We start from the raw sequence: 135069 nt of genomic DNA, 5'->3' as shown, positions 1-135069 counted from the left end.
CAGGAGAATCGCTTGAACCCAGGAGGTGGAGGTTGCCGTGAGCTGAGATCATGCCACTGCACTCCAGCCTGGGCGACAAAGCAAGACTCCGTTTCCAAAAATAAAAAATAAAGTTACCGTTCCACAATACTGCAGTCTAAGTGAGCAATAGTGTTCTGTCTACGAGAACAGGGTACATCCCTTAATTTTTTAAATGCTAACAATCATCTGAGCTTTCGCAAGTCGTCATCTTTTTGCTGGTGGAAGGTCTTGCCGCATTGGTGATGGCTGCTGACTGACTGAGGTGGTGGTCGCTGAAGGCTGGGATGATGGCAGTTTCTTTTTTTTTTTTTTTTTTTTTTTTTTTGAGACAGAGTCTCGCTGTTTCACCCAGGCTGGAGTGCAGTGGCGCAATCTCGGCTCACTGCAGGCTCTGCCCCCCGGGGTTCACGCCAATCTCCTGCCTCAGCCTCCTGCGTAGCTGGGACTACGGGTGCCCGCCACCTTGCCCGGCTAATTTTTTGTATTTTTAGTAGAGACGGGGTTTCACCGTGTTAGCCAGGATGGTCTCGATCTCCTGACCTCGTGATCCGCCCGCCTCGGCCTCCCAAAGTGCTGGGATTACAGGCATGAGCCACTGCGCCCGGCTAATGGCAGTTTCTTGACAACAAGGAACTTTGCCTCTTTGATTGCCTCTTCCTTGAACACTTAGAGGCCATTGTAGGGTGTTATTAATTGGCCTAGTTTGAATATTGTCTCTAGGAAGAGGGAGGCCCAAGCAGAGAGAGAGAACAGTTAACACACGTTTATTGATTGAGTTCACCCTCTTACATGGGCACTGTTTGTGGCACCCCAAAGCAATCACAGTAGTAACATCAAAGATCACAGATCACTATAACAGATACAATAATGGGAAAGTTTGAGATAATGTGAGAATTAACAAAATGACACAAACACGAAGGCCAGGTGTGGTGATTCACACCTGTAATCCCAGAACTTTGGGAAGCCAAGGTGGGTACATCCCTGAGGTCAGGAGTTCAAAATCAGCCTGGTCAACATGGTGAAACCCCCTCTCTACTACAGAATACAAAAAGCTGGGCATGGTGGCTGACTCCTGTAGTTCCAGCTACTCAGGAGGCTGAGGTGGGAGACTCACTTGAATCCGGGAGGCGGAGGTTGCAGTGAGCTGAGATCGTGCCACTGCACTCCAGCCTGGGTGACAGGGTGAGACTCTGTCTAAAAAAAAAAAAAAAAAAAAGCGCCGGGCGCGGTGGCTCAAGCCTGTAATCCCAGCACTTTGGGAGGCCGAGGCGGGCGGATCACGAGGTCAGGAGATCGAGACCATCCTGGCTAACACGGTGAAACCCCGTCTCTACTAAAAATACAAAAAATTAGCCGGGTGTGTTGGCGGGCGCCTGTAGTCCCAGCTACTCGGGAGGCTGAGGCAGGAGAATGGCGTGAACCCGGGAGCCAGAGCTTGCAGTGAGCCGAGATCGCGCCACTGCACTCCAGCCTGGGCAACAGAGCGAGACTCCGTCTCAAAAAAAAAAAAAAAAAAAAAAAGCAAGTCACTACTAAACTGGGCTGCCAGGGCTGGTGCCTACCCAAGCTCCTATAGAATTAACTGAGTGGCCTTATTCTAAGTATGCCTGCTTTTTTTCTTTTTTGAGACAGAGTCACTCTATCGCCCAGGCTAGAGTGTAGTAGTATGATTTCACCTCACTGCAACCTCCACCTCCTGGGCTCAAGCAGTCCTCCCGCCTCAGCCTCCCGAGTAGCTAGGACTATAAGCATGCACCACCACGCCCAGCTAATTTTTTTTTTTTTTTTTTTTTTTTGAGACAGAGTCTCGCTCTGTCGCCCAGGCTGGAGTGCAGTGGCGCAATCTCAGCTCACTGCAAGCTCCGCCTCCTGGGTTCACGCCATTCTCCTGCCTCAGCCTCTCCGAGTAGCTGGGCCTACAGGCGCCCGCCACCACACCCGGCTAATTTTTTGTATTTTTAGTAGAGACGGGGTTTCACCGTGGTCTCGATCTCCTGACCTCGTGATTCGCCCGCCTCGGCCTCCCAAAGTGCTGGGATTACAAGCGTGAGCCACCACGCCTGGACACGCCCAGCTAATTTTTGTATTTTTTTGTAGAAACAGGATTTTGCCATGTTGCCCAGGCTGGTCTCAAACTCCTAGACTCAAGCCATCTACCCCCTCGGCCTCCCAAAGTCCTGGGATTATAGGTGTGTGCCGCCACATCCAGACTTGTTTTGCTTTTGAGGCGGCTTTGGAGCAAAACAACAGCCAGTCTGTTGCCCAGGCTGGAGTACAGTGGTGCAATCACAGATCACTTCAGCCTCGAACTCCTATTCCCAAGTGATCCTCCTGCCTCAGCCTCCTGAGTAGGTGGAACTACAAGCCTGTGCCACTACATTTGGCTAGTTTTAAATTTTTGTAGAGACAGGGTTCTTGTCTTGTTGTCCAAGCTGGTCTCAAACTCCTGGCCCCAAGCAATCCTCCTGCCTCAACTTCTGAAAGCACTGGAATTACAGGCATGAGCCACTGTGCCTGGCCCATAAATGTACCTGTTGCCTTAGGAAAGACGCAGCCAACATTCCCTGACACCACCACACATATCCAGGATGTCTAGAGAAGGCTCAAGCCTAGATTGCTCCAACAGAAGTCAGAAACAGGTGACCAGAAGGTGAAAGTTGGCTTGCAGACAAGATTTCACATGGAAGTCCTTGTTTTCAGCTTCTCTTGAAAAATCCAAAAATCTGTGGTCACTAGACCTGCTTACCCCCGTGGCTTTCCTTTGAAATGGGGCATAATCTCACCAGATTGCCACTGTCCCCTCCACTCTGTGGTCTTGGAGTAGACCACAGTCACTATTCATGCTACCTCTCTGGCCCCTATAGGCATTTGAGAGTGACTCTCAGTAAAATATTTTCTTTCTTTCTCTCTCTTTCTCTTTTTTTTAGACAGTCTTACTCTGTTGCCCAGGCTGGAGTGCAATGGCATAATCTCAGGTCACTGCAACCTGCGCCTCCCGGATTCAAGCAACTCTGTCTCAGCCTCGAAAGTAGCTGGGATTACAGGCATGCACCACCATGCCTGGCTAATTTTTTGTATTTTTAGTAGAGACAGGGGTCACACTAAATGTTGGCCAAGCCTCGTCTCGAACTCCTGACCTCAGGTGATCTGCCTGCCTCAGCCTCCCAAAATGCCAGGATTACAGGCGTGAGCCACCGCGCCCAGTAGAGTTAAATATTTTCTAGACATGAGTATCCCACCTCTCCTAGATCTCTCCCCAAGCACCTCAGATATCCCAAATTAAGTCATCTTCGAGATCTGATGCCCCACTTCCCCCAAGGTTTCCATCTCTGTATCATCAGCACTCAAGTCGGAAACCTCCCTCTTCCCTCACTTGATGCAGTTTCTGAGCTGCCTTTGATTCTTTCAACCACTGTTGACTTCATCCACAGTGCCAGGCACTGCACTTAGTGGCTGGGGATACAGAGGTACACAAAACAAACCCCAGCCATCCTGGAGCTTACATTGGACTATGAAAGAGGACAATTACAGAAGCTAATGAAAGAATTCCAAGGGCCGGGCGTGGTGTCTCTTGCCTGTAATCTCAGCACTTTGGGAGGCTGAAGTAGGCAGATCACCTGAAGTCAGGAGTTTGAGACCAGCCTGGCCAACATGGTGAAACCCTGTCTCTATTATAAAAATACAAAAATTGCCAGGTGCGGTGGCTCACGCCTGTAATCCCAGCATTTTGGGAGGCCGAGGCAGGAGGATCACAAGGTCAGGAGATCAAGACCATCCTGGCTAACACGGTGAAACCCCATCTCTACTAAAAATACAAAAAATTAGCCGGGCATGGTGGCGGGTGCCTGTAGTCCCAGCTACTCGGGAGGCTGAGGCAGGAGAATGGCGTGAACCCGGGAGGCGGAGCTTGCAGTGAGCCGAGATGGTGCCACTGCACTCTAGCCTGGGCGAGAGTGAGAGACTCCATCTCAAAAAAAAAAAAAAAAAAAATTAGCCAGGTGTGGTGGCACACACCTGTAATCCCAGCTACTCAGGAGGCTGAGGCAGGAGAATCACTTGAACCTGGGAGGTGGAGGTTGCAGTGAGCCAGGATTGCACCATTGCACTCCAGCCTGGGCGACAGAGCCAGACTCCATCTCAAAAAAAATTCATTTTTAATTTTTCTGGGTACATAGTAAGTGTATATATTTATGTGTTACAAGATATTTTGATACAATCATGCAATGTATAATAATCACAAAAATATGGAAAGCTTCGCGAATTTGCATGTCATCCTTGCTAAGGGGCCATGCTGGCCTCTGTATAATGTTTTAGTATATGTGGCTGGGTGTGGTGGCCCACACCTGTAATCCTAGCACTTTGGGAGGCTGAGGTGGGCGGATTGCCTGAGACAGGAGCTTGAGACCAGCCTGGGCAACACGGTAAAACCCCGCAGTCCCTTCCTCACTCAGGCCGAGGCAGGCCCTTGAGCCCAGGAGTTTGAGACCAGCCTGAGCAACATGGTAAAACCCCATCTCTATGAAAAATACAAAAATTAGGATGTGTTGGCCGCGCGCCTGTAGTCCCAGCTACTTGGGAGACTGAGGCAAGAGGATCACTTGAGCCCAGGAGGTTGAGGCTACAGTAAGCAATGATGGCACCACTGCACTCCAGCCTGGGAGACAGAGCAAGACCTTGGAAGGAAAAGAAAAGAAAAAAGAGAAGAGAGGAGAAGAGAAGAGAAAAACGAAAAGAAAAGAAAAGAAGGAAGGAAAGAAAGAAAGAGAGAGAGGGAGGGAGGGACGGAGGGAGAGAGAGAGAGAGGAAAGAAAGAAAGAAAGAAAGAAAGAAAGAAAGAAAGAAAGAAAGAAAGAAGAAAGAAAGAGAGGGAAAGGAGGAAAGGAGGAAAGAGAGAGAGAAAGGAAGAGGAAAGTTATACATATACATGTTTGTTATTTAAACAAATAAAGATGGGAGCTGAGCACAATGGCTCTTGCCTCTAATCCCAGCGCTTCAGTAACTGAGGCAGGAGGATCACTTGAGCTCAGGAGTTCAAGACCTGTCTTTATGTAAAAACAAAACCAAACACATGGCCAGGTGCAGTGGCTCATGCCTGTAATCCCAGCACTTTGGGAGGCCAAGGAAGGCGGATCACCTGAGATCAGGAATTTAAGACAAGTCTGGTCAACATGATGAAACCCCGACTCTACAAAAATATAAAAATTAGCTGGGCATGGTGGTGCACGTCTGTAATCCCAGCTTCTTGGGAGGCTGATGCATGAGTCGCTTGAAAATGGGAGGTGGAGGTTGCAGTGAGCCGAGATCGCGCCACTGCACTCTAGCCTGGGCAACAGAGTGAGACTTCCTCTCAAAAACAAAAACAAAAACAACACAGATCTCTGTGGATAGACATTTAAGTTGTGTCTAGCATTTCTGTTATGACAAACAGGATTTCTGGAAGTATTTTTATTATTTTATTATTATTGCTGACATAAAATTCACATACCATAAAATGTACCTTTTAAAGTGTGCCATTTGGTGGTTTTCGTATATTCACAAAGTCATACAACCATTGCCATTATCTAATTCTGGAGCCATTCAGAAACACCCATTTTTTTATGGCCATGTGTGCATGTATCAGCAGAAGGCACTCTTCTTGGAGGTGCAGCTGATGGGTTGTACAACCATTGCCGTTATCTAATCATGGAGACATTCAGAAACACCTATTTTGTATGGCTATGTGTGCCTGTGTGAGCAGAAGGCACCTGTGGAGATGCAGCTGATGGGCTTTGGGCGATGAGTCCTTCCAACGGAAAGAAAGCAGGGCCCAGAGGCTTGGGATCACCACATTACCCCTGCTACACTGAGCAATTCGCAATGACTGCCAGTCCCTCAGGAAGTTAGTTCTATCCGGATTTTTGCACATTGGATTTCCTTCAAGCAGGCTAGGCCCTTAAATATTCCACTTAGAACAGGCTAATGATGGGAAATGCCCCAGTAACATGGGAGTTGTAGTATCTCAATTCACAGACCTTGCAGTTGTGTGGTCCTTTTAAAACCTAAGTCAGGTGATGTCATTCCTCTGTTTTCAAAACTCTCAAAAAACGGAAAAAAGTGGCCAGGCACAGTGGCTTACGCCTATAATCCCAACACTTTGGGAGGCTGAGGAGGGCAGATTACAAGGTCAGAAGTTCGAGACCAGCCTGGCCAATATGGTGAAACCCCGTCTCTACTAAAAAAAAAAAAATACAAAAATTAGCCAGGTGTTGTGGCGGGCGCCTGTAGTCCCAGCTATTCTGGAGGCTGAGGCAGAAGAACCACTTGAACCCAGGAGGTGGAGTTTGCAGTGAGTCGAGATGGTGCCACTGAACTCCAGCCTGGGCAACAGAGTGAGACTCCGTCTCAACAACAACAACAAAAAAAGAAAGAAAGGAGAGAGAGAGAGAGAAGAATGAAAGGAAGAAAGAAAGAAAGAAAGGAAGAAAGAAAAAGAAGGAAGGAAGGAAAGAAAGAAAGAAAGAGAGAGAGAGAGAAAGAAAGAAAGAGAAAGAAAGAAAAAGTACAGCCAAAATAAACAAATTCTGGCCAGGCGCGGTGGCTCAAGCCTGTAATCCCAGCACTTTGGGAGGCCAAGGTGGGCGGATCACGAGGTCAGGAGATCAAGACCATCCTGGCTAACACAGTGAAACCCCATCTCTACTAAAAATACAAAAAATTAGCCGGACGTGTTGGCGGGCGCCTGTAGTCCCAGCTACTCGGGAGGCTGAGGCAGGAGAATGGCATGAACCCGGGAGGCGGAGCTTGCAGTGAGCCGAGATCGCGCCATTGCACTCCCGCCTGGGAGACAGAGCAAGACTCCGTCTCAAAAAAAAAAAAAAAAATAAACAAATTCTGCAATGGCTAGCATCTCACTCACAGTAGAAGCCAAGTCCATACAAAGGCCTGCAAAGCCTGACACAATCTGGTTCCTGCCTACCTCCCAGCCCCCCTTTCCCAGCCCTCGCCCTCTCACTGACTCTGTTCCAACCCCTCTGGCCTCCTGGTGGGGCCTCCAGCTCACCCAGCACATGCCCACCTTGAGGACTTCACAGTGCTCTTTCGTCTGCCTAACAGATTCCTGCACAGTTCCGGCCTCACTTCATTTCCCTGCTCTGTCATCCAGGCTGGAGTGTAGTGGCACGATCTCGGCTCACTGCAACCTCCGTTTCCTAGGCTCAAGAGATTCTTCTGACTCAGCCTCCCAAGTAGCTGGGATTACAGGTGTGCACCACCACGCCCGGCTAATTTTTGTATTTTTAGCAGAGACAGGGTTTTGCCATGTTGGCCAGGCCGGTCTTTAACTCCTGACCTCAGGTGATCCGTCTGCCTCGGTCTCCCAAAGTGCTGGGATTACAGGTGTGAGCCACCACGCCCAGCCCGTGCTGGGCACTTTGTTAGGCCCCAAGGTGGTGGGCAGTGATGGCCATTCAGTGACTTATGAATGGCGTAAGCCACCATACCCGGCCCCCAAACCCGCACTTTGCTAACTGTTTGCTTTGTGATGTTCAGGCTAGTTGCCTAAACTCTTGGAGCCTGAGAGTGAAGCATACCTATCACAAAGGGAAAGAGCCTTGGACTCCACTGGGCGGTGATGAGTAAAAGCTGCTGCAAATGAAAAAGGCCTCCCACAGCGCTGGGAGCACGGTCGAGGTCCACAAAACAGTAGCTATCAGGGTGATTCTTATGTAAATGCTCTGAATAATAATACCACTAACATTTATAGAACTAGGTGTCAAGCTCTGTTAGGCACCCACATCAGGGGAGATCTTCTAGTCCCTAACTCTTTCTCTAAAACCAGCTTCTGCTCGCCAAGCCCCACTGGGAATGAGGAGGAGGGGCTCTCGGTGATGCAAATGAGTGTTGACTTTTTTTTAATTAACAAAACAATGAGCCCTTAGAAGTATACAATGGAAATGTTTAGAACGTTGAAAAGAGAGAAATCAGTTAACAAAAAAAGAAAGAAAGGAGAGAGAGAAGAAAGAAAGGAAGGAAGGAAGGAAGGAAGGAAGGAAGGAAGGAAGGAAGAAAGAAAGAAAGAAAGAAAGAAAGAAAGAAAGAAAGAAAGAAAGAAAGAAAGAGAAGGAAGGAAGGAAAGAAAGAAAGAGAGAGAGAGAAAGAAAGAGAAAGAAAGAAAAAGTACAGCCAAAATAAACAAATTCTGCAATGGCTAGCATCTCACTCACAGTAGAAGCCAAGTCCATACAAAGGCCTGCAAAGCCTGACACAATCTGGTTCCTGCCTACCTCCCAGCCCCCCTTTCCCAGCCCTCGCCCTCTCACTGACTCTGTTCCAACCCCTCTGGCCTCCTGGTGGGGCCTCCAGCTCACCCAGCACATGCCCACCTTGAGGACTTCACAGTGCTCTTTCGTCTGCCTAACAGATTCCTGCACAGTTCCGGCCTCACTTCATTTCCCTGCTCTGTCATCCAGGCTGGAGTGTAGTGGCACGATCTCGGCTCACTGCAACTTCCGTTTCCTAGGCTCAAGAGATTCTTCTGACTCAGCCTCCCAAGTAGCTGGGATTACAGGTGTGCACCACCACGCCCGGCTAATTTTTGTATTTTTAGCAGAGACAGGGTTTTGCCATGTTGGCCAGGCCGGTCTTTAACTCCTGACCTCAGGTGATCCGTCTGCCTCGGTCTCCCAAAGTGCTGGGATTACAGGTGTGAGCCACCACGCCCAGCCCGTGCTGGGCACTTTGTTAGGCCCCAAGGTGGTGGGCAGTGATGGCCATTCAGTGACTTATGAATGGCGTAAGCCACCATACCCGGCCCCCAAACCCGCACTTTGCTAACTGTTTGCTTTGTGATGTTCAGGCTAGTTGCCTAAACTCTTGGATCCTGAGAGTGAAGCACTCACACCCAGCTCTACTTGTCAATACACATTCCCAAAGCCTGCATATTGGAATCCAGGAGAGGGCCCTAAAGGCTGTGTGAACTGGGGCCTGTTACTTGAGGTCACTGTGTTTCAGGTTAATGCAGGAAAACAGGGAAGTAATGAGGCTGACCTGTTGGGTCTTTGGTGAAATGTGCATGAAGAGCTTGACACTTACTAGAAACGAAGCAATTTTTCTTATCTAAGGAAATCATTTTACCCCAACCCTCCCCACCTCACTCCTACTTCAGAAGTGTAGGAGGCTCCCCTAGATTCTGAGCCTTAATTCTGACATCACAGAGCCACTTTCAGTTTCCTGGGGGAAGACAGGAGAGAGGAATAATGTGTGGAATCAATACTGAGGATACTGGCCTGGCGTGGTGGTTCATGCCTGTAATCCCATCACTTTCTGAGGCCGAGGCGGGCAGATCACCTGAAATCAGGAGTTTGAGACCAGCCTGGCCAACATGGTGAAACCCGGTGAAACCCAGTCTCTACTAAAAATACAAAAATTAGCCAGGCGTGGCTATGCAGTAGGCGCATGCCTGTAATCCCAGCTACTATGGAGGCTGAGGCAGGAGAATTGCTTGAACCTAGGAGGAGGAGGTTGCAGTGAGCCGAGATCTCGCCACTGTACTCCAGCCTGGGCAACACAGCAAGACTCCATCTCAAAAAATAAAAAATAAATTTAAAAAAGACTGAGGATGCCTAGAGCCACTGTGTTAGGTGCAGAACAGGCCAGTTAAGCAAGCGATAGAGAGATACCTAAATATATATGTATAAATATTTTTTAAATAGAGATAGAGTCTCCCTATGTTGCCCAGGCTAGTCTTGAACTCCTGGCCTCAAGCAATTCTCCCACCTTGGACTCTCAAAGTGATGGGATTACAGGAGTCAGCCTCTATGCCTGGTGGAGAGATACTTTTATTTATTTATTTATTTATTTAACTCAGAGTCTTGCTGTCACCTAGGCTGGAGTGCAGTGGTGTGATCTCGGCTCACTGCAACCTACGCCTCCCAGGTTCATGCCATTCTCCTGCCTCAGCCTCCCTAGTAGCTGGGACTACAGGTGCCTGACACCACACCCGGCTAATTTTAAAAAATTTTATTTTTAGTAGAGACGGGGTTTCACCATATTAGCCAGGATGGACTCGATCTCCTGACCTCGTGATCTGCCCGCCTCGGCCTCCCAAAGTGCTGGGATTACAGGCGTGAGCCACCGTACCCAGCCAATTAATTTTATTTTTGAGACAGAGTCTCGCTCTGTTGCCCAGGCTGGAGTGCAGTGGTGCGATCTGGGCTCACTGCAGCCTCCACTTCCCGGGTTCAACCAATTCGCCTGCCTTGGCCTCACAAAGTGCTGGGATTACAGGCTTGAGCCACTGAGCCTGGCCATGGAGAGATATTTATTTATTTATTTAATTTTAATTTTTATTTTTTGAGACGTTGTCTTGCTCTGTCACCCAGGCTGGAGTGCAGTGGCGTGATCGCGGCTTACCTCAGCCTCCACTTCCCGGGTTCAAGCAATTCTCCTGTCTCAGCCTCCGGAGTAACTGAGATTACAGGTGTGGACCACAAGGCCCAGCTAATTTTTTATTTTTAGTAGAGATGAGGTTTAACCATGTTGGCCAGGCTGGTCTGGAACTCTGACCGAGTGATCCATGCACCTTGGCCTCTCAAAATGCTGGGATTACAGGCATGAGCTACCGCGCCTCGCCTGGAGAGATACAGAAAAACAAAAACAAAAACCTTACAGTGTTTCCTTATGCGTGAAGATATTCACTACAAGGGTACGGGCTGTTATGATATGTACTGGCTCTCACCCATGGTTCCTGGCTCCTGACTCCTGTATCCCTTATTACACTCTTTTGTTATAATGTGGGGTGTGTTAGGCCTCAGGAAACAGAATCTCTCTCCTGCGCTCCTTTCACCTTCTCCTGCTCCAAGGCAAGACTCTAATCTACTCCTGTCTTTCTGATTATGGATTTTAAAACTCTCCCAGAAAAAGGTCACACCCTACACCCTGAGGGCAGGAATGCTGATGCCATGAAGCTTCCATAAAAACTCAAGAAATTCATGGCTCACACCTGTAATCCCAGCACACTGGGAGGCCTAGGTGAGAGGATTGTTTGAGCCCAGGAGTTCCAGACCAGCCTGGACAACATAGGGAGACCCCATCTCTACAAAAAAGTAGGCAGGTGTGGTGGCGCACGCCTTTAGTCCCAGCTGCTCAGGAGGCTGAGGTGGGAGAATCGCTTGTCCCAAGAGGTCAAGGCTCCAGTGAACCATGATCATGCCACTGAACTCCAGCCTGGGTGACAGAGGGAGATCCTGCCTCAAAAAAAGAACAGAAAGATAAAAAGGCCAGGAGCTGTGGCTCACACCTGTAATCCCAGCACTTTGGGTGGCCAAGGTGGGAGGATCACGTGAGGTCAGGAGTTCAAGACCAGCCTGGCCAACATGGTGAAACCTCATCTCTACTAAAAATACAAAAATAGCCTGGTGTGGTGGCACGTGCCTGTAGTCCCAGCTACTGGGGAGGCTGAGGCACGAAAATCATTTGAACCCAGTAGGTGGACGTTGCATTGAGCTGACATCACGCCACTGCACTCCAGCCTCAGCCATAGAATGAGACTTCGTCTCAGGAGAAAAAAAAAAAAGAAGAAGAAGAGAAAAGATCCAAAAGGACAAGGTTTGAGTGAGACTGCAGCTCAGGAGAGAAAAAAAAAAAAAAAGCAAAAAGACCCAAAAGGACAAGGTTCAGTGAGCTTCTGAATAGCTAAACAGGCTCCTTCCCCCATACCTCAACCTACGCTTTGTCTGGGCGACAGAGTGAGACTCCGGCTCAAAATATATGTGTAAAATAAAATGAAAAAATAAAATAAAATATTGTTTCTAGAGGTAGAGAAGGGAAACAATTCAAGTGTTCAAAGTAGGAGATTGATTAAATAAATCCTATGAGGTTGATCCCAATGTGTAGATCTGAAATAATCTTCAATATTTATAATTAATTAGTAAATATCGATATTATCTTGTATTCATGGATAGGAAGACTCAGTATTGTAAAGATGTAAATTTTCTTCAATTTGTTCCATACAAGGCAATGCAATGCTAACTAAAATCACAACAGGGATTTTCATGAAACTTGCCAAGCCAATTAAAAAATATGTATAGGGCCAGGCGTGGTGGCTCACGCCTGTAATCCCAGCACTTTGGGAGGCCGAGGCGGGCGGATCACGAGGTCAGGAGATTGAGACCATCCTGGCTAACACAGTGAAACCCCGTCTCTACTAAAAATACAAAAAATCAGCCGGGCATGGTGGCAGGTGCCCGTAGTCCCAGCTACTTGGGAGGCTGAGGCAGGAGAATGGCGGGAACCCAGGAGGCAGAGCTTGCAGTGAGCCGAGATTGCGCCACTGCACTCCAGCCTGGGGGATAGAGTGAGACTCTGTCTCAAAAACAAAAGCAAAAACAACAACAACAAAAATACGTATAGGAGGCCAGGCGCGGTGGCTCAGGCCTGTAATCCTAGCACTTTGGGAGGCCGAGGTAGGCAGATCACGAGATCAGGAGATCGAGACCATCCTGGCTAACACGGTGAAACCCCATCTCTACTAAAAATACAAAAAATTAGCTGGGCATGGTGGCAGGTGCCTGTAGTCCCACCTACTCGGGAGGCTGAGGCAGGAGAATCGCTTGAACCCAGGAGGCGGAGGTTGCAGTGAGCCGAAATCACGCCACTGCACCCCAGCCTGGGTGACAGAGCGAGACTCCATCTCAAAAAAAAAAAAAAAAAGTATAGGAAGGGCTCAGAACAGAAAGATACTCCTGAAGAAAAAGGGAGAGGAGATTTGCTCTAACAGAATTGTTATAGAGCTGTGGCAAAAAAGATGAGATAGTGTTGCTAGGGGTAGGAAGTCACCAAAATTAACTCATGAATATATGAAACTTTGATAATGACAGGGTGGTACGCCAATCAAAGGAGGTGCTCATCAATAAATGGAGGTGGGCTGGGCGCGGTGGCTCATGCCTGTAATCCCAACACTTTGGGAGACCGAGGCGGGCAGATCACCTTAGGTTAGGAGTTTGAGACCAGCCTGGCCAACATGGTGAAATCCTATCTCTACTAAAAATGCAAAAATTATCTCGGCGTGGTGGCACATACCTATAATCCCAGATACTCGGGAGGCTGAGGCAGGAGAATTGCTTGAATCTGGGGGGCGGACACTGCAGTGAGCAGAGATCACGCCACTGCACTCCAGCCTGGGTGACAGAGCAAGATTCTGTTTCAAAAAAAAATGGAGGTGGAAAGAAAGGTCATCCATATGGGAGAAGATGAAATCAAATCAGTGACCTGCCGGGCACAGTGGCTCATGCCTATAATCCCAGCACTTTGGGAGGCCGAGGCAGTTGGATCACGAGGTCAGGAGTTCAAGACCAGCCTGGCCAAGATAGTGAAACCCTGTCTCCACTAAAAATACAAAAATTAGCAAGGCACAGTGGTGGGCACCTGTAATCCCAGCTACTTGGGAGGCCGAGGCAGGAGAATTGCTTGAACCCGGGAGGCAGAGGTTTCAGTGAGCCGAGATCATGCCACTGCACTCTAGCCTGGGCAACAGAGCAAGACTCTGTCTCAAAAAAAAAATCAGTGAAAAAATCAGTGACCCACACTATATACAAAAGTCAACTCAATATATAAGGACTTAATTATCAAAAGCAAAACTAAAACTTTAAGGAGAAAAGTAAGGGAATTTCTTTTCTTTTTTTTTTTTGTTTTTTGAGACGGAGTCTTGCTCTGTCGCCCAGGCTGGAGTGCAGTGGCGCAATCTCGGCTCACTGCAAGCTCCGCCTCCCGGGTTCACGCCATTCTCCTGCCTCAGCCTCCTGAGTAGCTGGGACTGCAGGCGCCCGCCACCACGCCCGGCTAATTTTTTGTATTTTTAGTAGAGACGGGGTTTCACCGTGTTAGCCAGGATGGTCTCCATCTCCTGACCTCTTGATCCGCCCACCTCGGCCTCCCAAAGTGCTGGGATTATAGGCATGAGCCACCGCGCCCGGCCTTGTTTTGTTTTTGAGACGGAGTCTCAATCCCTTGTCCAGTGCTGGGATTACAAGCGTGAGCCACCGCGCCCGGCCAAGTAAGGGAATTTCTTTCTGAAGTTGGGAGTAATGAAAACTCAAACAAAACAAAAGGTTAACTATAAAAGAAAATAGTAATGAATGAAACTATACTAAAATTAATGAAATTATAAGCTACAAACTTGAAGCAGATATGTGTAAACACATATAGCCATTCAAAAATATATACTGAGATAATCTAAAGGCCTTGTAAAAATCAGTGAAGCCAGCCGGGCATGGTGGCTCATGCCTGTAATCCCAGCACTTTGGGAGGCCAAGGCAGGTGGATCACAAGGTCAGGAGATCGAGACCATCCTGGCTAACATGGTGAAACCCCATCTCTACTAAAAATACAAAAAAAATTAGCCGGGCATGGTGGCGGGCGCCTGTAGTCTCAGCTACTCGGGAGGCTGAGGCAGGAGAATGGTGTGAACTCGGGAGGAGGAGCCTGTAGCCAGCCAAGATTGCACCACTGCACTCCAGCCTGGGCAACTGAGCAAGACTCCGTCTCAAAACAAAAAAAAAAAAGAAAAAAAAAGAGAAAAAATCAGTAAAGCCAGCCTGTGCAACATAGTAAGACTGTCTTTTTTTTTTTTTTTTTTTTTTGAGACGGAGTCTTGCTCTGTCGCCCAGGCTGGAGTGCAGTGGCGCAATCTCGGCTCACTGCAAGCTCCGCCTCCCGGGTTCACGCCATTCTCCTGCCTCAGCCTCTCCGAGTAGCTGGGACTACAGGCGCCCGCCACCACTCCCGGCTAATTTTTTGTATTTTTAGTAGGGACGGGGTTTCACCATGGTCTCGATCTCCTGACCTCGTGATCCGCCCGCCTCGGCCTCCCAAAGTGCTGGGATTACAAGCGTGAGCCACCGCTCCCGGCCAGGACTGTCTTTACTGAAAAAAAAAAAAAAATTAGTCAGGTGTGGTGGTGTGCAACTGTAGTCTCAGCTACTTAGGAGGCTGAGGAGGGAGGATCACTTTAGCACAGGAGTTCGAGGCTTCAGTGAACTATGTCATGCCACTGTACTCTAGCCCGGGCAACAGAGCGAAACCTTGTCTCGAAAAACAAAATCAGTAAATGACAATAAGCTAGTAGAAGAATGGACACAAGACTTGAACATGCATTTCAACAAGGAAGAAACATGGCTAAAAAGCTTATGAAGAGATGCTCACCATCATTAGTGATCAAGGAAATATAGATTGAGATCATAATGAGATACTAGTTTATACCCAGTATATGGCAAAAATTAAGAAGTTAGATAACACCAAGTATTGATCAACAGATCTTCTATATATTGCTGGGGGGAATATGTATCTGTACAGCCATTTTGAAGAAGAGTATCTTTTTTTTTTTTTTTTTAGACAGAGTCTTGCTCTGTCGCCCAAGCTGGAGTACAATGGTGCGATTTCGGCTCACTGCAACCTCTGCCTCAGCCTCCCAAGTAGCTGGGGACTAAAGGTGTATGCCACCACACCCGGCTAACTTTTGTATTTTTTTTTTTTTTTTTTTTTTCTTGAGACGGAGTCTCGCTCTGTCGCCCAGGCTGGAGTGCAGTGGCGCAATCTCGGCTCACTGCAAGCTCCGCCTCCCGGGTTCACGCCATTCTCCTGCCTCAGCCTCTCCGAGTAGCTGGGACTACAGGCGCCCGCCACCACGCCCGGCTAATTTTTTGTATTTTTAGTAGAGACGGGGTTTCACCGTGGTCTCGATCTCCTGACCTCGTGATCCGCCCGCCTCGGCCTCCCAAAGTGCTGGGATTACAAGCGTGAGCCACCGCGCCCGGCCACTTTTGTATTTTTTGGTGGAGACGGGATTTCACCATGTTGCCCAGGCTAGTCTTGAACTCTTGGCCTCAAGTGATCCACCTACCTCGGCCTCCCAAATGCTGGGATTACAGGCCTGAGCCACCGCGCCCAGCCAAAAATTATCATTATCTTGTCAAATTGAACATTTAAATACCTTAAAACCCAGCAGTTCCATTTTTGGGCAAATATCCAGGAGTAAGTCTTGCTCAAGTGTTCCAGGAGACATGTACATGAATATTCATAACCGTAGTCAACATATGGCAGAAACACCCATAAAGAAACCAAAATGCCCTTCAACAGGAGAACAGATAAATACATTGGGGTACCTTGACAAAATAAAATATTATAAAAGAGTGAAATTTCAATGAACCACAGCCACATATAAAAGCATGAATGATTTTTGTCAATACAATATCGAGTGTAAAAAAGAAACAGCTAGAGGATTGCATACACCATTATACTCTTTTATTATTACTTTTTAAATTTTATTTACTTATTTATTTACTTTGAGACGGAGTCTTGCATTGTCACCCAGGCAGGAGTGCAGTGGCACGATCCCGCCTCACTGCAACCTCCACCTCCCAGGTTCAAGTGATTCTCCCACCTCAGCCTCTGGAGTAGCTAGGAATACAGGAGCGCATCATCATGCCTGGCTAATTTTTTGGTATTTTTAGTACAGATGGGGTTTCACTATGTTGGCCAGGCTGGTCCTGACCTCAGGTGATCTGCCTGCCTCAGCCTCCCAAAGTGCTGGGATTACAGGCATGAGCCACTGTGCCTGGCTCATCATCCTTTCTTTCTAAAGGTTGCACATACGCCATTTACAGTTACAGCACAGTTGAATCAAACAATCCCTAACTACTGCAGTTTTTTGTTTTTGTTTTTGTTTGAGACGGAGTCTTGCTCTGTCGCCCAGTTTAGAGTGCAGTGGCACCATCTCAGCTCACTGCAACCTCCACCTCCTTCCGGGTTCAAGCGATTCTCCTGCCTCAGCCTCCTGAGTAGCTGGGATTACAGGCATGCACCACCACCCCTGGCCAATTTTGTATTTTTAGTACAGATGGGGTTACTCCATGTTGGTCAGGCTGGTCTCAAACTTCTGAGCTCAGGTGATCTACCTGCCTCAGGCCTCCCAAAGTGATGGGATTACAGGTGTGAGCCACGGTGCCTGGACAGTTTACTTTTTAAGTTCTTTTTTTGTCTTTTCTTCCCTCTCTACCTATAATCCTGTTAAGAAGAAAAAAAAGCTTTTAATTATAAAATATATCCCCAGGCTGGGCACAATGGCTCACGCCTATAATCCCAGCACTTTGGGAGGCCCAGGCAGGTGGATCACCTGAGATCAGGAGTTCGAGACCAGCCTGGGCAAAATAGCGAAACCCCATCTCTACTAAAAATACAAAAATTAGCTGGGCATGGTGGCCCACACCTGTAATCCCAGCTACTCAGGAGGCTGAGGCAAAAGAATTGCTTGAACCTGGGATGTGGCGGTTGCAGTGAGCCAAGATCATGCCACTGCACTCCAGCCTGGGCAATAAGAGCAAAACTCCGTCACACACACATACACACACACACAGACACACACACACACAAAATGGAAAAAATTGTAAAATATAACACACCAGCAGAGTGTATAAAATACATGCATTTTTTAAAAAAAGTAATTAGATGGCTGGGCACGTGGCCCACGCCTGTAATCCCAGCATTTTGGGAGGCCAAGGGGGGGTGGATCACCTGAGGTCGAGAGTTCGAGACCAGCCTGGCCAACATGGTGAAACCCCATCCCTACTAAAAATACAAAAAATTAGCTGGGCATTGTGGTGGGCGCATGTAATCCCAGCTACTTGAAAGGGTGAGGCAGGAGAATTGCTTGAACCCAGGAGGCGGAGGTTGCAGTGAGCTGAGACCTCGCCATTGCACTCCAGCCTGGCAACAAGCGTGAAACTCCGTCTCAAAAAAAAAAAAGTAACTATAAGCTGGGTGCTGTGGCTCACGCCTGTAATGCCAGCACTTTGGGAGGCCTCCGAGGCAGGCAGATCTCCTGAGGAAAACATGGTGAAACTGTCTTTACTAAAAATACAAAAAACTTAGCTGGGCATGGTGGCTCATGCCTGTGATCCCAGCTACTCAGGAAGCCGAGGCAGGAGAATCGCTTGAACCCAGGAGGAGGAAGTTGCAGTGAGCCGAGGTCAGGCCACTGTACTCCAGCCTGGGGGACAGAGGGAGATTCTGTCTGAAAAATAAATAAATAGCAACTATAAAGCAAACATTTGTTTTACCTCTACCTTAAAAACATTTTTAGTAGTTGTTGTTTTGTAAAGACAGGGTCTCACTATGTTTCACCTGCTGGTCTGGAACTCCTGGGCTCAAGCAATCCTCTTTCCTCAGCCTCCCAAAGTGTTGAGATTACAGGCGTGAGCCACTGCTCCTGGCCAATTGTTTTTAAGTTTAAAAAATAAGTATAACAAATACCTGTGGCCTGCGCCTGTAGTCCAAGCTACTCAGGAGGCTGAGGCAGGAGAATCATTTGAACCCAGGAGACAGAGGTTGCAGTGAGCTGAGATTGTGCCACTACACTCCAGCCTGGTGACAAGTAAAACTCCATCCCAAATAACAACAACAAAAACACATCAAAAAAACACCTGTGTACCACTCTCTAGGAATTAACAAACACATTCTGCTAATCTTTTTGTTTTGTTTCCTTTTTTTTCTAACAAGACCACAAAACAGAAGGTACTTTATTCCACACACCTTTTTTTTTTTTTTTTAGAATACAGTACTTAATAGTCACTCTTTTGTGAGTCACTTAATGGAGCAAGGCTTTTCTTATTTATTGTATGTCATGTGACCTCAGCCAATATTCTCCTTTTGTTGTTGTTGTTGTTGTTGTTTGTTTGTTTTGAGGTGGAGTCTCACTGTTGCCCAAGGATGGAGTGTAGTGGCGTAATCTCGTCTCACTGAAAACTCAGCTTCCTGGGTTCAAGAATTTTTAAAAATTTTTTTTGAGATGGACTCTCGCTCTGTTGCCGACTGGAGTGCAGTAGCGTGATCTTGGCTCACTGCAACCTCTGCCTCCTGGGTTCAAGCAATTCTCTGCCTCAGCCTCCCGAGTACCTGGGATTACAGGCGCCCGCCACCATTCCCTGCTAATTTTTTTGTATTTTTAGTGGAGACGGGGTTTCGCCATCTTGGCCAGGCTGGTCTTGAACTCCTGACCTCATGATCCACCCGCCTCGGCCTCCCAAAGTGCTGGGATTACAGGCATGAGCCACCGCGCCCAGCCGAAGAATTTTTTAATTCAAATAAAAAAGTTTGGGCACGCTTACAGTCCCTCCGACAGCAGTGTGTGCACCTAGCTGCCCATACCCTTCCTAGTACTGGGTGTCACAATTACAGTTTCCTTCTTGTAGGGTTGGGATGTTTTGGATTCGTGTGTTTGCTTAAGATATGCTGGGTTCAACCCATGAAGGCTCTGTGCTTGGCTGTGTTCTGAGAAGTTCCCAGTCCTCGTGGAGAGGAGAGGTATTCTAGCATCTCCCTACCCTCTCCTAGCCTCCTGGGACCTCAGCCATCCAAAACTGCCTTCCAGAGTTTCCTCGCAGAGGTTCTCCAGAAGAGTTATTTGCTAAATCTGTCAACCTTACCACCACATTCCCTTTCTACTTAAAGATTTCAATCTCCATCACCCTTTACCTAGACAACAGCAGTCACTTAGACTCTTATCCCAACAGTCCGTAGTCAGCATGTTGTATCCGGCCTCTGCTCAAAGCCCTCCTGCTACACTTCATATTCCATCTAAGCTCCTTAGCTTGGTCTTCAAAGCCCTGCCAGATACAGGCTGATCCCCTTCTAAGACCACATCTCCCACTGCTCCCCTTCCCCTGCAGTCTCCTGGTGGGTTCCTGGCAGGATAAGCTGGGTCTAGCCTCAGGGACTTTGTACTTATTATTATTTTATGAGACAGAGTTTTACTCTTGTCACCCAGGCTGGAGTACAATGGAATGATCTTGGCTCACTGCAACCTCTGCTTCCTGGGTTCAAGCGATTCTCCTACCTCATCCCCCCGAGTAGCTGGGAGTACAGGTGCTAGCCACCAGGCCCAGCAAATTTGTGTATTTTTAGTAGAGATGGGTTTTCACCATGTTGGCCAGGCTGGTCTCGAACTCTGATCTCAGGTGATCCACCTGCTTCAGCCTTCCAAAGTGCTAAGATTATAGGCGTGAGCCACCATGCTCGGCCCTTTTGTACTTATTTACCTCTGCTTAGGATGCTCTTCTCCCAGAGTGTCTCTGTTCAAATGTCACCACACTACAGAGGCCCTCCTAGACAATCTTGTCTAAAATAACGCCTCTTCTGCCCCTCACCTGAGCTCATCCACCCCACGTTATTTTTTCATAACACATATCAGCCATTATTATTTTATTTTATTTATTTATTTATTGAGATAGAGTCTTGCTGTGTCGCCCAGGCTGGAGTGCAGTGGCACAGTCTGGGCTCACTGAACCTCTACCCCCAGGTTAAAGCAATTCTCCTGCTTCAGCCTCCCCAGTAGCTGGGACTACAGGCGGGGGCCACCACGCCTGGCTTTTTTTTTTTTTTTTTTTTTGAGACAGGGTCTCGCTCTGTCGCCCAGGCTGGAGTGCAGTGGCACAATCTCGGCTCACTGCAAGCTCCGCCTCCCGGGTTCACGCCATTCTCCTGCCTCAGCCTCTCCGAGTAGCTGGGACTACAGGCGCCCGCCACTATGCCCGGCTAATTTTTTGTATTTTTAGTAGAGACGGGGTTTCACCGTGGTCTCGATCTCCTGACCTCGTGATCCGCCCGCCTCGGCCTCCCAAAGTGCTGGGATTACAAGCCTGAGCCACTGCGCCTGGCCTTTTTTTTTTTTTTTTTTTTTTTTTTTTTTGGAGAGTCCAAGGATTTTAGTAGACATTTATTGTCTTTCATGGTTCTGGGGGCTAGAGGTCAGAAATCAAGGGGTCAGCAGGGCCTCTAGGGAATAATTCATCCTTGCCTCTTCTTTTTCTTTTTTTTAATTAATTTTTTTTGCATACAAAAACAATAAACATTTTCTAAAAATACATACAAACAAAAAGATGCGTATCAAACATATTAGGAAGGTTGCACATGGGAAGTCGGGGAATAGAAATGGGGGTGGGAGTTAAAATAAATGAGAGAGGGACTTTATATGGATCAGTGATAATAACTCAATCCTCTATTTGACAAAGAAGAGGGAGAAGGAAGAGGAAGAAAAAGAAAGTGGGATAAAGGATCAGAAAGGGAGGAAAATAGAAAAAATTAGAGTATGACTCCAGGGTAGACCTGTTTTGTTGTCATTGAGTTGGTTGGTTGGTTTGTCTGTTGTATTCTTCATGTTTCGCCAAGTTGGCCAGACTGGTCTCGAACTCCTAGCCCGAAGTGATCAACCCGCCTCGCCCCCCAGAGTGCCGGGACCACAGGCGTGAGCCACCACGTCCAGCCCCCACATTGCTTCTGGCCTCCGTGGTAGACCTCCCAGACGGAGCGGCCAGGCAGAGGAGCTCCTCACTTCTACCCAGACACGGGGCGGCCGGGCAGAGGGGCTCCTCACTTCCCAGACGGGGCGGCCAGGCAGAGACGCTCCTCACTTCTTCCCAGACGATAGGTGGCCGGGCAGAGGCGCTCCTCACTTCCCAGACGATGGGTGGTCGGGCAGAGGCGCTCCCCACTTCCCAGACGATGGGTGGCCGGGCAGAGGCGCTCCTCACTTCCCAGACGATGGGCGGCCAGGCAGAGGCGCTCCTCACCTCCCAGATGATGGGTGGCCGGGCAGAGGCACTCCTCACTTCCCAGATGGGGCAGCCGGGCAGAGGGGCTCCTCACTTTCCAGACGACGGGTGGCCGGGCAGAGGCGCTCCTCACTTCTTCCCGGACGGGGCAGCCGGGCAGAGGCGCTCCTCACTTCTTCCCGGACGGGGCAGCCGGGCAGAGGCGCTCCTCACTTCTTCCCAGACGGGGCGGCCGGGCAGAGGCGCTCCTCACTTCCCAGATGGTGGGTGGCCGGGCAGAGGCGCTCCTCACTTCCCAGACGGTGGGTGGCCGGGCAGAGGCACTCCTCACTTCCCAGACGATGGGTGGCCGGGCAGAGGCGCTCCTCACTTCTTCCCGGATGGGGCGGCCGGGCAGAAGCGCTCCTCACTTCTTCCCGGATGGGGCGCCCGGGCAGAGGCGCTCCTCATTTCTTCCCGGACGGGGCGGCCGGGCAGAGGCGCTCCTCACTTCCCAGATGGGGCGGCCGGGCAGAGGCGCTCCTCCCTTCCCAGACGGTGGGTGGCCGGGCAGAGGCGCTCCTCACTTCCCAGACGATGGGTGGCCGGGCAGAGGCGCTCCTCACTTCCCAGACGGGGCGGCCGGGCAGAGGCGCTCCTCACTTCCCAGATAGGGTGGCCGGGCAGAGGCGCTCCTCCCTTCCCAGACGATGGGTGGCCGGGCAGAGGCGCTCCTCACTTCCCAGAGGATGGGTGGCCGGGCAGAGGCGCTCCTCACTTCCCAGACGGTGGGTGGCCGGGCAGAGGCGCTCCTCACTTCCCAGACGGGGCGGCCGGGCAGAGGCGATCCTCACTTCCCAGACGGTGGGTGGCCGGGCAGAGGCGCTCCTCACTTCCCAGACGATGGGTGGCCGGGCAGAGGCGCTCCTCACTTCCCAGATGGGGCGGCCGGGCAGAGGCGCTCCTCCCTTCCCAGACGGTGGGTGGCCGGGCAGAGGCGCTCCTCACTTCCCAGACGGTGGGTGGCCGGGCAGAGGCGCTCCTCACTTCCCAGACGGTTGGTGGCCGGGCAGAGGCGCTCCTCACTTCCCAGACGATGGGTGGCCGGGCAGAGGCGCTCCTCACTTCCCAGATGGGGCGGCCGGGCAGAGGCGCTCCTCCCTTCCCAGACGGTGGGTGGCCGGGCAGAGGCGCTCCTCACTTCCCAGACGGTGGGTGGCCGGGCAGAGGCGCTCCTCACTTCCCAGACGGTTGGTGGCCGGGCAGAGGCGCTCCTCCCTTCCCAGACGGTGGGTGGCCGGGCAGAGGCGCTCCTCACTTCCCAGACGGTGGGTGGCCGGGCAGAGGCGCTCCTCACTTCCCAGACGGTTGGTGGCCGGGCAGAGGCGCTCCTCACTTCCCAGACGATGGGTGGCCGGGCAGAGGCGCTCCTCACTTCTTCCCGGACGGGGCAGCCGGGCAGAGGCGCTCCTCACTTCTTCCCGGACGGGGCAGCCGGGCAGAGGCGCTCCTCACTTCTTCCCAGACGGGGCGGCCGGGCAGAGGCGCTCCTCACTTCCCAGACGGTGGGTGGCCGGGCAGAGGCGCTCCTCACTTCCCAGACGGTGGGTGGCCGGGCAGAGGCGCTCCTCACTTCCCAGACGATGGGTGGCCGGGCAGAGGCGCTCCTCACTTCTTCCCGGATGGGGCGGCCGGGCAGAGGCGCTCCTCACTTCTTCCCGGATGGGGCGCCCGGGCAGAGGCGCTCCTCATTTCTTCCCGGACGGGGCGGCCGGGCAGAGGCGCTCCTCACTTCCCAGATGGGGCGGCCGGGCAGAGGCACTCCTCCCTTCCCAGACGGTGGGTGGCCGGGCAGAGGCGCTCCTCACTTCCCAGACGGGGTGGCCGGGCAGAGGCGCTCCTCACTTCCCAGACAGGGCGGCCGGGCAGAGGCGCTCCTCACTTCCCAGATAGGGTGGCCGGGCAGAGGCGCTCCTCACTTCCCAGACGATGGGTGGCCGGGCAGAGGCGCTCCTCACTTCCCAGACGATGGGTGGCCGGGCAGAGGCGCTCCTCACTTCCCAGACGGAGCGGCCGGGCAGAGGCGCTCCTCCCTTCCCAGACGGTGGGTGGCCGGGCAGAGGCGCTCCTCACTTCCCAGACGGTGGGTGGCCGGGCAGAGGCGCTCCTCACTTCCCAGACGATGGGTGGCCGGGCAGAGGCGCTCCTCACTTCCCAGACGGAGCGGCCGGGCAGAGGCGCTCCTCCCTTCCCAGACGGTGGGTGGCCGGGCAGAGGCGCTCCTCACTTCCCAGATGGGGCGGCCGGGCAGAGGCGCTCCTCCCTTCCCAGACGGTGGGTGGCCGGGCAGAGGCGCTCCTCACTTCCCAGACGGTGGGTGGCCGGGCAGAGGCGCTCCTCACTTCCCAGACGGTGGGTGGCCGGGCAGAGGCGCTCCTCACTTCCCAGACGGTGGGTGGCCGGGCAGAGGCGCTCCTCACTTCCCAGACGGTTGGTGGCCGGGCAGAGGCGCTCCTCACTTCCCAGACGATGGGTGGCCGGGCAGAGGCGCTCCTCACTTCTTCCCGGACGGGGCGGCCGGGCAGAGGTGCTCCTCACTTCTTCCCGGACGGGGCGGCCGGGCAGAGGCACTCCTCACTTCCCAGACGGGGCGGCCGGGCAGAGGCGCTCCTCACTTCCCAAACGGTGGGTGGCCGGGCAGAGGTGCTCCTCACTTCCCAGACGATGGGTGGCCGGGCAGAGGCGCTCCTCACTTCCCAGACGGGGCGGCCGGGCAGAGGCACTCCTCACTTCTTCCCGGACGGGGCAGCCGGGCAGAGGCGCTCCTCACTTCTTCCCGGACGGGGAGGCCGGGCAGAGGCGCTCCTCACTTCTTCCCGGACGGGGCGGCCGGGCAGAGGCGCTCCTCACTTCCTCCCGGACGGGGCGGCCGGGCAGAGGCGCTCCTCACTTCCCAGACGATGGGTGGCCGGGCAGAGGCGCTCCTCACTTCTTCCCGGATGCGGCGGCCGGGCAGAGGCACTCCTCACTTCTTCCCGGACGGGGCGCCCGGGCAGAGGCGCTCCTCATTTCTTCCCGGACAGGGCGGCCGGGCAGAGGCGCTCCTCACTTCCCAGACGGGGCGGCCGGGCAGAGGCGCTCCTCACTTCTTCCCGGACGGGGCGCCCGGGCAGAGGCGCTCCTCACTTCTTCCCGGACGGGGCGCCCGGGCAGAGGCGCTCCTCACTTCTTCCCGGACGGGGCGGCCGGGCAGAGGCGCTGCTCACTTCCCAGATGGGGCGGCCGGGCAGAGGCGCTCCTCACTTCCCAGACGGGGCGGCCGGGCAGAGGCGCTGCTCACTTCCCAGACAGGGCGGCCGGGCAGAGGCGCTCCTCACTTCCCAGACAGGGCGGCCGGGCAGAGGCGCTCCTCACTTCCCAGACGATGGGTGGCCGGGCAGAGGCGCTCCTCACTTCTTCCCGGACGGGGCGGCCGGGCAGAGGTGCTCCTCACTTCTTCCCGGACGGGGCGGCCGGGCAGAGGCACTCCTCACTTCCCAGACGGGGCGGCCGGGCAGAGGCGCTCCTCACTTCCCAAACGGTGGGTGGCCGGGCAGAGGTGCTCCTCACTTCCCAGACGATGGGTGGCCGGGCAGAGGCGCTCCTCACTTCCCAGACGGGGCGGCCGGGCAGAGGCGCTCCTCACTTCTTCCCGGATGGGGCGGCCGGGCAGAGGCGCTCCTCACTTCTTCCCGGACTGGGGCGGCCGGGCAGAGGCGCTCCTCACTTCTTCCCGGACGGGGCGGCCGGGCAGAGGCGCTCCTCACTTCTTCCCGGACGGGGCGGCCGGGCAGAGGCGCTCCTCACTTCCTCCCGGACGGGGCGGCCGGGCAGAGGCGCTCCTCACCTCCCAGGCGAAGGGAGGCCGGGCAGAGGCGCTCCTCACTTCCCAGACGATGGGTGGCCGGGCAGAGGCGCTCCTCACTTCTTCCCAGACGGGGCGGCCGGGCAGAGGCGCTCCTCACTTCCCAAACGGTGGGTGGCCGGGCAGAGGCGCTCCTCACTTCCGAGACGATGGGTGGCCGGGCAGAGGCGCTCCTCACTTCCCAGAAGGGGCGGCCGGGCAGAGGCGCTCCTCACTTCTTCCCGGACGGTTGGTGGCCGGGCAGAGGCGCTCCTCACTTCCCAGACGATGGGTGGCCGGGCAGAGGCGCTCCTCACTTCTTCCCGGATGCGGCGGCCGGGCAGAGGCACTCCTCACTTCTTCCCGGACGGGGCGCCCGGGCAGAGGCGCTCCTCATTTCTTCCCGGACAGGGCGGCCGGGCAGAGGCGCTCCTCACTTCCCAGACGGGGCGGCCGGGCAGAGGCGCTCCTCACTTCCCAAACGGTGGGTGGCCGGGCAGAGGCGCTCCTCACTTCCCAGACGATGGGTGGCCGGGCAGAGGCGCTCCTCACTTCCCAGACGGGGCGGCCGGGCAGAGGCGCTCCTCACTTCTTCCCGGACTGGGGCGGCCGGGCAGAGGCGCTCCTCACTTCTTCCCGGACGGGGCGGCCGGGCAGAGGCGCTCCTCACTTCTTCCCGGACGGGGCGGCCGGGCAGAGGCGCTCCTCACTTCCTCCCGGACGGGACGGCCGGGCAGAGGCGCTCCTCACCTCCCAGGCGAAGGGAGGCCGGGCAGAGGCGCTCCTCACTTCCCAGACGATGGGTGGCCGGGCAGAGGCGCTCCTCACTTCTTCCCAGACGGGGCGGCCGGGCAGAGACGCTCCTCACTTCCCAAACGGTGGGTGGCCGGGCAGAGGCGCTCCTCACTTCCCAGACGATGGGTGGCCGGGCAGAGGCGCTCCTCACTTCCCAGAAGGGGCGGCCGGGCAGAGGCGCTCCTCACTTCTTCCCGGACGGTTGGTGGCCGGGCTGAGGCGCTCCTCACTTCCCAGACGATGGGTGGCCGGGCAGAGGCGCTCCTCACTTCTTCCCGGATGCGGCGGCCGGGCAGAGGCACTCCTCACTTCTTCCCGGACGGGGCGCCCGGGCAGAGGCGCTCCTCATTTCTTCCCGGACAGGGCGGCCGGGCAGAGGCGCTCCTCACTTCCCAGACGGGGCGGCCGGGCAGAGGCGCTCCTCACTTCTTCCCGGACGGGGCGCCCGGGCAGAGGCGCTCCTCACTTCTTCCCGGACGGGGCGGCCGGGCAGAGGCGCTCCTCACTTCTTCCCGGACGGGGCGGCCGGGCAGAGGCGCTCCTCACTTCTTCCCGGACGGGGCGGCCGGGCAGAGGCGCTCCTCACTTCTTCCCGGACGGGGCGGCCGGGCAGAGGCGCTCCTCACTTCTTCCCGGACGGGGCGGCCGGGCAGAGGCGCTCCTCACTTCTTCCCAGACGGGGCGCCCGGGCAGAGGCGCTCCTCACTTCTTCCCGGACGGGGCAGCCGGGCAGAGGCGCTGCTCACTTCCCAGACAGGGCGGCCGGGCAGAGGCGCTCCTCACTTCCCAGACGGGGCGGCCGGGCAGAGGCGCTCCTCACTTCTTCCCGGACGGGGCGCCCGGGCAGAGGCGCTCCTCACTTCTTCCCGGACGGGGCGGCCGGGCAGAGGCGCTGCTCACTTCCCAGACAGGGCGGCCGGGCAGAGGCGCTCCTCACTTCCCAGACGGGGCGGCCGGGCAGAGGCGCTGCTCACTTCCCAGACAGGGCGGCCGGGCAGAGGCGCTCCTCACTTCCCAGACGGGGCGGCCGGGCAGAGGCGCTCCTCACTTCCCAGACGATGGGTGGCCGGGCAGAGGCGCTCCTCACTTCTTCCCGGACGGGGCGGCCGGGCAGAGGTGCTCCTCACTTCTTCCCGGACGGGGCGGCCAGGCAGAGGCACTCCTCACTTCCCAGACGGGGCGGCCGGGCAGAGGCGCTCCTCACTTCCCAGACGATGGGTGGCCGGGCAGAGGCGCTCCTCACTTCTTCCCAGACGGGGCGGCCGGGCAGAGGCGCTCCTCACTTCCCAAACGGTGGGTGGCCGGGCAGAGGCGCTCCTCACTTCCGAGACGATGGGTGGCCGGGCAGAGGCGCTCCTCACTTCCCAGAAGGGGCAGCCGGGCAGAGGCGCTCCTCACTTCTTCCCGGACGGTTGGTGGCCGGGTAGAGGCGCTCCTCACTTCCCAGACGATGGGTGGCCGGGCAGAGGCGCTCCTCACTTCTTCCCGGATGCGGCGGCCGGGCAGAGGCACTCCTCACTTCTTCCCGGACGGGGCGCCCGGGCAGAGGCGCTCCTCATTTCTTCCCGGACAGGGCGGCCGGGCAGAGGCGCTCCTCACTTCCCAGACGGGGCGGCCGGGCAGAGGCGCTCCTCACTTCTTCCCGGACGGGGCGCCCGGGCAGAGGCGCTCCTCACTTCTTCCCGGACGGGGCGCCCGGGCAGAGGCGCTCCTCACTTCTTCCCGGACGGGGCGGCCGGGCAGAGGCGCTCCTCACTTCTTCCCGGACGGGGCGGCCGGGCAGAGGCGCTCCTCACTTCTTCCCGGACGGGGCGGCCGGGCAGAGGCGCTCCTCACTTCTTCCCGGACGGGGCGGCCGGGCAGAGGCGCTCCTCACTTCTTCCCGGACGGGGCGGCCGGGCAGAGGCGCTCCTCACTTCTTCCCGGACGGGGCGCCCGGGCAGAGGCGCTCCTCACTTCTTCCCGGACGGGGCGGCCGGGCAGAGGCGCTGCTCACTTCCCAGACAGGGCGGCCGGGCAGAGGCGCTCCTCACTTCTTCCCGGACGGGGCGGCCGGGCAGAGGCGCTCCTCACTTCCTCCCGGACGGGGCGGCCGGGCAGAGGCGCTCCTCACCTCCCAGGCGATGGGAGGCCGGGCAGAGGCGCTCCTCACTTCCCAGACGATGGGTGGCCGGGCAGAGGCGCTCCTCACTTCCCAGACGGGGCGGCCGGGCAGAGGTGCTCCTCACCTCCCAGACGGGGCGGCCGGGCAGAGGCGCTCCCCACTTTCCAGATGGGGCGGCGGCCGGGCAGGGGCTGCAATCCCAGCACCCTGGCAGGCCAAGGCAGGCGGCCGGGGGGTAGAGGCTGTCGCCAGGCCAGACCACGCCACCGCACTCCAGCCCGGGCAACACCCAGCACTGGGTGAGCAAGACTCCGTCTGTAGTCCCAGTACCTCGGGAGGCTGAGGCGGGCAGAGCACTCGGCGTCAGGAGCTGGCGACCAGCGTGGCCAAGATGGCGAACGCGTGCCTGCATCCAAAGGAGAAAAGGCAGGCAGCGGTGGGGCGCGCCGGCAGTCCCAGGCAGTCCGCGGCGCGGGCAGCAGCAAGCCGAGTAGATTGTAGCCTGGGCCAGAGAGGGAAAGAAAGAAAGAAAGAAAGAAAGGAAGGAAGGAAGGAAGGAAGGAAGGCAGGCAGGCAGGCAGGCAGGCAGGCAGGCAGGCAGGCAGGCTTTTTTTTTTTTTTTTTTGAGACAGAGTCTCGCTCTGTCGCCCAGAAAGAAAGAAAGGAAGGAAGGAAGGAAGGAAGGAAGGAAGGAAGGAAGGCAGGCTTTTTTTTTTTTTTTTGAGACAGAGTCTCGCTCTGTCGCCCAGGCTATAGTGCAGTGACTGTGGCACGATCTTGGCTCACTGCAACCTCCGCCTCCCGGGTTCAAGTGATTCTTCTGCCTCAGCCTCCCTAGTAGCTGGGAGTACAAGTGCCTGCCACCACACCTGGCTAATTTTTGTATTTTTAGTAGAGACGGGATTTCATCATATTGGCCAGGCTGGTCTCGAACTCCTGACCTTGTGATCTGCCCGCCTCAGCCTCCCCAAGTACTGGGATTACAGGCATAAACCACCATGCCCAGCCAACCATCATTATTTTATATTCATACTTATTTATATGTTTGTTATTTGTCTTCTCCTGCCAGGAATGTAAGCTTGATAAAAACTGAAACCTTGAGTGTTTTACTTGTTTGTTCTTCCAACATTATCTCCCCGGTGCCTAGAATAATGCCTGGCACATGGTAGATGGACTCAGATGCTAGACCTGGATTTGACAAGGTGTACTGCACAGCAGTTAAGAGCACAAATGTAGCTGGGCACAGTGGCTCATGCCTGCAATCCCCGCACTTTGAGAGGCCGAGGCAGGAGGATTGCTTGAGGCCAGGAGTTGAAGGCCAGCCTGGGCAACAAAGCAAGACCTCATCTCTCTGTCTCTCTTTTTTATTTTTATTTATTTATTTTTGAGATGGAGTTTTGCTTGTCACCCAGGCTGGAGTGCAATGGCGCAATCTTGGCTCACTGCAACCTCTGCCTCCTGGGTTCAAGTGATTCTCCTGCCTCAGACTCCCAAGAAGCTGGATTATAGGCACGAACCACCAAGTCGGCCATTTTTTTGTATTTTTAGTAGAGGCGGGGTTTCACCTTGTTGGCCAGGCTGGTCTCCAACTCCTGACCTCAGGTGATTCCATCTGCCTTGGCCTCCCAAAGTGCTGGGATTATAGGCATGAGCCACTGCGCATGGCAAGACCTCATCTCTTAAGAAAAGTCAGCTAGCCATGGTGGCTGGCACCTATGGTCTCAGCTACTCAGGAGGCTGAGGCAGGAGGATCACTTGAGCCCATGAATTTGAGGGTAAAGTGAGCTATGATGCCCACCACTGCCCTCCAGCTCCAGCCTCGGCAGAGTAAGACCATCTCTTGGAAAAAAAAAAAGCACAAAAATGAGTCAAGTCCCTCTGGGTTGACAGCAGTCCCTGTGCTATTCTTTTTCAGCTCTGTAACTTCCGACGAGTTACTTAACCATCCTTTTTACCATTTATAAAAGGAGGATGGTAATCTATTTTTTTTTTTTTTTTTTTGAAGCAGAGTTTCACTCTCGTTGCCCAGGCTGGAGTGCAATGGTGCGATCTCAGCTCACCACGACATCTGCCTCCCAGGTTCAAGCAATTCTCTTGCCTCAGCCTCCTGAGTAGCTGGGATTACAGGAATGTGCCACAACGCCCAGCTAATTTTGTATTATCAATAGAGACGGAGTTTCTCCATGTTGGTCAGGCTGGTCTCGAACTCCCGACCTCAGGTGATCCACCCATCTCGGCCTCCCAAAGTGCTGGAATTACAGGTGTGAGCCACCACGCCCGGCTGACAATCTATTTAATATAATTGTGAGAATTAGGTGAGTTCATTCATGTAAATACACAGATTGGTGCTTAGTGCTTGTCATTATTACACTTCTTGAGTGAATTTAACACATAGTAGCCAGGCGCAGTGGCTCACGCATGTAATCCCAGCACTTTGGGAGGCCGAGGCGGGTGGATCACGCGAGGTCGGGAGTTTGAGACCAGCTTGACCAAGATGGCGAAACCCTGTGTCTACTAAAAATACAAACAAACAAAAATATTAGCCAGACATGGTGGTGTGTGCCTGTAACCCCAGCTGCCCCGGAGGCTGAGACAGGGGAATTGCTTAAACCCGGGAGGTGGAGGTTGTGGTGAGCCAAGATCGCACCACTGCACTCCAGCCTGGGCAAGGGAGCGAGACTCCGCCTCAAAAAAAAAAAAAAAAAAAATTAGCACATATGAGTTATTGCTGTCATGCAACATGCAGGCATCAACCAAGCCCAAGGTGTTGATATTTATGATGTGCGTGGCACTGTGGCACTCTCCCAGTGGACATAGATGGGCATGCACTAAAGTGAACAAGACAGAGGTAAACCCAAGGAATTATTTGTAGAGTGCAGAGAAGCAAAAAAAAAAAAAAAAAAAAAAAAAGAAAAGAAAAGAAAAAAAAAAGCACAGACTGTTACAGGAGATATAGTGTAGTCTGAGGGCAGGGAAGGCTTCTGGAAGCAGTGACATTGTCCTAGGACTAAGGATGTGTAGGTTGTAACTGCGTGGAAGGAAAGAGAGAAGCAAGTGTGAGAAAGCCCAGAACAGAGAAAATAACCTGTAGAGAGACAGCGGTGGCTGGAGTGCAGGGCACTGGGAGAGATGAGGCTGGAGAATCTGCCAAGGGCTCATCACGCAGGGCCCAGGGGCCTCGGAAAGGGGTTTCACGGGAGCCATGAAAGGATCTGAAGGAGAGTGACTCTGTCCCATCTGCAGTGAGACAAGTTTCCCCTGGCTGCTGTGTGGAGACATCTTCCGGTCTCCATCCAACTTCCACTTCACCAGAGTGCCCCCTGGTTTAAAAGGGCCCCTCCCCTGCCCCTCTCTACCTGCTTTATAATGTAATTGCCCTCGCCATTCCCTAACATTATGTCACGCTCTCAAATGCTTGTTCTGATTCCCCCACTGCAATGGATACCACACGGGAACTGGGTTTTGGTGGGGCAGGAGGGACTGGCCACAGAAAGATCAATTAGGAGGGTGGTACGGACTGCTTTGGATCCAGATTTTTTACTTGCCAGGGGGGTTAGGAGCACCTGTTGGGATGGAAGAGAGCAGGAGGCAGGAAGACTCAGTTCACCTGGAAACTTCATTTGCATAGCACTTTACATAAGACTGAGAAACATCAACGGTCCATATCAAAGAATGGGACGGGGAAGCTATTGGAGACCATGGTGGTGGTGCTAAAGTTTCTAACCAGCCAGTTCTTGGGGTTATAAATCATCAAGGGCTTAGTATCTCCCATAGAAGTGAAGAGAAACAGATAGAATGGAGAAATGTTTAAGATGTAATGCACAAGACTTGGCGTCTGGATGTGGGGCATGAGGAAAAGGGAAAGTGATGCCTACATTTAGTGGATGGTGCCACCTCCTTAGAGCAGAGGGAGGAGGAGCAAGTTTTGTGGTTCAGATGGTGAGTTCACTTTTTTTTTTGAAATGGAGTCTCACTCTGTTACCAGGCTAGAGTGCAATGGTGTGATCTTGGCTCACTGCAACCTCCGCCTCCCGGGTTCAAGCAATTCTCCTGCCTCAGCCTCTCGAGTAGCTGGGGCTACAGGCACCCGCCAACATGCCCGGCTAATTTTTGTATTTTTAGTAGAGACGGGGTTTCACCATGTTGGCTAGGATGGTCTCGATCTCTTGACCTCGTGATCCACCTGCCTCTGCCTCCCAAAGTGCTGAGATTACAGGCATGAGCCACCGTGCCCAGCCTTGTTTTGCCCAAGCTGGAATGCAGTGGCATGATCTCTACTCATTGCAACCTCTGCTTCCTGGTTCAAGCGATTCTCCTGCCTCGGCCTCCCGAATAGCTGGGATTACAGGCGTGAGCCACCATGCCCAGCTAATTTTGGTATTTTTAGTAGAGACAGGGTTTCACCATGTTGGCCAGGCTGGTCTCGAACTCTTGACCTCAGGCGATCTGCCTGCCTTGGCCTTCCAAAGTGCTGGGATTACAGGCGTGAGCCACCAGCCTGGCTGTGAGTTCACTTTGGATGGAGGAGTCCAAGGTTCCTAGGGAGCCTCCTGCAGGAGGATTCCAGGAGTTAGAGGGTTCTGAGCTGGGGATAGTCCTTGGCTTAAGAGATGGTAGTTGGAATAAACATGGAAATCATGAGAAATTACTGGAGCCTTAGAGATTAATGCCCCTTTTCTTCTCCCGAGATGTCTTTAGGCAAATCACCAGAAATGCTTATATGGGAGTGCTTTCTGGTTACAACCTGGCTTCTCCACCTCACCTAGATGGTTCTGTAACCCCCAGCCACTAATAGCAATGGAAGGTCCATTAAAGGGAGGAGTCCTGGAAGCTGAAGCTTCATTAGTTTTACAGTATCTGCCTCAGCCCTTGAAGACTTGGATGAGAGGAGGCAGTTGAGGCAAGAATCCTTAGCAGCCCCACCAACTGATGGAGGGGTCCAGAAGTGTCCTGTGGGGAGAGGGAGAAGGAAAGGGAGTGGCCAGGGAGGTGGGAGGAGCCTGGGAAAGACTGGAATCAAAGAAGGAACCATGTTTAGAGGATCATCATCATCACTAGCAATCAACGGCCAAGTTCTGCTAATTTTTCCTTTAGTCTCTACCCCCATCTCCACTGCCACCTCCTGGCCAACAGATGCCATTACACACAGGTGACTGCTGGTATCCTCCCAGTCTTCAGCCTTACAGACATATCATGCATCTTGTTACATACATTACCCTTCGTAAAGTGGAACATGGGTCATGCCAATCTTTTTTTTTTTTTTTTTTTGAGACAGAGTCTGGCTCTGTCGCCTGGCTGGAGTGTAGTGGCGCGATCTCAGCTCACTGCAACCTCTGCCTCCCGGGTTCAAGCGATTCTCCTGCCTCAGCCCCCCGAGTAGCTGGGACTACAGGCGGAGGCCACCACGCCTGGCTAATATATATATGTATTTTTTGAGACAGAGTCTTGCTCTGTCGCCCAGGCTAGAGTGCAGTGGCGGCGGCGTGATCTTGGCTCACTGCAACTTCTGCCTCCCGAGTTCAAGCAATTCTTCTGCCTCAGCCTCCGGAGTAGCTGGGAGTACAAGTGCCTGCCACCACGCCCGGCTAATTTTTGTATTTTTAGTAGAGATGGGGTTTCACCATGTTGGCCAGGATGGTCTTGATCTCTTGACCTCATGATCCGCCCGCCTTGGCCTCCCAAAGTGCTGGGATTACAGGCGTCAGCCACTGTGCCCGGCCTGGATCATGCCAATCTTTTGCTTAACAACTTTCAATAGCTCCCTATCACTTCCAAACGAATGCCCCATACCTAGCCTAACATGCTGGGCCCTTAGCCACTTGGAGCCAGGTGATCTCTCCAACAGTGTCTCAACCTGCTCCCTCATAAAGAAGACAAGCTGGGGCTGGGTGTGGTAGCTCACGCCTGTAGTCCCAGCACTTTGGGAGGCTGAGACAGGAGGGTTGCTTGAGGCCAAGAGTTCAAGACCAACCTGGGCAACATAGCAAGACCTCCCACTTTCACTACAAAAAAATAAAAAATAGCTGGGCCTGGTGGTGTGTACCTGTAGTCTCAGCTACTTGGAAGGCTGAGGTTGGAGGATCACCCGAGCCCAGGAAGTTGCGGCTGCAGTGAACTATGATCGCACCACTGCACTCCAGACTGGGCACAAGCTGATTCACTGTCCCCCCTTCCCCGCCCCCCTGCCAACCATCAGCCTTGTGGAGGCTATGTCATCTTCCTGGAGTGCCTGCCTTCATGCCTAAATTTTTCAACGCTCAAATGATACTTCCCTAGGAAGCCTTCCCTGATACCCCGCTGGGTATCCAACCTGACCCTTGGAGAGTTCCTTGACCATCATTCTTTTGAGACACCACAACACTGCCATGCCTTTTACCAAGCTCACAGCTTATCCTGCAATGAGACTAAGTTCTTTTTTTTTTTTTTTTTTTTGAGATGGAGTCTCTCTCTGTCGCCCAGGCTGGAGTGCAGTGGCACTATCTCGGCTCACTGCAAGCTCCGCCTCCCGGGTTCACGCCATTTTCCCCAGTAGCTGGGACTACAGGCGCCCGCCACCATGCCCAGCTAATTTTTTGTATTTTTAGTAGAGACGGGGTTTCACCATGTTAGCCAGGATGGTCTCAATCTCCTGACCTCGTGATCCGCCCACCTCAGCCTCCCAAAGTGATGGGATTACAGGCATGAGCCACCGCGCCCGGCTGAGACTAAGTTCTTAAGAGCAGGGACTGTGCCATCTTCCCTCCTGTCTCTCCCACTGCACGCAGCACAGGGCCAGATAGGAAACAGGCAGAGGAAATGCTGGTTAGGAGAACATGCTCGCTGACACACTTGTGTATGAACAAGAGGTCACAAGTTTAACTGCCTTTAGGTGCCAGATATGACAAATGTGTTAAGTTGCCCGGTGCAAGACAACTGGGAATGGTGGGGCCTACGGCACATTGGAGACGTCATTCTCTTGCCTGAAGTATTTTTTCTTTCCTTTTTTTTTTTTTTTTGAGATGGAGTTTTGCTCTTGTTGCCCAGGCTGGAATGCAATGGCGTGATCTTGGCTCATTGCCATCCCTGCCTCCCAAGTTCAAGCAATTCTCCTGCTTCAGCCTCCTGAGTAGCTGGAATTACAGACATGTGCCACCACGCCTGCCTAATTTTGTATTTTTAGTAGAGATGGGGTTTCCCCATGTTGGTCAGGCTGGTCTCGAACTCCCGACCTCAGGTGATCCACCTGCCTCGGCATCCCAAAGTGTTGGGATTACAGGCGTGAGCCACCGCGCTTGGCTTCCTGAAGTATTAATAATATCCAGAACATTAAAACACTGTGTAAAGCGGCCGGGCGTGGTGACTCAAGCCTGTAGTACCAGCACTTTGGGAGGCTGAGGCAGGCAGATCACCTGAGGTCAGGAGTTTGAGACCAGCCTGGCCAACATGGTGAAACCCCGTCCCTAGGTCAGGCGTGGTAGCTCATGCTTGTAATCCCAGCACTTTGGGAGGCCAAGTCGGGCGGATCACGAGGTCAGGAGATCGAGACCATTCTGGCTAACACGGTGAAACCCCGTCTCTACTAAAAATACAAAAAATTAGCCAGGCTTGGTGGCGGGCGCCTGTAGTCCCAGCTACTCGGGAGGCTGAGGCAGGAGAACGGCATGAAACCGGGAGGTGGAGCTTTCAGTGAGCCAAGATCGAGCCACTGAACTCCAGCCTGGGGGACAGAGCGAGACTCCATCTCAAAAAAAAAAAAAAAAAAGAAACCCCGGCTCTACTAAAAATACAAAAATTAGCTGGGCATGGTGGCCAGCGCCTGTAATCCCAGCTACTTGGGAGGCTGAGACATAAGAATTGCTTGAACCCGGGAGGCGGAGGTTGCAGTGAGCAGAGATCACGCCACTGCACTCCAGCCTGAGGGAGAGAGCAAGACTCTGTCTCTAAAAACAAAAAACAAACTATATAAAGCAGCTGGGGGCGGTGGCTCACACCTGTAGTCCCAGCACTTTCGGAGGCTGAGATAGGTGGATCACCTGAGGTCAGGAGTTTGAGAGCAGCCTGGGCAACATGGTGAAAACCTGTCTCTACCAAAAATAGAAAAATTAGCTGAGTGTGGTGGTGCACACCTGTAATCCCAGCTACTTGGGAGAGTGAGCCATGAGAATTGCTTGAGCTCAGGAGGCAGAGGCTGCAGGGAGCCAAGATTGTGCCATTGCACTCCGGCCTGGGTGACAGAGCGAGACTATCTCAATAAATGAATACATAAATAAATAAACATTATGTAAAGCACATCAGAAGGCTAACCTTGACCTTAAGATCATGGGTGTGAAACACTGAACTATACTGAAATACACTCCACATTTAGGTGGCCCTTTAGAGATTTTTTTTCATAATTTAAAAAATTTTTAATTTACTGTAGAGAGGACGTCTATGTTACCCAGGCTGGTCTTGAGCTCCTGGCCTCAAGTGATCCTCCTGCCTTGGCCTCCCAAAGTGCTGGGGTTACAGGTGTGAGCCACCGCACCTGGCCCTTTAGATCTTTCAAAGCAATTTTACATCAGCAATTCTATCCTCACTTTACAGAGGAAACTGAAGCTCAGAAAGGTGAAGTTAATTGCTCAAGGTCACATAGCAAGGAGTTAATGGCACAAGGCTAGGTCCAATTCATTCAGACTCTGGCCTGGGAATCCCCTCTTCTGGAAGTGATGGGAGGAAGGTCTAGAAAAGATGGGCATCATCCACTTTTCTTTCAACCCAAACTTCATCTGTAAAATGGGACCAACAATCCTCTTCGCAGGGAAGAGCTAAACTGAATGGAGGACGGGGAGCTTCATCAGGGCTTCCTAACCTGGCCTCTTAGCGGGGGCTTAGGTGGTAAAATTTTATGACAGCAAGTGCATTCTTGTGGGTTAGACTGCTTGGCTAGGAATCTTGACTTCAGGATCTGACACTGTGTTTAACGCCTGAGCCTCAATTCGTTTGTAAAATGGAGCATTGTTAGGATTAAAAGAAATAATCAATGCATAAAGTAGTGTCAGTAGAAGGTAGCTGTTATTTATTGTTCTGTTCTGGGGTAAAGGTATCAGATTCTCGAAGGGATTCTTAACCTAGAAAGTTTGCGAACAGATGGCAAAGGTGTTTGAAAGCTATCAGGAAACCATCCTCGCGGAAAACGAAGCAGCGCTACAGAAGTGGGCTGCCATGGGAATCGGGAGGCCCAGGTTCCACTGCTAACTTGCTGCAGCTTACTGGGTGATCTGTAAATAAAAAGGGAGGTGGCGGTGGTCCGAGCTGGCAGCCGCAATGCAGCCCCAGGTAGCTCTAGGTGCAGATGGTAAAGGCGCTCCGAGGAGGGGCGAGCGCGCAGCCTCCGGGAGACTACACCTCCCAGGCTGCCTTGCGCGCCGTGCGGCGCCCTACGCTAGCACGCCAGCCTCCCCGTTCCCCCACCCTCCAGTTACTGTCTCTCGCGAGAAGACGGGCCGCGCCGGCGGTAGCGATTCCGAGCGAGTGGCGGCGGTGGTGGTGCTGGTGGTGGCGGCCGAGACGGCGGCGGCCATTTTGGTGAGGCCTCGGGAGCGGCGGCGGCGGTTCGCTGGGAGTAGCGTCTGCCCTTTTTCCCACCCACCGTCCGCATCTGTGTGCTGCGAGAAGAGGCAGTGCAGACAAGGCGGTCGCAGTAGCCGCAGTCTCCAGGGGAGTTTAAAGGCCGCGAAGGCGGTGGCCAAGAGGGGGCCCTCCCCCCTCCTCGGCGGGAGGGGGGGTGGTGCGCACGCCCCCGAGGACGCAGGTAAGGAGAGGGAGACAAGATGGCGGACGCCCCACAGTTCCCCCCTCCCATGACGGCTGACTGCGCGCGCATCTTTCCGCCACCGCCTCCCCTCCCACCTTCCCGGGGTGCTGCGCGCGCACCCTCAGCCGGGGCCCCGGGGCCGGTGCGCGAGGCTGTCGGCGCGCGCCCATAGAGACAGACTGAGGGGGTCAGGCCGGCCGGCGCTGGGCCCCGGCGTGTCTTCTCTGCCTTCCCGCCCTTCTGCGCACGCGTGCCTGAGCGAGCGAGCGAGCCCTGAGAGGACGGACCCAGGTGCGCTCCTGCCCGCCCACCAACCCAGTCACCCCTCAGGGGCGCGTGGGAAGAGGAAGGGGGGCGTGGGACGAGTAGTCGGGGCGCGCGCCCACCGCATCTAGCCGGGGGACCAGGACCTGGTGGCACGAACCCTCCCTTTTCTCAGTCTTTCGCGGTCGAGTGATGGGGGGGCTCCCTGACAGGCTTGGATGAGGAGCTTCCCAGCCCCGCGACCCTTGTGTGCGTGGGCTCGGGTTCTGGCGGGAGCCCCCGGGCCGTGCGCGCTGCCGGCTCGCTCCGCCTCCAGCCGCGCACGCGCGGGCCCCTCCCCCGCCCGGCGCGCACGTTGGGTGGGGTGGGAGTCTGGAGGGGGCGGGGCTATCTAGGGCTAGTGGCAACTTGGGCAGAGGTCAGGGGTCACGCGAGGTCAGTCCGTCGGGAGGGCTAGGGAGATGGTCACGAAACCTGGAGTCAGGAGTTCAGGCTTGTTGGCTTCTGGTGGGCTCGGGTCTTGGGAAAGTGTGGCGGAGTAGGGAGTGAATCAAAGCCGGCACTGTGGTTTAGGAATTTCCTTAAACACTGGGGAAACATTTCCGGGCCTCCTGCGGGTTCACACTGCCTGTTTCCGGCGCGTGGTTCTTGGCAGTGTGGCCTCTCGCTTTTGACTGCTCCTGAGTCTCCTTTTGCTGTGGTTCTTGGCAGTGCGGCCTCTCCCTTTTGACTGCTCCTGAGTCTCCTTTTGCTGTGGTTTTTGTATTTGGGGAAGTGTCTCAAGGCGCAGGTACGGGATTCACAGCGCCCTGCCCTGAATCCCGGGCGGATTTTCCTGTGACCAGCATGTTTGTTGACTCTTCTCTGGAGTTCCACTCTCATTTCTGCGTTCAGCCCTCACTGGAAAGGCACGCAGGCAGGTAGCACCTTTCTGAGGTTCTGGATGTGACAGCTATTTTTTGCTGTATTTTTTTTTTGTCTTCCATTCTGTGGTTGGAGCCTTTACACTTAAAATTTTTTAACTTTCTTTCTCCACTCCTTTCCTGATCCTGCCCCCAGGCAGGATCGTATGTCCCTTCGGAATTCACAAAACATGATTTGCACTTCCCTGAAATGTGAGCTTTTCCTACTACTGTAGTTTTTCTGTTTCTAGTCTTTTAACTGATTTGGGTATATTTAAACGTCTCAAAAAACTGGAGTAAATAATACGTTTTGGTGGATGTTTCAGGTGTGAATCCCTTCAGTACGGCGGCACCGTGGAAGTGCAGACTTTCACAAGGGGTGTGGTCTCAGCTCACACAGGTGAGGGATCTGCTACCATTTTGTGTGCTGATGCTAATGGGAGAAATGTTTGAGATAATGAAAGCAATTATAGGTCCGTATTGGTGATTTTCACTCTGGAGAAGCATGGGAATGTTTGCATGTGATTTTTCTGTGGAGGGTTTGATTATAGTAGTACAACAACAGAACTGAGGCTGTGGGTTGAGGAAAACATGGTCAACCTGGCTCTGCCAGGAAGAGTAGCAGGTTTTCCATGGTTTTGGCATTAGACTATGTGGATTGAAGTCCTCCTACCACTTTTTTACTGTGTGACCTTCCGCAAATCATAAGGTCTTAATTTCCTAACTTACAAAACAGATTATATTAGAATGTAAGCTCCATTTAGGTCGGGAATCCTTTTTGCATGGCTTTATCTGTTGTGTGCAGGAGGAAGTCAATATTTGTTATGCTGTGAAAAGCGCTTGGTTTTTAAGGTAGCTGTGAGGATTATAGAACACATCAAACAAGTACTAAAAGTATCTCATACATAGTAAGTGCTCAAGAAATGTAACCTGTAATTTCTGTGTTTCTCTTTATTCAGTGTTATTTCTGGTTTTTTTTTTTTTTTTTTGAGACAGAGTCTCGTCACCCAGGCTGGAGTGCAGTGGTGTGATCTCGGCTAACTGCAAGCTCCGCCTCCTGGGTTCACACCATTCCCCTGCCTCAGCCTCCCGAGTAGCTGGGACTACAGGCGCCCGCCACCACGCCCGGCTAATTTTTTGTATTTTTAGTAGAGATGGGGTTTCACTGTGTTAGCCAGAATGGTCTCGATCTCTTGACCTCCTGATCCGCCCGCCTCGGCCTCCCAAAGTGCTGGGATTACAGGCGTGAGCCACCGCACCCGGCCCTATTTCTGGTTTTTTAAAAATACTTTTTCATCCCCTTTAACTGCATTTCTCCTTTTTTTTTTTTTTTTACCCTACTTTAGGTGCTCCAGAGGCTGGTGGACCTGAGCGGAGGCTGGGACGCCCTGGTGGGCCCCGGGCCCTGGAAGGCGGGTCCCGGTGGCCGGTGGCCCAGAATGAGGCCAGCTCCCAGCATGCCCTGCAGCCGGACGCCAGCCCCTCGGCCAGCAGCAGTGGTGATAACGACCCAGTCATTCTTCAGGCATCCAAGGAGGAGCCTGGGAGTGGGACCATGCAGAGCAGCCCCTCCCCTGCTCACCCTCAGCTCCCAGTCCTACAGACACAGGTTTGAAAGTGGGGAGAGTTCCTTCTCTGCTTCTGTTTTGTGGGTTGTTGGGTGTGAGGAAGAAGAAATGGGGCAGGAGAATATTTGTGGAGAGTTTTGGAGAATCTTTGGTGCTCAGGGGGGCTGGGCGGTAGTATGTCAGGTCTGTTGGATACTCACATTCCATGTAACATTAGTGTAATGTTATCTCCAAGAGTGCAAAAGTGCCTCGTTACCTGAAAAAGGTTGAATTAGGCTAGGTTGGAAATGGAGATCGGGGCACCATGCTTCTAAGACCGTACGCTTTGAGAATAGTTTAACTTCTATCAGAACTGGAGTAGGATAAGCCTATGGGTGGTGTGTAGTGTTCATTCGTTTCTCATACCAAGGAAGGGTGTGGGGTAGGAAAAAAAATGGCTTTTAAACACATCTAGGTGTGTGTACAGTCAGCTTTCTTTTTAATTTTTTAAACTTTTTTATAAAAAGGATTTCTTTATTGTGTCATCCTTGCACAGGGGCCATGCTAATGTTTTCTATGCCCTCCCAGTTTTAGTATATGTGGTGCCAAAGTGAGCAGTACAGTAAACTTTTCATGTTTATAAATTTGGTATTTGTAATTTTCCTGAGAAACTGAGGAAATATGTGACATACAGTCTTTTGTCATTTAGCCGAGGTAGGAATTTGAGTGGCGCAGTGTAAGGCTTATGTTCTGGAGTGAATTTGTGAATTCCCTGAGTATCCATATTTCAGTAGGACTTTGTTTTCCATTTTTTTCTTTTTTTCTTTTTCTTTGAGATGGAGTATCTTTCTGTCACCCAGACTGGAATGCAATGGCGCGATCTTGGCTCACTGCAGCCTCCGCCTCTCAAATTCAAACAATTCTCCTGCCTCAGCCTTGCGAGTAGCTGGGATTACAGGCACCCACCATCATGCCTGGCTAATTTTTATATTTTTGTAGAGATGGGGTTTCACTATGTTGGCCAGGCTGGTCTTGAACTCTTGACCTCAGGTGATCCACCCACCTCGGCCTCCCAAAGTATTGGGATTACACTTGTGAGCCACTAGGCCCGGGCTGTTTTCCATTTCTTTCTTTTTTTTTTTTTTTTTTTAAGATGGAGTCTCGCTCTGTCACCAGGCTGAAATGCAGTGGCGTGATCTCAGCTCACTGCAACCTCTGCCTCCCGGGTTCAAACAATTCTCTTGCCTCAGCCTCCTGAGTAGCTGGGACTACAGGTGCGCGCCACCATGCCTGGCTAATTTTTGTGTTTTTAGTAGAGACGGGGTTTCAGCATGTTTGCCAGGATGGTCTTCATCTTTTGACCTCGTGATCCCCGCCCGCCTCAGCCTCTCAAAGTGCTGGCATTACAGGTGTGAACCACTGCGCCTGGCCCAGAGTTTTGCTCTTGTTGCCCAGGCTGGAGTGCAGTGGTGCGATCTTGGCTCACTGCAACCTCCACCTCCTGCGTTCAAGTGATTCTCCTGCCTCAGCCTCTTGAGTAGCTGGGATTACAGGTGTCCGCCACCACGCCCAGCTAATTTTCTGTGTTTTTAGTAGAGATGGGGTTTCACCATGTAGATCAGGCTGGTCTCGAACTCTTGACCTCTGGTAATCCACCCGCCTCGGCCTCCAAAAGTGCTAGGATTACAGGTGTGAGCCACCATGCCCAGCCCTATTTTCCACCCTTCCTTCCTTCCTTCCTTCCTTCCGTCCTTCCATCCTTCCGTCCTTCCTTCCTTCCTTCCTTGGAGTGGAGTGCGATGGCACGATCTCAGCTTACTACAACCTCCGCCTCCTGGTTCAAGCAATTCTCCTGCCTCAGACTCCTAAGTAGCTGGGATTACAGGCTCATGCCACCACACCTGGCTAATTTCTGTATTTTTAGTAGAGACGGGGTTTCACCATGTTGGTCAGGCTGGTCTGGAACTCCTGACCACATGATCCGCCCGCCTCGGCCTCCCAAACTCCACCGAGCCCAGCTTCCATTTCTTAATGCATTTGCAGTACCTTGTAAAGTGACATGTTGGGTGTTTGAGAACAGTGGCTATGCTTCCAGTCCCTGCCTGTCCAGTGAAGAGATTAAGGTGGCTTGGGATTTATGGGTGGCTGTTGAATTTAGTGGTAGCTCACGTTTATTGCATAAGTGAATTTGCCACACTTGTTCTGCAAATGGAGGGAAAATAGAGAGTTGTTTATGTGAATAAAATCACTGAGGCTCTGAAAGGATCAGAATTTGAAATCATATGCTATGTGTGTATATATATATATATATGTATATATATATATATTTTTTTTTTTTCTTTTTTCTTTTCCGAGACAGAGTCTCACCCTGTCATCCAAGCTGGAGTGCAGTGGCGCGACCTCAGCTCACTGCAACCTCTGCCTCCCAGGTTCAAGCGATTCTCGTGCCTCAACCTCCCGAGTAGCTGGGATTACAGGCTCCCACCACCACGTCAAGCTAATTTTTGTATTTTCAGTAGAGACGGGGTTTCACCATGTTGGCCAGGTTGGTCTCAAACTCCTGACCTCAGGTGATCCACCCACCTCAGCCTCCCAAAGTGCTGGGATCACAAGCGTGAGCCATCACCCCTGGCATATATGTATATATATTTTCTTAAGTTTGGGAACTGTGTAAATGTCAGGACATAATTCTTGCATGTCAAGCATCTATAAACTTGGCTCTGCCATCTCAAGTCCCTTATTAAAACTTTATCCCAAGGCCAGGCGTGGTGGCTCACGCTTGTAATCCCAGCACTTTGGGAGGCTGAGGCGGGCGGATCACGAGGTCAGGAGATCGAGACCATGCTGGCTAACACGGTGAAACCCTGTTTCTACTAAAAATACAAAAAATTAGCTGGGCATGGTGGCGGGCGCCTGTAGTCCCAGCTGCTCAGGAGGCTGAGGCAGGAGAATGGCGTGAACCCGGGAGGTGGAGCTTGCAGTGAGCTGAGATCGCACCACTGCACTCCAGCCTGGGCGACAGAGTGAGACTCCTATCTCAAAAAAAAATAAAAAGTAAATAAAATAAAATAAAACTTTATCCCAAACGTTTGTGTTTACGAAAATAAGGTTTATACCTTACTCTACACGGTTTTTTTTTGTGTGTGTGAAGATCGAATGAAATAACGTGCCTAAAACACTGAGCACAGTGCGAAGCCTTTATTTTCTCCATCATTTTCCTCTTTTCTAGATGGTGTCGGACGGCATGACAGGCAGCAATCCTGTGTCCCCTGCCTCATCCAGTTCCCCAGCCTCTAGTGGGGCAGGCGGCATCTCCCCGCAGCACATAGCTCAAGATTCTTCACTAGATGGACCTCCAGGCCCCCCAGATGGTGCCACAGTGCCCCTGGAGGGGTTCAGCTTATCCCAGGCTGCTGACCTGGCTAACAAGGGCCCAAAGTGGGAGAAGAGCCATGCCGAAATCGCAGAACAGGCCAAGCATGTACGTATTAGGAAGGCTCATGAAGATTCTTGGGAGTTATCTTCTCTAAACTCCCACGTCCTCTTGAGTATTTTATGTTTCTTTTCTTTTTTTGTCATGGATTTAGGGTATAGGTTCTGCCTTAATGTATATGATCATGAGCAAATTGCCTGAATACTGAGTCTCATTTTCCTTGCTGTAAATAAAATAGGAATGATATAATAGTTTATAGGCTATTAGGAGGTTTAAATTATAGGAGCAAGGCCAGGTGCAGTGGCTCACACCTGTAAACCCAGCACTTTGGGAGGCTGAGACAGGCAGATCTCTTGAGCCCAGGAGTTCAAGACCAGACTGAGCAATGTGGTAAAACCCCATCTCTGTAAAAGTACAACAAATTAGCTGGGCATAGTCGCACATGCCTGTAGCAGTCCCAGCCACCCAGGAGCTTGAGTTGAGAGGATCACCTGAGCCCAGGGTCAAGGCTGCAGTGAGCCATGATGATGCCACTGCACTCCAGCCTGAGCAACTGAGTAAGATCCTGTCTCAAAAAAAAGGAAAAGAGAAAATAGACACGAAAGCACTTTGTAAAGTGATGCTCTTAAGATTTACTGGTTTCTACTTATTTCTGTCCTGCAGTCTGTTACATTTATCCAGTGGTAAGTGTGGTGTCTGGGCCAGCAGCATCAGCATCACGTGGGAACTTACTAGAAACACAAATTCTCTGCCGGGCGTGGTGGCTCATGCCTGTAATCCCAGCACTTTGGGAGGCCGAGGTGGGTGGATCACCTGAGGTCAGGAGTTCGAGACCAGCCTGGCCAACGTGGCAAAACCCCATCTCTGCTAAAAATACAAAAATTAGCCTGGCGTGGTGGCGCAGGCCTGTAGTCCTAGCTACCCAGGAAGCTGAGGCAGGAAAATTGCTTGAACTGGGGAGGCGGAGGTTGCAGTGAGCTGAGATGATGCCACTGCATGCCAGCCTGGGTAACAGTGAGACTCTGTCTAAAAAAAAAAAAAAAAAAAAAAAAACGCAAATTCTTGGTACCCCTCACCCACCGACCCATTTGAAACTATGAGGGTAGGGCCCAGCAATCTGTTTTTAGTTTTTATTTTTATTTATTTTTTTGAGATGGAGTCTCGCTCTGTCGCCCAGGCTGGAGTGCAGTGGCACGATCTTGGCTCACTACAAGCTCCGCCTCCTGGGTTCACAGCCATTCTCTTGCCTCAGCCTTCTGAGTAGCTGGGAGTACAGGTGCCCGCCACCACGCCTCGCTAAATTTTTTGTATTTTTAGTAGAGATGGGGTTTCACCATGTTGGCAAGATGGTCTCGATCTCTTGACCTTGTGATCCGCCAGCCTTGGCCTCTCAAAGTGCTGGGATTATAGGCATGAGCCACTGCACCCGGCTGCAGTCAGGTTTTTTTTTTTTTTTTTCTTGAGAGGGAGTCTCAGTCTTTTGCCCGGGCTGGAGTGCAGTGGCATGATCTCGGCCCACTGCAAGCTCCACCTCCTGGGTTCATGCCATTCTCCTGCCTCAGCCTCCCGAGTAGCTGGGACTAAGCGCTTGCCACCATGCGTGGCTAATTTTTTGTGTTTTTAGTAGATAAGGGTTTCACCGTTTTAGCCAGGATGGTCTCGATCTCTTGACCTCGTGATCCGCCCGCCTCAGCCTCCCAAAATGCTGGGATTACAGGCGTGAGCACAACTTGTTTCTAAAAGTCCTCCAGATGATTCTGGTGCCTGCTCAAGTTTGAGAGCAGCTGGTCTAATATCCACGTCTTTCTTGATGTTTCCTTCACTGTCAGGCCATTTAGTTCTGTCTCGTCTCTGGCTGTCATTTTCTCTGATTTAGTTTTTATCAGGAGAGAACAGAAATAACAAAGGCAGAGGCTGGGTGCAGTGGTTTTTGCCTATAATCTGAGCATTTTGGGAATCCCAGGCAGGTGGATTGCTTGAGCCCAGGAGTTGCAGACCAGCCTTGACATTGTGAAACCTCGTCCCTACAAAAAATACAAAAAAATTAGCTGGGCATGGTTGCATGTGCCTATAGTCAGTCTCAGCTACTTGGGAGGCTGAGTTGGGAAGATAACCTGAGCCTAGGCAGCAGAGTGAGATTCAGAAAAATAAGGCAGTTGTCCTGAATTTTTTGAGTCATCTCTGTCAAAAAAATTTTAAATGCTTTTTTTATAAAAGACAATCAGTGTAGAAACTTTAGTAGAAATGACCACTCTTTTTTACACCTAATCAGTGTTAAACACTTCATGTATAACGTTTCAGTATTTTTTACATAAACATACACATTTTTACAAAAGTAGTATTTTTAAAAGCAACAGTGTGTCAGTTGGGCATTGTATAATTCTAAGCTTAATGCATCATGAACATACTCGGAGTACATAGAATTCTACAGTGATGATGACTGCTTGTATCTAGAATCAAGAGGGAAGTATGTGTTCCCTACTCCTCTGGGAAGCTCCCCTTGGGATATGATTTCCCAAGTCTCTCCTATGTCTATGGGGTGTGGAGATTGTGTTAAATAAGGGAAAGAGCATGAAATTTGCTGTCTGGAGTCCTCAGACCTATTTTTGATTCCCATTTTCTATTCTTAGCCGTGTGATCTTGGGCAAATCACTTAATCTCCCTGATCTTTTTTCCCTCCTCATCTTCCTGATCTTTTTTCCCTCCTCTGAAGAGAGTATGATACCTGCCTATAGGTTTGGTATGTGGACTAAACATAAGCATAACACACTCAGCCCGCTTAGTGCTCAGGAATTCAGCTGTGGCAGTGAGATGGAGTGTGCATTTAGAACTGTTGGTTGATCTGGCTCTCCCTGATTAGGAGGCCGAGATCGAGACTCGGATTGCTGAGCTGCGGAAGGAGGGTTTTTGGTCACTGAAGAGGCTGCCTAAGGTGCCAGAGCCCCCTCGCACCAAAGGTCACTGGGACTATCTGTGCGAAGAGATGCAGTGGCTCTCTGCTGACTTTGCTCAGGAGCGCCGTTGGAAACGGGGTGTGGCCCGGAAGGTAGGTCTTCCACTGGGACTGTCTTCCTTTTCCTTTTCAGGTCTGTTCCTTCCCTTGAAGGGTGGGTTAGTTGGAAGGGGACCAGACAGAATGGTGTAGGCATTAAGAGGCAAACTGTTGATTTTCCAGATTTCTTGGCCTTGATTATTTTCTTTGCCTTTGGGTGGGGAAGTCTGGCTTTGAGTGTTTTCTCCCTGGGTCGTCATTCCCACAGGTGGTGCGCATGGTGATCCGGCACCACGAGGAGCAGCGGCAGAAAGAGGAACGGGCCCGGAGGGAGGAGCAGGCCAAGCTGCGTCGAATCGCTTCCACCATGGCCAAGGATGTCAGGCAGTTCTGGAGCAATGTGGAGAAGGTAGACAGTGGGGATCAGGAGAGGAAAATGGCCTTGGATTAGATTGGTAGATGGCATGGTAGTAGGAATGATCGAGAAACTTCTTGAGAGAGTAAATATAATTTCAGGCAACTCTAATGACGTTTATGTTTGGATAAAAAAGTATAGTGGCAAAATATGGGTCCTGCCTTTGGGGATTGTTAATAGTTCTCCTTGACACCTCTAGGCCATCTGTCCCTTACAGGGTATTTAGCATGTGTTTACTGAAATGTGTTTGTGCCACTTAGCACATGCTTAAATTCCGTCAAAGTTCCCACTGCCCGTATAGTAAGTTGTAATTATTTTTTAAGTACTACCTGGATTCCGTCTATATTTTCGGTCTTGCCTCCTGCCATGTTCTTTCCTTCTCCCTTTCACTCCATACCCACCTTTCTTTTGTATATCTCTGGCCATTTACACATAGACTTTATGCTGCTGGGAATGCCTTTTTCCTCATGTGTACTTAGGGAACAGCTACCTATTTTTTAATTGTCTTGGACAGAGTCTTGCTGTGTCTCCTAGGCTGGAGTGCAGTGGTACGATCACAGCTCACTGCATCCTCAACCTCCTGGGCTCACGCGATCTTCCTGCCTCAGTTTCCCAAGTATCTGGGACCACAGGCGTGTGCTACCACATCTTGCTAACTAAAAAAATTCTTTTTAATTTCTTTTTTTATTTTATTTTATTTTATTTATTTATTTATTTTTGAGACAGAGTCTCGCTCTTTCACCCAGGCTGGAGTGCAGTGGCGCGATCTCTGCTTACTGCAGGCTCCGCCCCCCGGGGTTCATGCCATTCTCCTGCCTCAGCCTCCCACGTAGCTGGGACTACAGGCGCCTGCTACCTCGCCCGGCGAATTTTTTGTATTTTTAGTAGAAACGGGGTTTCACCGTGTTAGCCAGGATGGTCTCGATCTCCTGATCTCGTGATCCGCCCGCCTCGGCCTCCCAAAGTGCTGGGATTACAGGCGTGAGCCACCGCGTAATTTCTTTTTTTAAATTTTTTTGTGAAACAGAGTCTCGCCCCGTCACCCAGGGCAGCGGTGCAATCTTGGCTCACTGCAACCTCTGCCTGTCCCAGGCTCAAGTGATTCTCCTGCCTCAGGCTCTGGAGTAGCTGGGATTACAGGCATGTGCCACTATGTCTGGCTAATTTTGTAATTTTTGTAGAGACAGGGTTTTGTCTTGTTGGCCAGGCTGGTCTTGAACGCCTGACCTCAGGTTATCCACTCGCCCCAGCCTCTCAAAGTGCTGGGATTATAGACGTGAGCCACCGCACCTGACCTAAAAATATTTTTTTGTGGAGACAAGGTCTCGCCGTTACACATCAAGCTGATCTTGAATTCCTAGGCTAAAGCGATCCTCTCGCTTTGGCCTCTCAAAGTGTGAGCCACCATGCCTGGCTTCACCTACCTGTTTTTTTTTGTTTTTGAGACGAAGTCTTGCTTTGTTCCCAGGCTGGAGTGCAGTGGCGCAATCTGGGCTTACTGCAACCTCTGCCTCCCAGGTTCAAGCGATTCTCCTGCCTCTGCCTCCCAAGTAGCTGGGTTTACAGGTGCCCACCACCACGCCTGGCTAATTTTCGTACTTTTAGTAGAGATGGGGGTTTCACCATGTCAGTCAGGCTGGTCTCGAACTCCTGACCTCATGTGATCCTCCCACTTCAGCCTTTCAAAGTGCTCAGAATACAGGCATGAGCCACTGTGCCTGGCCCACCTACCTATTTTTTGAGATCCAATTCCAGCTGGGTGTGGTGATGCATGCCTGTAGTTCCACCTACGTGGGAGGGCAAGGCAGGAGATCATCTGAGCCCAGGAGTTTGACACTAGTCTGGCCAACATAGTGAGACCTCATTCTCTTTTAAAAAAAAAAAAAAAAAAATTCCATCTTCAAATTGCAAACCTTTCCTCCACCTGAGGCGAAGCTGGCTCTTCTTCCTGCATGCTCCCTTTGTGCTTCCTTTAGACCATAGTAAGCCCCTAAGGTTATTTAGTTTTAGTCTCCAAAGAGACCAGTCCAGGATCTGGTTAAAGAAGGCGTCCCTAAACATCGGGTAAAAAGTACATAAATAAATGGTTATCTTGGTGAGCAGTCCCTTTCACATCTGTGGCAGGTGGTGCAATTTAAGCAACAGTCCCGGCTTGAGGAAAAGCGCAAAAAAGCCCTGGATCTGCATTTGGACTTCATTGTAGGGCAAACTGAAAAGTACTCAGACCTTCTGTCTCAGAGCCTCAACCAGCCATTAACCTCCAGCAAAGCAGGCTCTTCCCCTTGCCTTGGCTCTTCCTCAGCTGCCTCCAGTCCTCCACCCCCTGCTTCCCGCCTGGATGATGAAGGTGTGTGTTCTCTTTGGCCCTGTTACTCTTCCTCATGTACCCTTTCCAGAGCTGAAAAACCCACCCTGTGGCTTGCAGGGCCCGTGGACTTTGTGACCTTGTTCTCCTGCTATAGATGGGGACTTTCAACCCCAAGAGGAGGAGGAAGAGGATGATGAGGAAACCATTGAAGTTGAAGAACAACAGGAAGGCAATGATGCAGAGGCCCAGAGGCGTGAGATTGAGCTGCTTCGCCGTGAGGGAGAATTGCCACTGGAAGAGCTGCTCCGTTCCCTTCCCCCTCAGCTGCTGGAAGGGCCTTCCAGCCCCTCTCAAACCCCCTCATCTCATGATAGTGACACCCGAGATGGGCCTGAAGAAGGTGCTGAAGAAGAGCCCCCTCAGGTGTTGGAGGTATAGGCAGAAGGAGCAGAGGGAGGGTTCAAAGGGGGAGCAGAGGGAGAGGTTCAGGGTCTGAGTTCCAGGCTATGAGGTTGGTTATGAGTTTTAGGAGTTCTACTAGTAATGGACATTTGGGCTCTTCTTTGGGGATGACTGGGGAAGAATCTGTTTGGGGCAAGTTGCATTTTGTCATTGGCAGGTTTTGGCGCTATAGTGGAAGAGCGTATTGCACTTTACTCTAAATTGCTTTGTGGTCTTGAGAAAGTACTTGCTCTGACCGTTACTTGCCACTTCTCTGAACGTGCCCTAATGTTCCCTTATTGGCTTATAGGTTGGAAGCTGGCATGTTACCCTTAAGTCTTTTCTGTTTCTCCATATGTCTCAAGTGCATGGGGAAGTGTTGGGTGCCTTTATTTGTTACCTGGCACTTTTCACAGGTCCTTCCCCAGGCAGTGGGGCCAGGATTTGGTAGCTGGTGCTGAGAGAAAACCCTTGATTGTATTCTTGCCCTGGGATTATACCAGTGGCAACTGTCACTCAGTGGGACAGAGATTCTCCTGTGACATCTTTTTCAAGTTTGCGCCATTCTTCTGCTACTCTAACCTTAGACCCTTCCCTTTTTTATCTTTTGCCATACAGATAAAGCCCCCACCCTCTGCTGTCACACAGCGCAACAAACGGCCTTGGCATCCAGATGAAGATGATGAAGAGTTTACTGCCAACGAAGAGGAAGGTCAGGGCTGTTCTGTTTGTCCTATTGCCCCTTACCCCTTGAATGAATTGTCTGGACCTAACCTTTCAGGCTTTCTCATCTGTTTCATTTGGACTGTGTCCTGTGCCTCTAGCCTCTTTCCCTATTAATCTTGCTTCTGTCTCTTTCCTAGCGGAGGATGAAGAGGATACTATAGCAGCTGAGGAACAGTTGGAAGGGGAGGTGGATCATGCCATGGAGCTGAGCGAGTTGGCTCGAGAAGGTGACATTCACCAGACATTTTACTAAGCGTCCACTTGGTGTCTGCCCTGTGCAATACCAAGGATAAAGAGATGAATAAGGCACTTCGTATCCACCCTGGAGGAATTCCATGTCTAATGACTAAGACAGACTTGTAAACCAATAATGATAAATAGAAAGTGATGAGTGCTTATGACAGAAGTTTAAATGGTGATGTGGGAGTGAAATGGAGGGAAGAGCTAATGTAGGAAGATATTGGCTGTATTTGACCTGGACCTTGGGAGGCTCACCAGGTTGATAACGTTCTTCCCAATTCCCATGGTACTTCCCCCAGGTTGTGGGGCTTGGCTTTGCTAGCTGATGCTGAAAGTAAGCGCTTTTGCCTCCCCTCAGACCTGGGCCTAGCAGTATCTACAGAGACCTAGGTAAAATTAACTGGTACCAGTCAGACCTCCTCTTCTCCCTTCCCTCAGAGCAACCAAAAGCTTCCCTTTTATTTCTCTTCCAGGTGAGCTTTCCATGGAGGAGCTATTGCAGCAGTATGCAGGAGCCTATGCCCCAGGCTCTGGGAGCAGTGATGATGAGGATGAAGATGAGGTTGATGCTAATAGCTCTGACTGTGAACCAGAGGGGGCTGTGGAAGAGGAAGAGGCTCCTCAGGAGGATAGTAGCAGTCAGTCAGGTGAATATGTGCTCATGAAGCAGGAGCTGGGGAGGGTGGCCATTGGAGGAGCAGGTATGGTGAGCAGTAAGCCTTGGTCTTATGCTTTAGACTCTGTGGAGGACCAGAGTGAGGATGAGGAAGATGAACATTCACAGGAGGAAGAAACAAGTGGAAGTTCAGCATCAGAGGAATCTGAGTCTGAAGAGTCTGAGGATGCCCAATCACAGAGCCAAGCAGATGAAGAGGAGGAAGATGATGATTTTGGGGTGGAGTACTTGCTTGCCAGGGATGAAGAGCGGAGTGAGGCCGATGCAGGCAGTGGGCCTCCCACTCCAGGGCCCACTACTCTAGGTCCAAAGAAAGAAATTACTGACATTGCTGCAGCAGCTGAAAGTCTCCAGCCCAAGGGTTACACGCTGGCCACGACCCAGGTATCCCCAGGTTCTGGCCTCTCCTTTCTCATGTCTTGACTTTCTCATGTCCCCACGACAAATGCCTCATTTCCATTGTGTTACCTATTTTTTCTCTCTGCCAGGTAAAGACGCCCATCCCCCTGCTTCTGCGGGGCCAGCTCCGGGAGTACCAGCACATTGGGCTAGACTGGCTGGTTACCATGTATGAGAAGAAGCTTAATGGCATTCTTGCTGATGAGATGGGGCTTGGGAAGACGATCCAGACCATCTCTCTGCTTGCCCACTTGGCTTGTGAGAAAGGTAAGTAGACAAGGCCCCTTCCCTAGTCTAGCTCCCTGGGAGCTTGTTCAGTGATGACTCCAGCTTCATTGACTTGCTTTATTGACTCTGGTCATTAATTGTATAGAGAAGACAGTGTAGGTGCTAGGATTCCTAGGAAGGGCCAAAGGGTGGTCAGGGTTATAACTGAGGAATCAGAACCACAGAATTTACATTTCCTTACCATCTCTCATTTTTTTGCCAAACAGGTAACTGGGGTCCCCATTTAATCATTGTTCCCACCAGCGTGATGTTGAACTGGGAGATGGAGTTGAAACGTTGGTGCCCCAGCTTTAAAATCCTCACTTACTATGGAGCCCAGAAAGAGAGGAAGCTCAAGCGGCAGGTTCGATCTTTCATGTGGTCACTTTCCTCCCGTTGATGCCTCCTTTATTTTTAAGCCCTTTCCTCAGGTGAATTCCTTTCCCTCCTCTTTTCTTTTTTTTTAAAAAAATTTTAAATTGTTTGTAAAAATAAAGATGGGGTCTCACTATGTTACCCAAACTGACCTTGAACACCTGGGCTCAAGGGATCCTCCCACCTCAGCCTCCCAAACTACTGAGACTATAGCTGTGAGCCACCGCACCCAGGCCCTTCCTCTTTCTATCGCTCCATTCTTTTGCTGGGACTTTGTCTTTTCTTCCAACCTGATTACTGTCCTTTGAGGAGTTTAGCATGTCTTCCCTTTGCTCTCTTTTCTTTTCATCCCACTATCTGCTACTTTCTGTCTTCGATCCCTCAGGGCTGGACCAAGCCCAATGCCTTCCATGTGTGTATCACGTCTTACAAGCTGGTGCTGCAGGACCACCAGGCCTTCCGTCGCAAGAACTGGCGCTATCTCATTCTGGATGAGGCGCAGAACATCAAGAACTTCAAGTCACAGCGCTGGCAGTCACTCCTCAACTTCAACAGGTGGAGATGGAGATGGGGATTCATGGGAGGGTTGACTTGGCTAGAAGGGAGGGCTGCCTGTGTTGAGGAATGTATCAGAATGCTCAGAAGGTTGGGAGCTTGCTGACCATCCTCTCTCTGATTCTGTCTGTCTCTTTGCAGCCAGAGGCGCCTGCTCCTGACAGGAACTCCCTTGCAGAACAGCCTCATGGAGCTATGGTCCTTGATGCACTTTTTGATGCCCCATGTCTTCCAGTCTCATCGCGAGTTCAAGGAGTGGTTCTCTAATCCCCTAACTGGCATGATTGAGGGCAGCCAAGAGTATAATGAAGGTCTAGTCAAACGCCTCCACAAGGTAGGGCCTGCAACAGTTTCTCAGGGTATTGGGAATGGTAAGGAATCATTCCTGAGCACCTGGGCAGTGCCCAGGAAACCCTTGGGGAGAGGGAAGTCAGTGCCAGGCTGAACTCCTTTGTCAAGCTCCAGTGTTCTAGTGACTAACCCATTGCCAGATTGAGTGACCTTATCTTAGTCATCAATTCTGTTTTTTTTTTTTTTTTGGAGACTGAGTCTTGCTTTGTCATCCAGGCTGGAGTGCAGTGTCGCGATATCCACTCACTGCAAGCTCTGCCTCCCGGGTTCACACCATTCTGCCTCAGCCTCCCGAGTAGCTGGAACTATAGGTGCCCACCACGAAGCCTGGCTAATTTTTTTTTTTTTTTTTAAAACGAGTTCACTCTGTCGCCCAGGCTGGAGTGCAGTGGCGTGGTCTTGGCTCACTGCAACCTTTGCCTCCCGCGTTCACGCCATTCTTCTGCCTCAGCCTCTTGAGTAGCTGGGACTAAAGGCGCCCACCACCACGCCTGGCTAATTTTTGTATTTTTAGTAGAGATGGGGTTTCACCGTATTAGCCAGGATGGTCTCGATCTCCTGACCTCATGATCTGCCTACCTCGGCCTCCGAAAGTGCTGGAATTACAGGTGTGAGCCACTGCGCCTGGCTTTTTTATTTTTTATTTTTTTGAGACAGAGTCTCTGTCATCCAGGCGGGAGTGCAGTGGCGTTATCTGGCTCATTGCAACCTCCACCTCCCGGGTTCAAGGGATTCTCCTGCCTCAGCCTCCTGAGTAGCTGGGGTTGCAGGTCTGCACTGCAATACCTAGCTAATGTTTGTTATTTTTAGTAGAGGTGGGTTTTGCCATGTTGGCCAGGCTGGTCTTGAACTCCTGACCTCAAGTGATCCGCCCTGCCCCCCTTGGCCTCCCAAAGTGTTGGGATTACAGGCGTGAGCCACTGTTCCCAGCCTGTTTGTTTTTTGTTTTTTTTTAATGGTGATGTTTTTGTCCTTACTGTCTTTGAGTAGAATGGTACTGCTGATTGGTCCTTGCTTGGATTTCTTCAACTTCATATTGTCGGTGTTTTCTCTCTCTGGTCTCCTTTGGCTCTTCCTTTTTCGCCCAGTTTTTAAATCACAACATCTTTCAGCATTCTGATCTTTACTTTTTTGTTTTCTCAGTCTACATATCTCACAGGCCTACTCATTCCTAAGGCTTTGACTATTTCTTATGTGATAAAGACTCTCCAGTCTGTACTGAAATTCCTTGACTTTCTAGATCACTTGACCTGTATTTAAATTTCTGATTTGGTATCATTAATTGAGAGTTCCTCTTGAACTCAACACTGTTCTAAGCCGGACATCTCTGGCCTTATAGCCTGTTACTTCTACTTCATCTTGGTCAATCACTATCATTTGGTAAGCTAAGCTAGAAAACAGGAAGTCGGCCGGGTGCGGTGGCTCACGCCTGTAATCCCCAGCACTTTGGGAGGCTGAGGTGGGCGGGTCACGAGGTCAGGAGATCGAGACCATCCTGGCAAAAACGGTGAAACCCTGTCTCTACTAAAAATACAAAAAATTAGCCGGGCGTGGTGGTGGGCACCTGTAGTCCCAGCTATTCGGGAGGCTGAGGCAGGAGAATGGCGTGAACCCGGGAGGCGGAGCTTGCAGTGAGCCGAGATCGCGCCACTGCACTCCAGCCTGGGCGACAGAGCGACTCCGTCTCAAAAAAAAAAAAAAAAAAAAAAAAACCAGGAAGTCTTCCTTAACTATTACTTTTCCTTCATTTACCTCCGTTCCTTTACTTCTTCCATGTCACTGTAGACATGGATGACTGTGTCCTATTCGATTTTATCTTCTGAGATTACAGATTTGCCTTTTGTTTTATCTCCTGTCAAGGCCACAGGTTTTGTTCTCATCTTCTAGATTTGTTTGCATCATCTTGTAAACTTAAAATCACTCCTCAAAATCTAGTTTGAGTTTTCTATCCTGTGTAGTTGGTGTGCCCACAGTGCTTCCTTATATCATTTCCTGTGCGTGGTATCATTTTGTGTCTGTCTCCTTCAGCAGACAGCAGATTCCTTGAGGGCTTGCAGTTGACTCATCTTTATGTGGTTGGTGTCTGATATGGTGTGCTGTATGGCTCCATTAGTGTTTGCTGAGGGGCTTAGGCTGGGGCTTGGTGCCTGAGTTCTCCTGTTTAGCCTCCCGCTTAATTTGCTTTTAGGTTTTGAGGCCTTTTTTACTGCGCCGTGTTAAGGTGGATGTTGAGAAGCAGATGCCCAAAAAGTATGAGCATGTTATCCGCTGCAGGCTCTCCAAGCGTCAACGCTGTCTCTATGATGACTTCATGGCACAGACCACGTAAGGGAGGAAGGAGGGTGGGTCCTGGGACTCGAGATTGGACTGTAGGTGGCTGTTAGGACGTCCCATTTATTTTTCCTCTTTCCCCAGAACTAAGGAGACACTAGCCACAGGCCATTTCATGAGCGTCATCAACATTTTGATGCAGCTTAGAAAAGTTTGCAATCATCCAAATCTGTTCGACCCTCGACCGGTTACCTCCCCTTTCATCACCCCAGGCATCTGCTTTAGCACCGCCTCTCTGGTGCTAAGGGCCACGGATGTCCACCCCCTCCAGGTAAGTATGATTCCATTAATATGAAATGTAAAGGTTATTGGCATTACCCCAACTGTGTACCTCTTTTTGTTAGACTGGGGTCTGTCTTTTGCATCCTCATTACTCCCGTATCATTCCCTTAGTTTTATTGTATTCTAGCCATGTGACTTAACGATGGTTCAACTTAATATTTTTTTGACTTCACTGTGAATTTATCAGGATGTAACCCCATTGTAAATTGAGGAGCATCTGGACTTAGAATGATTCAGCTTACAATTTTCTACTTTTTGATGGGCTTATCAAGGGCATTAAAGGGTATTAAATTCTTGACTTGCTGAGAATTTATTGGAATGTAACCTCATTGTGTAAGTCCAGGAGCATCTGCATCACATTTTGTTTATCCACTTATCTGTCAGTGGGCACTTGGATTCTTTCCACCTTTTGTCTCTTGTGAATAAGGCTATGAACATAGGTGTACAAATATCTCTGCTTTTTATTTTGGGTATTTACTTAAAAGTGAAATTGTTGTAACATATGGTAATTCCATTTTTGCATATTGGGAAAACCTCCACACTGTTTTCCATAGTAGTTGCATGTTTTATGTTTCCACCCTAGCAGGGCATAAGGGTTCTAATTTCTCCACATCCTTGCCATTACCTGTTACTATTTCTTTTTTTTTTTAATTACACCCATATTAATGAGTGTGAATTGGTATTTCATCGTGGTTTTGGTTTGCATTTCCTTAGTGATGAGTGCTGTCAAGGATCTTTTCATGTGCTCATTGGCCACCTGTTTATATTTTTGAAGAAATGTCTATTGAAGATTTGTTAATTTTGGGTGTTTGTGTGGTGGTTGTTGAGCTGTAGGACTTCATTATATGCTTTGGAAATTAACCCATTATCAGATGTATGACTTGCAAATATTTTGTCACATTCCATGAGTTGCCTTTTCACTATGTTGATAGTGTTTTTTGATGCGCAAACACTTGTTTTTGGTGGGCTTTTTTTTCGAGACAAGGTCTATCTCTGTCACCCAGGCTAGAGTTCAGTGGTATGATCATAGCTTACTGCAGCCTTGAACTCCTGGGCTCAAGTAGTCCTTCTGCCTCAGCCTTCCAACTAGCTGGGACCACGGGTATGCACTACCAAGCCTGGCTTATTTTTTTTTTTTTTTTGAGGCGGAGTCTTGCTCTGTCCTCAGGCTGGAGTGCAGTTGGCTCACTGCAACCTCTGCCTGCCAGGTTCAGGCAATTCTCCACAGCCTCCCGAGTAGCTGGGGATACAGGCACACACCACCACACCCAGCTAATTTTTATATTTTTAGTAGAGATGGGGTTTCACCATGTTTCCCAGGATGGTCTTCATCTCTTGACCTTGTGATCTGCCCACCTTGGCCTCCCAAAGTGCTGGGATTACAGGTGTGAGCCACCGCACCCGGCCCTGCTAATTTTTTTTTTTTTTTTTTTTTTTTTTTTTTAGTTTTCTTGAAGAGATGGTGTCTCGCCATGTTGCTCAGGCTGGTTTCAAACTCCCGGACAAGTAGCTGGAACTATATGCGTACACCACTATGTCTGACTGATTTTTTTATTTTTTATTTTAATTTTTTTGTAGAGATGGGGTGTTGATATGTTGCCTAGACTGGTCTTGAACTCCTGGCCTCAAGTGATCCTTCCGCCTTGGCCTCCCAAAGCCCTGGGATTATAGGCATGAGCTACCACACCTAGTTTTAAATTTTTTTTTTTTGGAGCGGAGTTTTGCTCTTGTTGCCCAGGCTAGAGGGCAATGGCACAATCTTGGCTCACTGCAACCTCCGCCTCCCAGGTTCAAGCGATTCTCCTGCCTCAGCCTCCTGAGTAGCTGGGATTACGGGCATGCGCCACCATGGGCAGCTGTATTTTTAGTAGAGATGGGGTTTCGCCATGTTGGCCAGGCTGGTCTTGAGCTCCTGACCTCAGGTGATCTGTCCACCTCGGCCTCCCAAAGTGCTGGGATTACAGGTGTGAGCCCCCGCGCCCAGCTTTTTTTTTTTTTTTTTTTTTTAAAGGTGGAGTCTCACTCTGTCGCTCAGGCTGGAGTGCAGTGGTGCAATGTCAGTGCACTGTAACCTCCATCTCTTGGGTTCAAGTGATTCTCCTGCCTCACTCCCAAGTAGCTGGGACTACAGGTGTGTGCCACCACTCCCAGCTAATTTTTGTATTTTTGGTAGAGATGAGGTTTCACCATGTTGCTCAGCTGGTCTCGAACGCCTGACCTCAGATAATCTGCCCGCCTTGGCCTCCCAATGTGCTGGGATTACAGGCGTGAGCCACTGCACCTGGCCCCCAGTTTTAAATTTTGATGTAGTCCAACTTATCTATTTTTTTCTTTTGTTGGCTGTGCTTTTGGCATCATATCCAATAAATCATTGTAAAATTGGCATCTTTGACACTGCATTGTGTTGTTTTTACTACTTTTTTTTTTTGAGACAGAGTCTTAACTCTGTCGCCCAGGCTGGAGTACAATGGTGCAGTCTCAGCTCACTGCAACCTCTGTGTCTTGGGTTCAAGTGATTCTCGATTCTTGTGCCTCAGCTTCCTAAGCAGCAGAGACTACAGGTGTGCACAACCATGCTGGTTGTATTTTTAGTAGAGATGGGGTTTCACCATGTTGGCCAGGCTGGTCTCAAACTCCTGGCCTCAAGTGATCTGCCCACCTTGGCCTCCCAAGGTAGTAGGAGTACAGGCATGAGTCATGGTGCCCCGCCTATTATTTATTTATTTTTCTTTATTTTTATTTATTTATTTTTTTTGAGACGGAGTCTCGCTCTATCACCCAGGCTGGAGTGCAGTGGTGCGATCTCGGCTGACTGCAAGCTCCGTCCCTCCAGGTTTAAGCAATTCTCCGTCTTAGCCTCCCGAGTAGCTGGGATTACAGGCACGTGCCACCACGCCTGGCTAATGTTTTGTATTTTTAGTAGAGATGGGGTTTCACCATCGTGGCTAGGCTGGTCTTGAACTCCTGACCTCGTGATCCACCCGCCTTGGCCTCCAACCATGCTGGGATTACAGGCGTGAGCCACTGCACCCAGCCTTTTTATTTTGGAGTAAGGGTGTACGTGTGCAGGTTTCTTACATGGGATATATTGCACGATGCTGAGGTTTGGCGTACGATTGATCCTGTTACTCAGGTTGTGAGCATGGTACTCAACTGGTGGTTTTTCAGCCCGTTCCCCGCCACAGTCGTTTCTGGCGTGTATTGTTCTCATCTTCATGTCCACGCGTGTTTAGCTCCCACTTATAAGTGAGTACATGTGGTATTTGGTTTTCTGTTTCTGTGTTACTCACTTAAGGATAATGGCCTCCAGCTACATCTGCATTGCAAAGGATGTGATTTTGTTCTTCTTTATGACTGTGCTTTCTTTCTTGTGGCAGCGGATAGACATGGGTCGATTTGACCTTATTGGTCTGGAAGGTCGTGTCTCTCGATATGAGGCAGACACATTTCTGCCCCGGCACCGCCTCTCTCGCCGGGTACTGTTAGAGGTGGCTACTGCTCCTGACCCCCCACCCCGGCCCAAGCCAGTCAAGATGAAGGTCAACAGGTACAAGGACTAAGGAATGAGGGGATGGTTCCTAGAATAAGTGGCTGAAAGCTGCCCAGAGGGGCCTAGGGTGGGAAGAAAAGGGTGGGAAGAAAAGGGCGCAAACGTGGAGGGAATCAGGGAGAGAATAACTAGAAGAGGGTACTGGGATGCGCTTCTGTGTTAGTCACTTTTTCTCCCTTTCTCTCTGTTCGGTGCTTTCTGATTATCTTGAATTCCTATTCCTCTTTCTCCTTTGGGTCTCTTTCCTTTTCTTTGCTTTTATAATCTGCCTCTCTGTTTCATTTTCTTCTTTTCTTTGATATTGCTACCCCTTATTCTGCTTCTCTCCCTACCCACTCCCTTAATTTTTTTTCATAGGATGCTGCAGCCAGTACCTAAGCAAGAAGGCCGGACAGTGGTGATGGTGAACAACCCACGGACGCCCCTGGGCCCTGTCCCAATTCGACCTCCTCCAGGTCCTGAGCTCTCAGCCCAGCCCACCCCTGGCCCAGTCCCCCAAGTGCTGCCAGCACCACTGATGGTTTCAGCCTCACCTGCCGGGCCCCCGCTTATTCCTGCATCTCGGCCTCCTGGCCCTGTCCTTTTGCCTCCACTGCAGCCCAACAGTGGTTCTCTCCCCCAGGGTGAGTTGAAAGGGAGCCAAGGATGATGCGTGGTGCTTCAGAAAGGTTGTTCAGACTGAGGAAGAAGTAGTGAAATTAAAGGGTTTGAGGAGCTGGGCTGGGGACAGGGGTCTAGTATTTGATGGGTTGGAAGGGAGTATGGAGGCTTCTGGGACCAGGCTAAGGCTTTAGTCAGGGTATATCTGACAGGTGTTTGCTTTGTGTCTGCAGTGTTGCCATCCCCCCTGGGGGTCCTGAGTGGGACCTCACGGCCTCCCACGCCAACCTTGTCCCTAAAGCCAACACCACCTGCCCCAGTTCGCCTGAGCCCAGCCCCACCTCCAGGCTCCTCTAGCCTGTTGAAGCCCCTGACAGTGCCACCAGGCTACACCTTCCCTCCTGCTGCTGCCACCACCACTTCTACCACCACGGCAACTGCTACCACCACAGCAGTGCCAGCTCCGACTCCTGCACCACAGCGCCTCATTCTATCTCCCGATATGCAGGCTCGCCTGCCCTGTAAGTTCCCAGGGCTCTGTGGTGAGGGACTTGAGATGGGAGGAAAGCTCAGGACCATGAGAGCATCAAATTTTAGGCAGCTGGGTCAGGCATGATGGCTCATGCCTATAATCCCAGTGCTTTGGGAGGCCAAGGTGGGAGGATTGCTTGAGCCAGGAGTTTGGAGCTGCAGTGAGCCATGGTTACGCCACTGCAATCGTGAGCAAGACCCTGTGTCAAAAAAAATTGAGGCAGCTAACATATGTTAGGCATTATGCTAGACATTGTTAGATCATAATTAAGAGCCCTTAAGAAATTGTCATAGGGAGATGACACATAGATGAATAAATAGTGGTAAGCCTCGCGGTAGAAAAGTATTTGGGGTAAAAGGGCAGTGTAGAGCAGATGGTGGTGATTAGCTCAGTCTGGTGGCAGGCCATGTTAGAGGATATAAAGGAGATTGCTAAGCAAATGGGATTGGAAGGAGTAGCACATGAAAAGCTCAAAGGCTGTAGGTGGAGGCTGAGTTTGTTGGGACATGGTAAATTGTGGGAAGGGCTTAGTTGTTTGGACACTCGGGGGAGAGTGTGCTTCATGGGGTCTGTGAAGTGGTGTTGAGCGGGATGAGCCTTGTGTACAATAAGGCCTTCTCTGTTTTTAGCAGGCGAAGTGGTCAGCATCGGGCAGTTAGCCTCACTGGCACAACGTCCAGTGGCTAATGCAGGGGGAAGCAAACCTCTCACCTTCCAAATCCAGGGCAACAAGCTGACTTTGACTGGTGCCCAGGTGCGCCAGCTTGCTGTGGGGCAGCCCCGCCCGCTGCAAAGTAGGTAAAACCCACCCCCTGTCCTGCCTTTTTCCTCCTCTTCCCTGTCTCTTTGTTTTTGTGACTTTTTTGAATGTCAGCCTTTATGTTTCTTTCCCAAGCTTTTGGTGGGTGGGGCCAGCGGGTATGGTTGGAGGGATCTTGGATAAAGACAGGGAAGAGGTCATTCTAGAGAATTTATTCCCTCTCTGTTCTTTCCTTCTCTTCTTGCCTTGCCTCTGTCCTCCTCAGGCTGATAGCTGCTTCTCTCTCTCTTTCTCTCTTCCCTTAACCCAGGGAATGTGGTGCACCTCGTGTCAGCAGGGGGGCAGCACCACCTCATCAGCCAGCCTGCCCATGTGGCCCTCATCCAGGCCGTGGCCCCGACCCCTGGCCCTACCCCTGTCTCTGTGCTGCCTTCTTCGACCCCCAGCACCACCCCTGCCCCTACTGGCCTCAGCCTTCCGCTTGCTGCTAACCAGGGTGAGGCTCCTGGCCTTCCTACTTAGCCCTTGCTGGCCTTGGTCCTTCCAGGCATGCGCTGGGCTACTGTCTGTCCAGCCTTCCCTCAGTGTTGTTTTCCCTTGCGAATATCTATGATACCTGTCTGCCACCTTCTCCTGCCCCTGGACTTCTTCCATTCTTTGGGTCTTTTGTTTCTTTTCTACCTTCCTCTCAGTGTAGCTTCCTCTTGCAGTGCCACCAACCATGGTGAATAATACAGGCGTGGTGAAGATTGTAGTGAGACAAGCCCCTCGGGATGGACTGACTCCTGTTCCTCCATTGGCCCCAGCACCCCGGCCTCCGAGCTCTGGGCTTCCAGCTGTGTTGAATCCACGCCCCACGTTAACCCCTGGCCGGCTACCCACACCTACTCTGGGTACTGCTCGAGCCCCCATGCCCACACCCACTCTGGTGAGGCCTCTTCTCAAGCTGGTCCACAGTCCTTCACCTGAAGTCAGTGGTAAGTCCGGGTGGCTGAGGCCAGAAGTCCTTGCCAGGAATGGAGATGAGATGGGGTCGCTTCAAGGTTTCTTAGTTTTAGTACAGGTTTCTTCATATCAGCGTACTGCCTTGGTTTGTAGTGGGCCCCAGAAGTGGGCTGCCTGAGCCCTGACCTAATTTCAAGATACATTTGCTGGAATCTTGGAGGGGAAGAAAATCTAGTTGTCAGATTACTTGGATGTTTGACTTCATGTTGTGGGAGTGAATGCCTTCTGGGAAATGGGGAGCTTGGGGGTAAGGGAAAGGTGGGACAGGGAGTAAAAAGGGTCAGGAAAATAATTCTGGGGCTAACTCCTCCTCTCTCTCCACAGCTTCAACCCCCGGAGCTGCCCCCTTGACCATCTCTTCTCCTCTCCACGTGCCATCCTCACTCCCTGGGCCAGCCTCTTCTCCAATGCCAATTCCCAACTCCTCTCCCCTTGCTAGTCCTGTGTCCTCTACAGTCTCAGTTCCATTGTCATCTTCACTCCCCATCTCTGTCCCCACCACACTTCCTGCCCCAGCCTCGGCTCCACTCACCATCCCCATCTCAGCCCCCTTGCCTGTTTCCGCTTCGGGCCCAGCTCTGTTGACCAGTGTGACTCCACCATTGGCCACTGTTGTCCCAGCGGCTCCTGGACCTCCCTCCTTGGCACCATCTGGTGCTTCCCCGTCAGCATCAGCCTTGACTCTAGGTTTGGCCACAGCTCCATCCCTGTCTTCGTCTCAGACACCTGGTCACCCTCTGTTGTTGGCTCCCACCTCTTCACATGTTCCAGGGTTGAACTCAACCGTGGCCCCAGCATGCTCACCTGTCCTGGTGCCAGCTTCAGCTCTGGCCAATCCTTTTCCGTCAGCACCAAATCCAGCTCCAGCTCAGGCTTCCCTTCTGGCTCCAGCATCTTCTGCATCTCAGGCTCTAGCCACCCCTCTGGCTCCTATGGCGGCTCCACAGACAGCAATTCTGGCTCCTTCTCCAGCTCCTCCTCTGGCTCCTCTTCCGGTCCTGGCACCATCTCCAGGTCCTGCTCCTGTCCTGGCTTCGTCACAGACTCCAGTTCCAGTTATGGCTCCATCGTCTACTCCAGGAACCTCTTTAGCCTCAGCTTCACCGGTACCAGCTCCAACCCCTGTGTTGGCTCCATCATCAACTCAAACTATGCTACCAGCCCCGGTTCCGTCACCTCTCCCGAGCCCGGCTTCTACGCAGACACTGGCCCTAGCCCCAGCTTTAGCACCCACTCATGGAGGCTCATCTCCATCTCAGACACTCTCTTTGGGAACGGGGAACCCCCAGGGACCCTTTCCAACTCAGACATTGTCATTAACTCCAGCATCATCCCTGGTACCAACTCCAGCCCAGACACTGTCTTTGACACCAGGACCACCACTGGGTCCAACTCAGATGCTGTCTCTGGCTTCAGCACCCCCTCTGGCTCCAGCTTCTCCGATGGGCCCAGCCCCAGCTCACACGCTGACTTTGGCTCCAGCATCGTCATCTGCTTCACTCCTGGCCCCAGCTTCAGTGCAGACACTGACCTTGAGCCCTGCCCCAGTTCCTACCCTGGGCCCGGCTGCAGCTCAGACCTTGGCGCTGGCCCCAGCCTCCACACAGTCCCCAGCTTCCCAGGCATCTTCCCTTGTGGTTTCGGCATCTGGTGCCGCTCCCTTGCCTGTCACCATGGTATCCCGGCTGCCTGTTTCCAAGGATGAGCCTGACACACTGACATTGCGCTCTGGTCCCCCCAGCCCTCCCTCCACTGCTACCTCGTTTGGTGGCCCCCGGCCTCGACGCCAGCCCCCCCCACCACCTCGTTCCCCTTTTTATCTGGTAAGTTTTACTTCCTCAAGAGGGAACAGGAAGTTGAGTTTCTTTGGAGTGTTGGTAGGGTGGATGGAACAGTGATGTCACATTTAACCTGGTGAATTACAAAGCTTAATGTTATGGACCAAGTACTTGAGTGACATTTGGACAAGTCCCTTCTCTTCCCTGGGCGTGTACCTCATGATCTGCCTGCCTCGGCCTCCTGAAGTGTTAGGATTACAGGTGTGAGCCACCGCGCCCGGCCTCTTTTCCCGTTTTTTAACCTGCACGGTAATAAATGGGCAGTAAAAGGAACTCTTCTCTGTCCCTTTTATGATTTCTGGTAGCTGTTTCTTTCCTGTACTATGTATATAGGCCCATGTCTGTGTAGTAGTTCAGTTAAACTCACAGTTACAGCTTAAGTAACCCAGAACTAAGGAGAAGGAAGGTCCAGTGGGTCCCTCCAGGCCCTCTGGCTTTTCCCCACTGTAATCAGAGTTGCTGCTTAGTCTTTGCTTCACGCCTACTCCCCCACCTTCCACCAGTGCCATTGACTCCACCTTTGGTCTTTACCTGACCAGCCGCTAGGTTGGTCCTGGCTGTTGGAAGTAAAGAGTAGAGGGATTGCTCTGCAAGTAGATAATAGTTTCTTGCCACTAGGTTTTTTTTGTAACAGTTTGTGCTATAAATCATATACCATTCAATTTACCCATTTAAACTGTACAATAGCTTTTTTTTTTTTTTTTTTTTAAATACAGATGGGGGTCTCACACTGTTGACCAGGCTGGTCTCGAATTCCTGGCCTCAAGAGATCCTCCCATCTCGGCCTCCCAAAATGCTGAGATTGTAGGTGTGAGCCACCACGCCTGGCCCTAAACTGTACAATAGGTTTTTAATATATTTATAGGGTTGTATAATCAACACAATCAACTTAGAACCTTTCCACGGCCCCAAAAAGAAACGCTGCGCCTGTTAGCCAGCATTCCCCAATCCCTCCATCCCTCCCAGTCTTGAATGACTACCATCCTACTTTCTTATCTCTCTAGTTTTGCCTATGGAGTCATAATGTATAATGTGTGGTCCATTGTGACTGGCATCTTCCACTTAGATTAATGTTCTTTGAAGTTTATTGTGTTATAGTATATATCAGTACTTCTTTTGTTTTTATGTTGAATAATAATGTATGAATATCACATTTTATCCTTCCTTGAGTTGATGGAAACGTGTGTTACTTCTGTTTTATGGCTGTTATCAACAATGCTGCTGTGAACATTTCATGTACAAGTTTTTGTATGGACAGGTGTTTTCAGTTTCTGTTGGATACATACTGAGGAGAAGAATTGCTGGGTTATATTGTAACTAGGTTTTAACTGTTCAAGGAATTGCCAGACTTTTCCAAAGTGGCTGCAGCATTTGACATTACCACCAGCAGTCTGTGAGGATTCCAGTTTCTCCACATTTGAGCCAATACTTTTTTTTTTTTTTTTGAGGAGTATTGCTCCATTACCCAGGCTGGAGTGCATTGGCACAATCTTGGCTCACTGCAACCTCTGCCTCCTGGGTTTAAGTGACCCCACCTCAACCTGCCTCATAGCTGGGATTACAGGCATGTGGCACCATGCCTACCTAATTTTTTTGTATTCTTATTATTTCTGAGACAGAGTCTTGCTCTGATGCCCAGGCTGGAGTAAAGTGGCACCATCTGGGCTCACTGCAACCTCCGCCTCCCAGGCTCAAACGTTTTTCCTGTGTCATCCTCCTGAATAGCTGGGACTACAGGCATGGCATCACCACACCCGGCTAATTTTTGTATTTTTAGTAGAGATGGGGTTTCACCATGTTGGCCAGGCTGGTCTCGAACTCCTGACCTCAGGTGATGTGCCTGCCTTGGCCTCCCAAAGTGCTGGGATTATAGACGTGAGCCACAACTGCACCTGGCCAGATTTTCTTGTATTTTTAGTAGAGATGGGGTTTACCATGTTTGCCACACTGATTTCGAATTCCTCACCTCAAGTGATCTGCCTGCCTCAGCCTCCCAAAGTGCTGAGATTACAGGTGTGAGCCACCATGCCCGGCACATCATCACTTACTTTGATTATAGCTATCCTGCTAGGTGTGAAGTAGTAGTTCATTGTGATTTTGATTTGAATTTTCCTGTTGGCTAATGTTGAGCTTTATTTCATGTGGTTGAAATACCATGTTGGCCATTTGTGTATCTTTGAAGAACTATCTGTTCAGATCTTCTGCCCTTTTGTAAGAGTTCTTTATATATTCTGGTTACAGATCCTTTTTCAGACGTATGGTTTACAAAGTCTTTTTTTTGAGACAGTGTCTCACTTTGTCACTCAGGCTAGAGTGCAGTGGCACAGTCTCCGCTCATTGCAGCCTCCTGGGCTTAAGTGAACCTCCCATCTCAGTCCTCCAAGTAGCTGGGACTGTAGGCTTGTGCCACCATGCCAGGCTACTTGTTTATTTCTCTTTTTGAGACGGAAACTCACTCTGTCACCAGGCTGGAGTGCAGTGGTGCGATCTCGGCTCACTGCAACGTCTGCCTCCCAGGTTCAAGTGATTCTCCTGCTCAGCCTCCCAAGTACTTGGGACTACAGGCTTGCACCACCATGCCCAGCTAACTTTTTTGTAATTTTAGCAGAGATAGGGTTTCATCACGTTGGCCAGGATGGTCTTGATCTCTTGAGCTCATGATCTGCCCACCTCGGCCTCCCAAAGTGCTGGGATTATAGGTGTGAGCCACCGCCCCTGGCCCTTGTTTGTATTTTTTGTAGAGATGGGGTTTTGCCATGTTGCCCAAACTGGTCTTGGAATAGGAGGCTGAAACCATCCACCTAGGCCTCCCAAAGTGCTGGGATTATAGACTTGAGCCACTGCTCCTGGTCAGATTTTCTCTTTTTGCTACTATTGGGAGCTAGCCTCAAAAGGAACTAGCTCTTTGAGTTTATTGGTTTTTCCGTCTGCTAGGACACCTTTTTTCCCTCACTTAGAGCACTTCAAGCCAAGAGGTGAAACTTGGTAGTAGTCAGGAAGGAGATTTGGAACACTCCTCTTTTCACAACTATCTCCTGGGGTCTAGCCTCCCTCATTTGTTCATTTTGTTAACAGATAAATGTATTGAGAGCTTAATTGTGCTAGTTACTGAGTGATTATAGTGAGCAAGGCACAGTTCATGTTGTATGGGGCCTACCGCGTAGTGGATAGATGTTAGTCAAATAATCATACAAATGTGTAACTACAAGCATAATAAGTGATTACAAAGAAGTTTTTCAGACTGTGAAACTGGAAGCACAAAGATGGGAAAGGATTAGGTCAAAGTCATCCAGGTCTCCTCACTTCTGGGTTGCCCATTTTCTGTCTCAGAGTGATGAGACCCGGATGTCTGGTTTAGCTGTTCCCATTCCACCCCATTCCAGTCTGGCCCTTGGCAAAAACCTGGTCTGGATTTGATTGGCCTCTCTGCATCCTGGTCAGTGATTTGAAGAAGGCTATAGTCCTGGAGTTGAGTGTTACGTAGGAAAATACCCACAAATCGTCCATTCTATAAACTTGTTGGAATCGTAGATCTTAATTTTGCATATTCAGTCATTCCGCTTTGGTAGCATACAAGGAAAGATCAGTTTTCTCTAGCAGGGAAGTTATTTAACATCGTGGAAAGAATAGTTCTCATTGATAACTTGGAAAACTACAAAAAGCATAGTGTATTTTCGGATCCCATGGTTTCTATATATTTATTTCTATCTGGGAAGAACAGTCAGGTTTTGATGTGGACTCTGAGGGCACCGATTACTTCCTCTGTTTTTCTCTCACCCCCAGGACTCCTTGGAGGAAAAGCGGAAGCAGCAGCGGTCTGAACGCCTGGAACGGATTTTCCAACTTAGTGAGGCTCATGGGGCCCTGGCACCCGTGTATGGGACTGAAGTCCTGGATTTCTGTACCCTGCCCCAACCTGTTGCCAGCCCCATCGGCCCTCGTTCTCCTGGCCCCAGCCACCCCACCTTTTGGACTTATACCGAGGCTGCCCACCGGGCTGTACTGTTTCCCCAGCAGCGACTAGACCAGCTGTCAGAAATCATTGAGAGGTTGGCAGGGCTAAGTGCTAATGGGGAGTGGGTCTTGGGGCCTCAGAGTGGATGTAGTGTTTAGGGCTGGTGAAGGTGTTAACTTTTGGGGCATTTCAGAGTCCCATCTTATACACTGCCTGCTTCTTCCTTTCACAGGTTCATCTTTGTCATGCCTCCTGTGGAGGCACCTCCCCCTTCCCTGCATGCCTGCCACCCACCTCCTTGGCTGGCCCCACGTCAGGCAGCCTTCCAGGAGCAATTGGCCTCTGAGCTCTGGCCCCGGGCTCGTCCTTTGCACCGTATTGTGTGTAACATGCGCACCCAGTTCCCCGACCTGAGACTCATCCAGTATGATTGCGGTGAGTTTCTTGGCCAGTGTAGGACCCTTGACATCTCTTCCTTTCTTAGTATTAAGACTGTTATATCAGAGGGATGCTGTACTTAAGGTCTCTTGCGATTTCTGTGAAGCTTCAGATGGTTTTTTAGGTTATGCTTATGGGCAAGATAGAGAAATGTAAGCCTCGTTAGATTCTTGACATTCATAAATATGACTTTCTTTCTTCTTTTTTCTTTTTTTTTATTTTGAGACAAAGTCTCACTGAGTCGCCCAGGCTGGAGTGCAGTGGTGCAGTCTTAGCTCACTGCAGCCTCCCAGGTTCAAGTGATTGTCCCACCTCAGCCTCCAGAATAGCTGTGATTACAGACATACGCCACCATGCCTGGCAAATTTTTGTATTTTTAGTAGAGATGGGATTTCACCGTGTTGGCCAGGTTGGTCTTGAACTCCTGACCTCAAGCATTCCTCCCGCCTCAGCCTCCAAAGTGCTGGATCACAGGCATGAGCCACCATGCCCGGCCATGAATTTGACTTTCGTGAAAGTTGAAAACATGCTGCTAACTCATTCATTCAGTGATCATTTTGTGAACATCTGTTACATTTTGCTAATCATTTGGGATACAATAGCAAGACAGTGCAGCATAGAGTTTTTATTTAGCTGTATGGGAAAAGATGTCTGGTGGTACAAGACTGCACAGTAAGTAAACAGTAAATTTTGGTCTTCGAAAAGACAAGGACCTTTTTGGGTTGGCTAGAATTATTTGGCAGTAACAGAAAACCAACTAACAGTCGCTCAAACCACAAGAGCATTTATCGTTTACTTAATGAGCCAATCTGAGAATAGTGGTGTGTAGCTGTTTCAGTAGCTTAATGATATTTTCAGGGACCAGGACCTTTTCTTCCTTCTTTCTTTTTTTTTGTTTCAGATGGAGTCTCACTCTGTCACCCAGGCTGGAGTGCAGTGGCTCGATCTCGGCTCACTACAACCTCCGCCTCCTGGGTTCAAGCAATTCTCCTGCTTCAGCCTCCTGAGTAGCTGGGATTACAGGCACGCACCACCACACCCAGCTAATTTTTGTATTTTTAGTAGAGACGGGGTTTCACCATGTTGGTCAGGCTGGTCTCGATCTCCTGACCTCGTGATCCGCCCACCTTGGCCTCCCAGAGTGCTGGGATTACAGGCGTGAACCACTGCGCCTGGCCTTTTTTTTTTTTTGAGATAGAGTTTCGCTCTGTTTCAAGGTATTCTCCTGCCTCAGCCTCCCGAGTAGCTGGGATTACAGGCGCCCACCACCACGCCTGGGTGATTTTTTTTGTATTTTTGGTAGAGACAGGGTTTCACCATGTTGGCCAGGCTGGTCTCGAACTCCTGACCTCATGATCCCCTCGCCCCGGCCTTCCAAAGTGCTGAGATTACAAGTGTGAGCCACCGCACCCTGCCTTAAGGGACCAGGACCTTATCTTTCTACCCTGCTGTACCATCTTTAGCTTTTATCTTCTTATTCTCATGCTTTTGTTTCTTCATGATGTTAGGATGGCTGCCATAACTCCAGGGTATACACCAATCCTCTAAACAAGAAACAAGGGGTTGAGACAAAACACTCTGAGAAAGTTTTCTGGGAACAAAAGACCTCCAAGCTGACTTTGCTTCATAACTCATTGGCTCAAACTGAGCTATATGCCCATACTTAGAGCAGTCACTGACAAAGGGGAGTAGCAAAAAAGACCTCTGGCTTATTTAGATCAACTTGATTTATTTTCTGGGGTTGGGTTGGGGCCTCCTTCACCTGGGAGCAAGGAACCTCTGCCAGCTGTCCAGGGTTAATCAGGTTCTGTTACCCAAGAATGGCTGTTGGGTAAGTGACTAGTTTCTTCCACAGCCCTGCACAGACATTTGTATGGTAACATGTTTCGAGATTTCTTAAATTTCCTAGAATATAAGAAAATCAAAATTTTTATTAATATGTGTTCAATAAACGTTTTAGTAAAAAAAGTGTTTTTGTTACATTTGAAACTATTCAGAGTAGATTAACTGAAAGTCTTGGTTAAAAGTCTTCAAGGCTGGGTGTGGTGACTCATACTTGTAATCCCAGCACTTGGGTAGGCTGAGGTGGGCAGGTCACTTGAGGCAAGTAAAGACCAGCCCAGGCAACACGGCGAAACCCTGTCTCCTCAAAAATTGAAAAATTAGTGGATGTAGTGGTGCACACCTATAGTCCCAGCTACTCAGGTGGCTGGATTGCAGGAGCCTGGGAGGTTGAGGCTGCAGTCAGCTGAGATCATGCCACTGCACTCCAGCCTGGGTGACAGGGTGAGACCTTGTCTCAAAAATAAAATAAGGCTGGGCCTGGTGGCTCTTGTCTGTAATCCCAGCACTTCGAGAGGCTGAGGTGAGTGGATCACTTGAGCTCACGAGTTGGAGACCAGCCTGGGCAACGTGGCAAAACCTTGCCTCTACAAAAAATACAAAAATTAGCCAGGCATGGTGACATGCGCCTGTAGTCCAAGCTACTTGGGAGGCTGAGGTGGGAGGATGGCTTGAGCCCGGGAGGCAGAGGTTGCAGTGAGCTGAGATCACACCACTGCACTCCAGCCTGGGTGATAGAGCCAGACCTTGTCTCAAAAAATGAAATAATAAAATAAGTGTTCAGGCTGGGCACGGTGGCTCACGCCTGTAATCCCAGCACTTTGGGAGGCCGAGGCGGGTGGATCACCTGAGGTCCAGAGTTCGAGACCAGCCTGACCAACATGGAGAAACCCTGTCTCTACTAAAAATACAAAATTATCTGGGCATGGTGGCACATGCCTATAATCCCAGCCACTCGGGAGGCTGAAGCAGGAAAATTGCTTGAATCCAAGAGGCAGAGGTTGCCGTGCACTGAGATCGCACCATTGCACTCCAGCCTGAGCAACAAGAGCAAAACTCTGTCTCAAAAAAAGAAAAAGGAAAAAAATAAAAGTTCAGACTGAGTTCCCAGAAATGTTGAAGTTATTTCTGTGTTTGATGGAAGGTTGAACTAGATAACCTTCTAAGAGCCTTTACTGTTCTGATCTGTGATCTTAAATCCCTGTCTGTAAGCTGTGACCATGGATTTGTTGATATCTATCCTGTGAATCTGTTCTGGATTTCAGGTGGTATGACTGTTGTAATACTTAAGGATCTCTTGCTCATAGCATTGAGGATTCTGTTTTTCCCTCAATGTTATGTATTCCCCTACTCTTTTAGTTAGACTCAAAGAAGTTAGATTCTAGGCCGGAGCAGACCGAAGAGGTGAAGCCCTTAAAGGAAGAACTTGTATGGAGTTAAATATAGATATTTTTCGTGACAGGGTCTCGCTTTGTCGCCCAGGCTGAAGTGCATTGGTGGGATCTCAGCTCACTGCAACCTCTGCCTCCTGGGTTCAAGCCCGAGTTCTCATGCCTCAGCCTCCTGAGTAGCTGGGATTACAGTCACCCACCACCACGCCCAGCTAATTTTTGTGTTTTTAGTAGAGACAGGGTCTCATAACGTTGGCCAGGCTGGTCTCGAACTCCTGACTTAAAGTGATCCATCTGCCTCAGCTTCTCAGAATGCAGGGACTACAGGTGTGAGCCACCATGCCCTGCCGTAGTTAAACATTTTTGATCCGCTAGGCTAATTGAAACTTTGGCTTAAAGCATTGATTACATTTCAACCCCAGCCTTGCATTGCTAAGCATTCTACCCGTTGTAGCTTGTAGCTAGCTCCGTGTATCTGTTCATATCTCTTTAGGAAAGTTGCAGACGTTGGCAGTGCTGTTGCGGCAGCTCAAGGCAGAGGGCCACCGAGTGCTCATCTTCACCCAGATGACCCGAATGCTGGATGTATTGGAGCAGTTTCTCACCTACCATGGCCATCTCTACCTGCGTCTGGATGGATCTACTAGAGTTGAACAGAGACAGGTAACCCAGGTTTCTGCAGCTCTTAGAGGCTCACCTCTGCTTCTCTCTCCTTTTCCCAGGATTTGGGCTTCCAGACGGGGTGCCACTAAGCCTTAGACCTGTTTTGGGGGATAAGTCTCCCAGTATCACCTTTTTTTCCCTTTCCTTCTAGGCCTTGATGGAACGGTTCAATGCAGACAAACGCATATTCTGCTTCATCCTTTCAACTCGGAGTGGGGGTGTGGGCGTGAACCTGACAGGAGCAGACACTGTTGTTTTTTATGACAGCGACTGGAATCCCACCATGGATGCTCAGGCCCAGGACCGCTGTCACCGAATTGGCCAGACCCGGGATGTCCACATATATAGGTATTGCCTAGTCTTCCCTCACCTTCCTTCCCATTTACTGATGGGGTTTCCTGGATATATTTGGCTGCTTACACATGGCCTTCATCACCCCCTAGGCTTATCAGTGAACGGACAGTGGAGGAGAACATCCTAAAAAAGGCAAATCAGAAGAGAATGTTGGGAGACATGGCCATTGAGGGAGGCAACTTCACCACAGCCTATTTTAAACAGGTACTAAGTAAGATCTTTTAGCCTATGCAAGAGAAAACTGCTGTGCCTTTAGGAGTTCCTCCTGTTTATTAAAGAAGACTGCTTTGGACTTTGGGAGGCTGAGGCAGGCGGATCACTTGAGGCCAGGAGTTCGAGACCAGGCTGGCCAACGTGATGAAACCCCGTCTCTATTAAAAATACAAAAATTAGCCGGGTGTGGTGGTGGTCGCCTGTAATCCCAGCTGCTCGGAAGGCTGAGGCAGGAGAATCACTTGAACCTAAGAGGCGGAGGTTGCAGTGAGTTGAGATGGCGCCATTGCACTTTAGCCTGGGTGACAAGAGCAAAACTGTCTCAAAAAAGAAAAAACAAAAAGGACTGCTTTGGCCTTCACAGACCTGCGTCTTCAACCAGTGGCACCCCTGATAGTTCCAAGAACCATCAGCCTTACAGCTTAGACCTAAGACTAGCATTCTGTTGACTCTGACACTTCCCTCTGTTCTATCCGATAGCAGACCATCCGAGAGCTGTTTGATATGCCCCTGGAGGAACCTTCTAGCTCATCTGTGCCCTCTGCCCCTGAAGAGGAGGAAGAGACTGTGGCCAGCAAGCAGACTCATATTCTGGAGCAGGTGAAAAAAGAGTGGGCAGTTCCTAAAGTTGAGCTAATTCTTACAGAATATCTTGTCTTTTGTTAGTCTGTTGAGCTTGTCCAGGGGAAAGACATGTTTCTTCTGCTTCCCAGATTACAGTCAGCCTTTGATAGTTGTAAGCACATTGCTTATTGGTTCACATGATTTAGGAGGAAAAAAAAACCAGGATTTTGGAGTCTTTAGTTTTAGGAGTTTTAGGTTTGAATTCCAGTAATGCTTCTTAATTGTGTTAAGACAAGTTACAATCGTCACTCTTCTGAACCTCACTTTCTATTAAAAGTAATGTGGGCAGGGCATGGTGGATGGCTCATGCCTGTAATCCCAGCACTTTGGGAGGCTGAGGCTCCCAGCTGGAGAGCTCTGAAAACACACAAATGCTCAGACCCAACACCCCAAAATTATGATAGATTTTGAGACAGGGTTAAGGAATAAATCTTTTAAGAACCTTTCCAAATGTGATTTTATTATGTTTAGTAAGTGAAACAGCGTTTCACATTAAGTACAAAGCATTTCTTATATCCACCTCACCATTTAATCCTCAAAATTATTTCCTTTTCATTAGCATTTCCACTTAAGTGTTTAAGTTGGTGCAAAAATAATTGCAGTTTTTGACATTACTTTTTACTTTTTTTTTTTTTTTTTTTGGAGATGGAGTCACGGAGTCTCGCTCTTTGACCCAGGCTAGAGTGCAGTGGCGGGATTTCGGCTCACTACAGCCTCCACCTCCTGGGTTCAAGTGATTCTTCTGCCTCAGCCTCCTGTGTAGCAGGGATTACAGGCGCGTGCCACCACGCTTGGCTAATTTTTGTATTTTTAGCAGAGATGGGGGTCTCACCATATTGGTCAGGCTGGTCTCGAACTCCTGACCTCATGATCTGCCCACCATGGCCTCCCAAAGTGCTGGGATTATAGGATTGAGCCACTGTGCCCGGGTGAATTGTGCATTTTTATTCACATCTTTCTGTGGTGGCTTTTTTTTTTTTTTTTTTTTTAAGCGCTGAGGCTGACTTTAAAGGAAGGGAAGTAGAGCGAGCAATCTCAAAAATACTCATTTTTTGCTAGTGGGAGTCCTGGTAAAATCCGTTCCATCCTTTGTGGACCACTGAGTTGTTGTGGTAACTCTGGAGGCCTAGGAGGTTGTTGTGTTACAAACCTAGTTTGGTGTACGCTTGGTCTCAAGTTCTTGCCTGAATCAAATCACAGGATGTAAAGTACTTGAAGTCTCATGTTTTCCTTTTATACACCCTGGTAGGCATTGTGTCGGGCAGAAGATGAAGAGGATATCCGTGCGGCCACCCAGGCCAAGGCTGAACAGGTGGCTGAGCTTGCAGAATTTAATGAGAACGATGGGTTTCTTGCTGGTGAGGGAGAGGAGGCTGGCCGGCCTGGGGCTGAGGATGAGGAGATGTCCCGGGCTGAGCAGGAAATTGCTGCCCTTGTAGAACAGGTTAGTGTTGGACTCACTAGTTCTTGACTTTACTGCTTCTCCTGGGCTTGTGACCCTCCTTATATCTTTCCTGGTGGGAATAAATAAGGGTGGTGGGGCCCTGGTTACCAGGTACCAGGTTCCTAAGTTTATCACCACTGCTCCTCCTTGCAGCTGACCCCCATTGAGCGCTATGCCATGAAATTCCTGGAGGCCTCACTGGAGGAGGTGAGCCGAGAGGAGCTCAAACAGGCAGAAGTGAGTATTTCCAGGGGTGGGGCTGGCCGTTGGAAGCTGCTAATTTCTTTTTCTTTTCTTTTCTTTTTTTTTGGAGACAGTCTCGCTCTGTCTCCCAGGCTGGAGTGCAGTGGCACAATCTCGGGTCACTGCAATCTCCGCCTTCCGGGTTCAAGCAGTTCTCCTGCCTCAGCCTCCCAAGAAGCTGGGATTACAGGCGTGCACCACCACGCCCAGCTAATTTTTGTATTTTTAGTAGAGATGGGGTTTCACCATGTTGGCCAGGCTGGTCTTGAGCTCCTGATCTCAGGTGACCCGCTGCCCTTAACCTCCCCAAGTGCTGAAATTACAGGCGTGAGCCACTGCGCCTGGCCTGGAAGCTGCTAATTTCTACTCAGTCTCTACTCTACTTGCCTCCTGACCACTTTTGGGCCCTGTTGTTGTAGGAGCAAGTGGAAGCTGCCCGCAAAGACCTGGACCAAGCCAAGGAGGAGGTGTTCCGCCTACCCCAAGAGGAGGAGGAGGGGCCGGGGGCTGGGGATGAGAGTTCCTGTGGGACTGGTGGAGGCACCCACCGGCGCAGTAAAAAGGCTAAGGCCCCTGAGAGGCCGGGGACTCGTGTCAGTGAGCGTCTTCGTGGAGCCCGGGCTGAGACTCAAGGGGCAAACCACACTCCTGTCATATCCGCCCATCAAACTCGCAGCACCACCACACCACCCCGCTGCAGTCCTGCCAGGGAGCGAGTTCCCAGGCCAGCACCTAGGCCTCGACCCACTCCAGCTTCAGCTCCGGCTGCAATTCCTGCCCTTGTTCCTGTCCCAGTCTCTGCCCCAGTACCCATTTCAGCCCCAAATCCAATAACCATTCTCCCTGTCCATATCTTGCCTTCTCCCCCTCCTTCACAGATTGCTCCTTGTTCTTCTCCTGCCTGTACTCCTCCTCCTGCCTGTACCCCTCCACCAGCTCATACACCACCTCCAGCCCAAACCTGTCTTGTAACTCCTTCCTCTCCTCTCTTGCTTGGTCCACCTTCTGTGCCCATCTCTCCCTCAGTCACCAACCTCCCCTTGGGTTTGAGGCCTGAGGCAGAACTGTGTGCCCAGGCATTGGCGTCTCCAGAGTCCCTGGAGCTGGCTTCTGTGGCCAGTTCAGAAACCTCCTCACTTAATCTCGTGCCCCCTAAAGATCTGTTGCCAGTTGCTGTGGAGATCCTGTCTGTGTCAGAGAAGAACCTTTCTGTCACCCCTTCTGCACCCAGCCTGACCTTGGAGGCTGGCAGCGTCCCCAATGGTCAAGAGCAGGAGGCACCAGATTCTGCTGAGGGGACCACCCTTACAGTGCTGCCTGAAGGTGAGGAGTTGCCCCTGTGTGTGAGTGAGAGCAATGGCCTGGAGCTCCCACCCTCAGCAGCATCTGATGAGCCACTTCAGGAGCCATTGGAGGCTGACAGGACCTCGGAAGAGCTGGCAGAGGCCCAGACCCCAACTTCTAGCCCAGAGAAGCCACAGGAACTCGTTACAGCTGAGGCTGCAGCTCCATCCACCTCATCTTCAGCCACTTCCTCGCCTGAGGGTCCTTCACCTGCCCGACCTCCTCGGCGTCGCACCAGTGCTGATGTGGAAATTAGGGGTCAAGGGACTGGTCGGCCAGGACAACCACCAGGCCCCAAAGTGCTTCGAAAGCTGCCAGGACGGCTGGTAACTGTGGTAGAGGAAAAGGAACTGGTGCGGCGGCGGCGGCAGCAGCGGGGAGCTGCCAGCACCCTAGTGCCTGGGGTCTCTGAGACTAGTGCCAGCCCGGGAAGCCTGTCTGTCCGCAGCATGTCAGGGCCAGAATCCTCCCCTCCCATTGGTGGGCCCTGTGAAGCTGCTCCTTCATCCTCACTGCCCACTCCACCCCAGCAGCCCTTCATTGCTCGCCGTCACATTGAGCTGGGGGTGACTGGTGGTGGCAGCCCCGAGAATGGAGACAGAGCACTGCTTGCCATCACCCCACCTGCTGTGAAACGTCGGAGGGGGAGGCCCCCCAAGAAGAACAGGTCTCCAGCAGATGCTGGGAGAGGTGTGGATGAGGCACCCTCGTCCACCTTGAAGGGAAAAACCAACGGGGCCGATCCAGTCCCTGGGCCTGAGACCCTAATTGTTGCAGATCCTGTCCTGGAACCACAGCTTATTCCTGGGCCCCAGCCTCTTGGACCCCAGCCAGTTCACAGACCGAATCCCATCCTGTCACCTGTGGAGAAAAGAAGGCGAGGGCGTCCCCCTAAAGCACGAGATTTGCCCATCCCTGGGACCATTTCCTCTGCTGGGGATGGCAACTCCGAAAGTCGGACACAGCCACCCCCGCACCCATCACCCCTAACCCCACTCCCACCACTGCTAGTTTGTCCCACTGCTACTGTTGCCAACACTGTCACCACTGTCACCATTTCAACGTCCCCACCCAAACGGAAGAGAGGCCGACCTCCCAAGAATCCTCCATCACCTCGGCCCAGCCAGCTCCCTGTCTTGGACCGTGACAGCACTTCTGTTCTCGAGAGCTGTGGATTGGGGAGGCGACGGCAACCCCAGGGCCAAGGGGAGAGTGAGGGTAGTTCCTCTGATGAGGATGGAAGCCGCCCCCTCACCCGCCTGGCCCGCCTTCGGCTTGAAGCAGAAGGAATGCGAGGACGGAAGAGTGGAGGGTCCATGGTGGTGGCTGTAATTCAGGATGACCTGGACTTAACAGATAGCGGGCCAGGCGGGTTGGAATTGACACCTCCTGTGGTCTCATTAACCCCAAAACTGCGCTCGACCCGGCTGCGTCCAGGGTCTTTAGTCCCCCCACTAGAGACTGAGAAGGTGCCTCGTAAACGAGCAGGGGCCCCAGTTGGTGGGGGTCCTGGGCTGGCAAAGCGGGGCCGCCTACAGCCCCCAAGTCCCCTGGGGCCTGAGGGTTCAGTAGAGGAGTCTGAGGCTGAAGCCTCAGGTGAGGAGGAGGAAGGGGATGGTACCCCACGCCGACGTCCTGGCCCCCGCCGGCCTGTTGGGACCACCAGCCAAGGGGACCAGCGCATCCTGCGCAGCAGCGCCCCTCCCTCCCTGGCTGGCCCTGCTGTTAGTCACAGAGGCCGCAAGGCCAAGACGTGAGTGGGCTGCCCCTCCACCTAGGCTTTCCACCGTGGCCGCTCCCTCCATGACCAGGCCTGACTCTGTTAACCACTACTTGAAGTCTTGAGGGGGAAAGCCTCCAGGGAGACATAGGGGCCTTCTCCCTTCTTCCCACCAAAGTAGGGGGTAGGCAACTGGTTGTCATGGAAATGGGGATCATAACAGTCCCCTTCCCCTTTACCCCACGTGGCTGGGCAGTGTTAAGGGTGGCAAGATAGTCTCTGTCCCCACCCCCTTGTACTTGATTCCCCAGCTGTCTTTCACAGCCCCCCACCCTTAGGGGAAAGGGGAGGGGCTTCTCTACAATGAGGTTTTTTTCTTTTTTTTTTCTTTTTTTTTTAAGAAGAAAAAATAATAAACTTAGTTTCTGTACGAGCATCCGCGTAAGGAGGCTTCTGATTTTCTGGTCTGGTGGAGGGTTGGGTGGGAACTTGGGCATCATTTTTCTCCTCTCTCTTGTTCTTGCAAAGATCCTAGCACCTGATCTCTAGCCCAGGACTGTATATTCCAGGCAGAAATCTACCCAAGAAGAGGGAAGATTGGTGAATTTGATGTGGTAGGGTGCCTTTCCCTAGTCAGTTTGAAGTCATAGACATCCTTTTCCTCTCCTTTCTTTTCCCTCGGTTCCTAGACGTTCCTCGGAGCTCTTTGATGCCTCAGACCTTTCCCTTTTATCCCTCTTGCTCAGGTGCTTCCTTTCACAACTTTTTCCAGAGGGCAGGCGTCCTAGCTCCAGTTGCTCCATCCCTTGGGCCCTCCCCTGCTCTTCATCTAGCCAAACTGGTTTGAGTCAGCCACACCCCTTCCCAGCTCCCTGGGCACTTCAGGTGGTGGCTGGCCACTCAACCCCACCCCTGGGCTTGGCTTGGAGCCCTGAGTCAGCTCCATCACCACCCAAGCCAAACTGAAGCTGAGGCAGGAGCCGAAACTCGAGAGTCCCTCAAGGCCTATAGCCAGGTAAGAGCCCTGTTCATTTTTCCAGTCTCTGTTCACTCCCTGGGCCCTCCTTGTGTCCTCTTGTTGACTCTATGCTTACCTCATCCAAGTTATTTCTTTGTATCTACTTCCCTGCAGCTTCTTGGCACACATTTTTTGCTGTCTGCTTGTTTCACCCCTTTCACCTTTCCTATCCTTTGTTACTTGGGTTCGGGGAGCCAAGGTGGTTTCATTTTGTCTGGGTTGTAGGGGAATGGTTGGGGATAAGGGTAGAAAGGTGGTTTGATGCCAGGGCCTAGAGGACCTGAGAAGTAGGGAGACAAGAAGTGATTAAGTAGGGCATCATTTTGCAGGTTTCTGTGTGGTAATGAGGTCATTTGGATTCAGTGTACTAGTCTGATTGTGTTGTGTGGCCTGGGAGAGAGGAGGTGGCAGGGAGGCAGCATAGCAGAGGAAGCCCTGACTTAGGGAAGTAAGGTCTTTCTGATGTTTGGTTTCAGCGGTAAAAAAGGGCTTACTTGGGTACATTTTCCTTACCTTTCTCCATTCCCATAACTGTTTTCATGTAAAATGGCTGCTTTGCTTGAAATGAGGTGCAGTGCCTAGGGTCCTGCTCTCTGACATCTATAATACTTAAGAGGGCAGCCCCTTGGGAATTTGGGGGAATTGTAGGGTCCTTTGAAATAGATTAAAATAACAGATTCATAGCAGCTTTCAAGTGTTTGTATTTTTCCTGCTTCTCGGTGTGCACCTGTCATTTGGCTTCTTCCCACTTGTTGAAACACTAAATAATGCAGATAATGCCTTGTCTACACTGGCTTGCTTTCAAAGACTCAGAACCTCAAGCTCAGGTAAAAGGATTCCAGCCACACATTTCCTCTCCCGCTCTGTGAGTCACTAGAGGAATTCCCCAGTAAGGCAGCATTCCTGAGTGCCAGGCCAAGCCATGAGAACAGAATGCTCTGAGAGGGGTGGAGTCTGAGCAAGCAAGGCCAAGGGCTCAGTTGTTGGGCTCACAAGTACCTTGACTATCGCCCACAGGTGATGGAGGACAAGGAGAAGGCAGTGGAGATCTTGGGCAAAACGGAAGCTGCTCATCCTCCATCCCCCATCCGCTGCTGCTGGCTCCGCCTCCGCTGCTTGGCAGCTACTAGCATTATCTGTGGCTGCTCTTGCCTGGGAGTCATGGCTCTGGTGTTTGCCATCAAGGTGAGGAGTGCAATTCCCATGGGAACGGGAGTGGGTATAAGGCAATGGTTTCATGTATCTGATCTATCTACATTGATCAGTCACTGAATACCTATCAGTGCTCTGGGCCTAGTGCCAGAAATAAGAATAAGACAGGGTTCCTTGTCGTCAGAGGACCCATAATCTAATGAAAAAGATGACAGTGAAAATGGGTAGTTAATAGAATGCAGTTCATCAGTACCGTAACACAGAAAGCACTGGACAGTCTGGGAGCCAGGGAGGATTTATGTATGTAATTATATATATGTATATGGTAGGATAGGTGACTGGAAAGGCATCCTAGGAGAGGTGACAGGAATTAATCTTAAAGGGTGAGTGAGTAAGTGTGGAAGGGCATTCCAGATAAAAGGAGCAGTGTGTACAAAGGCCTGTGGAGCACAACTGGACCAGTGAGGAATGGTGAGAAATGAAGCTAGAGGGCCCAGATTCCCAATGGCCTCCAGTTCTGTGCTTAAGAGTTTTGACTTTATCTTGAAAGTACTGGGGAGGCATTGAATGGTTCCTGCAGGGGAAAGTGACATGGTCAGATTTGAGTTTTAGAAAGATCCACTCTCAAGGCCTACATCGAGGGTGACTTGGAGGGGGCAAGGCTGGAGGCCGCTGAGCAGTGATGAGCGCAATCTCTAGGAGTCTGAAAGACACTATTGGGTTTTTGAGAGGGCTTGACCATTTCAAAAAGCCTATTAGAAACAGCACATGTCCGCCAGGCATGGTGACTTAGGCCTATAATCCCAGCACTTTGGGAGGCCAAGGTGGGCAGATCACGAGGTCAGGAGATCGAGACCATCTAGGCCAACATGGCGAAACCCCGTCTCTACTAAAAATACAAAAATTAGCTGGGTGTGATGGTGCACGCCTGTAATCCCAGCTACTTGGGAGGCTGAGGCAGGATAATTGATTGAACCAGGGAGTCGGAGGTTGCAGTGAGCCGAGATCATGCCACTGCACTCCAGCCTGGTGACAGAGCAAGACTCCGTCTCAAAAAAAAAAAAACAAAAAGAACAACAACAAAAAACAGCACATGTCCTTTAGGAAAGGCTACACAGGCTAACTTAAACTTCATGCTGGAATTTTCTCAACCCTAGACATATTTTAACAGTCAGAAACTGTAAGAACTGCTGCGTTCCATTAGGGCAAAATCCTAAAAAGGGCCCTTAATGATGACAAACAGGCTGGGCGCAGTGGCTCACGCCTGTAATCCCAGCACTTTAGGAGGCCGAGGTGGGCAGATCACTTGAGGTCAGGAGTTCGAGACTAGCCTGACCAACATGGTGAAACACCCCGTCTCTACTAAAAATAAAAATTAGCTGGGCATGGTGGCATGTGCCTGTAATCCCACCTATTCAAGAGGCTGAGACACGAGAATTGCTTGAACCTGGGAGGAGGAGGTTGCAGTGAGATCGCACCACTGCACTCCAGCCTGGGCGACAGGAGTGAAACTGTCTCAAAAAAAGAAAAAAAGATGGAAAAGATGAGGCCCATTGGGCTATGAGAATGAGGTGGTGTTTGGGCATGAGTGAAGTACTCCAGGCTCACTGTTTCTTGCCAATAGTTAGAAATTCTGAATCAATCTTGGATAGTTGGAAAGAATGGGGAATAAAAGAATTGGTAAGTACTTTCCCATATGCGATCTTGTGAGCTAACTATGGCCACCCTGAGAAGTAGGCAGGGCCCAGAGATGGGTACCTTATTTTGCAGATGAGAGGTTAGAATCAGAAACTGGAAAGGGAGGTAGAAGGTTTGGATGTGAGATTTTGATCTGTGACAGGGAAGAGGGAGTGGAGTGGGGAAATGGGCACCTTGGGGCAGAAGCAGGGGGAGAACCTAACCAAGAACCTGCCCCCACAGGCGGAAGAGCGGCATAAAGCAGGCCGGTCCGAGGAGGCAGTGCGCTGGGGGGCCCGGGCCCGGAAACTCATCCTGGCCAGCTTTGCTGTCTGGCTTGCTGTCCTCATTCTGGGTCCCCTGCTGCTGTGGTTGCTCTCCTACGCCATCGCTCAGGCTGAGTGACCCTGGATGGCCTCTGATGAGAGCCAGCCGAGACCTCCTGGATCCTGCAATGCGGCATTGCTAAGGTCCTGTGACAGCAGTGGTTGGAAGGATCCTGGTTGGAAGGATGAGGACTCTCTCAAGGGGCTTTGGAAGAGCTCTTCTAGCCCTTTATCAAAGGAGGGCAGCAGCTGAGACTGATGAGAGGAGGGCAGCCTGCTCTGTTCTTTCAGGGCCCCCCACCCCCATCTCCCCTACCCTAGCCCACCCTAGGGCCTCTACGCAGCGGGAGGGGTTGAAGACCAGGCCTGGTTTTATTAGAATTCATTTTGTAATAAAAGCCTTTTTTAGTGGTGAAATATTCCTGTCTAATTGTTCTCCCCCTGCTTTCCCTTGGGCCCTTGGTGAGAGCCAGACGGGACATCTGACTGATAGCAGAAGCCAGCATCCACCTCATCCAGGAGCTCCAAGAGAAGGAAACAATTTTTATTTTCTTCTTCTGGAAGTTTCCCTTCTTGGAAAGACCCCAGCTTCTCCCTTGTACCTCCACAGAGACTCTGAGGCCAAGAGTAGTAGCGGCTGCTACTGTTTAGTACTTACTATATTCCAGGCTGTGTTCTAAGCACTTTGTATTTCTTAACTTACTCCAGTTTTCAGTCACTCAGTAGGTATCTATACTATCATATCCATCATATAAATATATCACATATGATAGGTACCAACTATCTGAGTGAAAACTGGAAGAAGTGTTCTAAAATCACAGTGTTCTCGTTTTATACTTGAGGAAACACACAGATTTGCACAAGGTCCTCAGCTACTAAATGGTAGAGCTGAGACTGAACCCAAACAATTTGGTTCCAGAGCTGAGAGAGGAGTGGAAGAGTTGGGTAACAGCAGCAACCATCCTGTACATGGAGATTTGAGTGATTAAAATGGATTTTCATATCTTTTATCTTGGACCTCATAATATTTCAAAATTTTTTTTAAATTATGAAGTATACATATAGGAAAATACCCAAAACAAGTATACAGTTCATTAACACAAAGCAAACGTGAATGACCACATTCAGTAAAGAAATTGGAACACTGTCAACACTTCAAAGCCTCCTTTATACTACTCCCAATCACTGCTACTTCCTTTCTTCCCACAGGTAACCACCATTCTGACTTCTAGCAGTGTCGTTTAATTTTGTCTGCATTTGAACTTTATATAAATGGAATCATGTATTCTTTTCATGTTAACATTGTGAGATTTGTCAATATTTGGAATAGGTGTAGTTTTCATTGCTGTGTAGTATTCAATCATGAATGTATCACAATTTGTCCATTTACTGTTGGTGGACTTTGGGATGTTTGCAGTTTGGGGTTATTATGAGTCAAGCCTTTTGGAGTATGTGTGTCCTGGCAAGCACTTTACCATAACTCAGAGTCCAGAAGAGCACCTAAAGGAACTGGAGATGTTGCACACTGAAGAGAGACTAGAAGGGAAGGAGAGGCACATGATGGCTGTCCTCAGTGTTCCCAGATGTTCCAGGAAGAAGGAAGAGAATTGATTGGTGGTCTCAGAAGTTAGAATTAAAACAGTGGGTAGAAGCCAATATACAGGGCAGTGTTCTCAACATAGCTTCACAATGGAACCACTTGGGAGCTTTAAAAAGTAGTTAGGCCTGGGCTTTACCCAGACTATATTCTGACTTAATTGGTGTGAGGTACAGCCTCGGCATCAGGATTTCTCAGTTTCCCAATTCTACTACACATAGTTTGAGAACTACTGCTCTATAGATAAGATTTTACTGGATTCACTCTGCAATTTCTAAATCAGGAGAAACGGGTAACACATTTTAGAAAGTGTTTTTGTTTGTTTGTTTTGAGACGGAGTCTCGCTCTGTTGCCCAGGCTGGAGTGCCGTGGCACAATCTCGGCTCACTGCAAGCTCCACCTCCTGGGTTCACACCATTCTGTCTCAGCCTCCCAAGTAGAGAGGGGATTTCACCACGTTAGCCAGGATGGTCTCGATCTCCTGACCTCATGATCCGCCCGCCTCGGCCTCCCAAAGTGCTGGGATTACAGGTGTGAGCCATTGCACCTGGCCTGTTCTTTTTTTTTTTTTAACTCTTAAGTTCTGGGATACAAGCAGAACATGCAGGTTTGCTACATAGGTATACATGTGCCATGGTGGTTTGCTTCACCCATCAACCCGTCATCTAGTTTTTTTTTTTTTTTTTTTGAGACGGAGTCTCGCTCTGTCACCCAGGCTGGAGTGCAGTGGCGGGATCTCGGCTCACTGCAAGCTCTGCCTCCCGGGTTCACGCCATTCTCCTGCCTCAGCCTCTCCGAGTAGCTGGGACTACAGGTGCCCGCCACCACGTCCGGCTAATTTTTTGTGTTTTTAGTAGAGATGGGGTTTCACCGTGGTCTCGATCTCCTGACCTCGTGATCCGCCCGCCGCGGCCTCCCAAAGTGCTGGGATTACAAGCGTGAGCCACCGCGCCCAGCCATGTCATCTAGTTTTTAAGCCACCATGCCCTGCTAATTATCGTATTTTTAGTAGAGACGGGGTTTCACCATGTTGGCCAGGATGGTCTCGATCTCGACCTCGTGGTCCACCCACCTTGGCCTCCCAAAGTGCTGGGATTACAGGTGTGATCCACCGCGCCCAGCCCAATGCACAGATCTTAAGTGTGCAGCTTGATTAATTTTTTTTTTTTTTTTTTGAGATGGAGTCTCCCTCTGTCACCCAGGCTGGAGTGCAGTGGTGTGATCTCACTGCAACCTCTGCCTTCTGGGTTCAAGTGATTCTCCTGCTTCAGCCTCCTGAGTAGCTAAGGTTACAGGCACGTGCCGCCATGCCCGGCTAATTTTTGTATTTTTAGTAGAAATGGGATTTCACCATGTTGGTCAGGCTGGTCTCGACCTGACCTTGTGATCCGCCCACCTCAGCCTCCCAAAGTGCTGGTATTACACGCGTGAGCTACCGTGCCTAGCCGATGAATGTTTTAACGTAAGTAAACCTGTGTGGTCAGTCACTCACCATCTACAGGAATATAACATTTGCAGCACATCAGCAAGGTCCCTCATGCTCTTCATTATTATTTTTATCCCTGATATTGACCTATGGAAACTCTTTCAATCTGGTTCCTGTGTCCTTGTGATAAGCCCCACTCATTAGTAATTTCTAGCATAAATCACTCCAGACTCACCTTGTACTTTCCCTGCTGAAGCCTAGAAATTGGCCATTTATCCTGAACAGCCTTGGTTCCTTTTATTGGGGACTGTTATTGAGAAATCAGCATCTAGACACTAGGCGTTCTACTGGGAAGTTACTGCTTGGGGCATGCTGAAAGCAGAGGTAAGAGCCAGTAAATAGTTAATGTTATCTTTTTAATCTTTTTAAAAATCATTTAAAAAATTCCAGTCAATCATAGGGTTCTTTCTCCACTTTCCCCATTCCAGATTCCAGATTCCCAGTTAAGAACCTTGGCTTCAGCCGGCCACAGTGGCTCACGCCTGTAATCCCAGCACTTTGGGAGACCGAGGTGGGCGGATCATGAGGTCAGGAGATCGAGACCATCCTGGCTAACACGGTGAAACCCCGTCTCTACTAAAAATACAAAAAAAAATTAGCCGGGCGTGGTGGCGGGCGCCTGTAGTCCCAGCTACTCAGGAGGCTGAGGCAGGAGAATGGTGTGAACCCGGGAGGCAGAGGTTGCAGTGAGCCGAGATTGTGCCACTGCACTCCAGCCTGGGTGACAGAGCGAGACTCCATCTCAAAAAAAAAAAAAAAAAAAAAAGAACCTTGGCTTCCAGTCACATCAATATGTTGATTACTCAGCTTCAGAATAATTATCCCATTATATTACCAAACAACAAATCTAAGTAAAGTTCAAGATTTCTTTGCAATTTTGCCTTTAGATTGATGGTATAGAGTCAAAGTACTCTGTAAAAAGTTACCTGAATTCATTTTTCTTCCCTCATAATTGTATTCCCAAAGTGTCATTTCTAAGATAGCTGTTGGAAGATAAGTTAATTCTTCTCCTCTTTGGCTGGAACATAACCTCCACAGGGTAGGGGTGTGTGTGTGTTTCATTGCTCTCAGTCTAGTCCCTAGGTCTTAGACGGTCATAAAAATTTGTTAGTGAATGCCAGGTCTGAGCTATGCACTGAGTCGCTCCTGGCAGAATCTAACAACCTGGTGGGTTTAGAACAGAGTGTGATACAAGGCTTTTGGGAGAGGGTGGAAGATTAAGAAAGTGTATAAATCCCAGATAGTAAACGCTAGGGCTTTGGATGTATTCAGGAGGAGTTGAAGCGGACACAGAAAGAGAAGGCTTTTTCTGGCCTTCTAAGTCCGAACTAAGAGGCCAAGCTGGGGTCCAAGCTGCGGGTGTCCAAATGTTTTAAGGGCTGGAGTGTACTCAAGACAGGCGCTTTGGGCCAGGCTGCTAATATTGAAAAGAGCTTGCTGGGCGTTGTGGCTCAAGCCTGTAATCCCAGCATTTTGGGAGGCCGAGGCGGGAGGATCGCTTGAGCCCGGAAGTTCAAGGCTGCAGTGAGCTATGATCGCTACTACAGCTATGATCGCTACACTGCAGCCTCAGCGTGGGCTACAGAGCGAGACCCTGTCTGAAAAAAGAGAAAATGCTGAATTCAGTTAGGGATGCTTGGAGGAGACCGAAGGAACTCTGCTCAAGTCTGGGAACTAGAGGCGCGGGAAGGTCCTGCTTCCCCGCCACCCAGAGATCACGTTTCCCAGTAAACCCGACTTCCGGATCCCATTCCAGGCCTCCAAGCCCACGTGACAACAAGCTCCGCCCTCTGCTGTCCCGCAGATGCCACTCGGTAATTGGCCGTGTCTGAAGCCGCGCCCCGGCGTCGCGTCGCAGCCTTAGGTCACGCCGAGCTCCGACGCACGCCCCAGCCCCAATTGGGCGGCCGGTTTCCAATCGGAAGGGCTTCTGAGCCTCAGTCTTCGGGCGGCGCTGACCATTGGCGGGCAGGATGGAGGCGGAGCATTGGGTCGTCGCCCGCCGCCGGGGGTTAAGGTGAGCGACTGCAGGCGAATCCGGCGACAGCGCAGCTCTCGTCGACCCTGGCTCCTCTACCTGCCCCCGCGGGTGAGCCTGCGCTAGACCCCCGTCCCCTTCCTGCGCCCGCCCGAATGCGCCTGCGTGGCAACAGCCGCCTGCCCTTGCGCCCCTTCCCCCCGCTTCCTGGGCACATCTCCGCACTCCCCTCCCTGCCCTGCCATCCCCCCGCCCCCAGGCTCTTCAGCGGGGTCTCCCCAGTCCGGGACCTTCTCCCACCCCACCCCCACCCCCCAGGACCCTGGCGCCCCAGCCGCAAGGGCTGCGCCCCCGGGAGCCGCGATGCGGGTCGTCTCAGAGCCTGTGGGCCTCCCTGCCCTCACTGCCCTCCTCCTCCACGCAGGTCCCCTCCTCCTTCAGGATGACGCTGGACGTGGGGCCGGAGGATGAGCTGCCCGACTGGGCCGCCGCCAAGGAGTTTTACCAGAAGTACGACCCTAAGGACGTCATCGGCAGGTGAGGCCGCGGCCAGGGAAACAGAGGTCCGAAGAGGTCGAGCCCCAGCATTCCCGCTTCCGTTTGAGAGCTGGAGAGTTCTGGGGTGTGTGTGTGTGTTTCTTTCAAGTTCAGGTTTTCTCAGGAGAGGACTGGATAGTGTGTGTGTGTGTGTGTCTGTCTGTCTGGGTGTGTGTGTCTGGGTGTGTGTGTGTTTCAAGTTGAGGTTTTCTCAGGAGAGGACTGGATAGTGTGTGTGTGTGTATTTCTTTCAAGTTGAGGTTTTCTCAGGAGAGGACTGGATAGTTTTTATTTTGAGACGGAGTCTCGCTCTGTCGCCCAGGCCGGAATGCAGTGGCGCGATCTCGGCTCACTACAACCTCTGCCTCCCGGGTTCAAGTGATCCTCCTGCCTCAGCCTCCTGAGTAGCTGGGATTACAGGCGCGCGCCACCACGCCGGCTAATTTGTATTTTTAGTAGAGGAGGGGGTTTCACCATATTGGCCACGCTGGTCTTGAACTCCTGATCTCGTGATCTGCCTGCCTCCGCCTCCCAAAGTGCTGGGATTACAGGCGTGAGCTACCGCGCCCGGATGACTGAATAGTTCTAAATAGGAAGAATCAGTGGTCAGTGGAGAACACCTGATGACTAGACTCTTACCTTGGGTCAACCCCATTTTTTCACGGATTCATTCATTTATGCCTTCAACACAAAGCTCAACACGGGGAGGACAGAAAAGATGTGTATGCCCCGGAGGTACTCCACCCAGTGACTGAAATTGGCACGTGAACGTTAAAAAGGCATCAGGGGCCGGGCGCGGTGGCTCACGCCTGTAATCCCAGCACTTTGGGAGGCCGAGGCGGGCGGATCACGAGGTCAGGAGATCGAGACCATCCTGGCTAACACGGTGAAACCCCGTCTCTACTAAAAATACAAAAAATTAGCTGGGCGAGGTGGCGGGTGCCTGTAGTCCCAGCTACGTGGGAGGCTGAGGCAGGAGAATGGCGTGAACCCTGGGGGGCGGAGCCTGCAGTGAGCCGAGATCGCGCCACTGCACTTCAGCCTGGATGAAAGAGGGAGACTCCTTCTCAAAAAAAAAAAAAGGCATCAGGCTAGATAGGTAGAGGTCTGTATCAAGTGCTATGGGATTCCAGAAAAGCACACCTTCTCAGGAGGAGTCACCTTTGGGCTGGGTCTTGAGGTATGAGTAGGAGTTCAGGGGGGTCTTTAAAATCGCAAAAATGTATGTGTGTGGTAGATGTCTCCAGCTTTCATCAGATTCTCGAAGAGGCTCATTAAAGCTGGATCATAATTAAAACATGGCCTCAAACTCAGATGCCCTTAGTGGTTGCACAGGAAATTAAAACCGTGAAGTGGCCAAGAGTAAGAGTAGGAAGCGTTATGGAAGGTGGAGGGTTCTTGCCCCACCTATGATGTGTGAATTCAGATTTATGTAAAAAAAAAAAAAAAAAGTTGCACTGGCCAAAACGTAACACATCTGAGGGCTGTGTTTGGCCTGTGGATCAATAGTTTACATCCCTTGATTTAACTAGATGTAGGTGGCCGAATTCCCAAGTGAGTTATGTGAGGCCAAGGAGGCCCCAGACAGCATAGCAGTAAGGCTCTGTGAAGAGCAGCCAGGGAACCAGCATAAGAAACAGGATTTGAGGCTGGATCCTGGAGGGATTTGCTCCTTAGTCTGAGGAATGTGTAGGGTCATATGGAGTTGGTGATAGCCTGAGCAAGGAAATCCTTGTCTAGGACTTTGTGTGTGCCTCATGAATGCCCTTCAACATCCCTTCAGGATGCTGTTGGCTGCATTTCACAGCTGCAGGAGCTGAAGTCCAAGAACCTTATGTCGGGACCACTTAGGTTAATTGGCAGCAAATCTGGGGTCTGCATTAAGGTCTAATTTTCAGCTTTGGTCTTCTAGTCAATGGCTTCATATTTATTTGGAGCTTCCTACACTTGAGGGAACTTTGGGATTTGGATGGGGTAATTAGGCAAGTGCGAGTGGAATATGGAGGGAGACTTAGGTCTTTCTTCCCCCTTCCTGCAAGGAACAAGTGCTGAGGCTCAGTGTGGGAAGGACTTGCCTAGGCTTTGCCATGGAGGAAGTGGCAGAGCCTGGATTTGAACCCAGGCCCTACCTGCCTTCCCTGTGAGCTTTGTGTTGTGCCTTGCTGGGTACTCAGGTTTCTGAGGCTGCTGTGAAGCCAGGGTGAGCTCCTAAGCTTGTTGCCCTGTGATCCAGATGGGTCTTCAGAGTCTGGCACAGCGGGCATGAGGATGCTGAGGCCCCAGCCTGTGCAGAAATGTGAGCACAGAGGCCCTGACTTGTGCTATTTTCCGGCTCTTGCAGAGGAGTGAGCTCTGTGGTCCGCCGTTGTGTTCATCGAGCTACTGGCCACGAGTTTGCAGTGAAGATTATGGAAGTGACAGCTGAGCGGCTGAGTCCTGAGCAGCTGGAGGAGGTGCGGGAAGCCACACGGCGAGAGACACACATCCTTCGTCAGGTCGCCGGCCACCCCCACATCAGTGAGGCTGTCTTCCTTGCTCCTGTTAGCAGATAACCCCCCACCTCCTGCTGGCCCTGCCCATAGCCCACTTCCACCAACATTGCCTCCACGCTTCTCCTCCCTTCATTCCAGTAAAGAGTGGCCATCCGTTGGGCCCCCACTGCCTCCTCTGCTTCTCCTTTCTTCCCAGTAACAGCCCGCTGCTGTCCCAGGGTGGCCAAGCCCCGTTAATGTGCATCCGCTCCTTTCCATCTCTGTCTCTCTGCCTCTCTTCCTCTCTCCCTAGTCACCCTCATCGATTCCTACGAGTCTTCTAGCTTCATGTTCCTGGTGTTTGACCTGTGAGTATCTCCCTGCCACCATCTGAGAAGCCTCCTCCCGACCTCCATGTATGGCCCAGCATTTGTGGTGCAGTGGGCTGGACCCAACCTGCTCACACCTTCCTGTTGCAGCTGGGGCTCTCTATCACCTGGGCCTGCCTGCTAGCCCATGGCTCTGGCCTTCTCCCTTGGTACCATGATTGAGGCAAATTCTTTAATAGTGACTAGCAGCCGGGCACAGTGGCTCGCGCCTGTAATCCCAGCACTTTGGGAGGCCGAGGCGGGCGGATCATGAAGTCAGGAGATCGAGACCATCCTGGCTAACACGGTGAAACCCCATTTCTACTAAAAATACAAAAAATCAGCCGGGCGTGGTGGCGGGCGCCTGTAGTCCCAGTTACTCGGGAGACTGAGGCAGGAGAATGGCTTGAACCCGGGAGGCAGAGCTTGCAGTGAGCCAAGATTGCGCCACTGCACTCCAGCCTGGGCGACAGAGTGAGACTCCGTCTCAACAAAAAAAAGTAAGTGACCAGCCAGGCGTGGTGGCTCATGCCTGTAATCCCAGCATTTTGAGAGGCTGAGGTGGGTGGATCACCTGAGGTTAGGAGTTCAAGACCAGCCTGGACAACATGGCGAAAACCCATCTCTATTAAAAATACAAAAATTAGCTGGGTGTGGTGGTGCACGCCTGTAAGCCCATCTACTCAGGAGGCTGAGGCAGGAGAATCACTTGAACCCGAGAAGTGGAGGCTGCAGTGAGCTGAGATCATGCCATTGCGATTCTCCTGCCTTAGTCTCCTGAGTAGCTGGGACTACAGGTGCCTGCCACCACACCCGGTTAATTTTTGTATTTTTTTAGTAGAGACGGGATTTCACCATGTTAGCCAGGATGGTCTTGATCTCCTCACCTCATGATCTGCCCGTCTCGGCCTCCCAAAGTGCTGGGATTACAGGCGTGAGCCACCACGCCCAGCCTGAACAGATTGCGGCCAGGTGCAGTGGCTCACGCCTGTAATCCCAGCACTTTGGGAGGCCGAGACAGGCAGATCACGAAGTCAAGAGATCGAGACCATCCTGGCCAACATGATGAAACCCCGTCTCTACTAAAATACAAAAAATTGGCCAGGCATGGTGGTGGGTGCCTGTAATCCCAGCTAATCGGGAGGCTGAGGCAGGAGAATCGCTTGAACCCGGGAGGTAGAGGTTGCAGTGAGCTGAGATTGTGCCATTGCACTCCAGCCTGGGTGACAGAGTGAGACTCTATCTCCAAAAAAAAGAGAGAGTGTTCAACAGTGGACTGACCACTTAGAAAATAGATCCTCGCTCACCAGCCTCTCTTGCTGCTTAACACACTAACTACTCTAGTGTCTGTCTCTGCCCATCAGTTCTTTTTCTAGTCAGAATCTGAATGTCAGATGCAATTGGTATAATGCAAACCAATTGCAAACGTATTTCAAAAGAGAATGATTTGAATTCCAAAGATTTAAAAGAGGCCCTTGGAAAAAAATTCATGAAGGCTTCGATATATTTACAGAAATGGCCCTCTGCAAAAGTCAGAGGGGACATAAAGATGTCTATTATGCCATCCTGTAGCTGTGCAGAGTGACTACACTCCCCAAAACAGCACCTGATAATGTTACTTTGAGGACTGATGCAGAGTGCAAGTATAACCTCAATTTTGAAAGTATTATTTTCAATTGACACATAACCTCAGCTTTTAAAGACAAAATTTCAAAATAAGGTCCTATTCAACCTTTGTGCCACAAAAAACTGAAATTTTGGTCCATTTTCTTTATAGATTCACTCTGAATGGCCTTTTTCAGGCATAGTTACTCTCAAACAACAAGAACCTCCTATAAATTATATTGTCACAAGAAGTCTCTTATTTTTGCCATAATTGCCCAGTCATGGCATAATGCAGGTATTTCAGCTGCCAACACACCAGGCCAAACTGCCTTGTTGGAGTGCTGTGTCTCTCTCTAGACCCTTTGGTTTGTCCGCAGAGGAATCTATCTTTAGTGGCCTCTTCCACGATATTTTGTATGAGCACTGGTCTGTTTTCTCAGCCCCCACTGTGGGATGCAGCTGCCTCCTATGCCCCTCCTTCCCTTAGGATGCGGAAGGGAGAGCTGTTTGACTATCTCACAGAGAAGGTGGCCCTCTCTGAAAAGGAAACCAGGTAAGGGTTGAGCCTGCAGCCCCAGGGATGAGCAGGGGGTGGGACATGGCAGGGAGGAGCCGAGGAGGAGACTGCACCCGCCTCCCCTTCCCCCAGGCCCATCATGCGGTCTCTGCTGGAAGCAGTGAGCTTTCTCCATGCCAACAACATTGTGCATCGAGATCTGAAGCCCGAGAATATTCTCCTAGATGACAATATGCAGATCCGACTTTCAGATTTCGGGTTCTCCTGCCACTTGGAACCTGGCGAGAAGCTTCGAGGTGAGGGGATCTAGTGCCCTAATAGGCTTGGGAGGGGAGACCCAGGCCTGATGAGATTGGTTGGCTGGGTCTGAGTACCAAGTCCCTGGTGCCAAGAAAAAGGGAGAAGTCATTGGGCACTTGCCAAGTACCCTGTGGGCGCAAAGCCTATGTTTACCTCAGAGTGGGCATCCTGACCTGGGAGGATGGAGACAGACAAGCAGGCAGACAGACAGTGGTGCACAAGTGGGCAGAGGGCCATGCCAGGGGAGCCCGGAGGAAGGAACGCCAGTTCAGCCTGAGTCCCATAGAGGAGGTAAAAAAGGGAGCAGAGCAGAGTCATGCTCAGCCACATGTTTGGGGTCTGGAGTGCAGGACCACAAGAGCCTGATGTGATGTGTCCAGACTGCACTTCCCACCTGGGCCCTAGGCCTCAGGTTCACCTGATATGAATACAGTTGTTGTGACAGGAATGTTTCTACTGCAAATGGGAAACTTCAAATAAAATCCACCTGTGGGATTCTTCAGAGCCTTTGGTCTGCCACTGACTCTCTCCCTCAGTGGCTTTTTACTAGACTTATGAAAAGCTACCGTTTACTGGGCATTCACCTGTGAGGCAGGCACCAGTCTTTTTTTTTTTTCTTTTTTTTTTTTTTTTTTGAGACAGAGTCTCACTCTGTCACCAGGCTGGGGTGCAGTGGCATGATCTTCACTCACCGCAATCTCCGCCTCCTGGGTTCAAGCTATTCTTCTGCCTCAGCCTCCCGAGTAGTTGGGATTACAGGTGCCCACCATCATACCCGGCTCATTTTTGTATTTTTAGTAGAGATGGAGTTTCACAATGTTGGCCAGGCTGGTCTTGAACTCCTGACCTCAAGTGATCCTCCTGTCCCAGCCTCCAAAAGTGCTGGGATTACAGGCGTGAGCACTGTGCCTGGTCGGCACCAGTCTTTATATGGCTTATTCCCCTAAATCCTCTCCACAGCCCTGTGTGACAGATAGTATTTGTGTCTCTTTTTTTATAGATAGGCTCAAAGAGGTGACATGACTGCTCTAGGGTCCTAATGCTAGGATTTGAACTTAGACAGTCTGACTCCAGAGTTCATACTCTTAACCTTTGGACTTAGATGTCTGGTGGATGTTGTACTTTAAAACCCTTTGGACTTCCACATGTACTTTTCCCCTTTCTGGAATCATCTTTGCCTCTGCCCACTCCGTCCTCTCCTTGGCTTGGGTAATTCAGGCTTCACTTTAAACCTCCAGGGCAGCTTAGGTCCCCTTGCTTTTTGTTCTCCCATCTTCTTCATTCACAACACGTCTTACTTTATTATTTCTCACTTGCCTTCAGGTAGACAGTGAGCTCGGTAAGGGCACATCTCATTTGCCACTTGGCGAATCAATGCAACTTGGCATTCAATAAATACTTGGTGTAGGAATGAATTTCCCAAGAAAGTCAGTTTCAATTCGGGACTGTTAAAATCTCCTGGAAGTGTGCCATGGAACACAGTTCAGAAAGTACTGGAAGAATTGGCGCCCGAGTGGTAGAACAAACTAAAAATACAGACTTGAGCCAAGCGTGGTGGCACGCATCCGTCACCCCAGCTACTCGAGAGGCTGAAGGAGAAGGATCACTTGAGCCTAGGAGCCCAAGGCTGCAATGAGCTGTGATAGTGCCACCACACTCCAGCCTGTGTGACATAGTGACCCTGTCTCTAAAAATAAATAAATAAATATAAAAATACAGACTTGGATAAAGTTTTGGAGGGCTCTGGACTTTAGAATTGTAGATTTGATCATGTGTCATGATGTGGAATCAGGGAAGGGTTTTAAAGAAGGGACTTACCCATTATGTGCTTTAAGAAATCCCATAGCTCGCCAGGCGCGGTGGCTCACGCCTGTAATCCCAGCACTTTGGGAGCCCAAGGCGGGCGGATCACAAGTCAGGAGTTCAAGACCAGCCTGGCCAACATGGTGAAAGCCCATCTCTACTAAAGATACAAAAAATTAGCCAGGCGTGGTGGCACGCGCCTGTAATCCCAGCTACTCGGGAGACTGAGGCAGGAGAATCGCTTGAACCTGGGAGGCGGAGGTTACATTAAGCCGAGATCATGCCATTGTACACCAGACTAGGCGACAGGGCGACTCCATCTCCAAAAAGAAAAAGAAAAGAAATTCCTTATCTCCGCTTCTTCCCCTTGGGTTGAGTGATGGTTGGAGATTATAGGTGGAAAGAGGTTTGGGCAGATAGGAATGCAGAAAATTTTTTTTACATATGTATTGTGATGTATGTAAAAATATATAATCTTTCCATATGCATTATGATATATATAAAACTAAGGTAACAAGTTGTGAGGAGTGGATAGGTTGGCTTGGATAGTGGGTAGGTAGGGTTGGAGGAGGCAAATGATATGGTGAAACAAGGACCTTGAAATCAATCCAAAACCCAGGTTTTCCTAGGAAGGCCACCAGGAGCCATGGTGAGCCAACTGTTGAGCAGGGATAGTGCCTCGGCAGACTTGGCAGAAGGCAGGCAGGAGGAGGATAGGAACACTGGTAGTCCTGGCAGCGTTGAGGAGGCTCCAGCAGAGATCCAGTGCTAAGGGCCCTGGAGGGGCTGGTGGCATCCCCTCAATCTTGGTCCTCTCTCCCCAGAGTTGTGTGGGACCCCAGGGTATCTAGCGCCAGAGATCCTTAAATGCTCCATGGATGAAACCCACCCAGGCTATGGCAAGGAGGTCGACCTGTGAGTTCCTGGTCTCCCCCTCCCTCCTTTGCTTGCTGTCCTTTGCTGGGTCTGCCTGTCACCCAGTCCCGCCTGACTCCAGTCTCTTTCCCAGCTGGGCCTGTGGGGTGATCTTGTTCACACTCCTGGCTGGCTCGCCACCCTTCTGGCACCGGCGGCAGATCCTGATGTTACGCATGATCATGGAGGGCCAGTACCAGTTCAGTTCCCCTGAGTGGGACGACCGTTCCAGCACTGTCAAAGACCTGGTGAGCTGGGGCTGAGAGGACAGTAGGGGAGGCCCAAGAGCTGCCCCTCATGCTCTGGGTCTCTCCTAGATCTCCAGGCTGCTGCAGGTGGATCCTGAGGCACGCCTGACAGCTGAGCAGGCCCTACAGCACCCCTTCTTTGAGCGTTGTGAAGGCAGCCAACCCTGGAACCTCACCCCCCGCCAGCGGTTCCGGGTAAGCCTGAGTGTGTCAGGGTCTGGGCCCGTTCCTGTGTCCCGTGATCTTTCCCCTGCACTAGAGCTCACCCTGCCCCACTTCCCAGGTGGCAGTGTGGACAGTGCTGGCTGCTGGACGAGTGGCCCTAAGCACCAATCGTGTACGGCCACTGACCAAGAACGCACTGTTGAGGGACCCTTATGCGCTGCGGTCAGTGCGGCGCCTCATCGACAACTGTGCCTTCCGGCTCTACGGGCACTGGGTGAAGAAAGGGGAGCAGCAGAACCGGGCGGCTCTCTTTCAGCACCGGCCCCCTGGGCCTTTTCCCATCATGGGCCCTGAAGAAGATGGAGACTCTGCTGCTATAACTGAGGATGAGGCCGTGCTTGTGTTGGGCTAGGACCTCAACCCCAGGGATTCCCAGGAAGCAGAACTCTCCAGAAGGGTTTTGATCATTCCAGCTCCTCTGGGCTCTGGCCTCAGGCCCATCACTGATCCTGCTACCCTCTTGAAGACCAGCCCAGTACCTCTCTCCCCACTAGCCAGGGCTCTGAGATCAGAGCTGGGGTGGAAGGGAGCCACTCTGAACGCCATGCCTGCCCCAGTCAGTGCTGCCTGTGCTGCATATGAAATAAAATCTACATGCCAGGGAGAGCGGGTGTCCTGTGTCTGTCTGGCTTGGGCAGGAAAGCCCAGAAGGTGCTCAGCAGGGTGCAGGGATGGTGCCATTCTGGCCCAGACCTTTATTGGGGAAAATGTTGGGGGTCACTTGGTCTTGCTCTTGCTTTTACCCAGAGGTAGCTGGAAGGGCTGCTCTAGTGCAGTCAACTTGCTGCTGAGCCTTTCCTCGCTGGCCTTGAGCCGCTCCTCCACCAGCCGCTGGAGCTGCTCCAGCTCCTTGTTCACTTGGGTCTTGATGTAGGCTCGGAGGACGTGGATGTGGCCTGCATGGGCAGGGGAAGAAGGGGCAGGGTGAGGAGAGATGCTGTCTGGCAATGGGGGATGGTCCCTACTCGGGCAAACACAGCCCCCAAATTTCCCCTGGGGGATATAGAGGTAGCAATGTTGTTTCCCTTTAGGAAACGTCAGCCAGCCCTTGTGTGAGAGGTAGTTGGGTTGGGTGGCTACGCTGGACTTTGCAGATTCAAATTCTGATCCCTATTCAGTAGCTGTGTGACCTTAGGCAGGTTATTTAACCTATCTGTGCCTCAGTTTCCTTGTGTGAAATGTGGATAGTGATACCTAGCACATAGGATTGAGGGAGGATTAAATGAGTTAATTTATGTAAAATGCTTAGAGCAGGGCATGCACTGCACACCTATTGCCAAGTATGTGCTGGCTGTTATTGTAATTGGCTTTCTTTTTTTTTTTTTCTTTTTGAGATGGAGACTTGCTTTGTCACCCAGGCTAGAGTGCAGTGGCAGCGATCTCGGCTCACTGCAAGCTCTGCCTCCCGGGTTCATGCTGTTCTCCTGCCTCAGCCTCCCAGTAGCTGGGACTACAGGTGCCCGCCACCACGCCCAGCTAATTTTTTGTATTTTTAGTAGAGACGGGGTTTCACAGTGTTAGCCAGGATGGACTCGATCTCCTGACCTCGTGATCTGCCTGCCTCGGCCTCCCAAAGTGCTGGGATTACAGTCGTGAGCCACTGCACCTGGCCTGTTTTTTTTTTTTTTTTTTTTAACTTTTAAGTTCTGGGATACAAGCAGAACATGCAGGTTTGCTACATAGGTATACATGTGCCATGGTGGTTTGCTTCACCCATCAACCCATCATGTAGGTTTTAAGCCACCGTCATTCGCTTTCTAATGATCATTTCTCTGGAGCCACCTCAGCTGTGCTTTTTTGTTTGTTTGTTTTGAGACAGCGTCTTGCTCTGTCGCCCAGGCTGGAGTGCAGTGGCGAGATCTCGGCTCACTGCAGTCTCCACCTCCTGGGTTCATGCAGTTCTCCTGCCTCAGCCTCCCGAGTAGCTGGGACTACAAGCGTGCACCACCACACCTGGCTATTTTTTGTATTTTAGTAGATAGGGGGTTTCACAGTGTTGCCCAGGCTGGTCGCGAACTCCTGAGCTCAGGCAATCTGCCCGCCTCCAGATTGTGCTGGGATTACAGGCGTGAGCTGCCACGCCTGGCCTGCAGCTGTGCTTTTATCTGTAATCTTGGACTTCTGCATAAGGGATCATTTAGAGAAAGGACTATGACTAAAAACAAAAAGTCTGAAGTCCTGATGTGATCCAAACCCTTCATTCTACACCTGCTCAGAGAGACAGGGCAGCCTGCCCCCTCCAGATCCTCACTTGGCTCTGGCTCTGGCGGGGCCACTGTCTCTAGTTCCTTTTCCTGCAGGGTAACTGCCTGCTCCTCCACCTCCTTGCTTTCTTCTTTCTCTGCAAACCAGAAGCAGGAAGAGACTGTGGCCCCAGGCCTGGCCCAGCCCAGCCCTGCCCTGCCCTGCCCTGGCACTCTCCCTTACCCATCTCACTCTCTGGCCACAGTTTGGGTGGCTGTAGCCCCATGTAAGTCAAAGACAGATCCAGCCGCACCTTGGAAGCAAGGCAGAGGGAGGCTGAAAGGAGTGCACCTGCGCTGAGGGGAGGGGCGGTTGAGGGTGGCTCCTCATGGTCCACCACCCCCTACCTGGGGTGTGAAGACGTATTTATAGAGCTTGAAGTGGCGGAAATAAGTGTTGACCACGTAGTCTTCCAAGGCCAGCAGTTGTTCCTCTTTGAAGAGGTCGATGCTGAAAGGAGGCCGCTGTGGTGATGACTCAGAATTAGAACCCTGACTACCTTCCGGAGCCCTGGCTTTGCCTCCAAAAGCCCAGCAATGTAGGAGCAAGGAGAGCCCACTGGGGTCTTCACAAGAAGATAAGGGTGATGAATGTGAGAGAGACTGGGTTAGATCTTGTCTGGGGATGGGTAAAAGTTCCAGAATGTTCCAGGGGAACTGACCCTGACTCCATGGCAAAAAAGGACACTGGTGAAGTAGCAGTAGCACTCCTCCACGTTGCCCAAGGGGGTTGCTGGCAGGGAAAGCAAGATGCGGCAGTGAGGCCCTCTCTGGTATCCATTCATTCAGTTCACTCAACAGCTGTTTATGACCATGAGCTTCAGAGGCAGACAGATCTGGGTTTCAGCGCTGGCTTGTTTCCTTAACTCATGTAACAAATATCGAATACCCACTATATGCCCACTGTATGCTGTTTTAGGCACTGAACAAGACAGACAAGGTCCTGCCCTTAACGAAGCTTATATTGTAGGGGAAGTGACACAATAAACCAAGAAATAGACCATTTCAGCTATTAAACATTCTGAAGCAAGAGCTATTAAACATTCTAAAGCAGGTTTTATTGTGCACTATGCATATATTGGCATATATTATTTCTCAGAACAGTCCTGTAAAATGTGTGCCGTACCCTTAATTTCTAGATAAGGAAGCAGTGGATTGGAAAGGTGATGGCTTATGTATGATAATGCTACTAATAATGACATATTCCAGGCAGAAATCCCCTGCTTCTGCTTCCCATGGTCACTTGTGCCAGCCCCGGTTCCTCTTCTCCCTGGGGCTCAAACCTGGTAGCTGCCCCCTCTCACCAATACAAGCCTTGTGAAGATCCTGGAGCAGGGCACAAGCCGCTGACATCTGCTCCAGTGAGAAGCCCTGCTGGCGGCAGAAAATGAGCGCGTGGCAGAAGAGGTCCAGGGTGATGGCGTCTCGCAGGTTCTGCTCAGGACACCCTAGCTCCAGCAGCTCAGCCAGCACCCTTGGGAGGGAGAGAGGAGTGAGTGACAACTGGGCCTCCTTTCATCACCCTACACCCACCACATGCTTTGGAGTCAGCCATTCCTCATGTTTTCCCAACCTGACCCCTCAGCCTTTGCCAACAGCTCTTCCCGCGCCCCCCTCAGTCCCTACTCCCTCATCTCCTCAGCATTGGTGGTCTTCTCCAGCTGGTGCATGGAATGGATGTCCAGGTACTTCCTGTTATAGGAAAAGAAAAAGAGAATTGGTGGCCATTACCTATCATGACAGGGCTGTGACAGCTAGTGCGTGAGACTGCGAGTTGGGCCACCGGCGTGAAGCTGGGCTCTTTAGCCAGCTTGCTGTGTAACTATGCAAATCGTTAACTCTCTGGGCCTAAATGAACTCTTATGAGCCTCTCCATTTCTAAAGCCTAGGGTTAGGAATCTTGAATTCTTTTTTCTGCTCTGCCACTACCTTGTATGACCTTGGTCAAGTACTCCCTGTGGCCCTCAGTGTCCCCCTCTGTACAATACTCCTTAGCGGCCATGAGACTCCATTTACATTCTGTCTTTGGCTCTTTTTTTCTCACACTGCCTCCCTCCTCTTTGGACTGGAGAGGCTGGAAAGCCAGCTTCCAGTCACCTGGAGTAACTGCATCTCCGGGCCTCAGTCTCATCTGTAAAATGGGGATGCCCTGGCCACAGACAGGACTGTTGGGGAGGCAATAAAGGAAGAACGCAAATATTCAGTGTACGTTTTGTCTCTTCACACTCACCACATGCAGATCCGGGGTCGGGGCAGCGGCGGCTGCGGAAAGAAAGCGAATTGGGGAAGGCAGCTGTGGTGTCCTGGCCCGTAGCGAATCTCCAGCGGGCCCGAGAAGGCGCTGTAACTTGCCATCTCATCTCAAGGACTAAGAAGGAGAGGCGCGGGCGAGGCAGGGCTTCAGCAGGCCCTAGGTGCTCTACGCGAGCACAGTAACCACCGGGGTCACACACCCCTGCCTCTCCTCGCCCAGGCAGCCCGGGAGACGTCCCGAACGTTAGTAAGCATAATGACGGGTGGCGCCTGCGAGGGAGCTGGTTTATAAATATTCACGAGCAGACCAGACTGTCCCGCCCTCACCGGAAACAAGTTGGCTCCGGGGTCTTCATCCGCTTTAGCCGCCGCCGCCGCCGCCGCCGTTGTCGTCGACTGGGTCCGCACACTCGCTCGCGTCCGCGCGGCCAACCCACGCACTGAGCTGCGATCCTTCCCCGCTTCCCGCCGCAGCTCGGAGAGATGTTCAAGCTCCGACTGCACCCTCATTCCCAAAAAGTGGCTGGTCTTGCGGTTGAGCATCTCGCCGCTCTTCCGTGCCGCGAGGCGCCCCGGGCTCCCGCCGCCTCGGTTCCAGGACAGCCAGCGCTCGGTCTGCGGCCAAGGCCGGGCCCGTTCGCCTCGCTCCGGCCAATCTACGCGCGGAGAGGCGCGGCGGGGCGAATCCGTGGGGGCGTCTCCCTCCGTCTCAACGGCGACGGTTGCCAAGGGGGCTTGTGAGGGAAGGAAGGCGGAAAGCGCAGGCTCACGCCAGTGGGTGCGAAGAGAACGCGCAGATACGTAAGAAGTTGCGAGTGCCCACCTGGGCACCCTCTCTTCCAAGTTGCTAATACGAGGGCCGGCGCTGTCCTCCAGGCTGGGAAGTGGGAGCGCGGTGTCAGTTACCATGGGAACTGCCTCTTGGCCAATCACCGAGAGAAAGAGGAGGTGTTTGGGAAGAAGCCAGAGGACCCGAGTGGCGGGACCGAGCGTAACCAATAGAAGCAGAAGATAAAGAAGTTTCCTCACATCCGGGACTGCCTTTGGCGCCTGCGCCCTGCGCACCGTTGGGGGGCCAGTGTCTTCCAGTGACGTCCGGTGAAATCCAAGATGGCGGCGCTAGGCTGACCCTGCTGCTGGTGAGGGCTCTGGCGCCGGCGGGGACGGGATCCAGCAGGTGTGTGCGGGGTGGAGGGTGTTTGGGGCTGTGGAACACCAGCCGTTCCCACATCTCTGCTCTCTGTCTTCTGCAGGTGACAGAAGTACCGCCTCCTCCCGTCTGACGCCCCCTCAGGGGACCCTGCGCCGCTCCAGCCGCCGCGGCCATGTCTGGGCCAGGCAACAAACGCGCCGCCGGCGACGGGGGCTCAGGGCCCCCGGAGAAGAAGCTGAGTCGTGAGGAGAAGACCACCACCACTCTTATCGAGCCCATTCGTCTTGGAGGCATCTCTTCCACGGTTCGTGGGCTCTTGCCTTAACCCTCAGAACTTGCCAAAGCCCTCCCTCTGTTCTCTGGCCAAACTGTCCAGAAACTTACACCCACTTCCCCAAGTTTAGCAAGGTCCGCGTTACAGGATACTCTGTTGAAAGAAGCTGAGAACACGACGCCTGTCTTCCCTTTACAGATAGGAAAACAGGTTCCCAGGGGGCGTGTGACTTGTCAAAGACTAAGGATTTACAAGGGGACAGGCAGAAACAACGTGAGCCTCCTCACAACCAAGACACTTTTCGCTATGTGTTGTCTGAGCCTCCTTAGATTCTGTTAGCGGTTAGTGTGGGAATACCCCCATCTCCCATGCATTCCAGATGCTCTGCTCCTCTCTCTCTCTCTCTCTGTCTCTCTGATTGGTTTGTGGGCCCTGCTTGACCCTCTCGTCGGCCCCTTTGTTTCCTTTGGTAGGAGGAGATGGACCTGAAGGTACTACAGTTCAAGAACAAGAAACTGGCAGAGCGGCTGGAACAACGGCAGGCTTGTGAAGATGAACTCCGAGAACGAATTGAGAAGTTGGAGAAGCGGCAGGCTACAGATGATGCCACACTCCTCATCGTCAATCGCTACTGGGCCCAGGTGGATACCTTCTGCTTTCAAAGACCAGGCCTTGATTCAACTGCCAATCCCCAGATTCCCCTGCTGGGAAAGGAGTATCATGTTGGAAAGCACTAAGGGATTCATAACATTTTTGATGTTTTCTCCTTCCAGTTGGATGAAACTGTGGAAGCCCTTCTCCGATGCCATGAGGGCCAGGGGGAGCTATCTTCAGCGCCTGAGGCACCTGGGACCCAGGAGGGGCCAACATGTGATGGGACTCCTCTCCCAGAGCCGGGGACATCAGAGCTGAGGGGTAGGACCAGAGTCCTGGGATCTGGGGAGCTTAAGTTCTGGGAAAAGTCCTGGAGAGGAGGGGACTTTGGTGTTGGGCCCCTGAATTGCCTGCCTTACTACTCCCCACGAAATGGATTTCATGTTTGGGCAGTAAAGTGCAGTGCACAAAAACACAGGCTTTGGACTCTGACTAACTTGGTTTATAGAGCAGTTCATGTTTTGACACCCATTTGTTTCAAAACAGTATTATGGTTGAGTATTAACTATGTATTTGATGCTTTCTAAAAATGAGTGTTGCACTTGCTATGAGGGAGGAAATTATAAACATAGCAGAAAGTACTGGGGCTCCTGAACGGGAATGATTGTGTGTGCATGCATGTTTGTGTGATTCTAATTTATATTGGGAAAGTATAGGAAGCTTCCCTGAGGATGTGATACGCAACTCTGTAGCTTTGAGGAAATTACTTTACCTCCCTGAACCTCATTTGTCTCACTTTCAGGATGGAGATAATAGTGCATTATAGGTTGTGTTGATTAAGTGAACCATTAGTATTGAAGGGCTCAGTCTGGAACTTGGTACAGAGTGGTAGTAACTGCTGTTACCCTCATGAGGGTCTGTCCATTCCTTCCAGACCCCTTGGCGATGCAGCTGCGGCCCCCTCTCAGTGAGCCAGCCTTGGCTTTTGTGGTGGCACTGGGTGCCAGCAGCAGTGAGGAGGTGGAGCTGGAGCTGCAAGGCCGAATGGAGTTCTCCAAGGCAGCTGTGTCTCATGTGGTAGAGGCCTCAGACCGCCTTCAGCGCCGGGTGGAGGAACTCTGTCAGCGAGTGTACAGTCGAGGTGGGTTCTTTGTGCCCATACCCAAGAGGTGTCCATCCCCACCTGCATCTTGATGGCACCCCTTCCCAATTCCCCTAATTCCCGAGTCCAAGGGCGACCAGAATTCCCCAAGGAATAAATCAGCCATGTTCTTGGAAGGGGTAGGTTAGGCTGTAGATGGGGGTTCCAACTTTGATTCCTGGATTGAATGCTAGAGAGATGGGTTGGAGGAGTTGTTGATGCCGGTAGAGCCTCCTGGCCAGAGGCCCCTCTGGAGCACCTGGTGTGGGTTGCAGATCCACAAGGCATAGCTTCAAGGGCTCAGGCCTTATAGGTTGACAGGCTTCTCCCACTTAGTTCTGCCATCCTTACCTGGACATGCTGGGAAAGTGGCTCCCCTCTCTGAGCTGGTTTCCTCCTCTGTGCAGTGGGGATAAAGACTCCTGGCTTTGTCATGAGAAATGGGCAAGACAGCTGGTGGATCACACTGGGCACATAGCAGACTCCAGAATGAGTTAGTTGTTTGCCCCATTGCCCTGAGCTGGGCTCTTACCTGGGCCCTGCTTTCCCAGGGGACAGTGAGCCCCTCAGTGAGGCGGCTCGGGCACGCACCCGAGAGCTGGGCCGTGAGAACCGGCGACTGCAGGACTTGGCCACTCAGCTGCAGGAGAAACACCACCGCATCTCACTGGAGGTGAGGAGCCGGGGGCTTTGGGGGTGGGATTAGAATCAGGCAGGTTTTGGGTTAGATGGGCACTCAGGGACCTCAGAAACCAAGTCCCCCATCCAAGCGTCTGCTCCCTCATTGTTCCCAGTACTCTGAGCTCCAGGATAAAGTGACATCGGCAGAGACCAAGGTGCTGGAGATGGAGACAACAGTGGAGGACTTGCAGTGGGACATCGAGAAGCTGCGGAAGCGAGAGCAAAAGCTCAATAAGCACCTGGCAGAGGCCTTAGAGCAGGTGGAGCAGGGGGGCAGGGGTGCTGGGGTAGGTGAGGCAAGGCTGGGCCCTTGGGCCCTAGCTCCTCCCCTCCATGTCCATTGCCTGTCTGTTTTCTCTCCACAGCTTAACTCTGGCTACTATGTATCTGGGAGCTCCTCAGGCTTCCAGGGGGGCCAGATCACACTCAGCATGCAGAAGGTGAGCAGCGTCTTCCTCTCACCCCTTCTCACAACCTCTTCTCTATTGCACTCTTGAAATTCCCCTCAGGACAAAGGACAAACATCCATCTCCGAGGCCCTTCCTGGTCACTCCTGCTGCTCTTTCATGCATTCATATACTTGTTGAGTAAATTTTTGAACACTTAGTGCTAGGCACTAGGCATGTTGGCGAGAACAAAATAGAGGTCAAAACTTTCATGGACCAGACAAGAAATAAATAAAAGAATATATCTTTAGGTTCTACTTGTGGTAACAGACAAGAAATCAGTAAAATAGTGTGTCAGTGTGTTATGAGTACCACATATGATAAAGCACAGAAGAGAGAGATAGGAGTGAGTTAGAGTCATTTGGCATCTGGTGGTCACTGTGCCCTTTTTCCCTTTACTAGCACTTTAGGCCTTCCTGGAATGCTTCCGTGACTCCCCATCAGTTAAGAGCCTTAGTTCCCAGCACCGACCATGCAGTATTGAATTTTCTCCCATTTGTCTGGGAGCCCTTAGGAAAATACTTGGTTTGGGGTATCAGAATCGATCATTGCCCTGCACAGGGTGCTTGGGGTGGAGTGTGTGCTGGGGACGTAAGGGAGGCCTGCTGCCACATCTGGCCCTGCCTCCCATGGCCCTGCCTCCCACTCCTTAGTTTGAGATGCTGAATGCAGAATTGGAGGAAAACCAGGAATTGGCCAACAGCCGTATGGCAGAGCTGGAGAAACTGCAGGCCGAACTTCAGGGGGCTGTGCGGACCAATGAGCGCCTCAAGGTGGGCTGCCGTAGGGGCTGAGAGGGCCTGTGCCTGTAAGGGAGGGACTGAGCCCTGAATCCTCTTGCTGATCCCATTTGGGCATCCCTGCCCCAGGTGGCCCTGCGGAGCCTTCCTGAGGAGGTAGTGCGGGAGACGGGGGAGTACCGCATGCTGCAGGCCCAATTCTCACTGCTCTACAATGAGTCTCTGCAAGTGAAGACCCAGCTAGACGAGGCGCGGGGCCTGCTGCTGGCCACCAAGAACTCCCACCTGCGACACATTGAGCACATGGAGGTATGGCCCTGGAACAGACGTTGGGGCTGGGCTAAGGGCCAGACTCTTAGTGTTGAGGTGTTTGTGGCTTCGGAGGCCCTGTGTGCCAGCCAGGGGTCCCTGGGTAATAGATTGTTCCTAAGATACTGAGTCCTGAGATGGGACCGAGGGGCTGTGTGGGTCCTTAACACATCAACCCACAGAGCGACGAGCTGGGGCTGCAGAAGAAGCTGCGCACAGAGGTCATTCAGCTGGAGGACACGCTGGCCCAGGTACGCAAGGAGTACGAGATGCTGCGCATCGAGTTTGAGCAGAATCTGGCGGCCAACGAGCAGGCGGGTATGTGGTGAGGATAGGGCGGAGGTGGGGCCTTATCTGGGAGTGCTGGGCCCTGGTGTGGGGCTGCTGCTTATCCTGATGCAAGAGGCTAAGGCCTTTTTTTTCACAGAGCCTCGGCTTCTTATGCAAAACAGGGCCTGCACTGCTTGGCTCCCAGGCACAGTGAGGGTCACACCAGCTGGGGTGGCTGATGGAGCAGGCAGATGCAGAGTCTGAGCTGTCAGCCCTGTCCTCATTCTTCTGGTCTGATGATGTCTCTGTCTCTCAGATACTTGTGTTACAAAGATTTATCAAATGCCATCTATGAGCCAGGCTCTGTTCTAGGGTTTGGGGTTATGCCGGTGAACAAAACAGAATTCCTGTCATGTGGAGCAACATTCTGATAGAAGACAGACTAGAGGAAGACGAACTAGTAGAAGAAAAATGGAAAATGTGTTAGCTCGTGACAAATAGGAAAGTAAAGCAGAAAAGGAAGATAGGAAGTATCAGAAGAAAGGGTTTTGCAATTTTGGATAGGAGGCCAGGGAAATGTACTGGGAAGGTGATGTTTAAGAATCTAGAAGAAGTTGACTAACTTTTGTGAATGTTACAGTTACCTTCTCTATTAAAGGGAATTAGATGTATGAAAAAAAAGAAAAGAAAAAACCTAGGCCAGGCATGGTGATTCATGTCTGTAATCCCAGCACTTTGGGAGGCCAAGGTGGGAGGATCACTTGAGGCCAGGAATTTGAGACCAGCCTGGGCAACAAAGTGAGACACTGTTTCTATTTAAAAAAAAAAAAAAAAAAAAAATTCTACATTAGCAAAAGTTATATGAATAGGCAGTGTCAAGTTACTTTTAGGTAATTTCCTTGAAGTCAGCATTATTTACTTTGATGAGTTCATGCTCCATTGAGGCCGCAATGTTCCCCTCCTGCACAGTGGGAGTGATGGCATAGCCTCTTCCCCCACTGAGGGGTTGGAGTCCTAACCCAGGAACTGGTTCTGACACCTTTACTTCCTGATGCTGCTCCAGGGCCCATCAACCGTGAGATGCGCCACCTGATTAGTAGTCTTCAAAACCACAACCACCAGCTAAAAGGGGACGCCCAGCGATACAAGCGGAAGCTTCGAGAAGTACAAGCTGAGATTGGCAAGGTGAGAAGGGGCCTGCCTGGGAAAAGCTTTGGCTAGACTCCAGTGAATACCATCTGACTTCATCCCTCTTCCTCTCTGACTTGCAGCTCCGGGCCCAGGCCAGTGGCTCTACCCACTCCACCCCCAACCTGGGCCACCCAGAGGATTCTGGCCTCAGTGCCTCAGCCCCAGGGAAAGAGGAGGGTGGGCCAGGCCCTGTCAGTACCCCTGACAACAGAAAGGAGATGGCTCCAGTGCCTGGCACCACCACTACTACCACTTCAGTGAAGAAGGAGGAGCTGGTCCCCTCCGAAGAGGATGTCCAGGGCTTAACCCCTGGGGCCCAGGGCCCTTCCTCCCGGGGCCGAGAACCTGAGGCCAGGCCCAAGCGGGAGCTTAGGGAACGGGAAGGTCCCGGCCTGGGACCTCCACCTGTAGCCTCCGCTCTCTCAAGGGCTGATCGGGAGAAGGCCAAGGTGGAAGAAGCCAAGCGGAAGGAATCAGAACTCCTCAAGGGTCTCCGAGCGGAGCTCAAGTGAGGCCCTGTTCCTGTCTCCTTCCTGACCCTGCCAGGTGGCCTCCAGTTCCACTCACCAAGACTTCCTCCTGTACCTCCTTGCCAGGAAGGCCCAGGAGAGCCAGAAGGAGATGAAACTGCTGCTGGATATGTACAAGTCAGCGCCCAAGGAGCAGCGGGATAAGGTGCAGCTCATGGCAGCGGAACGCAAGGCGAAGGCCGAGGTGAGGGCAGCTGGGGCTTGTGGGGCATGCAGAAAGGCAGAGCAGAGTCCTAGGTCAGCAGGAAGCAGTGTCAAGAGAGTTCTTTTTCCCTGTGCTATAGGTTGATGAGCTGCGGAGCCGCATCCGGGAATTGGAGGAGAGGGATCGAAGGGAGAGCAAGAAGATCGCAGATGAGGATGCCCTGCGGCGCATTCGGCAGGCAGAGGAGCAGATAGAACACCTGCAGCGCAAGCTGGGTGCCACCAAGCAGGTGCGGCCCATGTGGTGCCCTCGCGTCAGAACGCAGAGAGATCTCTTCATACCTTGCTTGGTGCCTGTAGTGCCTGCAGCACCTTGATGATCTGGGTCCCCTCTGGTTCTTTGCTTCGCTGTGTTTTCCCATGGTTCCCCCACAGCCATCCTATCCACTTCCCACGTTCCATCTTGTCTCCGCCCACTTGCTGCAGGAGGAGGAGGCTCTGCTCTCAGAGATGGATGTGACAGGTCAGGCTTTTGAGGACATGCAGGAACAGAACGGGCGGCTGCTACAGCAGTTGCGGGAAAAGGATGACGCCAACTTTAAGCTAATGTCAGAGCGGATCAAGGCCAACCAGATTCACAAGCTGCTGCGGGAGGAGAAGGATGAGTTGGGCGAGCAGGTCCTTGGCCTCAAGTCCCAGGTATGGCCGCCCCCAGCTTGCAGGGTGGAGCTGGAGAGGTGGGGGTCATGGCCCTGAGTCCTCCTCTGGTCCTTAGGTGGATGCCCAGCTGCTGACTGTGCAGAAGCTGGAGGAGAAGGAGCGGGCCTTGCAGGGCAGCCTCGGGGGTGTGGAGAAGGAGCTGACGCTGCGCAGCCAAGCCCTGGAGCTCAACAAGCGGAAGGTGAGGCTGGGCCAGGGGGACACACAGCTTGGGCTACTGGCTCACCTCCTCACCTTCCGGTTCTGCTCAGAGCACCCGACGCAATAGCCTGAGGTGAAGCCAGGCTGTCACAGAACAGCTCACACATATTGAACATTTACATGTGCCAGACCACATGCTGAGTACTTGACATGCTTGGTCACATTTCAGTCTCACTAATCCTATCAAGATGGTGTTTACGGGCGTGGTGGCTCACGTCTGTAATCCCAACACTTTGGGAAACAGAGGTGGGAGGTTTGTTTGAGGCCAGGAGTTGGAGACCAGCCTGGGCAACATAGTGAGACCCCATCTCTACAAAAAAATTTTGTGAGAGGATCACTTGAACCCAGGAGGTTGAGGCTGCAGTGAGCTATGATCGCACCACTGCACTGCAGTCTGGGTGACAAAGAGCGAGACTCTGTCCCTAGGAAAAAAAAATAAAAGATGGAATTTTTTTTTTTTTTTTTTTTTTGAGATGGAGTCTTGTTCTGTTGCCCAGGCTGGAGTGCAGTGGTGTGATCTCGGCTCACTGCAACCTCCGCCTCCCAGGTTCAAGCAACTCTCCTGCCTCAGCCTCTCAAGTAGCTGGGATTATAGGCGCGCACCACCACGCCCGGCTAATTTTTGTATTTTTTTTAGTAGAGACAGGGTTTCACCACGTTGGCCAGGCTGGTCTCAAACTCCTGACCTTGTGATCCGCCCACATTGGCCTCCCAAAGTGCTGGGGTTACAGCGTGAGCCACTGCACCTGGCCGGATTTTGTTTTTAGCCTCATTTTATAAATAAGGAAACTGAGGCTCAGCGAGGTGGACTGATCTCAAGAGGGAGTGGCCCTGATATTTGGGTCCAAGCCTCCTTGACTCTAGGCTCTACCTTCTAACCACTCGCTAGTGAACTGTAAAGTGGGGATGATGTTCTCTGTCACGTAGTTGTATTAAATATAAGAAATGTCTAGCTTTGTCTAAAGGCTTAAGATTAACATTGATTTCCATTTCCTCTGAAGCTGTTTTCTTCTACAGTTAGTTCATTCATTTAAGCAGTATGTTTGTGTTTTTTTTGTTTTTTTTTAGACGGAGTCTAGCTCTGTTGCCTAGGCTGGAGTACAGTGGCTCGGTCTCAGTTCACTGCAACCTCCACCTCTCAGGTTCAAGCGATTCTTCTGCCTTAGTGTCCCGAGTAGCTGGGAGTACAGGAGCCTGCCACCTCGCCCAGCTAATTTTTGTATTTTTAGTAGAGAAGGGGTTTCACTGTGTTGGCCAGGCTTGTCTCAAACTCCTGACCTTGTGATTTGCCCGCCTTGGCCTCCCAAAGTGTTGGGATTACAAGTGTGAGCCACCGCGCCTGGCCCATTTAAGCAGTATATTTTACATCCCTGCTATGTACTAGGCCTTGCGCTGATTGCTGTGGAGACAGTGGGAACAAGAAGGTCTCTGCCTTCTAGTCAAAGCTGGAACTTCAGGTCTTGGCAGGCAGAGCAAGCCAGTAATCCCCCAAATAAAATAGTGCATGTCACAGTAAGCCTTGTGCAGGAATCTGAGGTGCTGTCAAAAAAAAATAGGGGAGCCTCTTAGGAGGTGACACTTGAGCTGAGGCCCAGGGGAGCTGTGCGTGTGGTGGGGAAGTTGAGGGGAGCAGAGAGGAGAGCCTTGTGAAGGCTCAAAAACCAGACAGCAGGCCAGGCGCGGTGGCTCACGACTGTAATCCCAGCACTTTGGGAGGCCGAGGCAGGCAGATCACGAGGTCAGGAGATCTAGACCATCCTGGCTAACACGGTGAAACCCCATCTCTACTAAAATACAAAAAATTAGCCGGCCGTGGTGGCAGGCGCCTATAGTCCCAGCTACTCGGGAGGCTGAGGCAGGAGACTGGTGTGAACCCTGGAGTCAGAGGTTGCAGTGAGCCGAGATCGCGCCACTGCACTCCAGCCTGGGGGACAGAGCAAGACTCCATCTCAAACAAACAAACAAACAAAAACAAACAAAACAAAAAACAGCATCACACATGAGGAACTGGAGAGGGAGAACAGGAGGGGAGGGCTTAGGGCTCAGGAGGCAGGAGCAGCTCCACGGCAAGTGTCACTGGGGCACTGGACACAAGCATTGGTGGGCCATGACTCCACATACCTGAATCACCAGGCTCAGACCAGTGCCTCCTTCCACCCCACTCAGGCTGTAGAAGCCGCCCAGCTGGCCGAGGACCTGAAGGTGCAGCTGGAGCACGTGCAGACTCGGCTGCGGGAGATCCAGCCCTGCCTGGCAGAGAGCCGGGCTGCTCGTGAGAAAGAGAGCTTCAACCTCAAGAGGGCTCAGGTGTGTGCAGGGGTGAGGGGCCAGGCCAGGGTGGTCCACGGTCACGGACCTATCCTGGGGGCAAGCGGCTCAAGGGTGAGGACCCTTGCCCTTAGCCAGGCCTCTCCTGCCCCAGGAGGACATCTCACGGCTGCGGCGCAAGCTGGAAAAGCAGAGGAAGGTGGAGGTCTACGCGGATGCCGACGAAATCCTCCAGGAGGAGATCAAGGAGTACAAGGTGGGGCTGTGGGCCAAGTTGTGCCCTGTCCACCTGGGAATTGTAGATGCAGGATTGCTGAGACTGTAGTGGAGAGTCTGGGGACCCTGGAAGTAACGTAGGGCAGCAGAAAGTGGGCAGCACAGTGGTTGCAGAGTCAAATACTGTTTGCTGTACATGTACCGTGAGCTAGGCATAATGCTTGGCCGGGTGTGGGTTGGGAGGCTAGGAACTGGCCCTGGTCTGATTTCTTGAAACTGACAGTCAGGGGAGGAGGCAGCCAAGTAATTCTCTCATCCCAGATGTGTAATGTGATGGCAGAGGCTAGAGGGGCTGAGGGGACTCAGGGGAGGCCCTTCCCCTGGCCCTGGGGTCAGCAGGCTTCCTGGAGTGAATGTCACCACAGCGGACCTGAAGAATAGGCCAGACATGGCTGTGAGGAACGGGGGTGAGTGGCTTTAGGCAAAGGGAATGGCAGATGTGGAGGCCTGAGCCGAGGGGTTGCTGGGTCAGCACCGGAGGTTGTAATCAGAGGAGCCAATGTGGAGAGGTTGGGCAGTGTCACCTCCTGAAGGGTGTGGTACGCCAGGTTGAGACCTCAAAGGGTTTTAAACAGGAGAGTGATGTGGTTAGATTTCTTGTTGGTTTTGGGCTGGAAGAGGTAGACTGGAGGCAGGGAAACTGTTATGGTATTGCAGTCACTGAGGCAGAAACCAGAGTAGATGGGTTCAGGAGACATTTCAGAGGCAGAATTGCTTGGACTCAGGGATGGATCAAATGCATGGAGTGAGGGAAAGGGAACACTTGGAGGACTCCTGGGTTCCTGGTTTGAGAAACTAGGTGGATAGCCAGTACCATTTGGGGGGTTTGGAGGCCTGTGGGGGAGCAGGTTCTATGGGATGGTGTCAAAGGAGGCTGAGAAGGTGCCTGTGGGACCCCTTGGGAGGCTGGGAAGGTGCTCAAGACAGAAGGGCTGGGCTGGAGAAAGGGCTCGGCGAATGTCAGTAGAGGTAGAGGTGGAAGCCACATATGACTTGGTCATCTCTTGGAAGCAGTTGAGCCTTGAAGGGCAGAGGCAGCTGGAGGCAGCCATGGGGTAGAGGCAGGCTTGAGAGCCTCTTCAGTGCTGGTGCATAGGTTCCTGGGAGACAGGAGTGATGGCAGGGAGGCTGCTGAGGCGGCAGGCTGTGCTGGGATTTTAGCAGGCTGGAGGAGGACTGTTGGGGGATGCTGAGTTGAGTCAATCCATGTCTGGAGTTGGAGGTGGAGACCCTCCTGGTGGTGGAAGAGAGGTCTCAGGCTAAGAAGGGACCCACAGCAGGGTCTCTGGTCAGTGCCGAGGCTGGGCCCAGTTGAGGGTAGAGAGAACAGATTTCTAGTTGCATTGCCATTCCAGCTGTGACTTAGCAAGTGCAGGTGAAGAGGTAGACAAGATTGAGATTTCACCAGAGAAGGCCAGTGGGGCAGGAGATGAAGCCCCAAGGCAGAGTCCAGGCTGGGCCTGTGGGTCCTTGTCCTTTTGAGGGGACACATGATAGCCATCACTGCCCAGTGATGAATCCGGATTGCTAGTGTTGAGACCTTGGCCTCTGCACCTCAGTTTGCTCATTCACAGAGTGCTCGTCCCTACCTCCAGGGTTATGGGAGGATGAGGTGCAGTCCCCAATGTGGTGGGCTTGACCTGGACTCCTCCTGCTGTCAGCTTGGGGTCTGGGCACTGTCAGAGTTGTTCCCAAGCTGATGCCTTTGCCTGGCCCAGGCGCGGTTGACCTGCCCCTGCTGTAACACCCGCAAGAAGGATGCAGTCCTTACCAAGTGCTTCCACGTTTTCTGCTTCGAGTGCGTGCGGGGCCGCTATGAGGCCCGCCAGAGGAAGTGCCCCAAGTGCAACGCGGCCTTTGGTGCCCACGACTTCCATCGTATCTACATCAGCTGAACCTGAAACTCAGGGGACTCTGGAACACCATGGACCCTGGGGGCTGTGCCCCCAGCCCCTCCCCACTCCAGGTCTAGTGGCCCCACCCTCCATTCCAGACCCCATGGGCCCAGCCCCTGCCCACCTAGTTGGTTTGGGGACCCTGGTGCATGCCAGTGGGCGTGGGATCAGCCAAGCTTCGTTCCGTCTTTTCCTAAAGGTCAGAGCTGCAGCCTAGGGGGCACTGCCCTACAGAAAAGGTCTGCCTGAGGAGCCCAGAGCACTCGACTGAGCTTCCCGGAAACTGGCCCTAACCTGTGTCCATGGATGCAACCCAACCCTAAGGAAAATTCCCCAGGCTGTGATCTCCTACCCTAGAGAAGGCTCGCTCCCTGCCTACTGGCTCACAAATGAGGACCAGTGGGCCATGTCCTTGTTCCTTGTTTGAGACTGGGCTGCAGGCCCCAGGAAGACTTTCCTTCATCCACCATCCCCCTAGCCTCGGCAGGGCTTCTGTCCTGTGGAGTTCCCTGGACACCTCGGTCTGGCTCTTGTGCCAAGGGCTGAAGGAGGTACCCTCTTGGCAGATGGGGGCATCACACGCTTCCTTTGGGAAGCTCTAAGGTTGCTGCAGTCACCTTCCTCATCTTGCAGGTGCTGAACCAACATCAGTTTCTATTCTAATCAGGCCCCTTCCCAATCTCCACTTCTCTCCCAAGCCCATTTACCCCCACCTCATGCATCCCAAGGCTCTACTGGGTCCCTGGACCTAACCCTGCTTTCATCTGGTGGCCTTAACTACAGTGGAGGTGGAACTTAACAGGAGGGGAAGGGACAGACCAGCCCCAGCCGCTGGGCCAACTTCCAGTCATTCCAGCTAGAAGAGCTTCCCCCACCAACACCCTGTGACTGAGCCTGTGTCCTGTCTGCCTGCCCAGCCATGCTCCATCGGCTGTGAGGGCAGCACCCGGAAAGGCCAGAGGGTTGGAGCTACAGGGGCCCGTTTGGACCCACAGCCTCTGCTCTAGAATTGCTTGTATAGGCTGTTAATTGTGATCAATAAACGTTCAACCCTCGGCCTGCAGCCAGAGTGGCCAGCCCTCGCACCCCAAACGTAGTCCCCCGATTTCAGCTGCAGCAGCTGAGCAGCACTTTGCTGGCTTGGTGTGAGCCTGGGAGGGCTCAGACTTAACGGCCGACAGGGATCCCGGACTGGGCCTGAAGGGGAGAGCGTGGTGGTCGCTGCGGAGCCGCCTGTACTGCTCCCGCGGACCCTGGTCTGGCCACGCCCTCGGCTGTCATGACCTGGGGATGCCGGGACTCCTCGGGCTGCATCCTGGGAAGTGTAGTTCCTGGTCAGCACATGGTTAGGAGGTTCTCGAAGGGAGAGCTGGTTTCCTGGTTGCGCTGGCCAAAGGCCGGTCTGAATTGGATACTGCGGGCCCCTTCTCAGCGGCTTCACCCCCACATCACTTGAATGCACAGATCGGGACTCCTCAGCGGGATGACTTCATTGCAATCGGCTTCGGGTGCGGTGCGGCGTGTACCGAGCGGCGTTCTTGGGCTCAGCGCGCTGCAGGCGCCCCGGGCGGATCCATCACCAAGGCGAGACTGGGGCTGGCGCCAGAACTGGTGCGGAGCGGTGTTGGTTCCGGCGCTGGCGACAGGGCTATGGCCACGGCAGGGGCCGCGTGCCTCTCAGCGGTGGCGCCTTCGCGAGGACTAGCGGCTCTGTCCGCCTTCGGGCCCCATTGGCGCTCGGGTCTTAGGCGGGGCCGCCGCTGCTGGCCCAGGATGGACTGGAGACGGAGACGCGGGCCGCCACGGTGACCTCGGGCGCAGGGCCGGCGGCGGTGGGCACGCTAGTGGAAGCGTGGGCCGCGGCGGGGGAGGACATCGGGCCGCAGAGGAAGTGCCGATGGCCCGGAGCAGCAGTGCGAGGGTGGGAAAAACGCAGGATATTGCATCATAGAGACGCGGCCACCTGCGCCCCTGGAGAGCGCCAGTCTCAGGAGCGGCGCACCGGTCACGGGTGGAGGTCAGCCAGGCCTCTGTAAGCGCGGTGCCCTTCCAGGAGTCGCCTTCGCCTGGGCCCTTGAGTAAATGCCAAGTAATTCCGCATCGTCTCCCTAGATATCTGCTCTAAAGGCCACCCGGTCTCCTTATCAGAGGGGCAAAACTTAACTTGTGGGTCTTCATACCTAATAAAAGCCTGCATCAAACCACTTTCTCAAGGTCAAGTCCAAGGGAACGGGGTGAAGATCCCAGAATGTCAGTGAGGCAGCAACCATTGATGTGGTGGCAGGAACCAAACTTTTTTTTTTTTTTTTTTTTTTGAGACGGAGTCTCACTCTGTCTCCCAGGCTGGAGTGCAGTGGCACGATCTCGGCTCACTGCAACCTCTACTTCCCGGGTTCAAGCGATTCTCCTGCCTCAGCCTCCCGAGTAGCTGGGACTGCAGGCGTGCACCACTGCACCCAGCTGATTTTTGTATTTTTAGAGACGGGGTTTCACCATGTTGGCCAGGCTGGTCTCAAACTCCTGACATCATGATCTGCCTGCCTCGGCCTCCCAAAGTGCTAGGATTACAGGCGTGAGCCACTGTGCCCGGCCAGGAACCAAACTCTTAATAAACATTTCCTATGAGACTCTGGTGCCGGGAGGATTTGCCTTAATTTTTTGACTGCTTACCACCCCTAGTGGTCCCAGTGGCAGCGGTACCCTGGGCCGCTGCCCAGGGACTGGCAGACCAAAACTCCTCCTGGGCCCACCCCGACCTTGGCTGTCTTCTTGGGAGTCAACAGATGTTGGCATCAGTGGTGGACATGCCTGTTTCAGCCAGACCTTGGGCACTGCCTGTGATTGGCCAGTGGGTTGCCTGATGTTGACTGCTCTCTTCTCAAAACTTCCCTTGCATCTGACGGTGCTACGCTGTCCTGTCCTGGTTTTTCTCATACTGTCTTCTGCTGGTCCTCTTCCTCCACCCCTAAACTAGACCTGCTTTGCCACTCTGGGTGTGTTTATTCATGGTTATGGCTATAGCTAAGGTGATAAGACCTAACTGCTCCAGCCACTCCTCCTTCCTGAGCTCCAGACCTGGAGAATCACCACTGTTCTTGTGGCGAGAAGAGAGATCATGTCACTCTCAAATATCCCCAAGTGGTACCTTCCCCGAGCTGCTCCACGGGCTCCACACTGTGGGCTCTGCCCTCTGCCTGTCTTCCCATAGTCCCCTCTCTGTTCTAAGCCCATACCCAGCTGTTATGCGCCCCTGTCGCCCCTCCCACCCCCAGCCCATACACCTACTCTTGGGTCTTCTTGCAGCCCTCATCCTTCAGGTCACTTTCCCCGGAAAGCTTCCTGACCCTCCGCTGTGGCAGGCACCATCTCTGGGTCCACAGCCCTTCTGCGAAATCTCTGAAGCAGTCACTGCCCTGTGTCTGCTCTTCTGCTGTAGTCACTTTCCTGCAGATTTCTCCAGTGCTGGGACTCCTGATGGACCTCAGTGTCCCCAGGGCTTGGCACACAGAGAATGTAGAGTAGCCTTCATTACTTGTTTCTCCTCTCCTCCCAGCCCCCTTTCCAGGTGGGGAAGGGAAGGAGACACTGAACCTGCCTTGGGTTGTTGTCAGAGGGATACAGGAAAGGTGGGGAGACGCTTTCTGGGTGGGGCAGGATCCCCCCAACCCCCCATGGCCAGGCCCAGGGCCCAGGAGACTGAGCACTGAAGCAGGCCTGACATTGGGATGGAGTGGGCGCAAAACATGCTTGAGTTCCTGGCCATTCTGGTTTCCTTCACGGACTTGCTGTGGATCTTGGGCAAGTGGCTGCCCTTCTCTGAGCCTCACCCTCTCCACACAGTGAGGGCACAAAGGCTGACATCCTGGGAGTGAGATGACAAGCCAGGTCTCCACCCACCTCTCCCAGGGTCCCCAAGTGAACCAGGAATGGTGGATGCCAGCTTCTGAAACTAGATCCTCAGAACTTCCCTGTGGCAGGTTGCAGGTGTGGTGGCCAGAGAGGCCTCCCTGGGGCTGCACAGCTGGGCTTGAGCTGGCCAGCGCCAGAGCCACCAGGTGGCCACTCTGCAGTCCCGCTGGTGGACAGGCCAGGCACCGATGAGAACAGCTTAGCTCGGCTGCCATCTCATCAGATTTATCCCTTTCTGCACCAAGGGAGTGCAGCTTAAAACTTCATAAACTCTTCAGCTTCCCACACGCCAGCACTGGATGGGGATTTTAGGGCCCCTGGGTGAAGGGGGGCCTGGGGCTGGGCTGAGCTTTTGCAGTCACTCCTGGGCTCCGGCTTAAGGTGAGGCCATGCTCTTTCAGCTCACTTTAGGCTGAAAGAAAAAACAAGAAACACCCAGGAAATCTTACTCCCTTTATTCTCTTCAACTAAGCAACATGACCACCAGTGACACACAAAACACTGTTTTGGACACACAACACTCAAAAGTGGAGCCTCTCTTCACTCTATGGGGACAAGTCAGGTGACTGGGGCTTCCCTAGTGAAGGCAAAGGAGTCTGGGAGCTGCTGACCTCAGGGCAGGTCACGGAACCCCACCTCTTGGCTGTGATGGCTTCAAGTTTCCCTATCATTCAGGATTCATGCCCAGTTCCAAGTTCCCATCTGACCTCCATGTCCACAGCAGTTTCGAGTTTCACTCTAAGCTCTACCCTTTGCTTTCCTCACTGACTCCCTGACCCTATCTGTTGGGCTCCTCCCTCCACCAGGGCGTTTCTGAGGGGCCTGGGGCCTGCATGTGATTGGACAAGAGGGTTTGGCTGCACAGTGCCCTCCAGACTCAGTTCTGGTGAGCAGATGCTTTGACCCCTGGGCCTTCATCTGAGCCGATCTGAGCAACTCTAGCCACTGCCACCTCCCCGCTTCAATCCTCCCAAGACGTAGCTCACTCTGGGAGGGAAGCTCCTGGTTAAAGGAGCTTGGGGAGGTGGGCAAGAGAGAACAGACCACACCCCAGAGGTCTCAGACCCTGCCCCTTTCCTACTGCAAGACGCCTGACCCTACGAACTGTGCTCACATCATCCATCTCGTACGAGAGCCAAGCCCCTTAGCCCTCACCCATCCCTACAACATGCGAGCATCCTACTACATATGCTACACCCTAGTCCGAAACAGGCCTGCACCGGCCTTCGGCCACACTGCCTGCCTCCCCCCAGACTGGCCTCTGAGACCCAAAAGTTGCTCCCCAGGCCTCTTCTGGGAACAGATTCCTTAGGCCCGTTTCTGAGAGCATCTGCTTCTGGCTTTGCGAGGGGTTTGTCTTTACAACTTCAGTTTCTGCTACCATCTTGGGGAGGGGGAAATCTGCTTAGACTTGGCAGACTTCTCAGTCTTACAGGGCACCCCCTTCATCGGCATTCTGTTAGGGAGAGACCCACAGGCAGAGCCCCCCTCAGTAGTGCTTCCCTTCCTGGCACTTGGGTAGGCTAGGGCGTTACACAGATGGCAACATGGTTCTCCACACAATCTTGAGGCCTGCCTTCTCCCTCTCCCCAGCAGGCCTGGCGTTTTCCTCCCACAATGTTTGAGATTTTGATCCTTTTAAATGTGAGGGTCATCCCACTGGGGCCAGGATAGATGAAGGGCGAAGGATTTGCATAAAGGTTGTGTGAACCTTTAGGTCATGGAATTAGAGGTCTCTTCCACAGCTTTGCAAAAATCCGGGTCACCCCTCTCTGAGATGTGACTCTTGACGGGCCCCACAGCTGGCATCTCAGTCCTCTTACTCCAGGACAGTGCACTACTGGGGTTGGCAAGCACTTCCTTTGCGACCCAGCACTGAGCAGAGTCCTCTCTTTTTGAAGGGGTCTCCAGGATTAGGGAGTGGGATTCTTGTTACAGATGTTTCATTCAAGAGTTTTCTCTCTTCCGCCATCTCATAGGGCAACAGTCTCTCCCCAGCCACATACGCCCAGGCCTGTGAGCAGGCTTGGCTGTTTATGAACGTGTAACTATGTGGTGTGGGAGGTGAGATGGGCCTGGCAAGGGAGCCTTTCTCATCCTTCTGTTTCCTTCTGAAGGTTTCTGGCTAAGGAGGAGAGGGGAGCCAAGTGAGTGGAATCCATCCCATCCATCCCAAGGCTGAGATTGGGCTGGATCATCACAACCCTGGAGGGCTCCAGGTACCAGGGTGAGGAGGGTGATACGGCCTCTATGGACTCTTCAGGGACCTGTGGCTCAGTCCGTGGGGTGTCTGGATCCCCACCAGGGAGGCTGCCTTATCCTGGGGGGCAGCCTTGCTACCAACAAAGATGAATAGCTGAAGTTTAAAATCAAGTTGCTGGCTAATCAAAGCTTTCTAAGAAATTCTGTGGTCCTGATGACTTGGGAGAAGGCTGGGGAGGCCCACACACAGGCCCTAAGTCTCTGAAGGGCTTTATTCTTTGGAGGTCGACTAGCAGCGGTTCTCCCTCTCCACTGAGGACAGAATTCGAGGAAATGTGCTGCCACTGGCGGCAGTTAGATTTCAGGAAAAACCTCCTGACGGTGAGACCTGAGAATGTGGTGGGAGGCAACTGCCATCCCTGGAGGCCTTGTAGAGTAGAAGTCCCTGGCTAGGCAGGGAGAAAGGGTGGTCCTGCCTGGTGCGGGGAGAACATTTGCACCCTGAGAGCTGGGACCTGCCTGATACTTGCAGTTTCACAAGCTCCCGGAAGCAAGAAGGGGCCTGGAGTTAGCTGGGTTCAATGTGAGCAGTTTCCCCACCTTGGTTTGCTCCCCTCAAAGCAATCTAACAGAAACTGTCCCCTGCTTCCCCCTAATTTTTGTGGTGGTTTCTCAGTATCCTTATACTGACCATGTTTCTGCACCCCAAACTTCAGCCTTTAAAAAGGCTTGCCAATTTGTTTTTTCTTCCCCATTTTGGGGTTCTTTTTGATAAGGGATTCCACAGGCCTCTTTTCCTAACATACACAATTTATCTAACATTGGCCTCAAACCCCAAGGAACCCCAGTGCAGTGAGCGGGACCTTTTCTTCCTAGTCTCTGTCTTATCTCCTCTGGGGGCTCCAGGGCTCCTGGTCACTTATTTTTCTCCTATTTTCTTCCTTTTCAGTTCCACCCAGTTCCCACACCACTCCCCCAGCTGAGCATCTTCCTCCATGGGAACTGTCCAGGGCTGCTGGGAAAGAACACTGTGGAACAGCGAGGGAGAAGTGTTTTCTGCATCTTCTGAGGGTCGTTCCTCCCGGGTCAGTGCCATCGCGGCACTTCCCTGACCCTATAGGATTTTCCTAAGGATTTTGATACAGTTTTATAGGGTTGTTCAGAGATGTATTGGGACCTCTTCCTACAATTAATAGGGCTTTTATCCACTATGGTTTATAGGGTTTTTCTGCTACAGATTTAAAGGGCTTTTTTTTTTTCCTACATATTTATAGGGTTTCTAACCCAACAGTTTTTCTCTGCTGCCTTATAAGTGCATCCCACCAACAATTTTATAGGGTTTCTCATCACTGATGTAAAAGCACTATTTTTTCCCAGGGTTCTTTCTCCTCCACTCTACTACCATCTGATAGGGTTATCCTCCCTTCCCCATGTAATTTTTTTGGGGGAAAAAATCCAGTGTTCCTCTCTGGAGAGAGCAAGGCCCCTGGTCTCCAGCCCCATTTCACAGGGAGACACCTGGGTGGCAGCTCCTATGGAGCAGGAGGGCTGCGACTTCTGTGAAGCCATCTCCACACTCGGGGCACAGATAGGGCTTTTCTTCCACTAGGGTTTTGGGGTTTTCTCCTTCTTCCTCTTCCCCATGGCTGCTGCTCTCTGTGGGGGTAGGGGCTTCCCCCTCACCTTCCTGGTCTGTGGACAGGGTGGCTTCCTCTGGAGGGGGTTCCTCGGGACTGGGGGACTTTTCCTGGGTGTGGGTTTCTTGGTGCCGGGTGAGGGCCACGCGGTCGAGGAAGGAGGCCCTGCAATCTGAGCAGCTGTAGGGTCTGGCCCCCAGGGGGCTCCTGAGATGCTCTAGGAGGACGGAAGAGCTCTTCCCCAGCTCTGAACTCTTCTGGGAGCTCTTCCCACCTGCATGGACTTTCTGGTGCAGCAGCAGCTCAGAGCTGAGGCCAAAGCTTTGTTTGCATTCAGGGCATTTAAAGGGCTTCCCACTTAAGAAGGGGCTGGGCCCTGCGCCTTCCCCTAGGCCAATTCTATAATCAGGAAAGAGAAAGGGCTTTTCGTTGCCGTGGGTGAGCTGGTGCTGGAGGAGCACAGAGCGATCCAGGAAGCTCTCTCCGCAGTGGGAGCAGATGTAGGTCTTGGAGGACAGCAGCCCCCGCCTCTGGCTGAAGCCCTCCTGACCCTCCGGCGGCTTAAGGGGCTGTCCGGGGGCTTCGGCTCTGCCCTCCGCAGCCCCGGGGTAGGAATTCCCTCTGAAAGGGAGCCTTGGGGATCGTAACTGAGGAGGTTTGGGGGCTGCGTGTGCGATGAGGCCGTCTGCATTTTTGTAGGGGTTTTCTCCGATGTGGATCCTCTGATGTTGCATGAAGATGCCCTCGTCGTTGAAGCCCTTTCCGCACACGAGACACTTGTGCGGCTTGGCTCCCGGCGGCGGGGTCAGCAGGGAGGGGTCCCCGAGCCCCAGCAGGGTGTCGCCCTGCGCCCTCCGCGCTGGGGTCTTCCCCCTCTCATGGATCACCCGGTGCTGCTCCAGCTCGTGGGCTTCCAGGAAGGCCTTCCCGCAGTCGGAGCACACGAACAGGTTCTCATCCATGTGCGTGCGGACGTGGGTGATGAGGTTAGAGCTCTGGCTGAAGCTCTTGCCGCACTCGGGGCACTTGTAGGGCTTCTCGCCGGTGTGCGTGCGGCGGTGCTGGATAAGGTGGGAGCTGCGGATGAAGCTCTTGCCGCAGTCGGAGCACTTGTAGGGCTTCTCACCGGTGTGGATGCGCTGGTGGCGGATAAGGGTGGAGCTCATGATGAAGCTCTTGCCGCAGTCGGCGCAGATGTAGGGCCGCTCGCCGCGGTGGATGCGCTGGTGGTTGATGAGGTTGGAGCTGACGCTGAAGCTCTTGCCACACTCGGGGCACTTGTAGGGCCGCTCGCCCGTGTGCGTGCGCTGGTGCCGCAGCAACGTGGCGCTCAGGGTGAAGGTCTTGCCGCACACCGGGCACTTGAATGGGTCCTCGCGCAGGTGAGTCCGCTGGTGCTTGATGAGGGTGGAGCTGTGGCCGAAGCTCTTGCCGCACTCCAAGCACTCGTAGGGCTTCTCGCCTGTGTGCGTGCGCTGGTGCTGGGTCAGCTCCGAGCTCTGGATGAAGCTCTTCCCGCACTCAGTGCAGCGGTATGGCTTCTCGCCCGCGTGGATCTTCTGGTGCTTGAGGAGGTTGTGGTTCTGGCCGAAGCGCTTCCCGCACTCGGGGCACTTGTAGGGTTTCTCGCCTGTGTGCGTGGCCTGGTGCTGGATGAGGTCTGAGCTGCGGTAGAAAGCCCGGCGGCACTCGCCGCACTTGTAGGGCTTCTCGCCGGTGTGGGATCGCTGGTGCTTGATGAGGTTGGTGCTCTGGGTGAAGGCCTTCTCGCACTCCGTGCACTTGTAGGGCTTCTCTCCTGTGTGCGTGCGCTGGTGCTGCACCAGATTGGAGCTCCAGCTGAAGCACTTGCCGCAGTCGGGGCACTTGTAGGGCTTCTCGCCGGTGTGTGTGCGCTGGTGCTGCACCAGGTGCGAGCTCTGCGTGAAGCTCTTGCCGCACTCGGAGCAGGTGTTGGGCCGCTCTCCCGTGTGGATGCGCTGGTGCCGCAGCAGCTTGGACCACTGGCTGAAGCTCTTGCCACACTCGTTGCAGATGTAGGGCTTCTCCGCCCCCGCCGGGCGGCCCTGCACCAGCTCCCGCAGGCTGGGCTCGTTGGCGGGGACGACCGGGGGGCTGTTCCATGTGGTGAGAGCGCCCCACTGCCAGCTGGCCTCGCAGGCCTTGGTCCAGTCAGATGGGGTAGGGACTACCTCCGGGGCTGGGGGGTCCAGGGGGGTCTGGTGGTCCAAGGGGTTGGAGTGACCCAGTGGAGTTGGGGGGTTCTGGGGGACAGAGGGGTCCTGGGAGGGTCTCTCCAGGGACATCTCTGTTGAGTCCTTGGATTCTGGACTCTGAGCCGGGTCTCCCATGATGATCTCCTCCCCAGAACTTTCCTGCCGAGGGCTCTCCTCTTCGTTTTCACTCTCGGCACCTACAGAAAGAAAGGGAGTCTACAGCCCCCAGCCCCTTTCAGAACACGGGGTTTGGTCTTTCTTCCCTCCCCTGGGTGTCCCCCAGAGTCCAGGCCCCTCCCTGAGCCGGGACCACCGTCTCGCCGGGACCGCAGCCCCCTCTTGTGCCCCTCACCTCTGTGAGCATCGTTGGGGCTCTGTTCCGGACCCTGCAGATCCGGGCCCCACAGCGCAGTCTCGGGCTCCATCCCAGAGCTCAGGACTGCAGTGTTCCAGGGACCCTGCGAGGGAAGACAGCGATGAGCGCACACTGGGAGCTGATTATGCACTTTGCTTTATTCCCCCTGAACCTCACTCCCACCCTGCCCCGCCCCATTCCTCCTTGTGTGAGCTTCAGTGTCCTCCCACCCCATTTTTCTGGGCATGGGTTCTTGCTGTGGCCCCCTTCCCCTGCAGTCCTGATTCTCACTCCAGATCTTAAGAGCACAACTAAGCAAGCAGGTGAATTTAAGAGCGTAATTAAAAACTCATCACTCAGAAGCCTTTGAACCCAGAATGGGGGCTGGAGCAGTCTGTGACATCCACAGGGGAAGGAGGTTTTCACTCCACACCTCTGATGCCCAGAGGCTGGGAAACCTGTTATTTGCTAATCAGAGGAAGCTCATTAAGGCTCTAATTTTCCTCCTAATGGGGCTGCTAATTGAGACCAATAAACTTTTCTGTGCCCCAGAGTGAACCGAGGCTGCCTGAGACACTTAAAGGGTTAAGAAAAAAAAAACACCCCAGTTTCCCAGAGGAGACAGAGGCCCTCTAAAAGGACTGGGGCACTTTCCTGCTATCCAAGCACAGAAAGAGGGTCAGGCTGGAGGTGGGGGGAGGGGCAGTTTAAAGCTGCATCTGCAGGAACCGCCCAGAGGAAGAGAAAAAGTAAGGAGAAGTGGAGGATGGATGCTTGTGTGAACACCTGCGGCAGACCCAGCGCCTGCCATGGTGTCATTTCTCTCACCCAGTCCTCCCACAGCCTGGTGAGGAGACCCAGAAATCAGGCTGTCCATTTTACAGATTAGTACATCAACGCCTGGGGAAACCTCTCCAAGGTCAAGGCTGGGAAGTGGCAGAGCTAAGATGATAAAAGCAGGGCTCCGTGTCTGGCTCACCCCTGTCTCTGAGAGCATGAGGTGACCTTGGGAGTCATGTGAGACTCATGCTCATGGGAGGCTGGCAGTAGACAGGTGATGAGGACAGCTCATGGGGAGCCTGCTGGCAGTGAGAATAGGCTGGAGAAATTCCTGGGACCCAGAGGTTTCCCAGGCTAGAAAAGGAGGAGTTGGACCCAGGGACTAGGCCTGCTGGTCTGCACCCATGAGCTGGAACCATACTCCCCACCAAAGCCCTCCTATCCCCACTCCTGCCTGGACCCTCCTTCTCCTTTTGTTCTGCTTTGTTGAGGCTGTTTCCCAAGCCTAGCCTGGCACTTAATAGGTGCTCCAGAAACTTTGCTGAATGAATGAATGAGTGAGATGTCCCTAGCCCCTGGAACACCTGTTTGGTCTAATGCCTTTAAAGATCAGTTTGCAAGGGGATGGCAGCAAAGGAGCAGGAGTTCCAAGTGACCCCCTGGTAAAATAAATAAATAAACAAATAAATAAAAACAGCCAGCTGTCACTCCAAAAATGGTGAGATGAGTTCAGGATGAGGGAACGGGGCCACAGGAACAAAGGGCTATAAGGAGGTCCCACACCATTTACACCCTGCAGAGAATCCCTGGGTGGGGCCTGGAAACTTTGGATGGCTGTGTGAGGTGGGCGCTGTGTGCACAGGGGCAGTGGGGCAAGGGAGACATGGCAGGAGGCAGCTGAGAGGTGACCAAGGTGAAGCAAGACTGCTGCACCCTGGCGAAGAGCGGTAGGAGAGACAGAAGTTAACGTTTAGGAAGTAAATTAATTTCTTCATCTCTGCAGCTACTTAAGCTCTGAGAATCCCCCCTCCCCGCCTGTAAGTGTCTTTGGGGTGGTGGAAGCGGAGACCTCTGCCACACTGGGGGCTGCCTGATGTCTGGTCCGGCAAGGATGCCCTGCTATGTTTGCTGGGGACAGGTAAGAGTTTGTGGACCTCGATGGTCTCCAAAAAATTCTCCCCTAGTGGTCCAGAATAGGAGGGAAAGGGTTAATGACAGGGCCGACACAGAGCATGGACGTGGGAAGACCGAGGGAGGCCGAGGCGCTGGGAGCCCAGGCGCCAGGCACGCCAGCCTGAGACCTCACGATGGCCCCACTGCAGAGGGAGGGAATGAGGAGCCGCCTCCCGAGAGATGTGGGGAATGGCCCAGGGTGACCCTGACATGGAGGCGGCGGAAATGCGACCGCCCGGCCCGGCCACCCCACCGCCTGCACCGTCGACCCCAGACTTATGCTCCCCCGGAGCCGCGACCCCCGTCCCACTGCTGATCCAGAGCCTGGGCATCCGCCCCCGCCCCGGCCCCCGGGGTCCCGGCTCCTTCCAGCACTGCCAGGCTCCTCCAGGGCTGCGCTGGCAGCGCCGGCCCCCGGCCCCGGCCGATCCCTCTTCCCAGAATCCCCAGGCTCCCCTCCCCCGCCACCGACCCCCGCGCTTCCCAGAATCCTCGGCCCTCCGCGCCCCCCGCCCGCCCCCACCCCGGCCACAGCCCCGGGCATGGGTGGGGGGGGCTTAGGCCCGGGCTCCCGGCCCCCGCCTCCCGGGCCCCATTGTTCCCCGGCGGCCGTCCCGGGCACTCCAGGCCACCCCCCGGGAACCCAGGCGTCCCCAACTCACGGCTCTGGGGTCTGGGAAAAGCCGGAAGGCGGAATCCAGCCCCAGGGGACTTAACCCCTTCAGTGCCCTGCCTCGGGGGACGGACTGGGCGCCGAGGACTCTGGGGTCCTTCTTAAGGGGTGATTCCAGGCTGAGGACCCGGGGACCAGTTCAGGGTGACTGGGACGGAGCAGGAAGTGACCCCAGCTTCCCGGGCCCCTCTAGCCTGGAGTCAGAGCATCAGCTCTATGGGATTTAACCCTTTGCCTCCCGCAGCCTGGGGAAAAAAGGGGACAGCGGTGGGAGCAGGGAGGAGGCTGGGACGACGCCCCTGTCCCCGTCTCCAGTGGGAGCAGGCAGCGTGGGCATCTGGGGGAGCCCCGATGCCCGCGAGGGTCCCTGGGCTTCTGGCCGCTCTTCATCTCGCAGGGGCTCCGCCGGCCGCGCCCGGAAAGCCCTATCTCAGATTTGGTGGCTGCTAATCCCCTGAGGCCAGCCTTTGTTTGGACTCACCCTGGGATGGGGCTGGGATGGGAGCAGGGGCTGGCAGAGCAGACCTGAGAGGGAACACCCTAAGCACTAAACATGGCCTTAATGCTTGATGGAAGTCATGGCTGCAGGAGTTGGGACTGCAGGGACAAGCATAGCCGGCAAGGATTTGCAATAGCCTGTGTCCCAGCCCCTCTTCCCCAAACACCTCTCCTCAGAGGAGGAAACTGAGGCTTACGGTGGCAGGAAAGAAGCCACTGGGGGTTCCCTGGCCAAGGAGGGAGAACCTCTTTTCTCATAGCTCAGAGGGCACCCGGCTCACAGCAGAAGAAACCTTTAAAAACCCAGGAACACTGGTGGCCTCTCAACGTCCAAGTTATCTATGCTCGCAATTTTTACAGCCTTTCTTTCTTGTCTTCCTTATCACAGTCCCATGGGATAAGGTTGCCCATCATCCCCATTTCACCGGGGAGGAAACCAAGGTGTGAGAAGCGAGTGGTGTACTTAAGGTCACCTGATTCTTTCAGTTCAACACATTGCATTATTATTCCTGGGCACTGTGGTTAACACCGGGGTGGGCATACCTCAGAGATGCATGGAAATTGGGCTTTCTACCCTTGGGAAGTTTGGTATTGTGTGTGTGTTACAGACACAGAGGAATCCTGGGAGCGTGCAGAGGGCTCTGTCCAGAGACTGAGGGGCCTGGGGGAAGAGTAAACCAAAGGTCAGAAATTACTAAAGGCAGCTGGGCACGGTGGCTCACGCCTGTAATCGCAACCCTTTGGGAGGCCAAGGCAGGTGGATCACTTGAGGTCAGGAGTTCGAGACCAGCCTGGACAACATGGTGAAACCATGTCTCTACTAAAAATACAAAAATTAGCCAGGCGCAGTGGCTCATGCCTATAATCCCAGCACTTTGTGAGGCCGAGGCAGGCAGATCACTTGAGCCCAGGAGGCAGAGGCTGCAGTGAGCCGAGATTGAGCCACTGCACTCCAGCCTGGATGACAGAGTGAGACCCTGTCTCAAAAAAAACAAAAAAAGAAGGAGGGAGGGAGAGAGAGAAAGAGAGAAAAGGAAGGAAGGGAGGGAGGGAGGGAGGAAGGAAGGAAGGAAAAGAGAAAAGAGAAGAAATTGCTAAAGGCCAGGCCTGGTGGCTCATGCCTGTAATCCCAGCACTTTGGGAGGCTGAGGCAGGAGGATTACCTGAAGTCAGGAGTTCAAGACCAGCCTGGCCAAACCCCATCTCTACTAAAAATACAAAAATTAGCTGGGGCTGGCTGGGCACAGTGGCTCACGCCTGTAATCCCAGTACTTTGGGTTGCTGAGGCAGGCGGATCACAAAGTCAGGAGTTTGAGACCAGTCTGACCAACATGGCGAAACCCCGTCTCTACTAAAAATACAAAAATTAGTTGGGCGTAGTGGTGTACACCTGTAATCCCAGCTACTCAGGAGGCTGGGCAGGAGAATTGCTAGAACCTGGGAGGCGGAGTTTGCAGTGAGCAGAGATCGCACCACTGCACTCCAGCCTGGGTGACAGAGTGAGACTCTGTCTCAAAAAAAAAAAAAAAAAATTAGCTGGGCATAGTGGCGTGCACCTGTAGTCCTAGCTACTCTGGAGGCTGAGGCACGAGAGTTGCTTGAACCCAGTTGGTGGAGGTTGCAGTCAGCTGAGATCACGCCACTGCACTCCACCCTGGGTGACATAGTAAGACTGTATCTCAAAAAGAAAAATTAAAAATTGAATTTCTTGCTTATTTATTTATTTATTTATTGAGACAGTCTCGCACTGTCACTCAGGCTAGAGCGCAGTGGTGCAATCTTGGCTCACTGCAAGCTCTGCCTCCCGGGTTCACACCATTCTCCTGCCTCAGTCTCCTGAGTACCTGGGACTACAGGCGCCTGCCACCACACCCGGCTAATTTTTTTGTATTTTTAGTAGAGACAGGGTTTCACCGTGTTAGCCAGGATGGTCTCAATCTCCTGACGTTGTGATCCGCCCACCTCAGCCTCCCAAAATGCTGGGATTACAGGCCTGAGCCACCGCGCCTGGCCTGAATTTTCTGCTTCTTTGGAAAATCCAAAGATGTGGCAATGTGTCCACGTTTTCACATGTCAGTAACTGGCTGTTGCTGGGCAGCTTGCGTCTTTACAGGGCACTGACCTGCCAGCTGGTCACCATCCCTGTCACTCCTCTGTGTCCCCAATGAGGCCAAGGTGGCTTCATTATATGAATGGTCCTTCACTGCTGATGTTCCAACCCCCGTTTAACTGTAGGTATAGATTCTGGACCCCTAGGCCGGGTGCGGTGGCTCACGCTTGTAATCCCAGCACTTTGGGAGGCCGAGGCGGGCGGATCACGAGGTCAGGAGATCGAGACCACGGTGAAACCCCGTCTCTACTAAAAATACAAAATTTAGCCGGCCGTGGTGGCGGGCGCCTGTAGTCCCAGCTACTCGGAGAGACTGAGGCAGGAGAATGGCGTGAACCCGGGAGGCGGAGCTTGCAGTGAGCCGAGATCGCGCCACTGCACGCCAGCCTGGGTGACAGAGCGAGACTCCATCTCAAAAAAAAAAAAAAAAAAAGATTCTGGACCCCTTAGTCTGTGTCTCCAAGGTTCAGAGTAACTTTTTATTTTTAGAGACAGTGTCTTGCTGTCACTCAGCCTGGGGTGCAGTGGCACCATCATAGCTCACTGCAGCCTTGAATTTCTAGGCTCAAGCAATCCTCCCACCTTAGCCTCTCAAGTAGCTGAAGCTACAGGTGTGTGCCACCGTGCCTGGCTAACTTAATTTAAAAATTTTTTGTTCCTCACAAAACTTCTTCCTGAATAATTTTTTTAATATTTTATAGAAATAGGATCTCACTATATTGCCCAGGCTTGTCTCAAACTCCTGGATTCAAGCAGTCCTCCCACCTTCACCCCGCAAAGTGCTGAGATTATGGGCATGAGCCACCACGCCCAGCTCCAGAGTAACACATGAGGATGGTGCCTGCTGACATAGTTACATTTATTGAGCACTTACGCACTAGGCACTGTGTTTGCATGTAACAACTCCTTAAACCTCCACAACTCATGGCACCATTATTATCATCATCCTGGGACAGAAATGGTAAGTCACTTGCACACAGGTCACCAGTGGCAGGAGTGGATTTAAACCCATGCACAGTGACTTCAGAGCCACCGTGGATCCTAAACACACCTCTCCTGCTCAGATGGGCCCAAGCGTGTCTGGGACCCAAGGGTGAGCCTCTCAGTCCCTCTGTCCTCTTCCTCAGAGTTGGAGAGAGGAGCTGGGAAGGGCAGGGCACCCCCATTTGGGCCAATACATCCTCCAGGAAGAGTCTGGGTGTCCTGCTCCTAGGGACATAAAGGCTGCCATGTCCTCTTGCCCTCAGTCAGCTGGCATTGCAGCCATGGCAGCAACCTGCCTGGCAGGGGAGCTCTTGCAGGGATGTAGAGGATCCCACCCTCACACCTGTCATGAACAACTCACCCAGTGCTCTTCTCTTTGTTTGTTTGTTTGAGACTAGTCTTGCTCTGTTGCCCAGGCTGGAGTGCAGTGGCACAGTCTTGGCTCACTGCAACCTCCGCCTCCTGAGTTCAAGGGATTCTTCTGCCCCAGCCTCCCAAGTAGCTGGGACTACAGACACGTACCACCATGCCCAGCTAATTTTTGTATTTTTAGTAGAGACGGGGTTTCACCATATTGGCCAGGCTGGTCTCGAACTCCTGACCTCATGATCTGCCTGCCTCGGCCTCCCAAAGTGCTTGGATTACAGGCGTGAACCACCACGCGCAGCCCAATGCTCTTCTTAGTTATGGGCCTTATGCAGCCCGAGGGGCTGCAATAACAGTGAGTTCCTGGCCAGGTGTGGTGGCTCACACCTGTAACCCCAGCACTTTGGGAGACCAAGGCAGGCAGATCAGTTGAGGTCAGGAGTTTGAGACCCGCCTGGCCAACATGGTAAAACTCCGTCTCTACTAAAAATACAAAAATTAGCTGGGCATGATGGTGGGCCCTGTAATCCCAGCTACTTGGGAGGCTGAGGCAGGAGAATCACTTGAACCCGGGAGGCAGATGTTACAGTGAGCCAAGATCGTGCCACTGCATTCCAGCCTGAGCGACAGAGCAAAACTGCATCTCAGAACAAAAAACAAACAAAAAAGTGAGGTCCTGGAGGTAGACCCGGGTCCAAACCTGCGACAGCACTCCTTTTGAGGGGGCACCAGCTGCGGGGAGTCTGTCCCTTGCAGACCCCTGACCTGGCGATGAATGAATAAAGTATAATGGCACACAGATACTTTGCTCTGCCAGTCCAGCTGAGGGTCCAAGCCACTTACAGGCTCCCTGCTGAGTCCTGTAAACAGTTGCGACTGCGACCCTGATCAGCTAGTCAGAATCACATTTATTCAGTAAGATTAATTAACAAAAGCTTGAGTCAACACCATTAGAAGGTAACTGACATTGCGGACTTCCCCAGTAAAAAGCACTTAAGCACCTGGTATATCAAAGGTTAGTTTTAAGATCGAATGAGTAAACAAGCTAGCTAGGTAAACTACTCTGCCTTCCTTTATTACTACTTTAATTTGTTAAAAGGTAAAGATCAGGTTGCCTTCAACCATATCTATTACCGAAGCTAATGCAAACTTCTCGGCCTTCCAAGAAGATTGGTGTCTATCTCTAAAACTATCTAATATTTTTCCCACCAGCCTGACTGAATCCCAACACAAACCCTGCGCCATCCTCACTGGCTGGTGTGGTCTTGGGCAACTCTTGGAGATTCAGCTTCCTCTTCCTTGGGAAGAAGATGAGCCTTGGTACCCAAGGGACAGAGGGGTAAATGAGATAATGTGTGTCCGAGCACTTGGGAAGAATGTGTTCCCTCTCCCAAAGGAGGTGACCAGCGGAGCCGGGTTGGCCTCACTCTTCCTTGTCTGAGCTCACAGCCCTTGGCCTGGTAGGTAGGAGATAGAGGATTCTCAAAGCCATGTCCTGAGATGACACCGGGAGTGTTTAACCTGTGAGGACTCACCATCATAAGCTCCAACCACTGGTGTCTGGCCAGGGATACTCTAGAGGGCAGGATGGTGATGCTGGAGGGACCCATGCTGTTCCACACCTGAGGCACCCTCTCAAATGGAGAGGGTCTCACTGCAGGCAGGAGAGGCTGCAGAGGCCACCGTCAGGCCAGGGTGGGCCTCCTTCCTGGAGATGTGTGAGCCACAGGTGGGCTGGCGGCTGCTTTTCAGGACTGCAGTCCTTAAATGTGGGGCAAGAGCTGAGGCTGAGGAGCTAGCAGGCCCCTCCCACCTTGGGATTTCATGATCATTCACTTACTGCCCAAAAACCTACCATGTCTCCCTAATGCTTCACACATCAGACCTCCTGCCCTCCTGATGCCTGCTAACAGCTGCATTTCCCAAGACTCAGACCTGAGCCCTTCCCTTGTGTTCTCTTCCTGAAAAATCTCAGTGTGGCCAATTCCAAAATCCCTAGATGTCCACTGCTCAGCCCGTAGCCCTCTCCTCACCGCCATCCCCTTGTTTTTTTGTAGTTGTTTGTTTTTTGAGACAGAGTCTTGCTCTGTTGCCAGGCTGGAGTGCAGTGGTGCAATCTTGGCTTACTGCAACCTCCACCTCCCAGGCTGAAGTGATTCTCCTGCCTCAGCCTCCTGAGTAGCTGGGACTAAAGGCGCGCACCATCACGCCCAGCTAATTTTTGTATTTTTAGTAGAGACGGTTTCACTATGTTCGCCAGGCTGATCTTGAACTCCTGACCTCAAGTGATCCCCCCACCTCAGCCTCCCAAAGTGCTGGGATTACAGGCGTGAGCCACTGCGCCCGGCCCCGCCCCCCCTGTTTTTAAGACACAGGGTCTGGCTCTGTCACCCAGGCTGGAGTGCAGTGGCATGATCACAGCTCACTTCAGCCTTGGCCTCTTGGGCTCAAGCGGTCCTCCTGTCTCAGTCTCCTAACTAACTGGGACTATAGGCATGGGCCACCGCACCCCCTTAATTTTTTTATTTTTTGCAGAGACAGGGTCTTGCTCTGTTGCTCAGGCTAATCTCAAACACCTAGTCTTGAACTCCTGGTCTATAACTCCTGACCTCAAGTGATCCTCCCACCTCAGTCTCCCAAAGTGCTAGGATTACAGGCATGAGCCACCGCCTCCTCACTTTGTTCTTTATCTCCATTTGCCTAACAGATCTTTCCACTAGGCTGTCACCGCAGATTCACCAGCTCCATTGCCCTACACCACACCTGATCATTCTGCTCCCCAAGGCCTGAGGGATCCACCCCCTTAATCAGTAAATCCTGATTCCTGTGGTGCTCCTGCTGCCCTCACCCCCCACCCCAGGCCACTGGAGCCCTCAGGTCCTCATTCCTGAATCACCACAGTGACTTTCAAATGGGTTGTCCCCACTCCAGCCCCCTTCACTTCTCCCTGCCCATCTGGTGCCCCATGGATCTTCCTAAAAGTACGGGTGTGTTCCCCCTTCAGAACCCGCCGTGGTCCTTATTATCTTTTTTTCTTTTTTCTTTTTTTTTGAGACGGAATCTCACTCTGTCACCCAGGCTAGAGTGCAGTGGTGCAATCTTGGCTCACTTAAATTTCCACCTCCCAGGTTCCAGCGATTCTCCTGCCTCAGCCTCCCAAGTAGCTGGGACTACAGGTACACGCCACCAAGCCTGGCTAATTTTTGCATTTTTTAGTACAGACAGGGTTTGACCATATTGGCCAGGCTGGTCTCAAACTCTTGACCTCGTGATCCACCCGCCTTGACCTCCCAAAGTGCTGGGATTACAGGTGTGAGCCATCGCGCCCAGCCAGGTCCTTATTATCAGTAGAGGGCTTAAACACAGTTGTTGTTTTGTTTTTTAAATCATGGCATTTTTATATTTTTTAAAAATCAAGATAACTTTAAGCTATAGAAAATCATATACAAATGGGTAAATAAA

The 135069-nt window shown here is 52.2% G+C and overlaps 7 protein-coding genes, 1 long non-coding RNA gene and 3 other non-coding genes across 36 annotated transcripts; 5 read left to right on the top strand and 6 right to left on the bottom strand.

The window, feature by feature from the left end:
* Window positions 1–4259: 4259 nt before the first annotated feature.
* Window positions 4260–4362, bottom strand: LOC129457887 (U6 spliceosomal RNA). Its single transcript, XR_008649430.1, has one exon. It is a non-coding gene; the product is annotated as a U6 spliceosomal RNA (small nuclear RNA).
* A 33009-nt stretch (window positions 4363–37371) lies between these two features.
* LOC129493129 (uncharacterized) lies at window positions 37372–38725 on the bottom strand. Of its 2 annotated transcripts, XR_010114228.1 has the most exons (3): window positions 38519–38724; window positions 37801–37983; window positions 37372–37596 (listed from the first exon to the last, which is right to left on the bottom strand). It is a non-coding gene; the product is annotated as an uncharacterized lncRNA (long non-coding RNA). The 2 variants fall into 2 exon arrangements; XR_010114229.1 differs by having other exon boundaries at window positions 37372–37983; window positions 38543–38725.
* SRCAP (Snf2 related CREBBP activator protein) lies at window positions 37377–80023 on the top strand. Of its 10 annotated transcripts, none has more exons than XM_063611924.1 (34): window positions 37377–38129; window positions 40645–40907; window positions 44075–44326; window positions 47139–47324; window positions 47539–47679; window positions 49810–50032; window positions 50148–50425; window positions 51053–51146; window positions 51298–51387; window positions 51874–52047; window positions 52138–52460; window positions 52565–52742; window positions 52970–53106; window positions 53503–53672; window positions 53814–54006; window positions 56212–56348; window positions 56439–56625; window positions 60014–60183; window positions 60544–60809; window positions 61020–61307; window positions 61948–62112; window positions 62389–62574; window positions 62789–63055; window positions 63408–64906; window positions 68705–68970; window positions 69109–69311; window positions 73041–73210; window positions 73362–73558; window positions 73654–73768; window positions 74258–74377; window positions 75651–75845; window positions 75999–76082; window positions 76508–77411; window positions 79899–80023. In XM_063611924.1, exons 1-34 carry the CDS (start codon window positions 37643–37645, stop codon window positions 79997–79999), a joined length of 8709 nt encoding a protein of 2902 aa, XP_063467994.1. In that variant the 5' UTR covers window positions 37377–37642; the 3' UTR covers window positions 80000–80023. The 10 variants fall into 10 exon arrangements, with proteins under 10 accessions (XP_063467994.1, XP_063467988.1, XP_063467987.1 ...); XM_055298791.2 differs by lacking the exon at window positions 79899–80023 and adding an exon at window positions 39625–39698 and having other exon boundaries at window positions 38022–38423; window positions 76508–79588; XM_055298789.2 differs by lacking the exon at window positions 79899–80023 and adding an exon at window positions 39625–39698 and having other exon boundaries at window positions 38090–38129; window positions 76508–79588.
* On the bottom strand, window positions 41365–41466 carry LOC129457886 (U6 spliceosomal RNA). Its single transcript, XR_008649429.1, has one exon. It is a non-coding gene; the product is annotated as a U6 spliceosomal RNA (small nuclear RNA).
* Window positions 50835–50964, top strand: LOC129457918 (small nucleolar RNA SNORA30/SNORA37 family). Its single transcript, XR_008649455.1, has one exon. It is a non-coding gene; the product is annotated as a small nucleolar RNA SNORA30/SNORA37 family (small nucleolar RNA).
* A 1167-nt stretch (window positions 80024–81190) lies between the features above and the next one.
* TMEM265 (transmembrane protein 265) lies at window positions 81191–83742 on the top strand. Its single transcript, XM_055298901.2, has 2 exons — window positions 81191–81355; window positions 83243–83742. The coding sequence occupies exons 1-2, from the start codon at window positions 81191–81193 to the stop codon at window positions 83402–83404; spliced, it is 327 nt and encodes a 108-aa protein (XP_055154876.1). The 3' UTR covers window positions 83405–83742.
* Window positions 83743–88256: 4514 nt separating this feature from the next.
* PHKG2 (phosphorylase kinase catalytic subunit gamma 2) lies at window positions 88257–101826 on the top strand. 6 transcript variants are annotated; one of them, XM_055298855.2, is made up of 11 exons: window positions 88271–88497; window positions 88811–88923; window positions 91265–91440; window positions 91708–91762; window positions 93855–93920; window positions 94017–94180; window positions 96812–96902; window positions 96997–97150; window positions 97220–97345; window positions 97434–97589; window positions 100758–101826. In XM_055298855.2, the coding sequence occupies exons 2-11, from the start codon at window positions 88829–88831 to the stop codon at window positions 100797–100799; spliced, it is 1125 nt and encodes a 374-aa protein (XP_055154830.1). In that variant the 5' UTR covers window positions 88271–88497; window positions 88811–88828; the 3' UTR covers window positions 100800–101826. The 6 variants fall into 6 exon arrangements, with proteins under 6 accessions (XP_063468016.1, XP_063468015.1, XP_055154830.1 ...); XM_063611946.1 differs by lacking the exon at window positions 100758–101826 and having other exon boundaries at window positions 88257–88425; window positions 97434–97979; XM_055298854.2 differs by lacking the exon at window positions 100758–101826 and having other exon boundaries at window positions 97434–97979.
* CFAP119 (cilia and flagella associated protein 119) lies at window positions 98040–102780 on the bottom strand. 5 transcript variants are annotated; one of them, XM_055298835.2, is made up of 9 exons: window positions 102199–102780; window positions 101849–101880; window positions 101245–101310; window positions 100923–101092; window positions 100281–100351; window positions 99967–100083; window positions 99803–99872; window positions 99627–99716; window positions 98040–98271 (listed from the first exon to the last, which is right to left on the bottom strand). In XM_055298835.2, the coding sequence occupies exons 1-9, from the start codon at window positions 102778–102780 to the stop codon at window positions 98093–98095; spliced, it is 1377 nt and encodes a 458-aa protein (XP_055154810.1). In that variant the 3' UTR covers window positions 98040–98092. The 5 variants fall into 5 exon arrangements, 3 of the variants coding, with proteins under 3 accessions (XP_055154810.1, XP_055154811.1, XP_055154812.1); XM_055298836.2 differs by lacking the exon at window positions 99627–99716; XR_008661039.2 differs by lacking the exon at window positions 99627–99716 and having other exon boundaries at window positions 98248–98271; window positions 100281–100436.
* A 173-nt stretch (window positions 102781–102953) lies between these two features.
* RNF40 (ring finger protein 40) lies at window positions 102954–115759 on the top strand. 6 transcript variants are annotated; one of them, XM_063611930.1, is made up of 20 exons: window positions 102954–103048; window positions 103125–103328; window positions 103772–103939; window positions 104072–104213; window positions 104827–105033; window positions 105585–105706; window positions 105828–105974; window positions 106080–106154; window positions 106814–106933; window positions 107030–107209; window positions 107392–107527; window positions 108543–108664; window positions 108751–109178; window positions 109267–109384; window positions 109485–109634; window positions 109831–110043; window positions 110120–110245; window positions 112432–112572; window positions 112691–112789; window positions 114528–115759. In XM_063611930.1, exons 2-20 carry the CDS (start codon window positions 103197–103199, stop codon window positions 114702–114704), a joined length of 3003 nt encoding a protein of 1000 aa, XP_063468000.1. In that variant the 5' UTR covers window positions 102954–103048; window positions 103125–103196; the 3' UTR covers window positions 114705–115759. The 6 variants fall into 6 exon arrangements, 5 of the variants coding, with proteins under 5 accessions (XP_063468000.1, XP_063468001.1, XP_055154781.1 ...); XM_063611931.1 differs by having other exon boundaries at window positions 102957–103048; window positions 112688–112789; window positions 114904–115759; XM_055298806.2 differs by having other exon boundaries at window positions 102958–103048; window positions 112688–112789.
* Window positions 115760–117334: 1575 nt separating this feature from the next.
* On the bottom strand, window positions 117335–121911 carry LOC129492650 (uncharacterized). Its single transcript, XM_055297872.2, has 4 exons — window positions 121771–121911; window positions 119838–119997; window positions 117990–118848; window positions 117335–117798 (listed from the first exon to the last, which is right to left on the bottom strand). Exons 1-4 carry the CDS (start codon window positions 121909–121911, stop codon window positions 117741–117743), a joined length of 1218 nt encoding a protein of 405 aa, XP_055153847.1. The 3' UTR covers window positions 117335–117740.
* On the bottom strand, window positions 119054–127832 carry ZNF629 (zinc finger protein 629). 2 transcript variants are annotated; one of them, XM_055298809.2, is made up of 3 exons: window positions 127639–127832; window positions 125021–125126; window positions 119054–124884 (listed from the first exon to the last, which is right to left on the bottom strand). In XM_055298809.2, exons 2-3 carry the CDS (start codon window positions 125030–125032, stop codon window positions 122320–122322), a joined length of 2577 nt encoding a protein of 858 aa, XP_055154784.1. In that variant the 5' UTR covers window positions 125033–125126; window positions 127639–127832; the 3' UTR covers window positions 119054–122319. The 2 variants fall into 2 exon arrangements, with proteins under 2 accessions (XP_055154784.1, XP_055154783.1); XM_055298808.2 differs by having other exon boundaries at window positions 119054–124865.
* Window positions 127833–135069: the final 7237 nt, after the last annotated feature.

Source organism: Symphalangus syndactylus, chromosome 11, assembly GCF_028878055.3.
Source record: "Symphalangus syndactylus isolate Jambi chromosome 11, NHGRI_mSymSyn1-v2.1_pri, whole genome shotgun sequence".
In the NCBI taxonomy this organism is placed as follows: Eukaryota; Metazoa; Chordata; class Mammalia; order Primates; family Hylobatidae; genus Symphalangus; species Symphalangus syndactylus.
This window is presented reverse-complemented; position numbering and strand designations above follow the sequence as displayed.

Bases quoted from the DNA above. Each gene is read 5' to 3' on its own strand.
- ZNF629 (XM_055298808.2), bottom strand. From the start codon at position 125,093: ATGGAGCCCGAGACTGCGCTGTGGGGCCCGGATCTGCAGGGTCCGGAA. The intron at 124,866-125,020 runs GTGAGGGGCACA...TTCTTTCTGTAG, and splicing joins CCCCAACGATGCTCACAGAG to GTGCCGAGAGTGAAAACGAA.
- RNF40 (XM_055298806.2), top strand. From the start codon at position 103,197: ATGTCTGGGCCAGGCAACAAACGCGCCGCCGGCGACGGGGGCTCAGGG. The intron at 105,707-105,827 runs GTGAGGAGCCGG...CATTGTTCCCAG, and splicing joins ACCACCGCATCTCACTGGAG to TACTCTGAGCTCCAGGATAA. The intron at 108,665-108,750 runs GTGAGAAGGGGC...TCTGACTTGCAG, and splicing joins TACAAGCTGAGATTGGCAAG to CTCCGGGCCCAGGCCAGTGG.
- PHKG2 (XM_063611943.1), top strand. From the start codon at position 88,829: ATGACGCTGGACGTGGGGCCGGAGGATGAGCTGCCCGACTGGGCCGCC. The intron at 91,763-93,854 runs GTGAGTATCTCC...TCCTTCCCTTAG, and splicing joins ATGTTCCTGGTGTTTGACCT to GATGCGGAAGGGAGAGCTGT. The intron at 93,921-94,016 runs GTAAGGGTTGAG...CCCTTCCCCCAG, and splicing joins CTCTCTGAAAAGGAAACCAG to GCCCATCATGCGGTCTCTGC.
- CFAP119 (XM_055298835.2), bottom strand. From the start codon at position 102,780: ATGGTAACTGACACCGCGCTCCCACTTCCCAGCCTGGAGGACAGCGCC. The intron at 100,084-100,280 runs GTCAGTTCCCCT...TCATCACCACAG, and splicing joins TTTTTTGCCATGGAGTCAGG to CGGCCTCCTTTCAGCATCGA. The intron at 99,873-99,966 runs GTAGGGGGTGGT...CTTGCTTCCAAG, and splicing joins AATACGTCTTCACACCCCAG to GTGCGGCTGGATCTGTCTTT.
- SRCAP (XM_063611917.1), top strand. From the start codon at position 37,643: ATGCAGCCCCAGGTAGCTCTAGGTGCAGATGGTAAAGGCGCTCCGAGG. The intron at 69,312-73,040 runs GTGAGTTTCTTG...ATATCTCTTTAG, and splicing joins ACTCATCCAGTATGATTGCG to GAAAGTTGCAGACGTTGGCA. The intron at 75,846-75,998 runs GTTAGTGTTGGA...TCCTCCTTGCAG, and splicing joins TTGCTGCCCTTGTAGAACAG to CTGACCCCCATTGAGCGCTA.
- TMEM265 (XM_055298901.2), top strand. From the start codon at position 81,191: ATGGAGGACAAGGAGAAGGCAGTGGAGATCTTGGGCAAAACGGAAGCT. The intron at 81,356-83,242 runs GTGAGGAGTGCA...CTGCCCCCACAG, and splicing joins CTCTGGTGTTTGCCATCAAG to GCGGAAGAGCGGCATAAAGC.
- LOC129492650 (XM_055297872.2), bottom strand. From the start codon at position 121,911: ATGGCACTGACCCGGGAGGAACGACCCTCAGAAGATGCAGAAAACACT. The intron at 119,998-121,770 runs GTGGAACTGAAA...CCCCTCCCCAAG, and splicing joins GGGAGTGGTGTGGGAACTGG to ATGGTAGCAGAAACTGAAGT. The intron at 118,849-119,837 runs GCCGGTGCAGGC...CCCTTGGTGCAG, and splicing joins GGCAGGCAGTGTGGCCGAAG to AAAGGGATAAATCTGATGAG.